Source organism: Schistocerca americana, chromosome 1 (genome assembly GCF_021461395.2).
Source record: "Schistocerca americana isolate TAMUIC-IGC-003095 chromosome 1, iqSchAmer2.1, whole genome shotgun sequence".
Lineage (NCBI taxonomy): Eukaryota > Metazoa > Arthropoda > Insecta > Orthoptera > Acrididae > Schistocerca > Schistocerca americana.
Window position 1 is genome coordinate 471,063,275 of NC_060119.1, and position 144,179 is coordinate 471,207,453.

The following is a 144,179-nucleotide window of genomic DNA, read 5'->3' on the forward strand; positions in this document are numbered from 1 at the left end:
TCAGACATCTTAAAAGGATGGGCGAATCCATCTACGTCTTCAAGCTGTCAGTACTTTACAAAGAAATCGATAAAACTGTTTCCCGCGTGCCAACAACCCGGAATACATCTTAGCCGAGTTCGGTTGTGTTGGGTGCGAGACGACACTTACGTCTGAAATTTAGTATGAGGAGCGTTCGAAGGCCGTACAGTCCAGAATCGGTATGCTCTCAGGCAGAAGTCGTAGTGAGAAATGAGGCAATCATCTCACCGACGTACCGGGTAGAACATGGCCATTCAGTAGAACATTATGCCCTGCAGCGTAGAGAGGTCCGTAACTGCCTGCTGCACATCCTAGTCCGACAGGAATCTTAGACACTTCTTGTCCTCTTAAGGGGTCGAAGGCGTCAAAATTCTAATCACAGAGATGAGGACTAGAAGGCGGGTGGTGGAGTGTCTCTGACTTGAGTTGGCGTAACTTCTCCAATCCCGGCCTCCCAGATCGACAGGCGTCTTTTGTCGAATAGCGACCAGCACGAAACTTAGTGCACCAATCCACAGCGGTGGTTTTCGAGAGACATGCTATCCAACGCACATTCTTAATTCTCCCATGAATGTCTACCAGCGTTTCTCCTTCAGACGCCAGGAAAGCAATAACAGAACGTTGGTTCTGTTAGGAAACATTTGGCAACAGTTCGTTTCCGCATTTTATGTACGCAGTTAAAGACACGAATTCCACACTAATCCATTGCTTACATGTCGGCGCTTACCATGATCCAGTGACATCCAGTCACATTGTGACCCCCGCCTGTGTTCGACGCCAACGTGCAATAGCCATTCAGAGACGACTGGTGGCAGCAATTGTCGTGGTGGGATGTAGAGAGCTTTTAGAGGGACGGGAGGGGGGAGAAGATCCAAACGCAGTGCAGTCTCGTAATGTACAAACGGAACGATTCATCTGACGTCCGAAAGGGCATCGTCATTGGCTTTCTTGCCAAGAGTGGAAGTATTTCAGAAACGGATAAGTTTGTAAACTGCTAGTGTTCCGTCGTGGTTCAAGTATACTATGCATGACAAAAGGGCTTTATCCAGCGTCCAGGCAACTGTGATGCACCACAGGCCGTACATGATACTGCTGACCAACAGCTGTGAAGATGTCTTCTGGGCGAACTGAAGCAACTGTTCAGCAACTGACCGCCCAGATGAACTAAGGGGCTGTCAAGTGTCACCCCAACGACCGTTCAGCGAACGCTGCTGCGTATGGGCTACTGCAGTAGGTGCTTGCTCATGCACCCTTGCTGACTGCCGTTCACAGGCGAAGAAGACTGTAATTTGCACGCCAATACCGTAAAGAGGCGTCCGCTAAGTGGTGACAGGTGGCCTTTCCAGATGAATCACTTACGCTCTATACGGCAGAGGGACATTGGCATGTACGACATGAAACGTCTGAAAGCAAACAACCTGCATCATTGCAATGCCCTTTAGAATGTTTCATGACATTTCCTGCATGATCTCTTCATTCTGAAAGCCACAAATGACCAACACAAGTACGCATCTGTCCTGTGGACCATGTCCAACGCTACATGCAGGCTTTTTCCCCTCAGCACGATGGCTTCTACCAACAGGGCAATACTACATGTTAAACAGGTTTAGTATAGCGTTCTCCTAAGGCCACCAAGTGACCGCATTTAAACCCAATCAAGAATCTGTGGGACGACCTCGATCGGGCTGTTCGCGCCACGGATCCTCAGCCAAGAAACCGAGAGCAGATGGCCACCGTACTGGAGTCAGCATGGCTCCACACAACCCTCGGCACCTTCCAGAATCTCACTGACGCTCTTCCTGCCCGTCTCACAGTGGCATGCGCTGCAAAAGGTGGTTACTTAGGTTTCTGGCAGGTGATCACATTAATGTGACTGGACAGCATACATCCACAATGGAGTTGCACTACGTTTCTTGTAAGCCCGCCCGGGAAGCCGCTCGGGCTGATTCGCTGCTTCCCGAGCGGGAAGGCGTGCTGGTCTCCGGCACAAATCCGCCCGGCGGATTAGTATCGAGGTCCGGTGTGCCGGCCAGCTTGTGGATAGGTTTTAAGGCGGTTTTCCATCTAACACGGCAAATGCGGCCTGGTTCCTCTTATTAGTTACACTATGTCGGCGATTGCTGCGCAAACACGTCTCCACGTACGCGTACACCATAATCACTCTACCACGCCAACATTTGGTTTTACACTCGTCTGGTGTGAGACGTTCCCGGGGGGTCCACTGGTGCTGAACAGCACAATAACCCTGGGTTCGGTGTGGGGCGGCGTTGGTGAGTGGATGTTGGCAGCATGTTGTGGGGTTGAAAACCAGTGATGGCTACGGCTGGACGACGCCTCTCCGTCGTTTCTAGGTCCCCGGTTTAAATACACAATACACAGGTTTCATGACCGGTTCAGCAACGCCATCGAATATACACTTCCTTTATCGGCTCTTACATGTAAAACAGTAAATATAAGAGAGTGGAAACAAAAAACGAAAGATATTCTAGAAAAAGTAGTTGACGCAAAAATGTTTATACGTATTTAGAAGCTTTAGCTTCGACTTCTGGTGACAGTCTTCAATCTCACTTTCGGGATCCACCAGGACAATACGGAGAACAAGAGTTACAAACTACAGAAACTCTAATATCGAACCTTTCTGAGAACTGTGATGACGAGCCAAATCTAAAATCATCTGTTGTAGATAAATCTAAGACACCAAAGTGCGTCGTGAGTAATAAATACAGATCTTTGTGACAGGCTCTGGAATGAGTGTTCTGCGCTTTAAAAGACGATTGTTCTTTCGTACTGTTAAGATAGAAAACTTAAACGATTAATAACATTGGAATAATAAGAAAGAGGAGTGTTAGAATTTTAATGCTGATTGTAGACGAATGACAAAGTTGGCCAGTCTGCAGCGAATCGTTTTAATTACACTTTGTGATTGAATTTCATCTGCAGATTAATAGAGCATCAAATAAGTTAACTGTAAAGGAAATAGGCCAAGGCAGTAAAAAGAAAAGGCCGCGAACTAAACGCGTGGCAAGACAGAAAGACGGCTTCTGCCTCGACTTTTGATAACGTCTTTCATAGAGAAGGGACGCCACACACGGGAAGCGGTTATTGCTAGAGGCTCTCCTTTTCCTTTAAAAAATTATAAACGACTCGTTTCAAATTTGTGCGTTCATTGCACTGTATAAAACTTCTCATTCGACTCTGAGGAAGCTGGCCGATGTGGCCGAGCGGTTCTAGGCGCTTCAGTCACAGGTTCGAATCCTGCCCCGGGCATGGATGTGTGTTATGTTCTTAGGTTAGTTAGGTTTAAGTAGTTCTAAGTCTAGGGGACTGATGACCTCAGATGTTAAGTCCCATAGTGCTCAGAGCCATTTGACTCTGAGGAAGCTAAGTGGCACGCGAAATACGATTTTTTCGTATCTTATAGTTTCGTATCACTACCTGATGTAGTTCTTGTTTTCTCGATATTCTTCGTATTTACTGTGGTATTTTCCATGTATTCCGTAACATAAATATTGAAGGGCTGGCAATGAAAAATATGGTCGCAGCCGACTACACATTTCATTTATTGTCGGTGGTACGTTGCTAAGTAGTAAATGTAGCTAACATACTGGAATTGTTTTTAATGTTGGAACAAAACCCAAATTTCATTACAATATGGAGAAAATATTTTATCTGCGCGAGGACGCCAAACGCGCCGCAAGATCGCTCCACGCGCAATCACTGTAGCTTGCAGCTCTGTCGTGACGGTTCGTGGAAACCGACGTACCTTTCCAAATTAGTGATCCAAAATTAGTCTTGTACTTACTGCTGGAAGATGACAATGTCTGATGATACTCTACTTCAACAGTTACATAGTGGAAAAGTTGAAACACATTCCATTTTTAAGACAAGGCTAGACAAAAGTTTCTTCACGACACTCACAATCGTCATTTATTAAACGAAAACGAAGTTTCAGTGAGTTCTTCACATTAAATGCGTACGTCCTCAGTTCGTGGTCCATTGGTTAGCATTGCTACCCCTGGATCGCCGAGTCCCAGGTACAGTTCCCGGCCGAGTCGGGGATTTTCTCTGCCCGGGGACTGGGATTTTGTGGTGTCGTCATAATTTAGGAAATGGTGACATTGGACTGCGATAAAGATTGGGAATTTGTACAGGCGCTGAAAACCATGCCGATGAGCGCCACACGAACCAAAATAACAATCATCAGTAAATATTTATAAGTTTAACTATGCCCTAGACCTGGTCAAAGAAGCTTTGGGGAAGAATTCCTCAGATAGTTGTATCCAGTAGCACCAGACCTAAAATTAGCCATAATACTAAAATAAGAAAATCCACCATAACTAAGAACTACAAACGAAAGCAGAACAGCGACATTCTCACCTCAGGTGGAAAATTCTAGTTTTCAAGACAGTAAACCGAGCTGCATTAATATTTAGCACGTGTTGCACAAGTACATCAGAAATTATTTAATCTGTGTCAGTATTTACCAGGCTGAGTCTGGCTTAGACACAGAAACGTTCACTATAGTAGCTCTTAATGCAGTTAACTGCGGAGCGAGCTACGTTGCCTTTTTAGTAAGTGCCAGTTTCGTAGACGATTGCGATACTAAATTTGAATAAATGAATACATTTTAACGAAAGAGAACCAATCGACGCTTCTCATCTGCACAACTGTATCCAACAACATTTTATTTTACCCATGCGTAGTTCCACACCCATACTCGGAAAACCACTGACGAACATGACAGAATGTACGTCCTATTGTACCAGTTGTAAGGGCTCTCTCCATTCCATTCACGCATGGAGCGCGGGAAGAGTAATAGCTTGAATGTGTCGATGCGTGCTATAATTAATCATGTCCTAACGACCCCCTGTCGGAGTGATACGTAACGCGGTTGCAGTTTACACCTACAGACATCACTTAAAGCCGATTCTTTGGAACTTCGCAACTAGGATTTCTCAGGATATATAAATGGGATTCTACTACCGCCACCAGAAGCTTGAGTCGTCTTCGCGTAATGAACGTAACGGGGACTTCCTCTAAACCGTTTGCTCTGAGGATCAATCGTATGCCGTGAATCATTATTGAGTGTGACTTGTAGTACTCGTAATTCCCCAATGGGCAGGAGGATCCTCGAACACTGCGCCCAAATAGTTTGATAGTCGTGTGCAGTACAATTCATGGTGGCGGAACGCCTCAAGAGTCGTCGTCAAGTGGACCCACAAGTCCAGAGCGTTTTCGGGAGCGGCTTGCAAAATGTAATATAGCACCATGCCCGTCAGTCAGTTGACGGCACATTCAAGATAGAATATGTCGCACAAGTGATTTCTAAGGAATCTCCTTCGTAGACTATACTTCCATAGTACTCTACCTGCTTTAACCCTAACTGGCCTATGTCAATTCCATTTCATAGCCTATAAAGCCTGTAGAATCTAGGTAATTGTAAGAGTTCAAGATTCCAGCTGTGATTTGTTGGTATTGCAGTCACAGGATGCTACGTCCTTTCGTTTTGTGAACTGCACATGTTTACATTTCTTAACATTTAAAGGGAGGTACCCGTCTAGGTACGACACTGAAATCTAGCAAATCTGACTGAAAATTTGAGCAGCTTCTTTCAGACCATACTTCACTACAGTTGACCGCATTATTTGCGAAAATCTAAGGTTCCTATTAATATTATGCACAAGGTCATTAATACACAACATGAACAGCAACGTATCCGTACCGACTCACTGGTATGCATCCCGTGTACTTTTTCCCACACCCCTCTGGGATGATGCCTAGACCACGGATTAGGACCGATCTATTCCAGGGTCCTATGGACTCTGTCACGCCCTATGGCTTTCCGGCATCTTGTACGTGCCATCCTTGCAGAGTTCGAGGGTGCCACCATCTTCTACACTGATGGTTCTAAGACAATTGATAAGTTGGGATGCGCTTTCACGTCTTCCACTGGCGTAGAATGTCATTTATTGGCGGGCTCATCTACTGTGTTCACAACAGAGCTTCTAATCATTCACAGAGCCTTCCATTTGGTTTCTCAGGCCTCCCTCCACACCGTTTTAATTTTTTCCGACTCAATAAGCAGCCTGCAGGCTATCGACCGATGCTACTCACGTCACCCTTCTATCTCTACTATCCACGACCTTCTCTCAATTCTCTTTTCTCTGAGTCTCAAATCACATGGTAATCCCAGGGAATGAACTGTTTGATCGTCCGACTCGAGAGGCATATACTTACCCCCCCCCCCCTTCATGTTCATGATTTCAGCTGCGGATATGCGGATCTACGTCAAATCTCTCTTTGCCCCAAAGTGGAATGCCATCTGGTGCGCTTCTGCTCATGGTAAAAAATTCAGTACAATCAATGAGTCTACTGCAGTATGGCGCTCTTCCTTCCGCTTCTCTCGGAAGGATTCAACTGCTTTATACCGTCTGTGCGTTGGTCATACCAGGCTAACCCACTGTTTCCTTCTGCGTAACGAACCACCCCCCACAATGTGGTTGAGCCAGACTGACGGTATCCCACAAGTTGGTGGAATGTCCCCTTCTTTTGACCCTTGGTGGTAAGTACGGTCTTCCAGATTACTTCAATTTAATATTAGCAGACGATTCACGGCTGGTTGAACTGGTCCTCAGTTTCCAGGTACAAGGTTTTTCTTCACTCCCGGGCCGTTCTTCAGGTCTTCCCAGTCTGGGACCCCATGACCACTCCATGGAAAGACTGCCCTTTCCTTCCAGTTTTTATATTTTGTGTGACCTTTTGTGGCTATTACTGTGCGTGTTTTAACTTCATTATTTCACACACATCAAAAAAGTTTTGCATCACCTCGGTTCCGAGAGTTACGGAACTTGTACAGAAAACTGGAATAGAGATCAGCATAAACATAATTTGCGCCCTCTTTATTGCTCATAAAAACCACACATAGCATGTTGTACCACCATAGAGCAATATTTCCAGAGGTGGTGGTCCAGATTGCTGTACCTCTAATACACAGTAGCACGTCCTCTTGCATTGACGAACACCTGTATTCGTCGTGGCATACTATCCAAAACTTCATCAAGGTACTGTTGGTCCAGATTGTCCCACTCCTCAACGGCGATTCGGCGTAGATCCCTCAGAGTGGTTCTTGGGCCAAGTCGTCCATAAACAGCCCCTTTCAGTCGATCCCAAGCACGTTCGATAGGGTTCATGTCTGGGGAACATGCTGGCCACTCTAGTTGAGCGATTTCGTTATCCTGAAGGAAGTCATTCACAAGATGTGCACGATGGGGGTACGAATTGGCGTCCATGAAGACGAATGCCTCGCCAATATGCTGCCGATATGGTTTCTCTATCGATCGGAGGATGGCATTCACGTATCGTACAGCCGTTATGGCATCCTAACTAACCTCGGCCCCCACATGATTCCACCCCAAAACATCACCTTGCTGCATTTGCTGGACAGTGTGTCTAAGGCGTTCAGCCTGACCGGGTTGCTTCCAACCACGTCTCCGACGATTGTCTGGTTTGAAGGCATATGCGACACACATCTATGAAGAGAACATGACAGCATTGAGCTGTCCATTCGGCATGTTGTCGGAACCATCTGCATCGCGCTGCATGGCGTCGCGATTGCAAAGATGGACGTCGGGAGTGAAGTTGCGCATCATACAACCTATTGCGCACAGTCTGAGTAGTAACACGACGTCCTGTGGCTGCCCGAAAATAATTTAACATCGAGGCGTTGCTGTCAGGGTTCAGATGGTTCAGATGTTTCTGAGCACTATGGGACTTAACATCTGTGGCCATCAGTCCCCTAGAACTTAGAACTACTTAAACCTAACTAACCTAAAGACATCACACACATCCATGCCCGAGGCAGGATTCGAACCTGCGACCGTAGCAGTCACGCGGTTCCGGACTGCGCTCCTAGAACCGCTAGACCACCGCGGCCGGCTGTCAGGGTTCCTCCGAGCCATTATCCGGACGTAGCGGTTATCCATATCCAAACAATATCTCTTTGGTTCACTAAGAGATGCCAGGAAACTTCCCTTGTCGAGAGCCCTTCCTGGCACAAAGTAACATTGCGGACGCGATCGAATCGCGGTATTAACCGTGTAGGCGTGGTTGAACTACAGTCAACACGAGCCGTACACCTCCTTCGTGGTGGAATGACTGGAACTGATCGGCTGTCGGACCCCCCTCCGTCTAATAAGCGCTGCTCATGCATGGTTGTTTACATCTTTGGGCGGGCTTTGTGACATTTCTGAACAATCAAAGGGACTGTGTCTGTGATACAATATCCACAGTCAACGTCTATCTTCAGGAGTTCTGGGAACTGGGGTGATGGAAAATTTTTTTTGATGCGTGTATAATTTGGCTCCCCTGACCGGATCCGTCCACTTCTACCGCAGCGTTCTTCTTCTGTGAGTAACTTCGGAATCATGGGACGGATGACCTCGCCGTCTGGTCCCATAAACCCTCTGAATGATTGGATCAATCAATAAATCAATCAATCAGTCAATCAACCAATAAATCAATCAGTGAACAGGAAGATTTTCAACACATTTCCGTGGAGGTACACCCAAAGTGAGGTCTACATCTGTCAATGATTCTACATTCAAGGTAATTCTCTGCGTCCTTCCTACCAAAAAGTCCTCAGTCATGTCACACATTTTGCTTGATACCCGTTATGATCGTAATGTTGTCAATACGCGTAGGTTTTGTAGTGTCCAATTCTTTTCGAAAACCGAGAAATACTGTATCTACCTGAGAGCCTTGATCTATGGCTTTCATTATTTTACGCGAGAAAACTGCGAGTTGGTTCTCACATGACCCATATTTTAGAAACCCATGCTGGATATCATAGAACAGGTCGCTCTTAGAGATACCTCATTATGTTTGAACTCATATGTTCTAAGGTTCTACAATAAATTGATATTATGACTAACTAGCATACCAGTGCTCGTTAGTTGATACATCTAACGAAACAATGGCTGAAATCTAAGTTACAAAAGAGATACTGCAACCAGAATAATCTCATCTAGTCTGATTTCTGGCCTGCAGACCGGCCCAACAAACATTCTTTCTCATTTGCAGCATTAATATTAATCCTCAATTTTAATAATTCTACACACACTCTCAATTAGTTCACATTTATGGCTGACGTCGCTTAACTCTAGCTGGACTGCCCCATGAATGAGGGACCGACGGCCTCCCTGTTCGATTTCGGATGCCAACCAGCCAATCAGTAACAGCGTCTACCATAACTACAGGTAAATATTTCTAAGAGTGTATTCAGTTAGACTTCCTATTTTTAATGACGTTAATTCTTGATATGAACAGAATACCATTGAGAAAAGAGCAATGTAAATACACACATAATAACAAATCAAATTTAATTGCGTACAACTCAACAGTGCAGTTAGTTCTGACAACTCTAAACTTGGTAGTTCTCGGGCAGTTAAAAAAACTAATTGTGCTGCAGCAGCCAGGGCCAGTTCGAGAACATTTTTGCACGCAAGTGACCTTTCATTTGGTGCCCTCCCCCTTTTTCCCACGTACACTCCATCCGTGTCGGTTTTTGTGACTAATTGAGATAAATCATGATACAAATCTTCTAGTTACTTCTGGCGCCCTTCTCAGCCTGGCAGCGCAAGCGGCGGCTTGTGTCCCTTGGACCTTAAACTGACCATAGCTGCAGTTGCACAATACAGCCAGTTGTCAACAGCAAACGGGTTAATCTACTACGGACACTCAGAATAATCAGGTTTCACTGCGTGAAAAGTTAATAATATGCTGTTGGCTACTTTCTTGTAACAACTAAATATAATGAGTGTTACTAATCGAGAATTTCATATTTTTTACGACGAAGTTCCTACGCCGAGGCAAATACGAAATGGAACACAAGCATTACTCTGCTGTCAGACGTTTGTAACAGTTTTATCGATAGTACCTTTATTGGTCTTATCTAACTTCTTCCGTTCTTTACTTAATGTGATTTCTTTACAACCATGCTCTTTGATATAACATCGATGTAAATGTTTTATTTATGATAATTAATGTAATTGTAATTAATCTACGGATGTAATGTCAAAAGTAATGTACTGCAAACGAATGTAAATGTAACACTTTATTTGTTCACATAAAACACTGAGGAACACTCTCCACAACGGATGGCTAGGCGGGAATAGAGAAGGTGGATCTGGCGGTCGAACTGCAGAGCCCCTGTGTAGTACGAGACCGTCAGTGTCTAGCAGACAGAGTGCGCATCGTGTGAACTGAAAGTGGCGAGAATAACGGCAGTTATATTATATAGCCTCTAATGCGGAAGTAATCAGGCTTACCTACATCCACATCATACTGCGCAAGCCACCTAATGGTGTATGGCGGAGGGTACTTTCGTACCACAGAGATCTCCAATCCTGTTCCACTAGCAAATGCAGCATGGGAAGAATGATTGTTTGTTAGACTCTGTATTGGGTCTAATTTCTCAAATTTTCGTGGTCAGTACGCGAGATGTATGTGGAGGCAACTAATACGTCGTCCGCCTCTTCCCGGAAAATGCTCTCTCGATATTTCGATAGCAAATCTCCTTGTGATGCATAACACCTCTCTTCTAACGTCCGCCAATGGAGTCTGTACCCGTAACGCTCTCGCGCCAGCTAAACGACCCCGTGACGAAAGCGCCGCACACACACACACACACACACACACACACACACACACACACACACACACACACACACACACACACACACACCTGGTAAGGATCCTAGGTAGGGGAACAATAATCAAGAATCGGTCGAACAAGAACCTTACAAGCCACTTCCTTAGTGGATGAGTTACATTTCCGAAACATCCTTCCTTTGAATCTGAGTCTGGCTTTTGCTTTACCCAATGTTTGTTTCATGTGACAATACCACTTAAGGCCGCTCTGGATCGTTACAGTAGATAGTTACGGTAGATAGTTTCCAATGGTTCATCAACAGTGTAGCTACACACTAGTGTATTTCATTTCCTGAGTACGCCCAATATGTCAAATTTATTAACGTTCAGAGCCTGCGCCATTCATAGATTCTCTGCAGGTCATTCTGCAAATCATTACTGTCTTCTGGCGTTGCTACTTCGTCACTACCGCATCATCTGCAGACAGCCTTAGAGAGCATCCGACGCTTTCTACTAGATCCATCATACATATTGTAAACAAGAATGGCCCTCACACACTTCCTTGTGGTACTCCGGAAATTACCGTCGATCTTGGTCCGTTAAGAGCGACGTGTTGAGTTCCGTCTGCAAGTCAGTCTTGAATAGAGTAGCAAAGCTGCTTCGATATTCGATAACCCGTACATTTTACTTTATTTACTTTTTTCTAAATGGCAGTGCGGGATGGTGTCATGCCTTCCTGAAGCCACGGAGCACGGCATCAACCTGAGTGCTGTTGTCTACGGCCCTGTGGATCTCGTGGAGGAACAGAGCCAACTGCGTTTCGCAGTATCTCTTTTTGCGGCATCCATGTTAAGATTTTTATAGAGATGATCATCTTTCTCCAAGAACGTCATAATTGATGAATATAATACATACACCACAATTATACGACGGATTGACGTCAACGATATATGTCTATAATTATGCGCTTGTGTCCTACGGCCCTTACTAAGAACCGGAATGACCTGCGCTTTCTTCCAGTCGCTACTTACCCATCTTTGCTCAAGCGATCTACGGTAAATTACTGCCAGAAGGGGAGCATGGCATACTTTGGTTGGCTCTGTACTACGAAAATCTGACGCTAAGAAGAGATTTTTCAAAGCTTGTTATACAGGAAGAGCCATGGACACTTCTGCCGGCCTTTGTTGAATACCAAATGAGACACTGCCACCACCTTCAGCTCAAATTATCAGTATCGTCGCGTGGACCAGTTACGTAGTTTGGTTTTCAACTATAATTTGTTGTTCTGTAAACCTCGTGTTGAGCCACCATATTTTATCCTTGGTCTTCTACCTCGACAGGGTCCTATCCAAACTGCTACGATGAATCAGAGTATCCTGTTTTGCTCAACCGAAAGCAGCTACCGTCTTCAACAAAAGTTAAGAGACTTCATGGACCTCTAAAGGACAAACTTATTTAGTGAGCACAAGTTTTGGTATACTCGACGTAGTCTTCATAAATGAACAGTTAAAGTATTGAGTTTCAAGATCTTTCTTATTGAAATAATAGTGCTTACAATTTCATGTATTATGTAGTTAAGTGTTTCTCATATTATTGTATTGTGACTAGTGTACAGCAACGATCTAAAACTACCGATAAATTAGTTTCTGGGTCCCCATGCTAATAGTTGAGCCAGATTTAAATAAATTATAATAACAGCAATCAAGCTTAATTAACTGGCTAAAAATATTGAAACTATACTACACACATGCTCATAAATTAAGGATAATTGTAGAATGTGGTGCCACACAACGTGGCACTACACCAAACTGGTGCTAATAGCATAGGCACATAGGGAACACACACGACACAGTCCACGGTATTGGTGATAAGTTGAGAAAACGTCCAGAAACACTTCTGCTACAAAACGTCACTGTTTCCTGCGCATGTACCCCGACATCAATATGGGATATGATCACCATGCCACACAGGCCGCCCAACTGGTTGGCATACTCTGGATCAGCTGGTTGAGCAGCTGCTGGGGTATAGCCTCCCATTCTTACACCAGTGCCTGTCGGAGCTCCTGAAGTGTCCTAGGGGTTTGAATACGTGCAGCGATACGTCAACTGAGAGCATACCAGACGTGCTGGTCTGGAGAACAGGCAGGCCACTCCATTCGCCTGATATCTTCTGTTTCCAGGTACTCCTCCACGATGGCAGCTCGGTGGGGCCGTGCGTTATCATCCATCAGGAGGAAGATGGGACCTATTGCACCCTTGAAAAGGCGGACATACTGGTGCAAAATGACGTCCCGATACACCTAACCTGTTAGAGTTTCTCTGTCAAAGACATACAGGGGTGTACGTGCACCAATCATAATCCGACCCCACACCATCAAACCACGACCTCCATTCAGGTCCCTTTCAAGGACATTAAGGGGTTGGTATCTGGTTCCTGGTTCATACCAGGTGAATACCCGGTGAGAATCACAGTTCAGACTATACCTGGATTCGTCCGTGAACACAAGCTGGGACCATTGTCCCAATGACCATGTACTGTATTCTTGACACCAGGCTTTACGGGCTCTCCTGTGACCAGGGGTAAGTGGAATGCACCTTGCGGGTCTCCGGGCGATAAAACAATGTCTGTTCAGAATGAGATTTTCACTCTGCAGCGGAGTGTGCGCTGATATGAAACTTCCTGGCAGATTAAAACTGTGTGCCCGACCGAGTCTCGGTCGGGCACACAGTTTTAATCTGCCAGGAAGTTTCATATCAGCGCACACTCCGCTGCAGAGTGAAAATCTCATTCTGGAAACATCCCCCAGGCTGTGGCTAAGCCATGTCTCCGCAATATCCGTTCTTTCAGGATTGCTAGTTCTGCAAGTTTCGCAGAAGAGCTTCTGTAAAGTTTGGAAGGTAGGAGACGAGGTACTGGCAGAAGTAAAGCTGTGGGTACCGGGCGTGGGTCGTGCTTCGGTAGCTCAGTTGGTAGAGCACTTGCCCGCGAAAGGCAAAGTTCCCGAGTTCGAGTCTCGGTCGGGCACACAGTTTTAATCTGCCAGGAAGTTTCAATGTCTGTTCAGTCGTCTGTAAACTGTGTGTCTGGAGACAACTGTTCCACTGGCAGCAGTAAGTTCCCGAGCAAGGCTACCTGCAGCACTCAGTGGCCGTCTACGGGCACTGACAGTGAGATATCGGTCTTCTTGTGGTGTTGTACAGTGTGAACTTCCCGTACTTCAGCGCCTGGACACGTTCCGTCTCCTGGAATCTTTGCCATAATCTTGATATCACACTTCGTGGCACACGGGGGGCCCATGCTATGACCTGGTGTGCTTGACCAATCTCCAGTCGCTCTAGTATTCTATCCCTCATAACGTCATGAATATGTGTCCTTTGAGCCATTTTCAATACACAGTCACCATTAGGACGTCTGAAAACGTCTGCACACTTACTCGTTGCACCGTACTGACATGCACCAACACGCCTCTGCGTATGTGGGCTGCTGCCAGCGCCACCGTGCGACGACCGCAGGTCAATTGCACTGCATGGTCATACCCCGAGGTGATTTAAACCCGCAAACCGCCCACCAGAGCGTTGTTTCACCATGTATCAGCATTATCCTTTATTTATGAGCATGAGAGTAGATCCATGTGTCACATATTCCAAATGAGCTGGTTAACATAAGAAAGTGAATGTTTCTTGGGAGTGCAAATATTAATCAGTAAAAAAGGTATTATTACTTCACAACTATTTCAATATTAGTAACTTCGCATAATTAAACTGACAAAAGAACATCTTCCCCAAGTCAGTAGAGCTCCACCATTAGTTATCATTTAGATATAATTCCCATTACACTCCCAATCTAATGCACAGAAAGTGATACTGAGAGCCAGTTGTTGACTAAACACATTAATAGTCCACCTGTGTAGTCAGTCAAATCACTGGTACACTCCTTGCCAAATTGTGGTACTGTCTTGTATCTTAATCAGATCAAGTAAAGTCAACCGCAGTAGTTAAGTTTATGATCCATGGAACCTCGATTCGATTCCCGTTTACTGTTGTACTGCTTTCTCTCAATAGAAAACTTCAGGCGAACCAAGTTTAGTCCGAAACCTTGCCACTGCACACCGTCACTGTCACAAAATAAACATCGACATAAGTTTTCAGGGTATGGTGCCGCGTCATGCTGTATAAAACTACTGCTGGAGAAAACCAACGTTTCGGCCACGGTTGCAGCAGCCTCTTTCTGGGTCTACTGGTGCGTCCTAACTCTGCAGTGTCCGTTGTATTTTATTACTGTTCACTGCGCATGCCATTATGTCATAAAATTCAGCGAAGCGTGTGTGTTGGCCAAGCAGCCGGTTATGACGAAACGCAAAATCAGAGTGGCCATCGGAATACTTAAACACCCTATGAACATGAACAGATAGGATGGACTCAGGCTTGCCCATCTAGGCTGCCAGAAATCAAAGCCCAACAGACCGCACTGTCAACACGAAGTGCGAGCACTACCGGCGAGTAACTGCTGTCGCGCGGAGGACGTCTAGCACTTGGTAAACAGCAGCCAACTTGCATGAGAAGGCATGCCTTCTCGGCGAATCTCGATGATAAAATCTTCTTGTGTTGACAGCCGAGTCAATGTGTTGTTCTCCAGCAAAGTTTCAACAAGTTTCTTACTTCACATCTTCAGGCAAAGTGTCGAGTTCCGCCGCCACGCTGCAGAAGTTGTTGGGGCATCTTGGGTTGTCCAGTCTGAAAGATAGAAGTACAATCCTTGCGGTTACGCCGCCAATAACATATATTGGAAATAAAACATTGGCTTTTTGGTGGGCTTATTTTTTTCTGAATTAAAAACATTTCAAGACACTGGATGGCTTTTTCTTTCTCCATTCACTCACACATTTACACGATATATACATTGCACACATTTATATATCTTACGGTACACGCGCACGCGCACATTCATTTATTTATTTTAATTTCTTGTTTATTTTTACTTTTTTATTATTTAAAATATATGTACACGAGATGTATGGTCTTGTTGTTCTCGCGGGGCGTCTGGCCATCTGGTGGAGGACTGGTAGTGGACCCTGTGTCGAAGTTCTCGTACACGGTTGTTTTCTGAGTTTTGTGTTCTTTCCTAGAAGTCTTTGGCAGTGGTTCTGAATCGGTTGCTCAGGTAGTGCACCCCTGCGAGCTAGTGAAGCTCATTCATTGGGAACCGGTGTGGCAGGTGAAGTGCCCTTTTCAGAGCACGGTTTTGAATTCTTTGTAGTCTTTGTATGTGGGTTGGAGCAGCATTGCCCCACACTACAGCGGCGTAGTCTAGGATTGGCCGCACCAGTGTGAGGTACAATATCACCCCCAGTCTTGATGGTAGTGTAGATGATGGATGTAGTAGTGGGTAAAGCACTACCATTCTTCTCCTTGCTTTCTCTCGGATGTTTTCTGTAAGAGGGAGCATGTCAGACGCCTGTCGAGGGTCACACCCAGGTATTTCGCTGTTTTTGACCACAGGACTGGATATACCCTTATCCCGATCGGCTGGATGTTAGGAGGAAAAGGTCTTCTGCAAATATCTATTGCCTGTGTCTTCGTGGCGTTGAAGGACAATCGCCATTTCGTCGCCTACTCGCTCAGCGTATTACACGCTTGTTGCAATCTTGCCTGGAGGTGTGCAGCATTCATACTTCGGGAGTAGATGACCGTGTCATTGGCATATAGAGACATTTGTGTTCTGGCCGTCGATGGTAGGTCAGCTGTGTACAATGTGTAGAGCAGTGGTCCCAATACACTGCCCTGAGGTACTCCTGCTTTGATGAGTCCGGTGGACCATGTACCATCTTGAGTGCGGACATTGAAAGGTCCGGTTTTCGAGGTAGCTGTTGAGGTAGCTTATCAGGAGTGTTGTGACACTGGGACACCCTCCCCCCCCCCCCCCAAAATCTAGAAGTTTATACAGGAGGTCCTCGTGCCACACGCAAAGGCGCGTGAGACATCCAAAAATAAGCCCAAAGAATTCCTTCCTTTACATGGCGCCGAATGATTTAACTAGGCGTAGTGGAGTGGCCTCTGCGAAAACCGAACTGGACGTCTGGTATCAGATGCTCTGCTTCAACATGCTGTTGAAGTCACTTTATATACAGACGTTCAGAGTGTTTCGATATAGCGGTAAGAAACTGATTGGTCTGTAGCTTGCTGGCGATCGAGGGTCCTTCCCTATCTTCCGTATGGCGACGACCTCAGCATGTTTTCATGTGAGGGGGAAGTCACCTGTCGCCAAGATCTCGTTGAAAGCCGCCGCTATTAGTGGTGCTGCGGTGGGTGATAGTTCCTTCAGCAGCTCATTTGTTAGATGTTTGGTCCTCTTACTTTTTTCCATTTAGTAGTTCGAGCTGTTTTGTTAATTCTGCTGTGGAAATTGGTTGGATGTGTTGGTCTTCAGCTCGGCTGACGAGGCATCTTGGAAGGCGCTCGTTAACTATGCCAATGTAGGCTGCGTCATCTTCATCTTCCAGACTGATTGGTCTTGTAGCTGTAGCAGCGCGATCTTATCTGCCCAAACTTGGTTCTTGCGTTTTTCTACTGCTACCCTTATTTCTCGTTGCAGTCTGTTTGCTCGGCGCTTTGTGGCTGGGTTGCGAGTTGCCTGCCATTCTCTGAATGCGCGGTTTTCTTTCTCTGATGCTGGATGGGCGGAGGCAGTTGGTGAATTTTTGGTCGTGTAGGTCGTCTCGGTGGCATGGCTTCTGTTGCAGCGTCCAGTGCTTTGGATGTTCTGTATGGTAGTATGGCTTCTGCTTCTGCTGTCTCTGGGTCTGGTGTGTCCGGAAGGTCTCTTTAGAGCCGTTGGCGGTATGTTTCCCAGCTGATTCCTCGGATATCGAGGTGGTGTCTTGGCGGTTTATTGATGCCTACAAGGTCGACATCAAAGATGACTGGTTCATTATCTGAGGTAAGGGCCCTTCTGGTGGTGGCAGTAACACCATGGCTATGTCCAGTACATCGGCCTGGACTCCGGAAAGCATGTGGGGTCGCTTGGTCCGACAATGATGGCATGGTTTCTTTCTGCGAGTCGTAGGAGACGGCGTCCACTGATATTTGTGATGCGGCAATTCCAGTTAGTATTTTTTGCGTTAAAGTCGCCGGCAACAAAAAGGTTTCCCTGTTGTGACAGTAACGCCTCGAAGTCTGCTTGTTCTAGATGGCAACGAGGTGGCTTGTAGACTGTGATGAATTGTATGCGGCCTCTTGATGATGTTTAGACTGCAACTGATGTGGCTTCTACTATGGCTAGTGCTGGGAGTGGCAGTTGATGATGCATCAGGGAGTTTCTTACGTAGACTGCTGTTCCTCCACCAGCAGTCGGCCGGTGCGTCCAGAAACAGCTGTAGTTGGCGACTCACATACATCAGGTTCCAGGTGTGTCTCGGTGACAAGGCACACGTCGATTCTTTAGTCTTGAAGGAACTGGCGAAACTCGCCTACTGGAGTGCGGATTCCATTGGCATTCCACGTACACACAGTTAGTCCAAATGTAGCTGCCATATTTAGTGGTGGAGGCTGGCTTTGGAATGGCCTGTAAGGCAACTTGAACTGCATCAGAAATCTGCTGCGGAATGGTGGCCATGATAGCCTGGAGGGTGTCAGTGATGGCTTTCGTCATGGTTTGCAAGACTGAGATCAAGTTGAACTCCCAGGGGGGAGGGGGGGGGGGGGAGGAGGGAGTAGTGTTGAGAGTTGGGCGTGCTGTGTTGTGCTTGAGTTGTTGGCGATCCGGAACTGATTGTGTGCTGCTGGGGCGCAGCAATGGTCAGAGGGGGTGGAGCTGGAAGATGGGGAATGACCTGAGCACGCCATCGGTGGTGGAGTTGGCCTTAGAAGATGGGGCAGTGTTGGCGTTGATTGCTGCAACATTTGTGTTTCTACTGTCAGCTGCGACAGCAGCGTAGGTGAGACGCTGGTGTGTGGTTGCCTTTTGTCTGGTCCTGTAGGATTTGATCACTTCACAACTGAGGTAACTGGCAATGTGATTTGTTGCATTGGACACATATGGGGGAAGTGTCTTTATCCTTGGGGCATTCTTTGGACGTATGTTCTTCGCTGCACTTCACGCACTTATACTGGGCATTGCACAGTGTCTGGCCAGATGGCCGATGCCTTGGCGTCGATAACAGATTGTGGGGCCACTTTTTCCCCGAGGTTCCTCAATTGTGACGTCCGTGTTGGCTATGGTCTTCAGTGTCAGCAATTTTCGATTGTCTGGTGTATTGGTAAGCACTACCTTAAAGAGGGGGGGGGGGGGGGGGCTTTGTGTGTTTTTGGCGATTGTACTCTGGAGATTGACCTGGGGACAGTTCCAAAGCCTTCGAGTTCTTCCCTCAGATCATCACACGAGAAACTGAAGGGGAATTTCAGGGGAATAGGTGTAGAATCCCCACTGCCTTTTAGAGATTTCCTCCGTGACTTCCACGAAATGCGCGGTAGTTCTGGTTTGAAACTTGTAAAGATCATTACCGGCTGTTCTAAAGTGGAAAGAGTTACTGAGAAGGCCCTTGATAGTTCGCAGGATGATTTTGTACGTCTCCTTGAATTCTATGATGATGGGAGGTGGTTTCTGTGACTTTGTAGTAATGTGGGCCGTGGTGGCCGAGGTGTCGTTTTGGTCTGTTGGGTTGGCTTCCATAGCCGCGAAAGAGTTATTTGTTGGTATCGGAGCGGCGCTCGTGATCTTGCGGGCAGGAACCGTCCGGGTGGCTGAGATGAATCCTCCCTCATCTGGAATGGGGCGGGACTTCTTGTGTCGATTTTCGTTAGCTGACCAGTTCGGGGTTGTCTCATCCGTCTTTCTCCTCTTGGCAGTCCCAGGACGTTCTTCTGTTGGCGTGGAACACCTGGTAGCAGTTGGCATTAAGCCACTGGGAAGCTTCAGGCTTTCATCTGGATCCAGCGCGACACTGCTGGATATTGAAATGCCTGCCTGATACAGGTCAGCGTCTCTCGTGGCGTTGAGTTCTTGCTTCTTCTCGATAGATTCGGACGAGCGAGGTGCGTTTCGTGCGTCAGCCATAACTCCAATGGAAGCGTCGAAGTTTGGGCATAGTAGGAGGAAAGCTAGCATTGGCCTCTACGAGCACGGGCTTATCCCTTGCGAAGGAGCCCTGGCTGGCGTAGTCCGTAATTATCGGTCCCTAGGTGAGCAGTGTTTTATTCCTGTCTGGATCTTTATAGCCCCTGGACCACGGCCTTCTCTGCATCCTCGGTGCCGGTGGGGCCAATCAGGCGCGAGCAGAATCGGCGCGGCGGCGCGTGGTGGTTGTGGTGGTGGTGGTGGTGGTGGTGGTGGTGGTGGTGGTCCGCGTCTCGCCTCGGTGCGGCCTGTTTATTTCATCTGCCGCAACCGACCTGCCTCCGTCGGTGTGCTCTCGTCTCAATCTTGATGATGTTGTGTTCCACGCGCTGCTAGATAGGAAGCCACTATCCCGATTGACCAGGTTATCACTGACCGGTATATCCACTGCCTCTTTAATGATAGTCCCGGAAACCTTTCGCTCTACACTATCTCTTGGTTTCTTCAAATTGAAAAGTGTGTTCTTCACTGAGGCTGTATTCCGTTACCGCAGATTTTTCTTTTTGTCCGAGGTGGACGCTTCTCACATGTTCAGAGATGCCTTGTGTTACGCAATGCTGCGTCTGTCCGATATATTCCCACATTCTCAGGAAATGCTGTAGACACCCGGTTTTCTTAGACCCAAGTTGTCCTTCATTGAGCCCAACACATTTCTGATGTTTGCTGGAGGATGGAAGATGGTTTTTATCTTGTTCTTTTCCAGTATCCTGGCAATCTTGACCGTGGGCAGCCCTGCGTATGGTAGGAACGCCAGACCTTCCTTGTTGTCTTCTTCCTGAAGGTCCTCCTCCTCCTCCTCCTCCTCCTCCTCCTCCTCCTCCTCCTCCCCCCTGAAGGTTCTCCTACTCCCTGAAGGTCCTCCTCCTCCTCCTCCTCCTCCTCCCTGAAGGTCCTCCTCCCCCTCCTCCTCCTCCCTGAAGGTCCTTCTCCTACTCCTACTCCTCCTCCTCCTCCTCCTCCTCCTCCATCTTGCTCATCTTGAGAGCGAATCTAACATGCGTTACGATGTATCCATTCTTCTGGAAGGTTTTCTTCAGGTGCTGAATCTCAGTAGATACACTGTCCTTGTCGCACATGTCATGAGCTCTGCGGACAATAGTAGTGAACACGGATTTCCGCTGTGCTGGGTGATGACAGCTGTTGGCGTTGAGGTACAGGTCTGTGTGTGTTTTCTTTCGGTAGACCGTCCGTTTTCTTCTTTATCAGAATATCGAGGAAGGGTAGGTACCCATTCTCTTACAATTTCATTGTGAACTTGATGTTATCGTGTATTCTGTTCAGATGGTTGAGAAATTCCATTAGGGTGTCCTCGACGTGCGGCCCCACCGCGAACGTATCATCCACGTACCGATAAAATATCTTGGGTTTAAGGTGTATTCTTTCAAAGGCGATATCCTCGAAGTATTCCATGCACAGATTAGCGATACATGGTGCCAGTGGGGATCCCATAGCGACTCCATCCACCTGTTGGTAAAACTTGCCCCCAGACTGGAAATATGTGGTCGTGAGCGCTTGGCGGAATAATTCCACTGTGTCTTCGCCGAAATGATTATCCAGTAGTTCCAAGGAGTCCTCTAACGGTACCCTCGTGAAGAGGGGAGGGGGAGGTTACGCTCATCAATTATTTGTTATAAATATAGGAAAACAGTGTGCGATAATCGTGAGTGTAAATATTATGTTGATTTGTGCGACGGCCCTTCGACAGTTGAGGTTTCAAGCAAAGTTTTTCGTCCGACGTATTTCATTTTTATATGTCTGAAAACAATGGTTCTTTTGTTGAAATAGTTCATTCTTTGGACTTAAATATTCCTCTTCATGTTGTTGTTGATGTGGTCTTCAGTCCTGAGACTGGTTTGATGCAGCTCTCCATGCTACTCTATCCCGTGCAAGCTCTTTCATCTCCCAGTACCTACTGCAACCTACATCCTTCTGAATCTGCTCAGTGTATTTATCTCTTGGTCTCCCTCTACGATTTTTACCCTCCATGCTGCCCTCAAATGCTAAATTTGTGATCCCTTGATGCCTCAGGACATGTCCTACTAACCGATCCCTTCTTCTAGTCAAGTTGTGCCACAAACTTCTATTCTCCCCAATCCTATTCAATACCTCGTTATTAGTTACGTGATCTACCCATCTAATCTCCAACATTCTTCTGTAGCACCACATTTCGAAAGCTTCTATTCTCTTCTTGTCCAAACTATTTATCATCCATGTTTCACTTCCATACATGGCTACACTCCATACAAATACTTTCAGAAACGACTTCCTGACACTTAAATCTATACTCGATGTTAACAAATTTCTCTCCTTCAGAAACGCTTTCCTTGCCATTGCCAGTCTACATTTTATATCCTCTCTACTTCGACCATCATCAGTTATTTTGCTCCCCAAATAGCAAAACCCCTTTACTACTTTAAGTGTCTCATTTCCTAATCTAACTCCCTCAGCATCACCCGACTTCATTCGACTACATTCCATTATCCTAGTTTTGCTTTTGTTGATGTTATCTTATATCCTCCTTTCAAGACACTGTCCATTCCGTTCAACTGCTCTTCCAAGTCCTTTCCTGTCTCTGACAGAATTACAATGTCATCGGTGAACCTCAACGTTTTTATTTCTTCTCCATGGATTTTAATACCTACTCCGAATTTTTCTATTGTTTCCTTCACTGCTTGCTCAATATACAGATTGAATAACATCGGGGAGAGACTACAACCATGTCTCACTCCCTTCCCAATCACTGCTTCCCTTTCCTGTCCCTCAACTCTTATAACTGCCATCTGGTTTCTGTACAAATTGTAAATGGCCTTTCGCTCTCTGTATTTTACCCCTGCCACCTCTAGAATTTCCCCCCTGCGGGTCCGGGGATTAGAATAGGCCCGCGGTATTCCTGCCTGTCGTAAGAGGCGACTAAAAGGAGTCTCAAATGTTTTGGCCTTAATGTGATGGTCCCCCTTGGGGTTTGACCTCCATTTTTCAAAATTCTACAGAAGTACGAGCCTTTTGGGGAAGGACACCTTACATGGTGTACCACTGGTCCTAAGTGCACTCAGACCTTGGCACTCAGCATTGCACCGGCGTTGTCACCATACCCATTATTCCTCAAATTGGGCCTAAACGCCTGATGGGTTGTCCACGTTACGCCCATAGTGCCTCTCCATCTGCACTAGCGATCATGATGGACTTTCCATGGCACCAGAAATCCAGCATGGTAGCCAGCCCGTTGTGGTGGGGTCGTCATGTACCCTCTAGGTTGTAGCCCCCTGACAACACAGGGATCGTACTGCCGATACCTGAGCTGCACCCTCCCCACGTTGGCCAAGGAGTAGATGCCCGTCTCCTTGGGGCATCAGGACTCCCGGCAATGGTCATCCTGCCAGGTGGCCCTTGCTGCGGCTGGGTGGCGCCCGTGGGGAGAGCCCCTGGTCGGAGTGGGTGGTATCGGGGCGGACGTTTCGCACATGAAACGTCAACATGTATCAGGTCGCTCTGCGGCCGAGTCTTCCAAAAGAAAAGGTACCGTTTCTAGTTCTGGTTCTCCTGCCCTTTCCCCCTTGTCCACTCCCTGGGAGGAGGGACAGGCCCGCCGGCTTGGGGCGAAGTACTTCCCCCGCTATTTGGTCTGTTCTCGAACAGATGGGGGGACGTTCGCCACCTCCAAGCCCATGTTCTTTGTTCAACACATTGAGGACGTCTTCGGGGAAATCGAGGCTCTCAGCAAGATGAGATCGGGGTCCGTTCTTATCAAGACCACCTCTGCCACACAATCGGCGGCACTCCAGGCGTGCGACCGCCTAGGGGACATCCCAGTCTCCATTGTCCCACATCTGGCACTCAATAGGACGCAGGGGGTCATTTTTCATCGTGACCTCCTGCTACAATCTGATGAGGAGCTCAGGGCCAACCTGGAGCGCCGCGGCGTGCATTTCGTCCGGCGAGTCCAGCGCGGCCCCAAGGACCGTCGCATCGACACCGGGGCCTTTATCCTCGCCTTCGAGGGGGACGTTCTCCCGGAGAAGGTAAAGGTGATGTGCTACCGGTGCGACGTGCGACCTTACGTCCCGCCTCCTATGCGCTGTTTTAGGTGTTTGCGCTTTGGGCACATGTCGTCCCGGTGTGAGGCTGAGCCCCTTTGTGGCGACTGTGGACGTCCTCTTCGTGAGGAACATACTTGCACCCCACCACCTCGGTGCCCTAATTGTCCTGGCGTCCACTCGCCTAGGTCCCCGGACTGCCCCGCCTATCAGAAGGAGAAAAAGATACAGGAACTCAAAACTTTGGATCGGCTCTCTTATTCTGAGGCCAGGAAGAAGTATGACCGCCTTCATCCCGTGTCACTGGCCACTTCGTTTGCCTCAGTTGTGTCCACTCCTTCCGCTGTATCCTCACCTCTATCCTGTCCCCCCTCCGCCTCCTCTGCCCGTCAGGGGGCTCTGCCTCCGCCTCCCAAATCCCTCCCTTCCAAATCCTCCTCCCCCGCGGCCCCCACCCCCCCTGCCCCAGGGGCCACCCTTCCTCCTCCTCCTCCCCCCACGCCACCTGAGAAGCGATCCTCTTCTCAGGCGTCCATCGGGGAAACGTTCCGGACCCCAGCTTCCGAGGTCCGGCGTTCCAAAACGGACCCCGCGCGTGAGGACCTTCTTCGGGTCCAGCCCACCATCCCTGTGCCTCCTCGGCCTTCCAAGAAGGCCTCCAAGAAGAAATCTCTATCCCCCTCTCCACCCCGGCGCGTTTCATCTGACGCTTCATCCGTGAGTCGCTGCTCCCGGCCGTCCTCAGTTTCGCCGGGACACTCTGCTGCCAGGCGTTCCGCCGGCCTTTTGTCGGCAAATGAAGCGGCCCCTCCTACACAATCAGGGACAGCGGCCGCAGCTGGCGACGAGTCGATGGAACCGGATCCGCCTGCCGTCAGTTGTAGCGTTGTTGCCTCGCAACCTGGCCCTCCGCGGCCATCGAGGTGACCAGCTCTTCCCCGTCTCGTTCCCCCAACTTTTTGACTAGCAATGGCGTTGTTTCATTGGAACATAAGGGGTATTCGATCTAATCGGGAGGAATTACAACTGCTCCTCCGCCTGCACTGTCCGCTCGTCCTTGGTCTCCAGGAAACCAAGTTGCGCCCGACTGACCGTATTGCCTTTTCCCACTATACCTCGGAGCGGTATGACCTCGCCCCTGTGGACGGTATCCCAGCTCATGGTGGGGTCATGTTGCTCGTTCGGGACGATGTATATTACCATCCCATCCCATTGACCACCCCACTCCAAGCAATAGCTATCCGCATTACTCTTTCTGCTTTTACTTTTTCCGTTTGTACTGTCTACACTCCACCGTCATCTGCTGTTAGTCGGGCTGACATGATGCACCTGATCGATCAGCTTCCCCCGCCGTTCTTATTGTTTGGCGACTTCAATGCCCATCATCCCCTTTGGGGCTCTCCTGCATCCTGTCAAAGAGGCTCACTCTTGGCGGATGTCTTCAACCATCTCAATCTTGTCTGCCTCAATACCGGCGCCCCGACTTTCCTCTCGGACTCTACTCATACCTACTCCCACTTGGACCTCTCGATCTGTTCTACCACTCTTGCCCGTAGGTTCGAGTGGTATGTCCTTTCTGACACCTATTCGAGCGACCACTTCCCCTGTGTCGTTCGTCTCCTGCACCACACCCCATCCCCACGTCCTTCGCGCTGGAACATACTGAAAGCTGACTGGGGACTTTACTCCTCCCTGGCGACCTTTCCGGACCGCGATTTTTCCAGTTGTGACAGTCAGGTCGAATACCTCACGGCTGTTATTATCAATGCTGCCGAACGTTCCATACCTCGTACTACTTCTTCTTCACGTCGCGTTTCCGTCCCCTGGTGGAACGAGGCTTGTAGGGACGCTATCCGTGCTCGACGGCGTGCTTTACGCACCTTTCGCCGCCATCCTACGTTGGCGAATTGTATTGAATACAAACGACTCCGAGCGCAATGCCGTAGAGTCATCAAAGACAGCAAAAAAGCTTGCTGGGCCTCTTTCACGAGCTCCTTTACCAGTTTTACTCCCTCTTCCGTTGTTTGGGGTAGCCTGCGCCGGCTGTCGGGCATTAAGGCCCACTCCTCAGTACCTGGCCTGACCTCAGGCAATGAGGTCCTTGTTGATCCTGTGGCTGTCTCCAACGCCTTTGGCCGCTTTTTCGCGGAGGTTTCAAGCTCCGCCCATTACCATCCTGCCTTCCTTCCCAGGAAAGAGGCAGACGAGGCTCGGCGACCTTCCTTCCACTCGCTGAATCTGGAGACTTATAATGCCCCCTTTACTATGCGGGAACTCGAACGTGCGCTTGCACTGTCCCGGTCCTCTGCTCCGGGGCCAGATGCCATTCACGTTCAGATGCTGGCCCACCTTTCTCCGGCGGGCAAAAGCTTCCTTCTTCGTACCTACAATCGCGTGTGGACCGAAGGTCAGGTCCCCATGCGTTGGCGTGACGCCGTTGTTGTTCCTATACCCAAACCCGGGAAGGATAGACACCTTCCTTCTAGTTACCGCCCCATTTCTCTTACAAGCTGTGTCTGTAAGGTGATGGAGCGCATGGTTAATGCTCGGTTAGTTTGGATTCTTGAATCTCGACGACTACTTACTAATGTCCAATGCGGCTTTCGTCGCCGTCGCTCCGCTGTTGACCACCTTGTGACCTTGTCGACATTCATCATGAACAACTTTTTGCGAAGGCGCCAAACGGTCGCCGTGTTCTTCGACTTGGAGAAGGCTTATGATACCTGTTGGAGAGGAGGTATCCTCCGCACTATGCACAAGTGGGGCCTACGCGGTCGTCTGCCCCTTTTTATTGATTCCTTTTTAACGGATCGAAAGTTTAGGGTACGTGTGGGTTCCGTATTGTCCGACGTCTTCCTCCAGGAGAACGGAGTGCCTCAGGGCTCCGTCTTGAGCGTAGCCCTTTTTGCCATCGCGATCAATCCAATTATGGATTGCATTCCACCTAATGTCTCAGGCTCTCTCTTTGTCGATGACTTCGCGATCTACTGCAGTGCCCAGAGAACATGCCTCCTGGAGCGCTGCCTCCAGCGTTGTCTAGACAGCCTCTACTCATGGAGCGTGGCAAATGGCTTCCGGTTCTCTGAAGAGAAGACGGTTTGTATCAACTTTTGGCGATATAAAGCGTTCCTTCCGCCATCCTTACATCTCGGTCCCGTTGTTCTCCCATTCGTGGACACAACTAAGTTTCTAGGGCTCACGTTGGACCGGAAACTGTGTTGGTCTCCACATGTCTCTTATTTGGCGGCCCGTTGTACACGTTCCCTTAATGTCCTCAGAGTTCTTAGCGGTTCATCTTAGGGAGCGGATCGCACTGTCCTGCTTCGCTTGTATCGGTCCATAGTCCGATCGAAGCTGGATTATGGGAGCTTCGTCTACTCGTCCGCTCGGCCATCCCTCTTACGCCGGCTCAACTCCATCCACCATCGGGGGATACGTCTTGCGACCGGAGCCTTCTACACTAGTCCTGTCGAGAGTCTTTACGCTGAAGCTGCCGAGTTACCGTTGACCTACCGGCGCGACATACTGCTGTGTCGGTATGCCTGCCGGCTGTTGTCTATGCCCGAACACCCCTCTTACAAGTCCTTCTTCGCTGATTCTCTCGACCGTCAGTACGGGTTATATGTGTCTGCCCTGCTGCCCACCGGAGTCCGCTTCCGTCGCCTGCTTCGACAATTGGATTTTGCCCTCCCTACCACCTTCAGAGAGGGTGAGAGCCCGACACCACCTTGGCTCCAGGCTCCGGTTCGTATTTATCTCGACCTCAGCTCACTCCCGAAGGAGGGTACTCCGGCTGCAGTGTATTGCTCACGGTTTGTCGAACTTCGTGCTCGACTTGCTGGTCACACCTTTATTTACACCGATGGCTCCAAAACTGACGATGGTGTCGGCTGTGCCTTTGTCGTCGGGACCGCCACCTTTAAATACCGGCTCCTTGACCAATGTTCCAGCTTTACGGCCGAGCTTTTTGCTCTCCATCAGGCCATTCAGTATGCCCGCCGCCACCGCCATTCATCGTATGTCCTCTGCACTGACTCACTCAGTGCTCTTCAGAGCCTTGGGGCTCCCTATCCGGTCCATCCCTTGATTCAACGAATACAGCAGTCCCTCCATTGTTTCGCTGATAATGGCGGTTCTGTCAGCTTTCTGTGGGTCCCCGGACATGTAGGAGTGCCTGGGAATGAGGCTGCGGATGCTGCAGCCAAGGCTGCAGTCCTCCAGCCTCGGCCAGCCTCCCATTGTGTCCCGTCATCTGACGTTTGTGGGGATGTATGTAAGAGGCTTGTGTCCTTGTGGTGGGATGCTTGGTCATCCCTCCAAGGAAACAAGCTCCGGGCAGTAAAACCACTCCCAACTGCTTGGACAACTTCCTCCCGACCATCTCGGCGCGAGGAGGTCCTTCTGACCAGGTTGCGGATTGGGCATTGCCGGTTTAGCCACCGCTACCTGCTCTCTGGTGACCCAGCCCCGCAGTGCCCTTGTGGTCAGGCATTAACGGTGCGCCGTGTTTTATTGTCGTGTCCCCGTTTTAGTCAATTTCGTGTTGTCCTGTCCCTGCCATCTACCTTACCGGATGTTTTAGCTGATAACGCTCGAGCAGCTGCTCGTCTTCTGCGTTTTATAACTTTAACTGGCTTGACCAAAGACATTTAACCTTTTACTTATTTCATCTGCATCTTTGTCAGGTCCTTTTGATGTCCCCCCATCCCCTTGAGTTTTAGCAGGTTACTTGTGCTCTAACACCAGTGACTGGGCGCTAATGACCTCAGCAGTTGAGCGCCCTTAAACCCTACCAAAAAAAAAAAAAAAAAAAAAAAAAACCTCTAGAATTTGAAAGAGAGTATTCCAGTCAACATTGTCAAAAGCTTTCTCTAAGTCTACAAATGCTAGAAACGTAGGTTTGCCTTTCCTTAATCTTCTAAGATAAGTCGTAAGGTTAGTATTGCCTCACGTGTTCCAATATTTCTACGGAATCCAAACTGATCTTTCCCGAGATCGGCTTCTACCAGTTTTTCCATTCGACTGTAAAGAATTCGTATTAGTATTTTGCCGCTGTGGCTTATTAAACTGATAGTTCGGTAATTTTCACATATGTCAACACCTGTTTTCTTTGGGATTGGAATTATTATATTCTTCTTGAAGTCTGAGGGTATTTGGCCTGTTTCATACATCTTGCTCACCAGATGGTAGAGTTTTGTCAGGACTGACTCTCCCAAGGCCGTCAGTAGTTCCAATGGAATGTTGTCTACCCCGGGGGCCTTGTTTCGACTTACGTCTTTCAGTGCTCTGTCAAACTCTTCACGCAGTATCGTATCTCCCATTTCATCTTCATCTACATCCTCTTCCCTTTCCATAATATTGTCCTCAAGAATATCGCCCTTGTATAAACCCTCTATATACTCCTCCCACCTTTCTGCTTTCCCCTCTTTGCTTAGAACTGGGTTTCCATCTGAGCCCTTGATATTCATACAAGTCGCTCTGTTCTTCAAAGGTCTCTTTAATTTTCCTGTAGGCTGTATCTATCTTACCCCTAGTGAGATAAGCCTCTATATCCTTACATTTGTTCTCTAGCCATGCTTGCTTAGCCATTTTGCACTTCCTGTCGATCTCATTTTTGAGACATTTGTATTCTTTTTTGCCTGCTTCATTTACTGCATTTTTATATTTCCTCCTTTCATCAATTAAATTCAATATTTCGTCCGTTACCCAAGGATTTCTACTAGCCCTCGTCTTTTTACCTACTTGATCCTCTGCTGCCTTCACTACTTCATCCCTCAAAGCTACCCATTCTTCTTCTACTGTATTTCTTTCCCCCATTCCTGTCAATTGTTCCCTTATGCTCTCCCTGAAACTCTGTACAACCTCTGGTTTAGTCAGTTTATCCAGGTCCCATCTCCTTAAATTCCCACCTTTTTGCAATTTCTTCAGTTTTAATCTACAGTTCATAACCAATAGAATGTGGTCAGAGTCCACATCTGCCCCTGGAAATGTCCTACAATTTAAAACCTGGTTTCTAAATCTCTGTCTTACCATTATATAATCTATCTGATACCTTTTAGTATCTCCAGGATTCTTCCATGTATACAACCTTCTTTCATGATTCTTGAACCAAATGTTAGCTATGATTAAGTTACGCTCTGCGCAAAATTCTAACAGACGGCTTCCTCTTTCATTTCGTAGCCCCAATCCATATTGACCTACTATGTTTCCTTCTTTCCCTTTTCCTACTCTCGAATTCCAGTCAATCATGACTATTAAATTTTCGTCTCCCTTCACTACCTGAATAATTTCTTTTATCTCATTATACATTTCTTCAATTTCTTCTTCATCTGCAGAGCTAGTTGGCATATAAACTTGTACTACTGTAATAGGCCTGGGGGGTTCGTGTCTATCTTGGCAACTATAATACGTTCACTATGCTGTTTGTAGTAGCTTACCCGCACTCCTATTTTTTTATTCAGTATTAAACCTAGTCCTGCATTACCCCTATTTGATTTTGTATTTATAACCCTGTATTCACCTGACCAAATGTCTTGTTCCTCCTGCCACTAAACTTCACTAATTCCCACTATATCTAACTTTAACTTATCCATTTCCTCTTCATATCTTAAAATATAAAACCAGGAATGGTGTAAAAGCTCTACATACGGTAAATACCACGAACAAATTCGTAATGGGAATGTAGCAACGATGCGAGTATGGTAAGTGCTGCTACTAGTGGAGTCTGTCATTACTGCTTTGAAAAGTGCAAACCGAAATCTCTTAAATGTAAATTTAAAATTAACGCTAAACAGATAGCGTTGAAGTGTCACCACAATCTGTAACGCAATAAACGAATCGGTCAGTTCAGCTGGTCCTGATCGGCAGTGTTCGGATTTATGAATGTTTTCGTCAAATTAGAATATTACACTGGCTCGGATTCAGCGAGGTATCGGAGAAAGTCAGAGGTGTTTCTGAATCCTCATGAGTTCCCCCTTCACGACTCACCTGACACACCTTCGCCAGTAAATTGTAAAGTCCCGATCTCGCCCCCTGACGTCAATTTTAAAGTGCTAGTAAAGCGTACTTTAGCAAACATGCCGTGTCGGAAGAGTAATTTAATAATATTCTTATACCCACATCATAGGTTTTTCTTAGATTTGAACATATACATAGGAGAATGGTCAAGAGTTATACTTCCATCACAAGCAAGCCTGCTTGAGCCGAATTTCGCAGTGACAAAAAATAGGAGAAAAGGTTACTATGCTGAACCAGGTTTTGTGCTTCTTACTGAATAACGAGAAGCCAGTGCCAAGGTAGTTGCGTAGCACTCCAGTTACGGTTCAGTGCGGTTTTTACTGTGGACGTGCAAGCGTGAGCTCAGATTAATCACATTTTTATTAATAATTACATATCGTAACATAGAAGTTCGCACAAATTACAACCTTTACGCTGGGTAACGAAGATACATTGAAACTGACAATACCAGAAATAATCTATATTCGGCCTAGATACATATAGTCAAAATCCGGATTTAAAATGGGCACAGTAATATAACAACAATTAAGGTATTCTTATCAGATTGAAATATATATATATATTCGACGATAATCTTACTCAGCCCAGATGATTTCACAAGTGAATACCAAGGGGAACCAATGTGTCTGTAATAAAATATATGGGTACACAGGGACACACTAAGTACAGAGACAAGCAAATGCCACTGAAAGATGCAGCAGTACTACCATCGACCTCCACCATCTAGCAAACTAATGCCAAAGGACCACATAAAGCTAATTACCACACATGCAAGAAAGTGTAATGCAGTACAAAATAAGTCATACAATTCACAATGGTGATACGGTAATCTCTCCATGAGCAATATGATACCAATACCGTAAAATAGTTTATGTATCATGGCCCCCTTGTGCGAGGTTGTAATTCATGTGGCACAATCCCTAATGACTTCCCCGCACTCCAGAACCGCCACAACAGCACGAAGCTACTTCACATTGTCGTCGTACACGGAACCACTGTGATTTACTCTGCACGATTTTTCAGTAACGGAGCAGTCCAGCGTTCCTTGCCTTTGGCTGTCAACCACCGGTCTCTTCTGGACACCAGCAAAACACACCAACAATCAAGTTACCCGTGGTCTAGGGGTAGCGTCCTTGGTTCATAATCAAAATGTCTTCGGTCGCGGGTTCGATCCCCGCCACTGCTAAATTTTGATAATCAGCATTGGCGGCCGAAGACTTCCGGCATAAGAAGTCACCCCATTCTGTCAACGGCCTTGTCAAAGAGGGCGGAGGAGCGGATAGAGGTTCAGGGCACTCTCTTGTCCTAGGGGTGGGAAATTTCCCCTAAAGGCGGAAGAATCAGCAATGATTAACGACATGAGGATGCAGAAGGCATTAAAGACCGTAACGTGTATCCACAGGACATGTGGCCTGTAATTGAAGAAGTGTCATGATGATCTCTCCATTGGCAAAAGATTCCGGAATAGTCCCCCATTCGGATCTCCGGGAGGGGACTGCCAAGGGGGAGGTTACCATGAGAAAAAGATTGAATAATCAACGAAAGGATAACGTTCTGCGAGTCGGGGCGTGGAATGTCAGAAGCTTGAACGTGGTAGGGAAACTAGAAAATCTGAAAAGGGAAATGCAAAGGCTCAATCTAGATATAGTAGGGGTCAGTGAAGTGGAAGGAAGACCAAGGATTTCTGGTCAGATGAGTATCGGGTAATATCAACAGCAGCAGAAAATGGTATAACAGGTGTAGGATTCGTTATGAATAGGAAGGTAGGGCAGAGGGTGTGTTACTGTGAACAGTTCAGTGACCGAGTTGTTCTAATCAGAATCGACAGCAGACCAACACCGACAACGATAGTTCAGGTATACACGCCGACGACGCAAGCTGAAGATGAACAGATAGAGAAAGTGTATGAGGATATTGAAATGATAATGCAGTATGTAAAGGGGGACGAAAACCTAATAGTCATGGGCACTGGAATGCAGTTGTAGGGGAAGGAGTAGAAGAAAAGGTTACAGGAGAATATGCGCTTGGGACAAGGAATGAAAGAGGAGAAAGACTAATTGAGTTCTGTAACAAGTTTCAGCTAGTAATAGCGAATACCCTGCTCAAGAATCACAAGAGGAGGTGGTATACTTGGAAAAGGCCGGGAGATACGGGAAGATTTCAATTAGATTACATCATGGTCAGACAGAGATTCCGAAATCAGATACTGGATTGTAAGGCGTACCCAGGAGCAGATATAGACCCAGATCACAATATAGTAGTGATGAAGAGTAGGCTGAAGTTCAAGACATTAGTCAGGAAGTATCAATACGCAAAGAAGTGGGATACGGAAGTACTAAGGAATGACGAGATAAGTTTGAAGTTCTCTAACGCTATAGATACAGCAATAAGGAATAGCGCAGTAGGCAGTACAGTTGAAGAGGAATGGACATCTCTAAAAAGGGCCATCACAGAAGTTGGGAAGGAAAACATAGGTACAAAGAAGGTAGCTGCGAAGAAACCATGGGTAACAGAGGAAATACTTCAGTTGATTGATGAAAGGAGGAAGTACAAACACGTTCCGGGAAAATCAGGAATACAGAAATACAAGTCGCTGAGGAATGAAATAAATAGGAAGTGCAGGGAAGCTAAGACGAAATGGCGGCAGGAAAAATGTGAACACATCGAAAAAGATATGATTGTCGGAAGGACAGACTCAGCATAAAAAAAAGTCAAAACAACCTTTGGTGACATTAAAAGCAACTGTGGTAACATTAAGAGTGCAACGGGAATTCCACTGTTAAATGCAGAGGAGAGAGCAGATAGGTGGAAGAAATACATTGAAAGCCTCTATGAGGGTGAAGATTTGTCTGATGAGATAGAAGAAGAAACAGGAGTCGATTTAGAAGAGATAGGGGATCCATTATTAGAATCGGAATTTAAAAGAGCTTTGGAGGACTTACGGTCAAATAAGGCAGAAGGGATGGATAACATTCCATCAGAATTTCTAAAATCATTGGGGGAAGTGGCAACAAAACGACTATTCACGTTGGTGTGTAGAATATGAGTCTGGCGACATACCATCGGACTTTAGGAAAAGCATCATCCACACAATTCCGAAGATGGCAAAAGGGAATGACTTCCATGGTACTAGAGGGAGCTGTAGAGGAAGACAGAGATTGGAATACGTCAAGCAAATAGTTGTGGACGTAGGTTGCAAGTGCTACTCTGAGATGAAGAGGTTAGCACAGGAAAGGAATTCGTGGTGGGCCGCATCAAACCAGTCAGTAGACTGATGACCAAAAGAAATATTCAAATGGATGGTGTCGACGAACAACTGGAGACGCCCTGCGTTGACGCTCATCGCGGTGCTGCCCGCACAGCAGCCTCTGTTCCATTTTGCCTTGCTTTCTCGCCATCGACGAACTGTCTTTCACTCTGCCACAAATCCGTGCTTTCGGTCATGCCACACGGCAACTATTTTGGTCATTGAGTAGGTACATGATGAAAGACCCCATGGTATCGTAAGGTTAAAATTTATTAAAAACAAAAACTGGAACACCGATCGACCATAAGAATTGACAAAGACGTTAGTAATGAAGGGGCGGTAAGGCGCCGACAGATGAAAAAACCATGATTCACTGTTTTGTACATGACTTTGTTTCACCCTCTCTTGTATGTAGAAGTTCTGTTTACAAGTGCCGTTCGGAAGATGACGGGCTAAGAGTGTTTTGTATCACATATGTTTCGAAATAAGAAATTTGAAACCAGTATTAAGCATCTTTTACTCAAGTGAAGTGAAACCAAGTAAGGAGGATTTTATGTACTATGACACGCACTGGTGTACTTAGAGTCCGCTGCCTGCATCTATAATTGAAATGTAAAAGAACAAGTCCGATAGCCTAAAAATTCGTACAACCACACATGTCTAATAACGCAATTGTGTTGTCCCTTTTTTAAATGTTTTTTGATATGCATATGTATTTAATTTTTAATTTATTTTTAATTACTAAAACACATCATGCAAGCCGACATTACACAAACGAGGACTGCGCGCCGTGCGAGGATCCGTGCGTAGCCCCATAGCGTCGCACCTTCTACCGCAGTGAGCGCCAGTGTCGGAGTCCCCTGTTGGGCCTACAATGCAAACTGCTTCCTACGCGACACGTCAAGGGGCCGCCCATTGACAGACGTCAGCCGTTCCTCCAACGCCTGGATTCCAGTTACGTGCTGCGGTTAAGTTAGCCATTACCACTGGCCTCCAGCTTGTGCTGGTTCCTTTCCGTAGCGCATTCTCCTCCCACTAGCTGACCCCATGCTCTTAAATAATGACAGATGAAACAAATGTGTTTGGTGTTTTATCCACATATGAACGCTGACGCATTTAGAGATGGAGCACGAGCTCGCATTTTAATAGTTGTGGTCCGTTTTAGGAACCATGAAAGTGTTGAACTTAGGCGATTTTGAGGACATACGGAAGAAATGAGGGCTAATTAGGTACCAGAGCACATACTGTTCGTGGAGCTTTGAATTCTTCGTCAGGTTAAAGATTTATTTTGTCTCAAGGTTGCTTAGTGGACATATTGCCCTTAAGACATCCACGTCTGTTGCGTCGTTCTTGACAACGTAACCTGTTCAACAACTTCTTTCCGATGGTTTTTGTTGGTTCCCAATGTTCACTCAGTCGAATGACCAGGAATTTTATGTCCGAAAACACCAGTTTTGTAAAAATTGTCATTTTTACTAGCTCCATTTTAGTGATTCATATTGTATCATTCACATATAATATGGTTTCAGGACGCATCTTCAAAGGTTTCTGTGTGTTTGAAAAAGGCCAGACTACTAGGAGCGATAAAGAAGTCCTAATACTTCAATGACATGCAGAATAATTTTCTGCTCACAGTGCCCAGCCGTGCTATGGCATAATCTCCTCGGTTATACAAATTCAGAATGCAAGAATAATTTCCTAGCTGTAAGATTATTTACATCTTAACTTCCTGTCAAAATATCATCATATTAGATCAGTGAAGCAGGGAATGCGCAAGTCTCGTATGAACGTCTAGCAGCACATCATATGTAGTCTCACCATAGACAGATAGTGAAAACTAGCTGGCCGCAGTTGACAGAAGATTTATTAAAATGATTTCCAATCGCATATTTGTGATCCATAGCAAGACTAGGTGGTCGCATGCTGATATGGCACATTAAAGTAAATCAAGTATACAGGATAACACATGCCTGGTACAGTTTTGAACGTGACTGTCCCTCTGCAACCGTATATAAGTGTCAACATACGAATCGCACAGCGAACACGTTGAAAACAGCTGTTCGATATACTGATACAGGTTTCGACACCTGTAAGGATATCTTCATCGGAATGAAATTTTAAGAAACCATAATGTTACATTGCGAGAAAGCAATGGTCAAAGTTCAGAGCAGATATACTAAAGTTAAAAATTAAACACTTTCCAGCCTTTGGCACGCATGCCTTGTTAAGAACATCAGACAGGTAAATAAGCACGTAACACACGGCGTCAGTGATTCGTTAAACATTAGCATACTAAAGTTCGCACAGTTCACAACTTCGTAGTGACACATCAACTCAGACTTCTCTTTGTAAAACAAAACAACTTCATTGGAAATACAATTCAGAAGCAGCGCTCTAAAAGATAGTATCACACTGCGGGAACGTTTAACCCTGAAGAATTTAAGATATCATGCAATAAAATAAAATGAAATGATAAATTATGCGACAACCAACTTCCGAGTAATTAGAAGTTCGAAAACTTTTTGTACCTTTTCTTCGGCGCGGAAGCTCGAGACAGGATACTAGCTCCCCCCAGGGGGTCCACAACTCTTTTTGTGGATACGTGCGTAGCGAGCACGGCAATCTGAGCTAATGTGGCCCTCCTTCCTTTCCGGGCTGCATACCCTCCCTTTCCGCATCCTTTCCCGTCCCCCATCTTCGCCCCCCCCCCTCACCCCTGGCTCTTTCCTTCCCTTTCTCTCCCTCTGGGAGTATGGTCTGTGCCTACGTCCGGAGACGGGTGCTCGAAACTGTTACAAATTCCTTGCTTTCTACACTAGCAAGTCTTCGTCCTTCCTCTGTCCTTCTCTTTTCCTTCCCTCTCCTCTTTTCCTTCCCTCTCCTCTTTTCCTTCCCTCTCCTCTTTTCCTTCCCTCTCCTCTTTTCCTTCCCTCTCCTCTTTTCCTTCCCTCTCCTCTTTTCCTTCCCTCTCCTCTTTTCCTTCCCTCTCCTCTTTTCCTTCCCTCTCCTCTTTTCCTTCCCTCTCCTCTTTTCCTTCCCTCTCCTCTTTTCCTTCCCTCTCCTCTTTTCCTTCCCTCTCCTCTTTTCCTTCCCTCTCCTCTTTTCCTTCCCTCTCCTCTTTTCCTTCCCTCTCCTCTTTTCCTTCCCTCTCCTCTTTTCCTTCCCTCTCCTCTTTTCCTTCCCTCTCCTCTTTTCCTTCCCTCTCCTCTTTTCCTTCCCTCTCCTCTTTTCCTTCCCTCTCCTCTTTTACTTCCCTCTCCTCTTTTACTTCCCTCTCCTCTTTTACTTCCCTCTCCTCTTTTACTTCCCTCTCCTCTTTTACTTCCCTCTCCTCTTTTACTTCCCTCTCCTCTTTTACTTCCCTCTCCTCTTTTACTTCCCTCTCCTCTTTTACTTCCCTCTCCTCTTTTCCTTCCCTCTCCTCTTTTCCTTCCCTCTCCTCTTTTCCTTCCCTCTCCTCTTTTCCTTCCCTCTCCTCTTTTCCTTCCCTCTCCTCTTTTCCTTCCCTCTCCTCTTTTACTTCCCTCTCCTCTTTTACTTCCCTCTCCTCTTTTACTTCCCTCTCCTCTTTTACTTCCCTCTCCTCTTTTACTTCCCTCTCCTCTTTTACTTCCCTCTCCTCTTTTACTTCCCTCTCCTCTTTTACTTCCCTCTCCTCTTTTACTTCCCTCTCCTCTTTTACTTCCCTCTCCTCTTTTACTTCCCTCTCCTCTTTTACTTCCCTCTCCTCTTTTACTTCCCTCTCCTCTTTTACTTCCCTCTCCTCTTTTACTTCCCTCTCCTCTTTTACTTCCCTCTCCTCTTTTACTTCCCTCTCCTCTTTTACTTCCCTCTCCTCTTTTACTTCCCTCTCCTCTTTTACTTCCCTCTCCTCTTTTACTTCCCTCTCCTCTTTTACTTCCCTCTCCTCTTTTACTTCCCTCTCCTCTTTTACTTCCCTCTCCTCTTTTACTTCCCTCTCCTCTTTTACTTCCCTCTCCTCTTTTACTTCCCTCTCCTCTTTTACTTCCCTCTCCTCTTTTACTTCCCTCTCCTCTTTTACTTCCCTCTCCTCTTTTACTTCCCTCTCCTCTTTTACTTCCCTCTCCTCTTTTACTTCCCTCTCCTCTTTTACTTCCCTCTCCTCTTTTACTTCCCTCTCCTCTTTTACTTCCCTCTCCTCTTTTACTTCCCTCTCCTCTTTTACTTCCCTCTCCTCTTTTACTTCCCTCTCCTCTTTTACTTCCCTCTCCTCTTTTACTTCCCTCTCCTCTTTTACTTCCCTCTCCTCTTTTACTTCCCTCTCCTCTTTTACTTCCCTCTCCTCTTTTCCTTCCCTCTCCTCTTTTCCTTCCCTCTCCTCTTTTCCTTCCCTCTCCTCTTTTCCTTCCCTCTCCTCTTTGCCCTTTTCTCCGCTGCGGCGTTTGAGACCCCTGTTTTTTCCTTTCCCTTTCTCTTTTTTCCTCCCTGTGCGTGTCTGAAGGCCGACCCACGCACTTCCATGCGTAGCCGGTGACGGGGTAACGCGTAATTCCCCGCCCTGGGTAGACAGGTAGGACACGTACGTACCCCCTGGTAACAGCCAGGCCCAGGGAGGGGTGATTACCCGAGCTGATACCTTCCGAAATTGCCGATTGGTCCCTCCGTCCTTTTGTCGGGAGGTGTGACCTGAGGTGTGAACAATCACCTAAGGCAAGAGTGCCCTCAGAGAGGGCCCCCACAAGGGAGGAGCGCGCCATCGGAGAAGCTGGTAATCATGGGGGATTCTTCCGCAATGGTTTCCTCACCTTCCACTATGTCTGCTCACAAGTGAAAGTTCACTGAGTCTCAGCCACAGACAGTTCTTCCATCGTTGCCACAGTTCCTTGTTGTTTCTCGGTCTGACGAAGGTCACGACTTCTCCACGGTCAACCCATTCATTATTCAGAAAGGTGTCGACGCAATTGCAGGTCCTGTAAAGTCTTGTTCCAGATTACGGAATGGCACCCTGTTGTTAGAAACAGTCAGTGCCCTCCAGGCACAAAAATTGCTGCGTACCTCACTACTACACACCTTCCCTGTCCGGGTGGAACCGCACCGTACCTTAAATTCCTCGCGTGGAGTCGTTTATACACGCTCCTTCGATGGATTGTCTGACGAAGAAATTCAGCACTACCTGTCTGAACAGGGCGTAACGGCTGTTCATAGAGTTATGAAAAGGGTTGACACGAACATAATTCCAACCCACACTGTCTTCTTGACATTTGACAAAGTTCAACTCCCATCGAAAATCAAAGCAGGCTATGAGATAATTTCCGTTCGCCCTTACGTCCCAAACCCTACACGTTGATATCGGTGTCAGCGGTTCAATCACACCAGCCAGTCCTGTTCCAATCCGGCCAAATGTGTTACGTGTGGCAAGGATGCCAATGAGGGTGCTTGTCCACCTCCATCCCCTCGCTGCATCAACTGTATGGGTGACCACGCTGCTTCCTCTCGAGATTGTCCCGTTTTTAAAGACGAAAAGCTCATCCAGGAAATTAGAGTAAAGGAAAAGGTGTCAAGCTTTGCTGCTCGAAAATTATTCGCCAGTCGACAGCTCACCGTGCCTCAGACAGGAAATTACAGCACTGTCCTTGCTTCTCCTCGGCCAACAAAGGAGGCGGCCACGCAGACCTGCGACCTCACCTTTAGTGCCACGGTCGTAAGATCGGCCAGCGCAAAGATCGCCCGTTCCACCTCACCACTTTCGCCTGCCCACTCCCTGACTCACCCTTCGTCGAGTTCTGCTAAATCTCGAGCCCAAAAGTCAGACACCAAGACTTCGAAATATGAGCATACTCGTGAAGAGTTTTTATGTACTGCGACTTCCCAATCATCTGTTCCTCCTTCCTCTAAACATCATACTTCCAAGAAGGCTACAAAGAAACCCAGTTCCTCTCATTCTCCGCCAAGGCGTGTCCCATCTACCGCACCACCTGGCGGAAATCGCCCTCGGGCGTCTTCTGTGTCGCCGAGGCGCACTGCTGGCGGCCGATCAACCGGCCGATCGCTGGTGGCAGGAGCTGCTCCTGACCAACCTATGGATCAGAATCTTCTGCCTTCGGCTGAATGCCATTCCATGCTGTCGGTTGCAAGCTCTGAGCAGTCGTTGAGTTGACAGCAACCTTGGTCACATTCCTCCATTTTCTGTTCACCCTATGTCCATTATCCACTGGAATATCCGCGGTATTCGAGCCAATCAGGATGAATTGTCGATCCTCATACGATCCTACTCGCCGGTCATCTTCTGTCTTCAGGAAACAAAGCTGCGTCCCCATGACCGCTTTGTTCTCCCTCATTTTCAGTCTGTCCGATATGATCTCCCCTCTGTTGAAGGCACTCCTGCACATGGAGGACTCATGATTCTTCTCCATGAAACTCTCCATTATCACCCAATCCATTTAAACACTTCCTTCCAAGCTGTCGCCGTCCGTCTTTCCCTTTCCGGATACACGTTCTCTCTTTGTACTGTATACATTCCATCGTCCGCACCAATGGCACGAGCTGATCTCCTTCATCTTCTTGGTCAGCTTCCACCCCCATATTTGCTGGTTGGGGACTTCAATGCCCACCACCCGCTTTGGGGATCTCCACATCCTTGTCCACGTGGCTCACTATTGCTAGACGTCTTCCACCAGGCAGATCTAGTTTGCCTCAACACTGGGGTCCCTACATTTTTGTCTGTCTCCACGACAAATTTATCTCATTTGGACCTTGCGGTCGGTACTGTTCCGCTAGCTCGGCGCTTCGAATGGTTCGCCCTTGATGATACACACTCGAGTAACCACTTCCCATGTGTTCTTACACTGCAGCCTCAACTGCCCTACATGCGCCCGCGACGCTGGAAGTTCGCCCAAGCTGATTGGACACTTTTTTCGTCTCTAGCGACATTCGATGACCGTCACTTTCCCAGCGTCGACGATGAGGTCACACATATTACCGACGTTATTCTTACAGCTGCGGAACATTCAATACCACGCACCTCCGAATTGCCCCGGCGCCCCCCAGTTCCTTGGTGGAACGAGGCATGCCGTGATGCAAAACGTGAGCGGCGACGTGCTCTTCGCATTTTCCGTCACCATCCTACTTTGGCCAACTGTATCCGCTATAAGCAGTTCCGTGCGCGATGCCGTCGCGTCATCCGCGATAGCAAGAAGGCAAGCTGGGACTTCTTCACTAGCTCATTTAACACCTTCACTCCCTCCTCGGAAGTTTGGAGTCGGCTTCGACAGTCCTCAGGCGCGCCTAGTTTCTCCCCGGTCTCTGGGCTCACTGTCGCGCATGACACATTAGTGGACCCCGTCGCAATTTCTAACTCGTTGGGTCAGCACTTTGCTGAGATTTCGAGCTCTTCAAATTGCCCGCCAGCGTTTCTCCCGAAGAAACGTGCAGCGGAAGTGCTACCTCTTGCTTTCTCCTCTCAAAATCGTGAAAGCTACAATACTGTTTTCTTCATGCGGGAACTACAACATGCACTCTCTTCTTCTCGCTCCTCCGCCCCAGGACTGGATTGTATCCACGTCCAAATGTTGCTGCATTTATCAACCCATAGTCTGCGTTACCTCCTTCGCCTTTATAATCGAATTTGGACCGACAGTACTTTTCCCAGACGATGGCGGGAAGCTATCGTCGTTCCTGTTCTGAAACCTGGAAAGGACAAACATCTCCCATCCAGCTATCGCCCCATTTCTCTCACGAGTAGTGTCTGTAAGGTTTTGGAGCGTATGGTGAATTACCGTTTAGCGTGGTGGCCGGAATCCCGCAGTATTTTAACACCTGCCGAATGCGGATTCCGAAAGCATCGTTCTGCAGTTGACCATCTTGTTGCTCTCTCCACTTATATCATGAACAATTTTCTCCGGAAACACCAAACAGTAGCAATATTTTTTGATCTGGAGAGAGCATACGATACCTGTTGGAGGACAGGCATCCTCCGCACACTGTTCTCTTGGGGCTTTCGAGGTCGGCTGCCCCTTTTTCTTCGCGAATTTATGGCAGAGCGCACATTTAGGGTGCGGGTGAACACTACTCTCTCCCGTACTTTCTCCCAAGAAAACGGGGTACCCCAGGGCTCCATGCTGAGTGTTGTACTGTTTGTCATTGCCATCAATCCAATTATGGATTGTCTCCTTCCTCATGTCTCGCGCTCCCTCTTTGTGGACGATTTTGCGATCTACTACAGCTCTCAACGGACCAGCCTTCTTGAACGACGTCTTCAAGGATGTCTCGATCGCCTCCACCCTTGGAGCATCGAAACCGGCTTCCCTTTTTCTCCCAGTAAGACCGTTTGTGTTACTTTTTGGCGACGTAAGGAGTTTCTTCCGCCCTCCTTACATCTACGTCCTGTCAACCTTCCGTTTTCCAACGTCGCTAAATTCTTGGGTCTTATGTTTACGGAAAACTGTGCTGGTCCTCCCACGTTTCCTATCTTTCGGCTCGCTGTCTGCGATCCCTTAACACCCTCCGTGTCCTGAATGGTACCTCCTGGGGAGCGGACCGAGTGGTCCTTCTCCGCCTCCATCGCGCCCTAGTGCGCTCGAAATTGGGCTATGGAAGCATAATCTACTCCTCTGCTCGGCCGTCTATTCTTCGGCGTGTCGACTCTATCCACCACCGTGGATTACGTTTAGTGTCTGGAGCTTTTTACACCAGCCCTGTGGAAAGCCTTTATGCTGAGATTGCTGAACCTCCGCTGTCCAATCGGCGAGCAGTCCTTCTGAGTCGTTATGCTAGCCATCTGTCTTCCATGCCTGCTAATCCAGCCCATGACCTTTTTTTCGACGCCTCCTTTGATGTAGGGTATGCAGGCCGCCCCTCCTCCCTACTACCACCGGGAGTCCGCTTCCGTCAACTGCTCCATTCTCTTTCCTTCCGCTTTCCTAAAACCTTCTTGACAACTTGGGGTACAGCACCGCCTTGGCTCCGTCCCCGGATCTGCCTGCTCCGTGACCTTCGTCGATTTCCCGAGGATGGTACCCCTTCACTTGTTTATCGTCGGGCATTTGCTGCTCTATGTTCACAAATGACGGACGCCACATTTATTTACACCGACGGCTCGAAAACATAGTTAGGTGTAGGGAGTGCTTATATTGTTGGCGACACCCCAAATCAATTTCGGCTTCCCGACCAGTGTTCGGTTTATACTGCGGAGCTTTACGCTGTTCTCCAGGCTGTCCACTACATCCGCCGCCATCAGCGGATACAGTACGTTATCTGCTCAGATTCTCTCAGCTCTCTCCTCAGTCTCCAAGCTCTTTATCCTGCGCACCCTCTGGTCCACCGGATTAAGGACTGTCTGCGTTTGCTCCACCTGGGGGGCGTCTCCGTGGCGTTCCTCTGGCTCCCGGAACACGTTGGTATCTGTGGAAATGAGGCGGCCGATCTTGCAGCCAAGGCTGCAGTCTCTCTTCCTCGGCCAGCTATTCAATCGATTCGCTTCGCCGATCTACGGAGCGTTTTATGTCGACGTGTTGTTCATTTATGGCACACGCATTGGTCGATACTTACCCATAATAAATTGCGGGACGTGGAAGCTCTTCCTTGTGCTTAGACCTCTTCCTCCCGAACGCGTCGTCGGGAGGAGGTAATTTTAACTAGACTCCGGATAGGGCACTGTCTTTTTAGCCATCGACATCTTTTAAGCGGCGATCCTCCCCCACTCTGTCCCCACTGCTCTCAGCTGTAGACGGTAAGACACCTTTTAATTGAGTGCTCCTATTTAAATCCGTCTACAGCTATCGCCTGATATATCGTCGATTTTAGCAGATGACACGCGCTCAGCCGACCGCGTTCTCAAGTTTATTAGTGCCAGTGAAATGACGTCAGTCATTTGAAGCTTTTTTTCGGGGACAACCAACCCCATTCTGTAGTGAATTTTTAAGCCTTCCTTCTGCTTTTAGTTTCTCCAATTTTATGACTTTCGTTCCCATTGCCGCTGGTTTTCAATTTCGGTTTTTTACTGTTTCCTAAGTCACGGACCGGGCGCTAATGACCATAGCAGTTTTGCGCCCTAAAACCAAAACAAAAAAAAAGAATACTAGCTGCAATGCCCGATCCCCTGTCTTACCCCTTTGGAAAAATAAATAAAAGTGGGAAAATAACTAAATGTTGTTGTGATGTTATTTACGTAATTCAAAGTAACGGCGGGGGTGGGTGTTACTTTGCTAAACGCTGATTTAACGCATTAGTTAGCTTATTTTGTTAACTATCAGTTGTCCAAACAGTGGAGTGTGCAGCCTTCACATTACAACCACTCACAGAAGCAAGATACTGTGCCAGTACCCTTCATTGAAGGCAGTTCTCAAAACATGACTTCAGCTTAATCTGTTCTTTTCACTATATACAAACCAAATTGTTTCAATACATTTTGTTGCAAAAGTTTTCTTCCCAGTAACAGTGTTTACAAACACACACACAATATAAGGTAAACAAATTTAATATAGAAAATCCAGCATGTACGAATACATAAGATTAACTGCATGGGATCATTAGATCGGTACTACATGTTCGTTACCCCAAAACAAGAAAAAGTGTTGGAAACATAAGCTATAAAGTGGATACCTTACAAGCTATGAGTACTTAGCTCATCTTTGCTACTGTAAAACACACCTCTTCCATTGAACAAATGCACTAGCTCATACGATACGCATTTTAGAGCCCATATGTACTAGGCTCTTTTTGGTGTAAGGAACCCGCCCACGAAGTCGGTAAAAACAATTTAGTTAAACCCTTTGTGTTACATACTACACAGAACGATACCACATGGCCCAGTCACATTGTGAGCACTACCTGTCTTCGACGTCAACGTGCGATAAGTACTCACACAAGTGGCAGCACAAACAGTTGAGGATATACTAAGTGTGCCAGGGGGACACGAAGCAGATTGCAGTCGTCGTCGTAATGCGGAAACGGATCGATTCATCTGACACCCAAACCGGAATGATCATTGGCCTTAGGGCCGAGGGTAGAAGCATTTCCGAAGCGACAAAGTTTGTAAATTGTTCGCGTGCCGCCTTGATTAAAGTATACCGTGCATGGTAAAACTGAGCTATCCAAAACCGGACGCGAGGGAACTGTGGTGCACCACTGGCCACAGATCACGGGGGTGAATGAGAGCTGCGGAGTTATGTGCGTGCGAATAGAGGTGCAACTCTGGGTAACTGACAGGAAAGATGAACCAATGGGCTACCAATGGTGTCTCCTCAAGTGTTCAGCGAACGTTGCTGCGTATGGGCCTCCACAGCAGGCGACTCGCTCAGGCACCCTTGTTGACTGCTGTTGCTCAGCGACGAAGGTTGGAATTTTCATGCCAGTAATGGACGTTGACGAACGGAGTGAAACGTCTGAAAGCAAACACTTTGCAACAGTCTTCGGAAGGTTCCAGTCCGGAGAAGCAGGCTTTACGGGCTGAGGAATGTTCTCCTGGCATTTTCTGGTTGACATCGTCATTGCGGAAGGCACAATGGGCAAACACAGGTATGTATCTTTCCTTGATTATCACGTCCAACCCCCTACATGCAGTTTGCTTTTCTCGGCATGACAACATCTAGCAACAGGACCATGAAACGTCACACAGCTCTCACTGTACGTGCGTGTTTCCAAGAGCGCCAGGATGTTTACCGTACTCCCCTAGCTACTACGTAAGGTGTCAGGCAAATCTAACACCTTCCATGAAAACCCTGACATGATAGCAAATCCGTCAGTATGTCACATAGTTCCGAATAAATCCTGACATTAAATTAACCAAAGTAATACGATCAACGAGTGAGCAAATGGAATACCACAGACTAACACAAGAACGCCTAAATGCATGTCGTAGGTTCCGAGGGGAGAAACGAGAACAGAAGCCGAGAGCAGAATCGTGTAGGCTAGGAGGCCCTACGATAAGGGACGGACACCCACGTCGCCAGCCGACCACCAAATCACCCCCCAGCCCATGTTAAAAGATAGAGCCCTCCAGAAGAACAGTATAGATCTTACGATAACACTAAAAGGGCCACACCAGCTGCAAGTTTTAGCGTGAGACTATACGCGTCTCTGTTACGTTGCAAACGTTAAAAACGTTGCCCCACCACGTTTTTTTCTCATAGGATAAACAGAATTTTTGTAGGCGGAGCTTAAGGTTAACATTGAGACCCTGATTCGTCAGTTTAAAACACAGCCAGATAGCTTTTCTTAAACTTTGGTAAATTGTAGTAAGGAGAAGTTGGAGAGAGTTGCTTCCGAGATGGCGAGCTGTGTGGAGCTGCGCTGCCCGCCGGCCCCTGACGCTGCTTAACGACGCACGCAATGCCGCATAACAGCGCATAACGCTTCACTCAGAACTGCAGAAGTCTCATCTGTTACATCCCCTTTTTACGCAGTACTAGTGTCGATCGTCAATTAAAGCTCATGGTATTCACATTTGCTACGTGAAGTAAAAATCTGAAACGCGATGATTTTTCTGTTATATCATTATTGAGAAGCCACGTCAGCCACTGCAACTTACGACATGTTAAATAAGTAATTAAAGATAATTGAGGGTCACTGTAGATCATTTGGATAGTTTTTTTTCTTTTATGAAACTTAAACCTAGATTATAGATGTGATATGGCATAGGTCATCCTTCGATCCATTGTAGAACTTGGAAACCCATTCAGGGAATATTCGTTCACATTTTTGTTGAACGCAGTTGGTTTCTACCATCCTGTATTAAAGCATTTCCTTTTATCAATAATACAATTTATAAACAATGTTTTGTGAGTAGAATAAAATTTCCAATGGAAAACTTAACTGCTTTTTCGACGTTATTTTACCAGCTAACTAAAAATAGGAAAGCCTTGAACCCCTTCCACTAAATTTAGTTAGTATTAAGATTATTTTACAGGGAGTGCAGTGGAGCTGACGCTGAAATCATTAAGTATTTGGTTATATCATCGCTAGTCTCACTGAACTCTTCTGAATTCTACATGTCATGTGTGGTCTGGCGTCTCCTTACCAGCAACAGGTCCCAGGTTCAAACTAGTCAATTCCCTAAAAAACACGCTCAGAGCGTCGTTGCGCGAAAGTGGTAGGGAGACACGGCTTAGAACAGACAGACACCATGCAGAATGTTAGCACTACACTCTCCACACTTCAACTAATCGAGAGTCTATGGGAGCCCCTTAATGTGACTGTTCGCGTCATAGATCCCCAACCGAGAAACCGAACGCAGCAGATCACATCACTGGAGTAGGCATGGTTCCAATCCCAGTCGGCACCTTGCACCTCCCTGAAACTCTTACTGCACGTCTGGTAGCTGTCGGTGCTGCAAAAGGTCGTTATTCAGGCCTTTGGCAGGTGGCCGCATTAATGTGACAAAACAAAGTTGCACACAAAGCCAGCTAACCTCATATGGAAAACTATATTTCAGCACTGAACCTAAATTGGATTAATTTTGACAGCCATCTCGTACGTAGTAAGGAATGTTAAACAACGGGTCTCTCCAATGAAGGTGACTTCATCAGAACAGAATGCGACTTCGAAAGTATCTCTCCAACCTATGACTCGAACCAGACTGGACGTAGCACTCTGAAGCACCGTAATATAGTGGCCAATTGCCTCAGAGATTCTAAGCCATGTGACTCACAAACAGCCAGCGAACGCTGTTGGCTGAAAGCCAGCCGACTTAAAAGATATAATACTTATGCAGTGACTCAGCAAAGCGCTTTTGAAGGTGCCTGTAGCGATCTCTATTTGAGCTGGTTTGTGCAAGATTTCAAAGATTGCAGTAAAATAATTATTACAATTCACAAAAGGTAAAATATTCTGTGAGGTAATGAAAGAGCCGACAAAAAGACACCGTTCAGCCTGTAATATCTATACAAAGACATGTGTGTTAACGTTCCTATAATTTGACTACGATCACTGAGCCTCCACCTATCCATAGTAAAGGTTCCTTCGTTCACCATTTTGTACATCTGTTGCAAATCGACATACATCAAATACAAGAGAGGCAAATGAATTCCTCATGTTAAAATACCACAAACAACAAGAACAGAGATTTCAAGATGTTTGAAGTATTTGTACATAATCTTCTCTTATTTCACGATTGATATATTTTCCGGCCTAAAAAGGTCTCGTGTATCTGAATAGGTGAACGGAGATAGAACACCCCCCCCCCCCTCCCGCCCCCCCCTACCGAACCAATTCCGGCGAGAAAACAATGCGATATTCCCATTACTTCGTTACCGTTACGTGACTGTTTCAAGCTTTTGCAGTTCGTATCGAAACGAGGCGGATCGGCGGTAAAACTTGAGCAACGCCACGTAACATGCACATTCTTAACCAGCGTGTACGAAAAAATTCACCAAGGTGGTGCAGTTTTTCAGGGAGTGGAATGATATTGAGCAGAAACTCGATGCAAATTCCTACCTAGCTTAAGGTTTTATTACTTCTTTTGCTGTCAATCCGTAGATTCGTCGACAACATTTCTCTTTCTCCACTTTTCTTTATTTACCACAAATCTTAGTTCAGAATACGTTGCCAGCTTCAAATCTTATTTTACCTGCCTGATGTAATGTTCTGCATTGTTCCCAATCACTTTCTCTTAAATTAATTTCACAATGAACAGGCAGAGTATGTATAGGTCCGTTACTTGAGTCTCCCACAGCGATCTTTCCTCTTCTATGTTGATGAAGATTTCTTCATTAACCATTCCATCTGTGAAATCTTAGGCACTATTCTCCAACATTATTCCACAAAAGACTGTATCTTTTCCCGTTTTGGCCCCCATACCACCCGTATCTGCGAATCATATAACGGCAACACCCGTAACAAAAGGTTTTACGTGCTATTTCCTAGATTTTTAATTAATTTTTCCTGGATGTCAGTAGCTTTTTACTCTCGATGAATGCTGTTTTACTTCGCGTAGTGTTGCATCTGATATTCCGTTAATCCTAGGTACTTAGAGCTTGTGCTGTCTCCATTCATATATACTGTAGTCGTGCTGCTGTTGGACATTTACAACATAAAAGTATTGGAACTATTCTTACATTCACTGTATTTGAACCGAAACAGTACTTAAAAGTTCGATACAGATTGAGAGACACATTAAATAATCTCCTAGTTGGTCGCTGCTATACAATGAGTGAACACTGTGAAATGCTGTAAGTGCGCGAATGAAGCCCAAGTTTGATGCTGCCTGAACGAATTTTTTTCACAGCAGCAAGACAGAGTCCAGGCTCACTGAATGTTGTCAAAAAGAGGATGGACGGCGCGCAGGTTATCAGCATTTAGCAGTCCACCATAGAATTATTGCACATGGCCCGTGGCCGTTATCGGATCCATGTAGTGACGTTACAGGAAAGAAGTACAGTGTCACTAAGGAAAAAAAGGATGCACTGTGATTGCTTGCAAGACAACCTGCATACACTGTCAAGTGGTTCGGCGTGTCCTGATGAGTCAGGATAATCCTAGCGAAGCGCTGTCACTCCCAGCTGCAGTAATACAGTAGAACGACAGGGTATCCACGGAAGTAAGATACAGTGCCTGAAGCGTACATGCATCGAACCTCGTATGGTAGTAGCAATACATATGACATACACAACCATGAAGGAACCACACTTACATTCAGAGAAGGAAGAAAAACCTTGACTGACTAGATAAGGTGTTCATATTCACAGGACATGTACATCAGTATGTCCTGCAGAAATAATTAGCGTTTGAACCATGTCGGCCAAAGTGTTAAAGGTCAACATCGATATCGCGGCGCAACATAACCTGTAAAATGTGCCTGCGGATTTCGTTGTCGATGTAAACCGTAGGTAACGGATCAGTGTCAACAGACGTGTGGGATGCTTCGCAGACCTAAGCGCATACCGTACGGTCAACTCAGTGAGTTTGCAAAGCGCACATTACTGGCATGAGAGAAAGTGACACATCCATCCCGGTATATTGCTGCTTGTGTGCAACGAAGTGTTTCCGCAGTGCAACAGGTGTGAGCCGAATGGTTCATGGAAGATCGTAGATGACGACGAGATGGGTCAGGTCTCGCCACCCAGACGACTCCCTCTGAGAAGATCGACTTCTCATCCGAACGGCATTGCAGCGCAGATCATCCTTCTCGGCTGTGATGCGAGGCGCAACAGGGGAAAACATCGTACACCATCAGGGGTGACAGCCAGTCGCCGTTTATTACGGCATGGGATCAGTGCGCATCGTCCACTACTCCGCCTACCTTTGACGAATGTGTAGAAACATTTTAGAAGGCAGTGGTCCACGGAAGGACGTCACTGTGGACAAGAATGGCATCGGATAGTGCTTAGGACGAATCCAGGTACTGTTTCTACGAAAATGATGGCAGCATTTCGGTTCGCTAGACAGGGGCAGCGGCTTACAGTGACTGCATTCGCACAGGACTTACCGCACCAACTCAATGTCTTAGGTTGTTGGGTGCTAATGGGTACAACCATAAATCACAATTGGTGCGTGTCCAGGGCAGTGTGATCTACGTGAAAGACGTCCTGCAATCCGTAGTCACACCCTCTCTGCACAACACGCCAGACGTCATTTTTCAGTAAGTCAATGCACGGCCACTTATTGCTATGCAATACATGGCTGCTTCGTATTATTTCATTTTTCCCCATCCCGCCAGATCACCAGACTTGTCTCCAATCACAAATGTGTGGGGGTATGCTGAAGCGACAGGTGCAGAGCTGTGATCCAACGCCAATCACCACATATGAACTTTGGAACAAGGTGAATGCAGCATGGGTGGTTATACCACAGGGCACAATCGCGTCTCATACACGTAGATGCAATCACGTTATCAGAGCTCATGGTGGATCCTGGGCCCATGACGCAACAGGATATATCCTTAGCCGAGCTAATTGAAATGCTAATCATTTCTGCAAGACACACTAATGTACACTTCCTATGAACTTCCTATCTCTATTCGTTCAAGGGGTTCCTTTTTTCTTAACATGAGCGTACATAGCTTCCTTCATAACATGAGCAAAAAATACATTCGCATTTCTTGGATGGAAACTGGTATGAAGTCACTGACTTTCCTTTTGTATTATTGCACTTTCAGTACTTTGTCCAACCTCCATTCTCGTTAATTCCCTCAAGAATTCTCTCAGGCATTGATTTTGTTAGGGCTTCTAGTTCTTGAATTGAAACTGTCATCCGCTCTTCTCAGCTCACACTCGACCTTACATCGCGTTCCACTGCGATAAAAGCGCCCCAATATGTTTCCCAAGGAGCAAATCCAAGCTACATACAAACCTGGGCAATACATCGAGCTCTTCACCTTCAAACCACCCCAGGGGGTCCACAACTCTTTTGTGGATACGTGCGTGGCGAGCACGGGGCCCCAAGCCATTGCAGCCTTCTTTCTCTCCTGGGCTGCATTTCCTTTCCCTTCCCCTCCTTTCCCCTCGCCCTCTCCTCTCCCCTCTATTGGTGTCCTTGCTGTTGTTAGCCCTGCTATCCTCCTGGTTCTGTTGGTTTTACACTCCGGCTTTGTTGCGTAATCATCTCCTCCTTTTGGCATTCCTTGGTCCCCCTCTGGGGTTTGACCTCCATTACAAAATTTCTCCTCCGTAGTGTGAGCCATTTGGGGAAGAGCACCTTACTTAGTGTCTCTGACGTGCGCCCTCCTAGTACATTCCACCTTTTTTTTTTTTTTTTTTCACGTCGTTGTCTGATGCTAAGATGAATAGCCAGCATGGTAGCCAGCCCGTGTGGTGGGGTCGCTATGTACCCTTTTGGTTGAGCCCCCTGAACACACAGGGATCACACTTCTGATACCTGAGCTGTGACCACCTCATGAATGCCTTGGAGTGGTTGCTCGTCATCCTGGAGCATCGGAACTCCCGGCAATGGCTGCCGTGCCAGACAGCCCTTGCTGTGGCTGGGTGGCGCCCGTGAGGAGAGCCCCTGATCGGAGTGGGTGGTATCAGAGCGGACGCTATGCAGATGAAACGCATACAGGTCCAAAACTCTGGCCGTTCTTCTGCGGCCGTCTCTCTGCGTGGAACTGATTTCTCAAGTGCTGCTTCTCTTGCCCCTTCGGCCTTCCCTTCCATGGCTACCTCCTGGGAAGAGGGTCAGGCCCGTCATCTAGGGGCAAAACCTTTCCCCCGTTATCTAGTTTGCACCAGGACTGATGGAGATACTTTCACCAGTGTCAAACCTTTATTCTTTGTGGAACACATTGAAGACAAGTTTGGGGAAGTGGACTCCCTGAGCAAGATGCGGTCGGGTTCGTTGCTGATCAAAACTACTTCACCTGCCAATCTGCGGCCCTTCGTGCCTGTATCCATCTTGGCACAATTCCTGTGTCCATTACCCCTCGCCAGTCTCTAAATATGGTACAAGGTGTGATTTTTCACAGGGACCTCATCCTTCAAACTGATGAGGAACTTTGGGACAATCTCGGACGGCGGGGTGTTCACTTTGTTTGGCGTGTTCAGAAGGGTCCTTAAGATAATTGTATTGATACTGGTGCCTTTATCCTGGCCTTTGAAGGGGATACCCTCCCTGAGAAAGTGAAGATTATGGTCTATCGCTGTGATGTGAAGCCGTACATCCCACCTCCTATGAAGTGTTTTAAGTGCTTGCGGTTTGGTCACATGTCTTCCCGCTGTTCCCAGGCCCCTCTCTGTGGTGACCGTGGATGTCCACTCCATGAGGGGAGTCCCTGTGTTCCCCCTCCTGTATGTGTAAATTGTCATGGTAGTCATTCTCCACGTTCAGCAGATTGCCCAGTCTATAAGAAAGAAAAAAAGATACAGGAGTATAAGTCTCTTAATCGTTTAAGCTACACAGAGGCCCGTAAGAAATATGCACGATTGCACCCTGTGTCCATGACATCTAGTTACGCCTTGGTTACATCTTCATCCCTTCCTCCCCCTTCCTTAACCCCGTCCCGGACCCCTCTCCTTCCCCCCTCCCCTGCGGCTCCCACACCTTCTCCTCTGGGCGCCGCTCCCCCTCCCCAGCCGGAGAAGTGTCCCACTCCTTCGGCGTCTGCCGGTCAAGGGCGCCTCTCCCGGGATGCCCCTTCCCGGCACCTTCCAGGTCAAAGGTCTGCTGCAGCGCGGCGACCGCGAGAGCCGCGGTCTATCGGCCCCCAGGTCGCCCGGTCTCTCTCTGTTCCTGATCTTGCTGCAGCTGGCTCCATTATGCCACACAGCCCTCCTCGATCTCAGCCTGAAAAGAAGAAGAAACATAAGTCCCGGGACAAAGAGCCTCTGGTGTCACCGGAGGTCCCTTCCCCGGCTTCACAACCGGATTCTGACCTGTCGTTTATGGATGTCGCCCCCTCCTTGTCGGTGACGGGTGGGGACCCGGCGGTATGACTGGATTTAGCGTGTTCAGCCCTCATTTAAACCATCGTTCTGTGGTTCTCCAATGGAATTGTAATGGCTACTATCGTCACCTTCCGGAATTGAAATCCCTTCTTTCGTCCTACTCAGCAGCTTGTGTGGTTCTCCAGGAATCTCATTTTACTGATGCTCACTCACCGACCCTCCGTGGGTTCCGTGTTTTCTGTCGAAATCGGGTCGGACCCTTGCGGGCTTCTGGTGGCGTTTGTACGTTGGTCCGTACAGACATTGCTAGCACGTGGATTCCTCTCCAAACTACATTGGAAGCAGTTGCTGTTAGGGTCCACTTAGACTCTGCAGTCACAGTATGCAATCTTTATCTCCCTCCTGACAGGACTCTTACACCTGCTGCCTTAACCACCCTTCTTCAGCAACTTCCTCCTCCCTTCCTCCTCCTTGGGGATTTTAATGCTCATCATCCTTTGTGGGGCAGTGCCTTTCCATCTAGACGAGGTCTTCTTATCGACCAATTTATTGCAGACCACGACCTGTGCCTTCTTAATGATGGCTCCCCTACTCATTTCAGTGCTGGTCATGGTACCTTTTCTGCCATTGATCTTTCTCTTTCTTCTCCCTCTCTCCTCCCTTCATTACACTGGTCGCCACACGACGACCTTTGTGATAGTGACCATTTCCCGTTGATTATCACGCTCCCTTCCCGCTCCCCGATGGAGAGGTTACCTCGTTGGTCTTTCCACCGCGCCGATTGGCCTCTATATACTGCACAGGTCGAGTTTTCTCCCTCTTTGTCGGGTTGTATTGATGACGTCCTACGTGACGTGTCTGACGCGATTGTTCGCGCTGCTAACCTTGCTGTCCCGCGCTCATCTGGACAATTTCGTCGTCGGCAAGTCCCGTGGTGGAGTACGGCCATTGCCATTGCCATCCGTGATCGCCGTCGAGCTTTGCAACACTTTAAGAGGCACCCATCTGTAGCCAGCCTTTCTACCTTTAAGCGCCTTCGCGCTAAAGCCCGTTATTTAATCAAACAGAGCAAGCGGATATGTTGGGAACGATTCGTTTCTTCCCTTGGTTCCACTGTCCCTCTGTCACGGGTATGGGCTACACTTCGCTCTCTCCAAGGTTGCCATCGGCAGTCCACCCTCCCAGGCCTTCACCTCCCAGATGGCATTTGTACGGACCCATTAGTTCTCGCAGAACATCTTGCGACCCATTTTGCAGTGGCATCAGCGTCGGCCTCCTATCCAGCTGCTTTCCTTCATCAAAAACAGCAGGCTGAAGCTGTCACCTTATGTTTCACCACTTGTGAGTCAGAATCTTACAACGAACCTTTCACTGAATGGGAATTTCTTTCTGCTCTATCTGCTTCTCATGATACGGCTCCTGGCCCAGATTCCATTCATAACCAGCTGCTTCAACATCTCAGTGCTCCACAACGGCACCATCTTCTTCGGGTGTTTAACCGTATCTGGCTCCAGGGTGACTTCCCTTCTCAGTGGAGGGATAGCATTGTGGTTCCTGTCCTTAAGCCTGGTCAGAACCCCCTATCTGTTGACAGCTATCGGCCAATTAGTTTGACCAATGTTGGTTGTAAGTTACTTGAACGGCTGGTAGCCCGTCGGCTCCCTTGGGTCCTCGAATCTCGGGATCTATTGTCCCCTTACCAGTGTGGCTTTCGAGAGGGACGATCTCCAATCGATCATTTGCTTCGCTTGGAATCCGCAGTTCGGCAGGCTTTTTCCCAGCGCCGCCATTTGGTTGCAGTGTTTTTTGACCTTCGCAAGGCCTATGACACGGCCTGGCGCCATCACATCTTACTAAACCTTCATCAGTGGGGTCTTCGGGGCCCACTCCCGATTTTTATCCGCCAGTTCCTGATCCATCGGTCATTCAGAGTTCGAGTTGGTACTGCTTTTAGTTCTCCACGGACCCAGGAGACGGGCATCCCACAGGGTTCTGTCTTGAGTGTCCTTCTTTTCCTCATTGCTATCGATGGACTTGTGGCCTCTGTCGGTCCCTTGGTCGCCCCTGCCCTGTATGTGGATGATTTCTGCATTTGGGTTAGTTCCTCCTCGATGCCATCTGCAGAACGGCAGCTCCAGGTGGCTATACGGCGTGCCTCTGCATGGACCCTCTCCCACGGGTTTCAATTCTCTCCTTTAAAATCGCGGGTGGTCCACTTCTGTCGCCGTACTACGGTCCACCCTGATCCAGAGCTCTATCTCGCTGCACAAAGATTGCCTGTGGTTCCACAGTTTCGTTTCCTAGGTCTTCTTTTCGACAACAAGCTCACTTGGCTGCCCCATATCAGACTCCTGAAGGTAGGATGTTTCCATAAACTCAATGTCCTTCGCTTCCTTGCCCACTCCTCCTGGGGTGCGGACCGTTCCCTCCTCCTCCGTCTTTATCGTGCTCTAGTTCTGTCACGTTTGGACTATGGTTGTCAAGTTTATGGTTCAGCTGCTCCTTCCACGCTGCACGTGCTGGATCCAGTCCACCATCGTGGTATCCGTTTGGTCACCGGTGCCTTCCCTACTAGCCCTGTTGATAGTCTCCTGGTTGAAGCTGGGATCCCCCCCCCCTTTCTGTTCGGCGGTCACAGCTTCTGGTGTCTTATGCCCTTACTATCCGTTCTTCTCCCGCTCATCCTTCCTATTCTATCCTATTCCCAGACCATGGACGTCGCCCGCCTGACTCCCGCCCTCGGGCGGGTTTACCGGTTGGGCTGCGCCTTGCGTCTCTTACCCGTGATTTTCGGCTTCCTTCTTTGTCCTGTCTTCCTCGCTCCCTCCCCTCCACCCCTCCTTGGTTAGTTCCTCGGCCTCGAATTCGGATGGATCTCCGTCGCGGTCCGAAAGATTCCATCCCCCCGGTGGTGTTCCGTTCCTTTTTCCGCCAAATTTTATGGGAGTTTCGGGATGCTGTTGTTTTTTACACTGATGGCTCTAAATCTGCTGATCATGTTGGGTATGCCTTCACGTCCTTTGTTGGAACGGAAAATCATCTACTGCCACCCTCATGTGGGGTGTTTACTGCGGAATTGATGGCAATTTCCCGGGCCCTTACCTTTATTAAACAATCCCAACACAACCGCGTTTTGTTATGTACGGACTCGATGAGTGGCCTTCTTGCTATTGACCGGTGTTTTTCGCGCCATCCCTTGGTCTCTGCCATCCATAACCATCTCGCTGATCTTCACCGTGCTGCTTGTTCCATTGACTTCCTATGGGTCCCGGGCCATGTGGGTATCCCGGGTAATGAGCTCGCTGATCGTTTGGCTGGGGGAGCAGTTACTTACCCCCCGTTTTCTGTAACCCCTCCTGCAGCGGATTTACGGCTTCACATCAAATCCCACTTTGCACAGTCATGGGCCAATTCTTGGGAGGCTACTCCACTGTCTAATAAACTTCGTGCCATTAAGGTGAATACAGGCCCATGGCGTTCTTCCTTTAGCCTCTCCCGCAAGGACTCGACCACACTGTGTCGTCTCCGCATTGGCCATACCAGGCTGACCCATGGTTTCCTTTTGCGTGATGAGCCACCCCCGCTATGTGGTTGTGGAGCCTTCCAGTCAGTGGCCCACATTTTGGTTGAATGCCCCCTTCTTTTGGCTCTGCGTGCTAAGTACAGACTCCCCCACACTTTACCTTTGATGTTGGCTGACGATTCCCGGATGGTCTCTCTGGTTCTAGGTTTCCTCCGGGAGAGTGGTTTTTATTCTCAGTTTTAAAGTTTTTAATCTCCCTCTGGTGTTGGGGCAGGGCGGTGAGTGTTTGGGTGTCTCCCACTGTGGGCAGTGTTCAGAGATTCCCGATTCACCTCCCTGACCGGAATCCTCTTTTCTTTCCCTTTTACTCTGTTTTTACCCCTTCTTTTTAAGGCTTGGTTAGTTTTTCTATTCCCATACGTACTTTCTGCATTATAGCAGTTGTACCTTTTAAGTCACAGGTGGTCTTGCCTATGCTGTTTCAGCATAGTGTTGGGTTCGTTCTCTTGCCAACTTCCCTCATTTGTTTTTACTAATGACAACGTGACTGCCCTTTTACGTTTCCCCTTTATCCGTTTTATTTTTCTGACTATACTGAGATGTCCCGTTAGCAGAATGGAGTCTATTTGAAACAAGGGACTGATGACCTTGCTGTTTGGTCCCTTTAACCTCAAACAACCAACCAACCAACCAACCTATCTGCAGAAAGGAATGTACGTACGCTCCAACACCACACAGTCGACTGCCTTTATAATGAGATCCATTTTCTACCACCTGGACCACCGGCGCCTTGCTATATATAGACCTACCACTGATATCAAATGCGATATCATTTGTCTGCATTTCTCTGTTCGCTGGACCTAGTATTAATGCATGTACACTGTCCGCAACTATACCAACCGACAGTGTTAATTCTCCTACGAATATCCACTAGTTGATACTAATTTCCAGTACTGTAATGTGGTGGACTAATAGGCTGAATATGACAGTGGCTTGTTGTCGCTGAGTGGGCGCGTCTCTGGCCGTTGCAGTGTGCTGGCTCCTGCTGCTCGTATATGGCAGCGAGTAAAATTCTCCCGTTGAGTCACTGGCTACACCAATAAGGGTTTTTGGTTTCCTACCTGTCTGTTTTAATCTTGAATCTTTCTGAAAAATGCCTTCATACGTTGTTGATACCTCCTGTGGCTTTTTTAAGATCGTTTACACATTGGACTAGTACTGCTACGACACGCGCAAGTGTTACCTTTTTGATTTCTCCACGTTTTCAGCTTGCGTATTTTTACGTTGTTGCATCTTCAGTGTATGTTTTAAATAATTAATGGAATAAACCAGATAGAGTAATGACTCCTTCCAAAAGCAGACTGTTAGTTTCCTTCCTCATAGACGACTTGTCGGAATGTACTTCTTCTCTAACATCCTCGGATCGTTACATTTTTTTCCTTCCTTTCTCTTACGGAAAAGCCGTTACTCCTCTCTTCAATCTTCCGAATGCACCTGTAACAAGGAACCGTTCTGTGACAACACAAGGTTCAGAATATCTTGAGTCACAACCCCTCGTAAACTACATGAGCCACACAGAATTACCTATTGTATTCTTTGTTTTTTTCATTTTTTTTACGAAGGCACTTGGAGGGGACGATTATGCCTACTGAGCTCCTTAATCCTACTACTATACTAAGGCAGAAGTAATACATGGTGTGCTTTCCGCTGTAAAGTCGGTGTCTGAAAGGTCAGTTACAGTCACTGAGACCTAGTCCTATCCTTCGGACCCGTCTAGACAGCACGGTTATTGAGGACGCGGCGTGTTTAATTTAAACAACGAAATAAAAATATCCTTAATTAAAAACCATTTGGAATATTACTTCAGCGTCATTAGTTTGCATAATAACGAGCACCACATTGCTTCCGCATGAGCGGTTTCCATGAAGCTTGGCCTGAAGCAATGCAACAGCTATTCTGTGAACATCTGCTTCTATCCACGTGTTGGACAGTGAGTCGGTACTAATGAAGAAAAACATCAGGTGACTCATTATTTTCAAAATGTTGAAATGACTACGAAATTATTCTTTATCAGGCACCTCTGGAAAACATGACACAGCTTAATCGACATGAGGGCACGAGTTGGTTACTTACTGTTCTAGAGACAGACGAGTGTTCGGGATATTCTATCGACACTGGAAATTTTCGCAACAAACACAGTTAAGATGTGCGTTTATTTTCATCTACAGGGATGTTTAGGAGCCTGTTTAGAACAGCGAAACGTGACTTGCGACACTTAAGGTACCCCACTATCTACTCTTAGTAGGAAATAAGAAGTGCATAATGCTGTTGTGTGAAAAGGACATAATCAAAGCCATCGTGGTTTTTCCGGAAGAGAATCAAATTGGGAAAGTCGAGAGTTAGATTGTGATGGTCTGTCAGCTGCCACATGTCAAACACGTACTGATGAGGTTGAACCCAGAAGTGCAGAGAAACGCATTGGATGCTGCGGTCTCACTCTAGAAAAGTACAACCAATAGAATAATCTGTACCACGGCTGATAAGCGTCGGAAATGCGGTAAATGATAATCCCTAGTAATATTCAGGAGGTGCCACGAAAGCTGTGGGCTTATGTCTATCTTGTCCGTTCATGACTATTTTAGGAACCCATGGCGTTACTGAACAAGTCAACGCAACAAGATTAGATTCTTCTAAAGTGATTTGAGAACATGAGTGGCGAATTCCACTTGATACTTCCTTGCCCACATTCACCACGTTGCATCGCCTGCCACCTATTGCCTGTTCACAACACCTTAATTACCACCTGCTAGTCTGGAAAAATCAGGTTTAGATTATTTTCACGGTTAAACTACTCTCAAAGAACAAAAAATTATTTGCCTCTACAAACTACAGCCATTCAAACATTTTGTTGTCTGATTAACACACGATTAATTTATGTGATAAAATGCAACACCTGACCCGTACTTATGATATTTATTTTATAGGTGTACCAGTTTCGGTGATGTAGTGCACCATCTTCAGGTGTACTGAGTCACCTAAACTGGTAGCTAAATAATAAATAACATCGAAAGGATGGCTGCAGGTGTTGTATTTTATTGTGTAAGTGAACGGCCGAAGTCCTTCAATCCTTCAGTCAGAAGGATGGACGTACAAAAATAAATATAACCTCGTCCAGTGATGAAATCACTTTTCAAGAATGGTTGTATGTTTTATTAAAGCCTATCGTGCAGTAACGTCACTTCAAAATCTGCAATGAGCAGATTGTAAAGTTTGCCACGCCGTAATTTTAACTTCCGTCATCTCTCTTTAACATGCCATTTCCAGTTAACAATTCGATGAAATAAATATTCTTGTAACATGATTCCACGGAAATGTGAAAAATAAGGAAGATACACCTTGCTTCTAATTGGGAACAGCGATCTTTTGAGCATAAACTGAATGGATTATGAAGCCAAAGCCGCTCTCGAAAGAGAGTTTTTATTCGGAAAGTATGCCGGCCAGGGTGGCCTAGCGTTTCTGGGCGCTACAGTCTGGAACCGCGCGACCGCTACGGTCGCAGCTTCGAATCCTGCCTCGGGCATGGATGTGTGTGATGTCCTTAGGTTAGTTAGGTTTAAGTAGTTCTAAGTTCTAGGGGACTGATGACCTCAGATGTTAAGTCCCATAGTGCTCAGAGCCATCGGAAAGTGTCTCAGCTAGTGACCGCTACTCTGTGAGGCAGAGATTATTAGTTAATGTTCAAAACAATTAACATACACTTCCTAAATAGTAGCTTCAGTTGCGACTGACATTTGTGGGGTTCCATCCCTCCATGTATCTGTCATGTCTGTCTGTGTAGGTACCTGACACTATTGCTGACTCATACTTGTTATAAAATGCGCGGAATCATTTCATAGTAAAGACATCTCCCTATGCTGGAACTAAATAACTCCGTCCATCAAAATAGTACATATTCTCTTTATTTTTGTTGGTAAAATGTTTTCCATTGTCCATCCGCGTAGGAAGTTCATATGCTTCATCACTGCCCCGAAATTCAGTTCCTGATGTTAGTCTAACAGAAGGCACTGGAATGGCAGTGATACGCTGCTGTTTCGAAAGAAATTGTGTTCACAGTCGTAATTAAATTAAGACAGTAAACTTCGTCAATTCTAATGCAATACAAGAAAGGGATTGTGAAACAATATAAAATTTTTTTGGTGAGTGAAAACTGCTAATAATGGTGCGTACTACATTTGTGTCGTCTGATTTAAGATCTTACTCTGTTGCAGAAGCGAAAGATACTGAAATGAGAATAGATAAATTCGCAGCTCTCTAGATCTAAAAAAATTCGCTTCTATTTCAGTTTTGTAGGGGACAAGGACCGAAGTACGAAAGTACGCAGCTTTCAAAGGTTAAGGTATGCTTCCTCATTATCAAACGAAAACGTTGACTTTTAACTAGATATATTGCCGACTATATATCGTCAGTGATCACAAGGAAAAAAGTCCTTGCGTTGCTCCATTATTTTCTGTATTAGAAAATGTGGACCCCTAGCGAAATAATGGAGAATGCTGCTTGATTCGGTACAAAGGAGGACGTTGTATTACGCGATTATAGCAAGATCTGACACTCATTTAATACAGCCAGTAGGAAATACTTCGTCCTATTCGACATTTCCGAGACTATACCAATAAATTTTGAAATTGGCGAGAAAATTGTCCCACGTTATTCGGGAGCGAGGAGACGCATCTGTTAGAGCTGTCAGCGATATGGATGAGTCAGCAGGCGAGATGCATGTCGAATACGCAGCACAGAAATTTCTCTAGCCGATGCCATATACCCTTCTCTTCAGTTTCCCATTGATACATCTGCTGTATTGAACTGTAATGGGAAACTATGTCGAAACGAGTGACGTGTCTTGGTGACGTGAAAGCTTTCTCAGGGACGGCAATATCCGTCTCGATCGCATCTGTAGCAGACGGGGAGAGTAACGTCACAGACGAACAGCATTCCTTTCGCATTTTATTCGTGATGCCTGACAGTTCTTTCTTCAGTCGCAGATGACATCTGCGACCATACGAATGGTATTTATCAAACGATATTGGGACTACGCCCTCTTTCGTCCCTCTATAACTTCTGCGACACGTACACAACCGTACTGACCAGAACTTCAGACAACCACTCGAATTTCTCCTTTTGTTGGAGACATGTCTAGGGCCAGCGCATATCCTAAGGAGGAAAATAATAGAAACATTTTAAACGTACTGGTATGGAAGAATGTAAAAAATTCTGTGCATAGTTCATAAATGAAGAAAATCTAAAATTGACAGGTGACGAGGAAAGGATACCCATATCAGAAGAGACAGGCAGCTGGAACGTTATGTACGGCACCAGAAAACACTTAACTTAGCTGTAGAAGGATCAGTATAGTAAAAAAGGAAAGTAGAGGTAGACAAAACGGATCATAGAGGAGAGAAAAAAAAACACAAGACAGAAAAAAATGCAAGGTAGCAACAAACCCATGGAAAGGTTGATGATAAAAAATAAATAAAAGAAACTGTCACTCGCGTGCAACCATGGTAATGCAAAAGTCTGCTAGCCAACTTTGATGTGGATGTTTTCTCTTCGCCATTCGTATCTTAGGAAGAACCTTGGCTCCAGGGTGATTACTACTGTCTTCACGAAAAGTGATACTCACTCACCCTATCATTCCTTCTCCTGCAATTTCTGGCATACTTCAATTGCAATTAACAGAGCTCTTCTGGCTGTGTAATGGCATCCACAGGGGTGGAACTTTCAATATAACTGAGAGACAGAAATTCAGAGACTTGTCATTAAAATAAAGTGCTGTATTTTATTCAGAAAATAATTTTTCAAGGTTTTAAAATTTTCGACTGAATTTTCAGTTCATCTCTTCTATGAGAGAGAAAGATACGGATGTTTAGTCACGATACGTTTTTAGATACGTAAGTATCTCTGCAAGCTATGAGTTGTAATTTCTTAAACAACACAGCCATCTGTATATTCACGTTGTCTGAATAACGTAGTCTGCATCTGTTTATTTCTGATGACAGCTTTCAGCCAGTATAGGCTATCTTCAGATATAAAAACTAATGTTTAATAGTTTCTGAGATCACTGAGCGACTAAAAACAAAGGAAGAAAAAATGCAAAGACATTATGGACAAGAAGACTGGAGAAAAGATTATCTGTATGAGCTGTAGGAGTTGCGGTACCAGTTCAGAACACAATCTAACCAAAGTATTACTTTGGCTTCCCTTTATATTATTATTATTATTATTATTATTATTATTATTATTATTATTATTAGGAAGAGGAATAAGAAGAACTGTAGAAGATATTGGTATCACAAAAAAGTGCTGGCTTCACAACATAGCTTCATGTTCTTTCCAGAAAGCTGCTTCAGCTCAGCTTCAGAGGTTGTAAGATTCTATCACAAGAAACCGCAGCATCTGCGCTATCCTGTTAAAACTAGATAGGCTAAGACTTTCTACTGTATGCACAATGACAATAAGTTTTCATATCAAGTCCCAAGGCCGGCACAACGCGGTCCCCACCTAACGGTTGAAGAGGTGGACTCAATGGCGACGGCAGCTTTAATCCATTCTCTCACAGGCCTTCACCTCTGTTTCCGTCAATGGAATTAAACAAAGTTTTTGGCTTCCAGACCGTACGTCTTAAGCTCTTGCACCTAAAACATCCCTGCACTGTAGAGATAAATTATGGGGGAAATACACATCTGTTTGATCTAAAGTCGGTAAATTAAAGTGAACTGTTTGAAAGTGATAGTCCAAGTAATGGTTCCGATGCGAAACCAGGATGGTGTAAGTAAAGGAGACAGCACAACAGATGGTAGTGTGAGCGTGAGTGACGTTGAGGCTGCCTTGCATTTGATACTGTTAGTCGGTTAGTAATTTATTTACAGACACTCAGTGACGATATAGGGGGGCGGGGGACAGAGGGGGGGGGGGGGCGGCGCGCAAACAGCTCAGAAGGAAGCGGAAACAAAAGCAATACCACTCTTCACAATTAGAATGAATGCACCTTCTGACGAAATACAGGAGATGCAATGGGATTGAAATATCATTAGACTGCTTACGAACAGTTTAAACAAATGGGGTTGGAAGAATTGTGGGAGAGTTTCCTCTTTCTTTATCCCGGAGTGGCAAAGAAAGCCTCGAAAGTCCTCGTATACTTCTCATGTGAGAACAGATTCTCGACACCAGCCATCAGAAGAACAAAACACTGTAGTTGCCTATGAACATAAAGACTGACTCTATATGTGACTCAGTTACTTTGAAACCAAACTTTTAGGGGATGTTTAAGGAAAACACAGTTTTAACTGTCCTAGTGATTCTCTAGATTTTTCTCATGACTTTCATCACACTTAAGTGCCTAGCGAAGGGATCATCGAAATGTTTTGACTCTTCTCTACTGTTCCATTCCCGAATAGCACGCAGCAGAAACAAGCACGTAAATCTTCCTGTGGGAGCTTATTCTATTACTATCATTATTTCTCCCTCTGTAGTATGGCATTAACAATACATTTTCGCATTATGAGGAGGCACTTGGTGACTGAAATTTGGTGAATTCTTGTCGCAACAAAAAAACGCCTTTGTTTTAATGATTGTTTCCAACGATCTCGTCGTTAATTGAACGTTAGACCCTATACCCATTTTCTTTATCATCACAGCTTCCAATGAGCGGGAAACGAAGTATTTTGGCACCAATGCTCTTCGTATTTTATGGTAACGATCTTGCACACAATATTAATAGCAAATTCAGACTTCTAAGATGATACAGTTACCTGTAGTGAAACACACTCTGAACAAATACTCAGTCAGATTTTGATAAGATTTCAAAGCTGTGCAGCAGCAGTGGCGCTGCACCAGTCAAAGAACAGTCTGGATTGTTCACCTCCTCCCCCCCCCCCCTCCCACCCGCACCCCCATGACATCTGGCACTGTGACCAGATCTTCCCCTCTCCCCCCGTCTCCTCTGAAGGCGTTACTCCATATATAAAGCGGCGGGAAATTGAAAAACTGCATGAATTGAAAACAGCCCAATTGTGCTAGGGGGTTTCCTCTGACTCCAACGGTGTCACTGCAGAAGTAGAGTAGTGGTCCAGTGTAAAATGGCAGGAAATAAAATTAATATTTAGGCTGTCCTGTCGGTGTGAACTGCAAAAATCAAAGATGGCAGTCCAATATGTCAACCTGGAGATGAGAGTATAGTCTCTATGATCGCCACATCACTTAAATCGAAGGTGATGGATCTGCCTATACCAGGACAGCTCGCATGGTTCTGAGATTTCATGTGTTCCAAGTTTAGAATCTTATCCGAAGTGTAAAATGTCTGGAAACTCAGATTACCTGTTTTTCCCTGACATTTCAGTTCACTTGGTTTAAGTTTAAAAACACTAGGGCCAGCAAGTTTAAAGAACTCCATGTACCCCTCTGACATCATAGTTCAAACAACTTCTTCAACCTCAGATACCGTAAGTTCAAACACCATAACTGACTTACCCTGTGTAAAATTGCTATGTTGTGGAATAGGATAGGAACAAATGCCTCTTCATTTAAATACTTCACTGGGGCGCGCCCATGCATTACGTATCACTTATGGTCCAGTCCAGTATGAAAAATGGTGACCAACGACATCATGCTAACGCTGGAGGGCTGAGCTGTTGCCACAATTCGACGCCATATGTCAGGAAACATCTGCTGGACAGGCAACATGCCTCGATTGCACACCGGTGTAGGTGTCCATCACAGAACAAATCAGTTCAACTGAGAGTTACGGCATCACCCACTGGTGAAAGCTCCTTCAACAGGGGCAGCCCATCATACTGCCAATTCAATTGACAAAGGCAAGGTCCAGGATAGCAGTTAACATTCCCACTACTAACACGCTGTTTATGATGGTATCTGAAGTCACAGTCCATTTGATGTAAGTTAAAGTGGAGAGGAAATTTGAAAATTTGATAAGGAGGATTTAAACTATGTTGAAAAAAAATGGGAAATTCAAAATAGCCTGTAGCATACACAGACATTCAACAAGGGAATTTAAAAATTCAAACCCACTTGCACTCGTAGAATTTGTGCAAATGGCTCAGGAATCAATAAAATATAAGTTCACGTCCTATGCTTGTAGAATTCACCATAGAGTATTAATGTGCAGTGTGGTTAACAGCTGTGTCAATAGCCAGTCCCACAGATGCATCAAAGTGTGTGAATATACATTAGGTATACAATAAGCACACTGAGAATTAAATATGTTCGTATGAAGTGACAATATTTGATGACAAAATGGTACAACCACAGATGTCTAAAAGAGTGACATTTTTGAGACTGCAGCTTTATAGACCCCATACTCACTGTATTCAAACGTGGAAAACTGTCAGTGTTAGGCGCAAGACACAGATGCCTCTTGTCAAGCGGGAAGCATAACTATATAGTTGGAAGCTCTCAGCGACTTGAAGCACTACGCGCTTTCAGGACAGCACTTGATCCATATACACATACCTGAGGCATGAGTCATGCATGCCAGCGCACTGCCTTGGCAGCAGCCAATGGTTGGCGATACACTCTGCACGCCAATGCATGCATCTGAGTGCACCAGTTTGAGACATGTCATTTTTCTGTGCCTTCCGGCCTCCCCTAAAAGTCCACAAATTACATAATTCTTCAGTTACCTTGCATCTAAAGTAACTACAGTCCCAGTAAAATTTGATAGTAGTGCAGTAGTATAAAGAGGCGAAAACTTTTTTTTCTTTTATTTGCGGTGAAAGATCTCAGGAAATAATAAAATGTAATTTTAAATACAGCAGTTTCTACGTCTACTATCTAAACGTAACATTATGGACACTTTGCTGCCTAAACAGGCAAAGCTAAAAGTCATAGTTTCTGCGTCTTCTAGCGAAATATTTCTTAAGAATGTTGTAATCTTCAATCCAAAGATCAGTTTCATGCAGATCTCCCTGCCATTCAATCCTATGCCAGTCCTCTTCATCCGATAGTACCTAGTGTAACCTACATGCTTCTGAATATGTTTACTTTATTTATCTCCTGGTCTCCCTCTACGATTTTTACCTCCTATGCTTCCCTCCAGTATTAAACCGGTGATCCCTTCATGTCTCAGAATGGTCCTGTCAACCGATCACTTCTTCTAGTCAAGTTGTGCCACTGATTTTTTCTTCTCTCCCCAATTCTATTCAGTTACACCTCATTAATTACGTGATCTACCCATCTAATATTCAGAATTATTCTGTAGCACCCCGTTTCAAAAGCTTTTATTTTGTTCTTGTCTAAGCTGTTCATCGCCCATGTTTCACATCCATGCATGGCTACACTCCAGACAAATACCTTTATAAAAGTCTCCCTAACAAGTAAATCTATTTTCTATTTTAACAAAGTCCTGTTATTCATAAACACTCTTCTTGCTATTGCCACTCTATTTTACACACTCTCTGCTTCGATCATCATCAGTTAATTTGCTGCACAAACTGCAAAATTCATCTACTACTTAAAGTAGTACTTTAGGATACTTTCATTATCCTTGTTTCGCTTTCTTTGACTGTCATCTTACATCATCATTTCAAGACACTGTCCATTACGTTAAACTGCTCTTCCATCTTATGCTTTCTGTTACAGAATTATGTCATCAGCAAACCGCAGAATTTTCTTTCTCCTCCTTGACTTGAATTCTTATTCGAAATTTTTCTTCTGTTTTATTTACTGATTGCGCAATGTGCAGACTGAAGGACATCAGCCGGTCGCTGTGACAGAGTGGTTCTAGGTGCTTCAGTCCAGAACAACGCTGCTGCTACGGTCGTGGATTAGAATCCTTCCTAGAGCAGTTACTTAGGTTTAAGTGTTTCTAAGTCTAGGGGACTGATGACCTCAGATGTTAAGTCCCATAGTGCTTAGAGCCATTTAAACCATTTTTGAAGGACATCGAGGATAGGCTACAACCCTGTCTCGCTCCCTTCTCATCAACTGTTTCCCTTTGATGCTCCAGTGCCTTCTGGTTTCTGTACAAGTCGTAAATAGCCTTTCATTCCTTGCATTTTACTCTGCCTTCAGCATTTAAGAGGTTTACAGTCAAGCTTTCCAAAAAGTAGTATTTTCCCTGGCTCGGAAGTGTCGTACATCCGGGCCTGTTTGTACTGTACGGCTGTCGGTGTGTGATGAAAGAAAAAATACGTGATATTTGAGAGATAAGACATTGTTAACTAGGAGCATCCAAAGGTTCCTCCAATAGGCTGCCAGAGACCTGCAATTTAAGTTGTCTGTAGTGATAGTGCGGTCTATTTCAATAAAAATGTCACTTTGTTAAAGATTCATACGTATTGACTTACTTGTTTTCCGCCTTTTTTCCTCACAGTCGGATATATGAAAGAAATATGTTTTCTACCGTCTTTTGCGACTGCAAAAAGTCTTATTTACAAAATACTAAGAACACACAGAAAATGCTGTGGGGAAGGCTAACCAAAGACTGCGTTTTATTGGCAGGACACTTAGAAAATGTAACAGACCTTCTAAGGAGACTGCCTACACTACGCTTGTATGTTCTCTTTTAGAATACTGCTGCGCGGTGTGGGGTCCTTACCAGATATGACTGACGGAGTACATCGAAAAAGTTCAAAGAAAGGCAGCACGTTTTGTATTATCGCGAAATATGGGAGAGTGTCACACAGAAATGATACAGGATTTGGGCTGGAAATCATTAAAAGAAAGGCGTTTTTCGTTGCGACGGAATCTTCTCACGAAATTCCAATCGCCAGCTTTCTCCTCCGAATGCGAAAATATTTTGTTGACACCGGCATACATAGGAACGAACGATCACCATGATAAAATAAGGGAAATCGGAGCTCGCACGGAAAGATATAGGTGTTCATTCTTTCTGCGCGCTATACGAGATTGGAATAATAGAGAATTCTGAAGGTGATTCGATGAACCCTCTGCCAGGCACTTGAATGTGATTTGCAGAGTACCCACGTAGATGAATACACGTTTCATTTTATTTTGAACTATATTCAGTGGTCACTGTAACAATATGCTTTTTCTCACAAATCTCTTTGCCAGTATCGTGTTGTGAATTACTACTCCCAAGCAGAATTAAATAACTGGTATTGCTCAAGTTATTTTTTTCGTCATAGTTCATTCTGATTTTCTTCTACACATTTGTGGTCGATTTTTGTGCACTGTATTTCATTGGCAAGAAATATGTAGTTCAAAATTCGAACCCGTATATGCAAAATAACATCAAAATGAAGTGGAATACAAAACAATGCAGCTAGAAGCAATAATTTAATGCTGTTTAATAGAAATAATTCAGAACTTGAGACCTGTTCATGATTATAGCAGAGGGTTTTGTAAGAAAAATTATATTGTGACAGTTCCTAGTGAAGGTGCTTTAAAATATATCGTAAGCAAATGTCCTGAATGCGACTTTCATTAGCCACAACTGACGGTATGTAACCTATATGGCGTGTGAGCGAAATAGTATTTACTTTACATTTTACCGAATTGCTGCTTCTCACTTTAGCGTCATATCGAATTTGGGCTTAGAGAGCGAATCGAAAGATACTTTAGATACAACTAGTTTAAGATGTTAGATAACTCAAGCTACAGCCACATGTATTTATGTTCGCATCTGATGGTAGACCAACAGCCGAAAACCGGTTTGTTAAATAACAAATATTACAAATGTGGCATGTGTTTTTCATTAGTAACATAAGAAATTTGTCGCGAACGAAGAGAACAGTCGGTTAATGGGATGTAACTGTAAAAGATCTTTGATGAGTTTGCAGTAGAATTGCCCTCTACCAAACCTACGGTTCTGTCGGTTTGGTACCCTACATAAACGACCTAGTATTGGTGGCACTGTTAGGGAAAGAAACATAAATTAATATGTGAGAAAATGGAAGCGGACATCTTTCTGTTTCGTTTGGCACATTATTAGAACCACACCTCGTTCTGTGTTAATCCATTGTGTACTCTATACACTTACAAAAATACTATGTTTTATAGGTAATAAAAATTAGTTGATCGTGCTACTTCGGCGGTTTTGTAATCAAATCGATTACTTCTGACGCAAAAACAGTTTATATGCATAATATAAAAATGTGTGTTGTTGCTGCTGCTTTGCACTCAGTAGAATGTTTATCATGATTAAAGACAAGTGTTCCCAGTTACTATTGACTCATGCAAAAGTTGTTTGTGAGTAACAGAAACATGTTTTACATATGCTCAAGAAAGTGACGAACCAATGTTTGATACCATTTTTTGTGTTGCCGAGTTTTTAATTTTACCTTTTTCTGAATAAATAGCATTATCTAGAACTATGTGATAAATCTGTAACTTTTTAATTTTTACTCCTACATGTCTGTTTCATGTTACCGACCAACGATTTTCGAATAAAACAATGAAATATTGACAGTTCCAATTTTGTCATGAATATGTCGACTTCTTAAGTAATAGACAGGAAGGTAGCTATGTAGAACAAAAGTGCTTTGTAGGTTACAGAGCTCCTTATGATATATCTTGACACAGTTTTCTAGGCGGGTCCTAGGTGAATCCAGTAATACACCGATCGCATACGCAAACGAAGCGGTCGCATGTAGCTGACGCCCGGTTGGTATGCAACCTACCTAACACACAGGTAATGCAGTTAGTCATAACTGCCCAAAGCTGCTAGGGAAACTACCGCAGTTCACTATTATTTGTGGTTACGTTAGGCTATGGAAGTTTTACAAATGCATTTAGGAGCGATAGAGCGATCCGAAGGTCCTAGAAGACAGTTACCTATTTCCGGCAAGAACAGTAGCGCAGCTCGTTTGCAGCAGCGACCCGCTTTAGGGCGTTTTTGTGGCGACAGCGGCAGCTCCAGCTGACTGTGGGACGGCGCGCCTGCGTCGCAATCAATAAAGCGGCCAGGCGGCCGGCCTGTCCCCGCGCATTGTCTCGCCAGCAGCGCGCTGGCGCCAGTCGGACAGCCATGCACGGCCTCCGCCTCCGCCTCCGCCTCCGGATCGCTGGCGTGGCTGCCACCGCGCAGACGACGACCCGCCACCTGTTGCCAGCGCCGCCTCCGCCGTAATTCGCCAGCTGCCTGCCTGCTGCCCTTCGGATTACGGCCGTCTCTCTGTCCTCCCCCTTTTCTGCCCCCCTCCCACTTTTCCATCGTCCCTCTCTCGACCTGGTATCATCTTCCAACCGTAATTCCTGTCCGCCGGCCCCCCCCTCTCAGCTCTCACGCACACACTTAACGCCCCGATGTGTTCCTGCCCTCCACTGTCGTCGCTCTTCTCCACCCGTATTCTTGTCGTACTGCTCATCACATGGTATTCTCGCTCTCGTTCTGCTGCGGAAAATCGTAAGTAGGTGGGTGAGGCCGATTCCATTTTTCTCTCCACGGCGTCAGAGCTCGCACCGGAGGGAGCTGAGTGGCAGGCAGGGGAGTGAAACAAGTAGCAGCAGACGCGAAGCTCCACAATCGCCGGGCCGAAGTCATTCTTCAGCGGTGCTATAGAGATTCTGAATGTGGTGTTAGAGAAACGATCTTGCTTTCTGCCGTATAGTATCCTTCGGAGCGTCTCTCTAATTCTGCTCTTAATTCCTCGATGCAGATTTTCACATACTTAGCTTCCTCAACTTTTCTCGCTTATTCTCACACTTTTTTCCATCTTTGCTGGAAAATTTCATTCCCAAAGCTATACAGTCTATAACATCTTGTCCTTTTTGAGAACAACACCTCATTATTCAGGTATGTAGTCACTCTGGTTAAAAAATGGAAGTTGCAGCATACACGGTGGTTCAAATGGTTCAAATGACTCTGAACAGTATGGGACTGACCATCTGTGGTCATCAGTCCCCTAGAACTTAGAACTACCTAAACCTAACTAACCTAAGGACATCACACACATCAATGCCCGAGGCAGGATTCGAACCTGCGACCGTAGGGGTCACGCGGTTCCAGACTGAATACACGGTGGGAACCAAACATCGTCGCTCTGCTCATGATGTCAGCTGTGTGTGTAGTATTACGTTATGAAATGTCCATTGTGTGTAGCGACTGGGAGTGAGAAATGAAGAGTGTATCTCCCGCCTGTTATACTGTCAAAGAGCTTCTTCGCAGTGTTGTACACTAGGAACGAAACAGGCAAAATGTTCGAAGTGTACGGATCCTGTTTTCGGGGTTTCTGAGGAGGGAGGCAGGGGAGGGGGGCGGGGCTAGAGTGGAGGTTCCAGGTTTCATACAGCCATGCTGATTTTGGGTTCCTTAAATTATCTGAGGCAACAGATGGGATGGTTCGTGCTACGTAAAAGGCCAGAGCTGACTATCTGTCCCTAACTCGGCAAATTAAACGTGTAAGAAGGTAAATGCTTCTATGTACGAGTTATGTTGTGTTCGTTGTTCTTATATTGTAATTCCAAGACATGTCCAAGAGCCTCGTAAACGTGATCTAGGATGAATAAAACAACTATAGTTTAACTTTCAGCTGTTCAGCTTTGCATATACGTGCCCTTCCTTGGATTAAACGTTTGTGCCCCTAACTGTCAGTCGACAACGCTCTCCCTTAAAAGATAAATCAGAGTTGTACGTTGACAGTATAAGAAATTTGGAGAACACCTCTTCATGGTAAACGTCGTGGCAGCAGGACACATCCAGAGGCCTGCTTCTTTCGAATGTCATTTCATAGACGAATCAGTGTCTGAAAAATACTTAATCTGCCAGTATGTTACAGTGGAAGGCATTGTTTTACAGAATCATTTCAACTTCTATATAATAAGGTGTAACAACATTCAGGAAAATACAGGTGACTAGCTTCCAGACATGATTAACAAAAAGAAAAGTTGGCACCAGTTTTTATAAAAAGTACTGAATATCGTCCGGTGTGAGTCAGCATTTCACCTGACTTGGCAGTGGTTGTGAAGGACAGCGGAATGAAAGAAGTGGAGGTAAAAAGGAAAAATATTTTTAAAATAAAGTTGGTTTTCATGTTAGACAGAGAACAAGAATCTCAACAAATATTTCGCAGCCATCAAGCTGTGAGTTACTGTATAAATTACTGATAGGCTACCGAGCAGCACTTTTGTCTGAACAACACCGTGTTCACCGAAGCAATATGATTGTAATACCGTGGAATCGTTTTTGACTCGTAAGGAATCCTACAGCTTATATTCCATAATTGGGGATATCTACGTTAAGTGTGATGGATTGTCAGTTTACCATACACATGGAGAATCCGTAAGGATAAAACGTAGTGAATAATTTTTCAGTCAACAGTTTATCTTAATAAGCATGACGTTCTTTAAATGACTACAAGGTTTGGAGCATCACCTGGGTGAAATGCACCTTTATTGTTGGTAAAAAATGCAGCCAGCCACAAATACTTCTAAAATTCTTTGTTGCAGTATGATAACCAGTCAGACATTTCTGACCAACTTCAGGTGTCTAACACTGTTTTTATCAGCAGCATGATGTCAGCTCCAGTACTGCGCAAGAATATTTAAGTATACAGCTCCGTTTCGTCTGTCTTTAATATAGGGAAAGTGTACAAAATGGAGCCATACTGAAACATATGTAAGTGTATAAAACTGTTTCGCCATATATCTTAATAAATGCAGGCACATTAGCATGCTTTTACTATGGAGAAACATACTGCATAAAGTGGCGCTGTGTACTCAAATATTATTCTGCAGCACTTGAGGTGACAAAGTGCTGCTGATGAACACATTAACAAAACTATTAACGTTAGCCACCAAAAGATGGGCACGAATGGTCGAGCGGCTGGTCCCGGCAGAGGTTCGAGTCCTCCCTCGGGCATGGGTGTGTGTGTTTGTCCTTAGGATAATTTAGTTTAGTAGTGTGTAAGCTTAGGGACTGCTGACCTTAGCAGTCAAGTCCCATAAGATTTCAAACACATTTGAACATTTTTGAACGAATGGTCGACACTAGTTATGGCATTGAAATAAAGCATTTTAAAAAGTATTTGTCTCTGGTTGCGTTATTTATCAACAATCATTTAAGTTCACTATATCCAACATGGATAAAGCAACGTACTTCTCCTGTGCGTGTCAGGACGGAGAGCAGGGAGTAGGTGTGAACGTCATAGCTAGAGATATTGTGGGAGTGAAAGTTAAAAACTGAAAAAAGCAAGCAGCACCTTGTATAAACATATCCCAGATTTAGTTATCGACTAGAAGCAGACGCTCCCTACCTCAGTTACCTGTGAAAACGCGCTAGCTAATTCGAAATTCAACTAGTTCCTAGATTTAATAGTTCTTAGCGCAATTTTACGTTTGACTGGCTTGGATTGTGACAAATAATTAGCTTCGTACAAGGGCCAAACAATAAAGATACCTGCACATTTGCTTTTTTTTTTCTCTCTTCTCAGTGCTCTGCTGTTCGTTATCTGTGTAGTTGGTTATAATCAGTTTTCAGTATAAGAACTTGTTACACGAGAGACACTGACGTATTGAAGCATCACACGATGGGCGAACGAACCAAACGCGTTTTGCTTGCTCTGTTTGGAGAATAAAATACACAGAAGCGCCAGGGTCAAAATTAAGCATCTGGTAGAAGGAAATAAAATGAATGTTTTAGATTAGGTTCCATTTATCGAAAATGTGTGTAATAAATAACGCGGCAAGAGCTATTAAATGAATAGTGCGTGTGAGCCAGTTGTTTCATAACAAATAAATGACTGCCACATGAAAGTTGCGGGCGCCACCTTGAAAAACAATAAACGATCATCTGTAACGTGTCGACTGTAGAGTGTACCGCTCTTTATCACCCTGGTTGTCAAAGATGCAGCAGTGTCAGTTTCTTACAACACACATGATACAGAAAGCGTATGCCGACATTATGTCGAAACAAACAACTCGATCAGTTGACTGGTGGCTCCATCCATCTACAGTGATATTTATCAAAGCCTGTAATCACCTAATGGTCTGGATTTTATTGTAATTTCATTTTTTGAAAGCTGCAAGATCACCAATGGTATCCGTTCTTTCCGTTACATCCGAAAGAATAGGTATCTCCATGTATCTAAATGCTTCTTGTTAAACTAATGGTAGGTTTTCTTCTCCCACAATAGCGTTTAGCTAAACACTTAAATATACTGAAAAAACTGTCGTTTCTAAAAAAGAAAGTCAGTTCAATGTTTCAAACTGCTTGTTACCCTTCCTTCTGGCCAAGTGTACAAACGATAAATGTAGTATTAATATCCGGAATTTCTGAGGAATTAGGTGAAATGTGCAATGCTAAAATAAGTCGTCGGAAAGTTAAATCAATAATAAATTTTGGCTGTAATTGAGAACTGCTAGTACTTCCCCATTTCAGTGTGTCTGTGTGTGTGTGTGTGTGTGTGTGTGTGTGTGTGTGTGTGTGTGTGTGTGTGTCGGCAGACTGAGCTTTTAGCTCCGTGGCACTTGAAATAGATGTTGGTCTCAAACGTTTAAAACACAAGACACAGAGGTGTGCGATGCCTATTATAAATATATCTATGATCAAGGGCTCATTTCAAGAACCTGAACAGCACAGGATGATTCAAGCCACCGGATGTACGTATAAACGCAACACGCGTGAGGGTAACTGGAAGAAAGTTCTCCGCAAGCAGAATCTTCAGATAAGCAATTTCGTTGGCATCAGAGACTTGACCAAAGTTCACTGTAACTAATTGTTCTAACAGCAGAATGTTACGAGGTAACGCTGCATCGTGTGGGAGAAGGGTCACACAACTGCAAGCTTATAAAAATGATACAGGTAAACCTCTCTCTCTCTCTCTCTCTCTCTCTCTCTCTCTCTCTCTCTCTCTCTCTTTCTCTAACGATACAGAGTATTTGATAACCATAATAACGTAAAAACTGTAATGAATTCAATGTATGTCGTTTGCCCATATGCTTCAACTTTGACTCAAGCTGATCCATATAGAAGAGGCGTAGATACTATATTTTGTGTTATAAATGTCTCAAAGAACAAATTACTGTAAATATTTTTGTTACAAAAAACAGCTTGTGCGCGTGCATTGTAATGATGCACTTACGTATGAAATAAAATTGAGAAGACTAAAAAGTTTGTGGACGGAATATTTGTCTTTCAGTTCTTATGTCGTTTTTTTTATTTAAGTTCAAGCAACAGTATTAATGTTCCTGTAATTAACATTGTAAATGTGATTTTGAGACAAAACACAAAAGTACGTAAAAAAATCTAAGAATACCTCACCATACTGCCGTATTTGATATCTTCGTTAAATATTAACGAGGTACGGATACAATTATTTATACTGATTTCGGTACTAAATATCGTTCGATCCGTACTGGTAAACTCAGAGACAAATATTTCGGAGCTACATAGAGCTTATTTCTTCGGGCTTCAGGAAACTTCTTTTTAAAGGCGGCACGTTATCCTCTCTCAAACATTACCAGCAGCAGTCACCACCATTTCCTCCTCCTCTTCTCGCTGTCAGTCAGCTGATATTTCATAGGACCGTATGACATACTACAGCACTGCATTCCCTTAACCCTTAAGTCATTGAGATACACATCGATGAAGCTGGCATTTTTTTAACGATGGAGGCGGCACACAGCCAAAATGTATTTCATTACGTAAAACATTGCACTTTATTGATGTTTATTCTCCATATAACATAAATCATTGATTTCGGTATACACTCTGTACCAAACGTATCTGATAAACAATCAGCATCATCGTTTCTGTAAATATCATGCATAGATCGCTGATACCCACCAGTATCCTGCAACAACACTATACTACATCAGTAAAATCACGCAAAGTTGTACGATATTTTTAATTTTGTTTCACGGAATGGATTGCACCAAGTAAAATCAGTTTTAGGTTTAATATGTGCGGTGAACTAAATCGAAGACTTTGGTTTTACGTGCGTGGTAAAATGGCATAGTGGAAAAAGAGTGGTCATTTGCCTATCCATATACGGTAGCATTTCACTCAATCAATACAGATGCAATAGGTTCCCAGATAAATCTGTTTGCGAAATGTATATTCAGAAAACGATATTTTATGAATAAAGAACAATAATAAAGTGATCAAATGTAGCTACTCACTCTCTTCTTCTTCACACCCTTCTCTCTTTCTTCACCCCCTCCTTTCTTTCATCCTTCCTTCCTTCCTTCCTTTTTACACCCCTTTCTTCTTTTTTCTTCAGCTTTCTTCCTTGACCCTTCGTTTTATTTCCTTGACCCTTCGTTTTATTTCCTTGACCCTTCGTTTTATTTCCTTGACCCTTCGTTTTATTTCCTTGACCCTTCGTTTTATTTCCTTGACCCTTCGTTTTATTTCCTTGACCCTTCGTTTTATTTCCTTGACCCTTCGTTTTATTTCCTTGACCCTTCGTTTTATTTCCTTGACCCTTCGTTGTTCCCCTTCGCCCCTTTCCTTTGTTGTTCCCCTTCGCCCCTTTCCTTTGTTGTTCCCCTTCGCCCCCTTTCCTTTGTTGTTCCCCTTCGCCCCCTTTCCTTTGTTGTTCCCCTTCGCCCCCTTTCCTTTGTTGTTCCCCTTCGCCCCCTTTCCTTTGTTGTTCCCCTTCGCCCCCTTTCCTTTGTTGTTCCCCTTCGCCCCCTTTCCTTTGTTGTTCCCCTTCGCCCCCTTTCCTTTGTTGTTCCCCCTTCGCCCCCTTTCCTTTGTTGTTCCCCCTTCGCCCCCTTTCCTTTGTTGTTCCCCCTTCGCCCCCTTTCCTTTGTTGTTCCCCCTTCGCCCCCTTTCCTTTGTTGTTCCCCCTTCGCCCCCTTTCCTTTGTTGTTCCCCTTTCGCCCCCTTTCCTTTGTTGTTCCCCTTTCGCCCCCTTTCCTTTGTTGTTCCCCTTTCGCCCCCTTTCCTTTGTTGTTCCCCTTTCGCCCCCTTTCCTTTGTTGTTCCCCTTTTGCCCCCTTTCCTTTGTTGTTCCCCTTTTGCCCCCTTTCCTTTGTTGTTCCCCTTTTGCCCCCTTTCCTTTGTTGTTCCCCTTTTGCCCCCTTTCCTTTGTTGTTCCCCTTTTGCCCCCTTTCCTTTGTTGTTCCCCTTTTGCCCCCTTTCCTTTGTTGTTCCCCTTTTGCCCCCTTTCCTTTGTTGTTCCCCTTTTGCCCCCTTTCCTTTGTTGTTCCCCTTTCGCCCCCTTTCCTTTGTTGTTCCCCTTTCGCCCCCTTTCCTTTGTTGTTCCCCTTTCGCCCCCTTTCCTTTGTTGTTCCCCTTTCGCCCCCTTTCCTTTGTTGTTCCCCTTTCGCCCCCTTTCCTTTGTTGTTCCCCTTTCGCCCCCTTTCCTTTGTTGTTCCCCTTTCGCCCCCTTTCCTTTGTTGTTCCCCTTTCGCCCCCTTTCCTTTGTTGTTCCCCTTTCACCCCCTTTCCTTTGTTGTTCCCCTTTCACCCCCTTTCCTTTGTTGTTCCCCTTTCACCCCCTTTCCTTCGTTTTTTCCTTCATTACCCCCCTCTTCTCTTTCACCTCTTTCTTTCCCCTTCCCCCATATCTCTCTCTCTCTGCTTGTGTGTGTGTGTGTGTGTGTGTGTGTGTGTGTGTGTGTGTGTGTGTAGGCAGCTGGCGGTGTGAAGTGAGCGGTGGACATTTAGCACGGCGCGTGGAATCAATAGCGGCAGGGTAAGGCGTCTGGCTGTGCGCTTGGCTTGGCGTCACGTCACGCGGCCGACCGTATCGACCAGTACGGCGGCGGCGCAGGCCTCGGCGGGCGCCAGCGCGCCGGAGACGCGGCCGGCCGCAGCACGGCGACGCCACAGCACAGCACAGCGCACGTGACATGCGGCGCCCACTGCGTGGCCACTGCTCTCTCAGTGTTGCCCACTATGTGCTGCACGACAATATCCGCTGTACCCGACACAGTACTTCCCCTTCTATTCACCGATCGGGTGCTGACATAATGACAGCGTCTGTCCTTCAGGATGGCCCGTCACGTGAAACATCAGGGGCAATAGAGCTAGCAATTAACTGTGACAAACCATTTTATAGAGGCGTTCACGTAGTACTATATCATTTGTGTGTCTCCGAATGTTGTTAAAGTAGTCACAAAGGGCGGACCTGAACTCTATTGACAAAATTTCAGAAATATTTCGAAATATTTGCTTATAGTGAATCTGTGGATTCCGGTAGATAACTGTCTTAAAAAGTAATTAATATCTATTCCATTTGTTAGCAATATTGGTTTCTGTAAAATGATCTTCACAGCAATGAAGAAGCTCGCTAACTGCAATAATCAAAACGTACAACGTAAAAGACCTATGCACAAGCAATGTGGTGTTCTCAGTCACTTTGGGAACAGCTCAGTATTGCGTCTTGTCACGCTCTCATTGCATTCAGTGAACCCAGGTACAAAGTGCACATCGGTCAACTCTTCATCAGTAAAACTGGCTATCCTGCTCTCATCACTTGACATTGTACAACGTTCACTGCCAGAAAGCAAATCCGAGGCAGAAAGCAGCTGTACTCAATGCCATTGTGAGAGCTAAGAGTAAAGCGGGCGTTACTGTTTACATCAGCAAGGATCCGGAGTAGATAGAAAAAGTTGGTTTGCCGGCAAGATACATTTCGAATAGCGTAGACATCTGCACTATTGGCCATGCAACGGAGCTGTCACGAGACATGGAAACGACGAGACGCCTTCGGAGATGGTCTACGGACATTGTCTGAGAATTCTCTTACAAAATCTCTTCGAACATCTGCCATTTTTGTCATTTGAGTTCCGGGTTATCCCATAAAGGAGGCCCTAAACAACTGCCAGGTTATTAGAAGTCCCTAGGTTTTTAGGGTGTCTCAGGCCTTTCTTTGCTTGTTAATTCCGTATTTGGAGGTAGTGCATAATTTACGCCTGCTGATACACAAGTTAAATTTGATGACCAGAACACCTTGGCACGGGAGATACGTAAGATACTACCACTTCATATATATATAAAGTGGTAGTATCTTACGTATTTCCCGTGCCAAGGTGTCAAACAGGCATAAAAAAAACAGCTGTTGACTTAATGTTTCATCTTTCCAATTTGAGGAAACTAATTTAACGATGTGCACTGTGCCTCCGGGAATGGTGGCAAGAACAACACCGTGCCGATATCTGTAGGTAACTGTACGCTGCACATACTGAGAATCTACATCTACATGCATACTCTGTAAATCACATTCAAGTGCCTGGGAGAGGGTTCATCGAACCACCTTCACAATTCTCTATTATTCCAATCTCGTATAGCGCGCGGAAAGAATGAACACCTATATCTTTCCGTGCGAGCTCCGATTTCCCTTATTTTATCGTGGTGATCGTTCCTCCCTATGTATGTCGGTGTCAACAAAATATTTTCGCATTCGAAGGAGAAAGCTGGCGATTGGAATTTCGTGAGAAGATTCCGTCGCAACGAAAAACGCCTTTCTTTTAATGATTTCCAGCCCAAATCCTGTATCATGTCTGACACACTCTCCCATACTTCGCGATAATACAAAACGTGCTGCCTTTCTTTGAAATTTTTCGATGTACCTCGTCAGTCCTATCTGGTAAGGATCCCACACAGCGCAGCAGTATTCTAAAAGAGGACGGACAAGCGTAGTGTAGGCACTCTCCTTAGTAGGTCTGTTAAATTATCCAAGTATCCTGCCAATAAAACGCGGTCTTTGGTTAGCCTTCCCCATGACATTTTCTGTGTGTTCCTTCCAATTTCAGTTGTTCGTAATTGTAATACCTAGGTATTTAGTTGAATGTACGGATTTCAGGTCAGGCTGATTTACCGTGTAACCGAAGTTTAGCGAATTCCTTTTAACATTGATTAGGATGACCTCGCACTTCTCGTTATTCAGAGTCAACTGCCACTTTTCACACCATTCAGATTTCTTTTCTAAATCGTTTTGCAGTTTGTTTTGATCTTCTGATGACTTTATTAGTCGCTAAACGACAGCTTCATCTGCAAACAACCGAAGACGGCTGCTGAGATTGTCTCAAAAATCGTTTATATAGATAAGAAACAGCAAAGGGTCTATAACACTTCCTTCGTACACAACATATGTTCCAGAATCCTGCTGCATATCGACTTTAACGATATGGACCTGTAATTTAGTCGATTTCTCCTACTACCTTTCTTCAATATTGGTGTCACTTGTGCAACGTTCCAGTCTTTGGGTACGGATCTTTCGTCGAGCGAACGGTTGTATATGATTGTTAAGTATGGCGCTAATGCATCAGCATACTCTGAAAGGAACCTAATTGGTACACAGTCAGGACCAGAAGCCTTGCTTTTATTAAGTGATTTAAGTTGCTTCACTACTCCGAGGATATTTACTTCTACGTTACTCATGTTCGCAGCTGTTCTCGATTCGAATTCTTGAATATTTCCTTCGTCTTCTTTTGTGAAGGCATTTCGGAAGGCTGTGTTTAGTGACCCTGCTTTGGTAGCACTGTCTTCGATAGTATCTCCATTCATAAAGGCATTTGTTTCTTGCCCCTAACATACTTCACATACGACCAGAATCTCTTTGGATTTTCTGCCAGGTTTCGAGACAGCTTCGTTGTGGAAACTGTTAAAGGCATCTCGCAATGAAGTCCGCGCTAAATTTCGAGCTTCTGCAAACGATCCCCAATCCATGGGATTTTGCGTTTGTTTTAATTTGTGATGTTTGTTTCTGCAACAGTGTTCTAACGCGTTTTGTCTACCAAGGAGGATCAGCTCCGTCGTTTGTTAATTTATTTGGTATAAATCTCTCAATTGCTGCAGACACTATTTCTTTAAATTTAAGCCACATCTGGTCTACACTTACATTCGTACTATTGTTCACTCCGGAGTTAATAGCTGGTACATAATGTAACAGTATATTTTGTCCATTTCGGATCATCGCTACGTGATACTTTCGTACTTCCTACTTAAATCCTACTTCGTCGACATGTCAGCCTTGGTCAGTATTCTGAAACACATGGGCCTGCTGTTCATAAACTGTTGCGTTTCTGTGCAAAAACATGGGCACACTCATGGTGCAGCGTTTCAGATCAGTCAAACGCGGTAGGTATATTAAAATTGATGGATTTTTCACTGTCACTAAGTGCTCATTTTCGTTCCTAAGTTCCTCTATAAACGATTATTTGTAAACAATTGCGTTAAACCGTGGGGCTGGATCTCTGTGGATTCCTTCGGACACTTCTTAGAACACTGTTTACAGATGACAGCGTTTAACTGGTCTCTCACTGTCGTGTAACTTAAACGATGGTCCTACAGCTGTCACTTGATAAACGGCCACAGCTGCCTCTCGTGCTCGCAATAACAGCTCGTCCTGTAAAACACACAGAATGCTGCTTTTTAGCTTACTTACAAATTCATCTACATAAGCCACTGTAATATTTACTCTACATTTCTATCGACCTTGAAACTTAAACTGTGTGCGTGATTTGCCGGCCGTTGTGGTCATGCGGTTCTAGGCGCTTCAGTCCGGAACCGCGCGACTGCTACGGTCGCAGGTTCGAATCCTGCCTCGGGCATGGGTGTGTGTAATGTCCTTACGTTAGTTAGGTTTAAGTAGTTCTATGATCTAGGGGACTGATGACCTCAGATGTTAAGTCCCATAGTGCCCAGAGCCATTTGAACCATTTTTCGTATGCGTGGTTTATCTGTAAGGATCACAAAAAAGGAGGAATTAGACTGTTGACTGGAAGTCGTTTTAATTGAATCACCTGACCTAAATTGTAGCAACAAATACGCAAATAATTTTCCACAATACTTACGAAACTTACTCCTCCCTGACACACCTTGCCTCAGTTGATAACTTTCCTCTGACTTCACTTCCCCACAACACGAAACAAAAACCCCACATCGCCATCAGGGCTGTTTCAGTTTTAAGGTATCCCATTGAGATCGTTGTTTTATCATCACAAAAAGCTTCCAAAAATTATTAAGGTAGTTGGCTGTGAGGTAACAAAATCGTCTATTTCTTGGTTCCTTTAAAGTTTATAGATATAAAATGCTATTTCTTACATAATGGTCATACCATATAGTCATCCAAATAATCAGACGGCAGACCTTCCTGACCCATTATGGGTCTCCCTGCTGCATGAAGTTTCCATTAGCCTTCAAGCCCAGTACGGACCCATCAGCTCTAGAACTTATTGCACTATTGCTAGCTGCGACAAGGTAACAGGGCATCTACAGCTGTAAGTTTAATGTCAAATCAGTGATCAACGACGGTTATCAAGTAAGTGGTTCAAATGGCTCTGAGCACGGTGGGACTCAACAGCTGTGGTCATCAGTCCCCTAGAACTTAGAAATACTTAAACCTAACTAACCTAAGGACATCACACACATCCATGCCCGAGGCAGGATTCGAACATGCGACCGCAGCGGTCGCGCGGTTCCAGATTGGAGTGTCTAGAACCACTCGGCCCAACCGGCCGGCCAAGTATGTGGTTGGCTAGAGATACTGTCATTGAGATTTCACTGCTCGACCCCTTTTACGCATGATGAGACATCGCAGCCAGATATGCTGTTACCATTCACCTTACGTCATGCCCCTTAACTTCTCCCACACGACTTATAATGGTGCACATCCCCTTTGTAAAGGGAGGCTATTGGTATTCCCCAGTGAAGGTGACGTTCTGTCATTGAGAGTACATCGGTTTGCACGTCATACAACAATCCGTTAACAATGCACACACGACGATAGTTCCTTAACGAGGGATTTGCTAAATGATTTATATCAGTATGTCTCTGCACAGTATACGTAGTTTTGTGCGTCATCTACCTACTACCCTGCCTAAACAATGAGGTCTCAGGGTTTCCGATCGGCGCAGTCTGAATCGAAGTTAATGAAGCTAGTGATCCGTCTATCACATTTACACTCTTATCAGATGTGTAAATTTGGATATTCGTTTAATCTTGACCTTATATAAGCAAGTTGGGATATTTGATAGCGCACAAATATTTTCATCAGTCGGCCAGAGGCAGGATTTTTTTAGTGTAGCTAGCCAAATAAGGCATTTTCCATGACACGTCGGCATTGTGGTCCGGTCTGCTCTCAACCTCAACCTTAACCGGGTGGGACCCATTCCACAAAAATAGAACAGGCAACTCTAAAGAACCTCCTATAGCTTAACCCACAGTTTATTTACCCTTCACAGTGGATGCTTATTTCACCGTCTGATCAAGAATCAGAGATGCAACAAATTAACACTGGAGATGCTACTATGGCAACAACGTACGCAGCACGTCCATCGTGCGATTCGGATTCTGTTTCGGGAGTGACAAACGCCGATGTGGTCAAAAGTTGCTACATCGAAGAAAAATATACAAAGAACACGAAATATACCACCGTGATACTCGCCAGGCGAAAAGATGGTTCATTAGAACAACAATGACGATATCTTCGTCTTTTCATTGCATTCATCTAATATAACCGGCCCTGCAATAACGACACTATGATGGCTCCCCGATTCTGATCACGAGAAAGTCATTTACAATCCAGGTGGCAGAAATAATTTTCACCGCTTCGATTGGATGGCGGTGCAAAGTTCTCATGTCACTAGTCTTTCAACTGTACCCTGAGCTAAACTCGAAATGTGTCCATGTAGTGGGGAGAAGTGGATGTCAACCGTGACCTCTCCATCGAGCTGAGACCAGTAAAATTCCGTGTATCCAAGCAGAGTACCTCGTGCCGATAGCAAGTGTCGCGTATTCTCACCTACCCTACACTAAATTACACAGGTATTCACCATTATCAAACAATAGAGGAAAGCATATATATATATATATATATATATATATATATATATATATAATATTTTTGGAGAAAATCAGTTAAGTGCATAGCAGAGGGTATCTTCCACGGAACTGCTTACGATTAATTACCTTACGGGGCGGAAGATGAATGACTTGCTAAGTGCCTCTGTGCGCACAATTATTAGTTAAATATTTCCTGTCATTTTGCGAGCGTTGTTTTGGACAGAGGGGCCTAGTACTTACTTAATACTGGTTCTTGAAACTTAACAGTAAGACTTCGCATGATGTCATTTACCATCAAGCACCTGTTATTTCAGGTTTTCAGCATTAACGTGCTACTGTACAAATAAATCTACACTCCACAAGCCACCTTTCGGTGTGGCGGAGGGACTTCAGATACCACTGTCCTGTCCCCGTAACCCTATTCATTCCGGAATGGTGCGTGGGAAGAATTAAACATGTTCCGGGAAAATCAGGAATACAGAAATACAAGTCGCTGAGGAATGAAATAAATAGGAAGTGCAGGGAAGCTAAGACGAAATGGGTGCAGGAAAAATATGAAGACATCGAAAAAGATATGATTGTCGGAAGGACAGACTCAGCATACAAAAAAGTCAAAACAACCTTTGGTGACATTAAAAGCAACGGTGGTAACATTAAGAGTGCAACGGGAATTCCACTGTTAAATGCAAAGGAGAGAGCAGATAGGTGGAAAGAATACATTAAAAGCCTCTATGAGGGTGAAGATTTTTTCTGATGTGATAGAAGAAGAAACAGAAGTCGATTTAGAAAAGATAGGGGATCCAGTATTAGAATCGGAATTTAAAACAGCTTTGGAGGACTTACGGTCAAATAAGGCAGAAGGGATAGATAATATTCCATCAGAATTTCTAAAATCATTGGGGGAAGTGGCAACAAAACGACTATTCACGTTGGTGTGTAGAATATATGAGTCTGGCGACATATCTGACTTTCGGAAAAGCATCATCCACACAATTCCGAAGACGGCAAGAGCTGACAAGTGCGAGAATTATCGCACAATCAGCTTAACAGCTCATGCATCGAAGCTGCTTACAAGAATAATACACTCCTGGAAATTGAAATAAGAACACCGTGAATTCATTGTCCCAGGAAGGGAAAACTTTATTGACACATTCCTGGGGTCAGATACATCACATGATCACACTGACAGAACCACAAGCACATAGACACAGGCAACAGAGCATGCACAATGTCGGCACTAGTAAAGTGTATATCCACCTTTCGCAGCAATGCAGGCTGCTATTCTCCCATGGAGACGATCGTAGAGATGCTGGATGTAGTCCTGTGGAATGGCTTGCCATGCCATTTCCACCTGGCGCCTCAGCTGGACCAGCGTTCGTGCTGGACGTGCAGACCGCGTGAGACGACGCTTCATCCAGTCCCAAACATGCTCAATGGGGGACAGGTCCGGAGATCTTGCCGGCCATGGTAGTTGACTTACACCTTCTAGAGCACGTTGGGTGGCACGGGATACATGCGGATGTGCATTGTCCTGTTGGAACAGCAAGTTCGCTTGCCGGTCTGGGAATGGTGGAACGATGGGTTCGATGACGGTTTGGATGTACCGTGCACTATTCAGTGTCCCCTCGACGATCACCAGTGGTGTACGGCCAGTGTAGGAGATCGCTCCCCACACCATGATGCCGGGTGTTGGCCCTGTGTGCCTCGGTCGTATGCAGTCCTGATTGTGGCGCTCACCTGCACGGCGCCAAACACGCATACGACCATCATTGGCACCAAGGCAGAAGCGACTCTCATCGCTGAAGACGACACGTCTCCATTCGTCCCTCCATTCACACCTGTCGCGACACCACTGGAGGCGGGCTGCACGATGTTGGGGCGTGAGCGGAAGACGGCCTAACGGTGTGCGGGACCGTAGCCCAGCTTCATGGAGACGGTTGCGAATGGTCCTCGCCGATACCCCAGGAGCAACAGTGTCCCTAATTTGCTGGGAAGTGGCGGTGCGGTCCCCTACGGCACTGCGTAGGATCCTACGGTCTTGGCGTGCATCCGTGCGTCGCTGCGGTCCGGTCCCAGGTCGACGGGCACGTGCACCTTCCGCCGACCACTGGCGACAACATCGATGTACTGTGGAGACCTCACGCCCCACGTGTTGAGCAATTCGGCGGTACGTCCACCCGGCCTCCCGTATGCCCACTATACGCCCTCGCTCAAAGTCCGTCAACTGCACATACGGTTCACGTCGACGCTGTCGCGGCATGCTACCAGTGTTAAAGACTGCGATGGAGCTCCGTATGCCACGGCAAACTCGCTGACACTGACGGCGACGGTGCACAAATGCTGCGCAGCTAGCGCCATTCGACGGCCAACACCGCGGTTCCTGGTGTGTCCGCTGTGCCGTGCGTGTGATCATTGCTTGTACAGCCCTCTCGCAGTGTCCGGAGCAAGTATGGTGGGTCTGACACACCAGTGTCAATGTGTTCTTTTTTCCATTTCCAGGAGTGTATACAGAAGAATGGAAAAGAAAATTGAGAATGCGCTAGGTGACGATCAGTTTGGCTTTAGGAAAAGTAAAGGGACGAGAGAGGCAATTCTGACGTTACGGCTAATAATGGAAGCAAGGCTAAAGAAAAATCAGGACACTTTCACAGGATTTGTCGACATGGAAAAAGCGTTCGACAATATAAAATGGTGCAAGCTGTTAGAGAATCTGAAAAAAGTAGGGGTAAGCTATAGGGAGAGACGGGTCATATACAATATGTACAACAACCAAGAGGGAATAATAAGAGTGGACGATCAAGAACGAAGTGCTCGTATTAAGAAGGGTGTAAGACAAGGCTGTAGCCTTTCGTCCCTACTCTTCAATCTGTACATCGAGGAAGCAATGATGGAAATAAAAGAAAGGTTCAGGAGTGGAATTAAAATACAAGGTGAAAGGATATCAATGATACGTTTCGCTGATGACATTGCTATCCTGAGTGAAAGTGAAGAAGAAGTAAATGATCTGCTGAATGGAATAAACAGTCTAATGAGTACACAGTATGGTTTGAGAGTAAATCGGAGAGAGACGAAGGTAACGAGAAGTAGTAGAAATGAGAACAGCGAGAAACTTAACATCAGGATTGATGTTCACGAAGTCAATGAAGTTAAGGAATTCTGCTACCTAGGCAGTAAAGTAACCAATGACGGACGGAGCAAGGAGGACATCAAAAGCAGACTCGCTATGGCAAAAAAGGCATTTCTGGCCAAGAGAAGTCTACTAATATCAAATACCGGCCTTAATTTGAGGAAGACATTTCTGAGGATGTACGTCTGGAGTACAGCATTGTATGGTAGTGAAACATGGACTGTGGGAAAACCGGAACAGAAGAGAATCGAAGCATTTGAGATGTGGTGCTATAGACGAATGTTGAAAATTAGGTGGACTGATAAGTTAAGGAATGAGGTGGTTCTACGCAGAATCGGAGAGGAAAGGAATAGGTGGAAAACACTGATAAGGAGAAGGGACAGGATAATAGGACATCTGTAAGACATGAGGGAATGACTTCCATGGTACTAGAGGGAGCTGTAGAGGGCAAAAACTGTAAAGGAAGACAGAGATTGGAATACGTTAAGCAAATAATTGAGGACGTAGGTTGCAAGTGCTACTCTGAGATGAAGAGGTTAGCACAGGAAAGGAATTCGTGGCGGGCTACATCAAACCAGTCAGTAGACTGATGACAAAACAAAACAAAAAATCCTCCATACTAGCTCCAGTTGTCGAATTTTCTGTTTGTGGTCATTTCACGAGACGTTTGTGAATAGATGTAATATGTTATCGGAATCTTCACGGAACGTACTCTCTGAATTTCTGAACTAAACCTCTTTTGTAGCGTCTGCCTCTGGGTTTTGTTGAGCATGGCGCCGCCTCAACAATCCCATTCTGAGGTGTCTATAATTTTGGACCTTACAAGCTCTCACTTACATACTTCACCGTGATTTACAACAGGAATTAGATATCATTTGATAGGCTGTACATCGTACATATTAGTATTCAAAGAAGACTGATATTGTCACGTAGACGTCGTAAATAGTTGTTAACGCTTATTGCACCAAAGGTCACGGAGTGTCTTTATTATCAAAACGGCATAATGAATGATTGCCTGTACTGGTAGGGGTTGGAACGCCAGTGGACACGAAACGGCAGGCGTAACTCAAGCCCTGGGTGGAAAAGCCCACACAGGGGCGTTGGTCCTGCGTGACACAGGAAGTAGCCAAGACGGACGGTCGGAGCACCCGACCGCTGAAGCACAACACAGCGGCGACCGGCCGGAATTGTAGCGGGGCCGGTAGGGTAACCGGAAACTCTGAAAATCTTGGACGCAGCAGAAAGGAACGAGGAATCCTTTCCTCGGAAATCACGTAGACTGGGTTATATCCGAGGATTTTTACTCTGAGAAGCGTACCATTGTATGAATTCGTAATTAACAGGGATAGATATTTCCTCACAAACTTTCTGCGCTGGACGACAAAAGAACGTTTGGTCGGCGTTCGGAAGAAGCTGTAGAAAGGGAGAATATTCCGTGGTTTCGAGAATATGACTCTCCTTCTGCAGCTACGAGGGAGGGTAGCCGAGCTTTGCTGGGAAGCCAGCGGTGGAGAGAAGAGGGTCTTCGTTTTGAGCGCTCGTGTTTGACAGTCGCTGAGTATCAGCTTTTGTTGGTAAAGACGGACTTGATGTCTTTGCTCTCAGGAGATTTTATAGTTAGAGCGGTTAGGCACTGTACTGTTGCGAACTTATACCACTCTAGACTTTGCCTCCGACTAGGGAATCGTGGTTGTGTACGCAGCGTTCAGTGATTGAGAGCACTTCTTCTGCATATAGTCACATAGAGACCTTACCTGAATTCCGTTCTTGTGGCTGAGAGTTCGCGTTTCTAGTTCGTAGAACACACAGGAGAAGACAGTATTAGATTATACTAGTCTTAGGACCGCCTTCTGCCGTCCTAGTTTTTGAAAGAGTTTTTATTTGTGGCTGGAGTTCTTCCATCATCTCAGACGTGTACGAGAACCACCACACCGCCGCACCGGAAGCAGTATATGCAGTGATATTGCTAATTGCTTCGGCACATTTGGACTGTAAATAGCTGTGACCATGTTTTATTTCCACTGAGGCTGCACACCACTATAGATAACGTTTAAAAATAGTGTATTCTAGTGTTTGGTACGTAGATGATGTCATTCATCACGTTATTTATACTAGATCGCGTAGCCATAAAAAGAGGCAGTTTTGGGGAATTGATCAATGATATTAGTTACGAAATTCATTTGTAGCTCTTTATGTCCGTTGGACATTGATACACAAACAGTTGTAATTTATAAAGGGGTTGTAATAGACAATAAATGTATAAGCGGAAACAGCATTTATCATTTGGTAGTTACTAGTCCCCTTAATCATTCATTTATGTTTATGTTTTAATTTATATGTTAAAGAACGAGGAGGAGAAGATAATATCATTAAGAGATAGATCAGATGAGTAGATCACATAACTAATGAGGAAATATTGAATAGAATTGGGTAGAAGAGAACCTTGTGGCACAACTTGACTTGAAGAAGGGATCGGTTGGTAGGACATGTTCTAAGACATCGAGGGATCACCAATTTAGTATTCGAGGGCAGCGTAGAGGGTAAAAATCGTAGAGGGAGACCAAGAGATGAATACACTAAGCAGATTCAGAAGGATGTAGGCTGCAGTAGGTACTGGGAGATGAAGAAGCTTGCACAGGATAGAGTTGCATGGAGAGCTGCATCAAACCAGTCTCAGGACTGAAGACGACGACAACAACAACAACAATAATATCTGTTTCAAGGGGTAGTCAGACAGGGCCAAATCTTCATTTTTTTCGTTCAGTATTTTCCATTGCGCACATTCGTTTTACATCCGCCTGGAGTAGCATTCTGGACCGTGACGAAACACGCCGCTCTCCGTTTGGTAATGTCTTGCTGTTAATACAACCTGGTGAGTGTCCTACGCTAGGGAGTGGTACCTAGGAATCAGTGGCACAAAGTGAAGAAATAGTAAATTCCCAGTCTGATAACATTTATGCATGAAGCGTTTCAGTTGGCTTTAGTTACAAACAATGTTCAACAACTAATCAAATGGGACAAGTAATGCCTTTCTATAGGAAATAGAAAACACTGCACGCACAAAGGGCTATCGTAAGTTCACTTTCCAGATTTAAGACCTCACCCAAATACATTCATTCAAAAGAAACAGTAGCTTCCATACGGACCCTCAACTTGGCAGGCAATAACTGTGGGCATGAGAGTCCTGCGGAACAGTCAACACGGACCACATCTCGTTGTGCCGGTCGGACCCGATTTATCAGCCCGACTGAGGGCGCGAAGTATAGTAGGTGCGTCCGACTTTGCTCCCGGATGTCGATATTCAAAACTCCACACCAGCGTCTGATGGAGTTGGCGTACTTTGGTACATCATACATTTCAAGGTGCACAATATTGCCTGTAACAAACTAAACGCTCAGTTTTAGAACCTTACACACAAGGCCCACGGCTTGGATGGTAAGGCAGAATGCCGACGCTACTACCCACCAAGCAACGACAGTTCGATCAGAATAGTGCGACAAACTGTATAGCGTCCGACCCCGACATGGATTACTAACAGATTTTCGTAACTGTGCTCTCGCTAGTAGTTTCTCAGGTGAGGTACACTTGCAATACGGAAGTCAGAAAGTGCATGGCCCGTGAAAGAAATAGAATGATGTCACCTTATCAGGTCAGCGAAACAATCGTTCAACAGCATCAGAGAAGTAGGTCGCCACTATAACCTCCAAATAAATTGTTATCCGTTAACGGCCACCAACTGCTTGGCTGCGCAGACCATCTCAAGACACAGCCGTTAAAACTATCGCCTGTACAATCATTCTAAAACACCTCTTCACCAACCGAGATACCTCCCTCCCTCTAGCAATCGCACCGTCATCTCTCCACCTCACAACTAAACTCCCTCGCGCTCGCCTCTCGACCCGTTCTCTGCCGCCCCACCTCGCGACGGCTCGCAAGCGACGAAAGGTTAGCATCTCTGGACAAATATCGATAGCCGCAAAGCAAGCATGGCTCACATGTTACGTAAGCTTAATTAATATTAAGGTTTGTTACTACTAATCTCAATTCACAAAATTTTCATATATATGATTGTCAGTGATGTCTCGTTTAATATTGTATTGTTTGTAATTAATGTCAAACTAGAATCAAAACATTAAGGCAGATACTAAATGCAATGACCAATCCCAACGCTGCTTGATAGTCGTTATCCTCATTTTCATTACTCATACTCAGAGTTCAGGTAAAGACAAAACGGTTCGCTTGAGGCATGAAAGCAAGTAATTTCGTGATACAGGTATTCGTGTGTCTCGAATTTGATCTAGTAGTTTTCTTAAGTCTGCGTTTTTCAAAGTTGGTATTTGCCTTCCACCTACGTATTTAGAACACTCCGTCTTCAGACCACAAGTGCCCCATCGGGACCATCCGACCGCCGTGTCATCCTCAATGAGGATGCGGTTAGGAGGGGCATGTGGTCAGCACATCGCTCTCCCGGTCGTTACGATGGTTTTCTTTGACCGGAGCCGCTACTATTCGGTCGAGTAGCTCCTCAATTGGCATCGCGACGCTGAGTGCACCCCGAAAAAATGGCAACAGCGCGTGGCAACCCGGATGGTCACCCATCCAAGTGCCGGCCACGCTCGACAGCGCTTAACTTCGGTGATCTGACGGGAACCGGTGAATCCACTGCGGCAAGGCCGTTGCCTACCTACGTATTTGGGCAATAGATATTGCAAGCAATCTACAAACTATGGTCTCCATCGAAGTGACTTGAAGAAAATTGAGACATCCCACGACTCCAATGAAGAATGTTACTTTAAACAACAGTTCATGGCAACTGTTGAAAAATTCATTAGAAAATTTCTAAAATGTACATCGTTACCGTGAACATCAACTTTCGGCTTGGTAGTAAGTTCGGTAACGGTCTTCAAGGTTTTGAAATCCTCAGCGTCTATCCTACAGACTTAAGCGCTGAAATCAGGAAACGTGAGGTTGTGGTGGGGAATCCCTTAAAGAGCGGAAGCCTTTATGAAGAAATGGGCGACATCGTAGACAGTGAGCGCTGCTGTAAGAATGAAAGTTTGTGGTTTGAGGCCATAAGGAACTGAATATCAGAGAAATCTGTGAGCAGTGGGGTACAGCACAGATAAATTTGGTTCACTGTAACAACAGGTGTCAGGATGCATGCATACAGGCTGCCATTTCAGAATCAATGGCGTTGTTTTAGGCTCTTAGGATTCTCAGGGCCTGAACTACATTTCGTGAAGTTTCTTCCTGCGAATCTGTCTGGCATGTTTTTCCTACTATTTATTTTATGTCGTCAATCTATTACAATCGCTCCGGACAATATGTTATGGTAGTTAACGTTTTTAGCAAGTTGTCAACAATAGTGTGATTGTACAGTAATAGATTTCTTGCCATATGTATGCGCAATGTGTTACATGTACGTCCTTGGTCGACTGAGAGTCCCCGCACTACCGATCACTCGCCAGCGTGGCTTCCTGCAGTTAGCTACAGTGTTACGTCGTTGATACACTGTGATCAAAAGCATCCGGACACCCACAAAAGCCTACGTTTTTCACAATAGGTGCATTGTGCTGCCACCTACTGCCAGGTACTCCATATTAGCGACATCGTGAGAGAGCATAACGGTGCCCTCCGCGAAGCTTACGGACTTCGAACGTGGTCAGGTGATAGGGTGTCACGCGTGTTATACGTCTATACGCGAGATTTCCACATTCCTAAACATCCCTAGGTCCAATGTTTCCGATGTGATAGTTGAGTGGAAGCGTGAAGGGACACGTACAGCTCAAGGGCGTACGGACCGACCTCGTCTGTTGAGTGACAGAGACCGCCGACTGTTGAAGAGGGTCGTAATGTGTAATATGCAGACATCTATCCATACCATCACACAGGAATTGCAAACTGCATCAGGAGCCACTGTAAGTACTATGATACCTAGGAGGGAGGTGAGAAAACTTCAATATAATGGTCGAGCGGCTGCTCATAAGTAACACATCACGCCGGTAAATGCAAAACGACGCCTCGCTTGGTGTAAGGAGCGTAAGCATTGGACGGTTCAACGTTGGAAAAACGTTGTTTGGAGTGACGAATCACGGTACACAGTGCGGCGATCCGATGGCAGGGTGTGGGTATGGTGAATGCCCGGTGAATGTCATCTGCCCGCGTGTGTAGTGTCAACAGTAAAATTCTGAGGCGGTGGTGTTACGGTGTGGTCGTGTTTCTCATGGAGGGGGCTTGCACACATTGTTTTGCGTGGAACTATCACAGCACAGGCCTACATTGATGTTTTAAGCACATTCGTGATTCCTACTGTTGAAGAGCAATTCGAGGATGTCGATTGCATCTTTCAACACGATCGAGCACCTGTTCATAATGTGGAGTGGTTACATGACAATAACATCCCTGTAATGGACTGGCTTGCACAGAGTCCTGGCCTAAATCTAGTATAACACCTTCGTGATGTTTCGGAACGCCGACTTCGTGCCAGACCTCACCGACCGACACAGTTACCTCTCCTCAGTGCAGCACTCCGTGAGGAATAGTCTGCCATACCCCGAGAAACCTTCTAGCACCTGATTGAACGTATGCCTGCGAGAGTGGAAGCTGTCATCGAGGCTAAGAGTGGGCCAACACCACATTCAACTCCAGCATTACCGATGGAGGACACCACGAACTTGTAAGCCATTTTCAGCCTGGTGTCCAGATAATTTTGATCACGTAGTGTATCTTCTTGCAGACAACCGCATCATTTGAAAACAGCCTCACGAAGCTTCTGACATCCATTAGATCATTTACAAATATGTTAACAGTAACGGCCCCCTCACACTTCCTTATTGCTTTACCTTGTTGCTTTTGTTCCGTTAAAGGCGATGTGTTGAATTCCGTCTGCAAGGAAGAGAGCTTGAATCCAGTCACAGATTTGCTCCTGTAGTCAGTAAGCTCGTAAAAATTCGAGAAGCTGAACAAATTTGGGCAGAATCCTATCACTGAACCGGAATCTGCTGCCTCGTTTACCTAGATTCACCCTATATGATAATTCTACTTTATATCCCTAGAAACTGCTACACCCAGCTATTTGTTTTCCCGTTATTTTCAGTATGATCCACAAACACTAACGAAATGTGTCAAACATTCGAGTACAATGTAATTAATGTGCACTGAGGGAAAAAATACCAACACAAAGAAATAATCAGTTTGTAGTAATGATATTTCTGTAATATATTTGTCTAGGTTTCATATTTGAGTGACTAATGTTCCAAGACCACATGTTAATGTAAGCGCGAGATACTGCGTAATTATGCAAAATGCTGGTACCTTAATAATTGGTGTAACTGCCGGAACTGTGGGGTGGACTTTGATGCCCGTTGCACTTGGAAGGTCATTATAGGCCGGAGTCGTATGATGATGAGGCCCCCAAAACTTGCTCGATTGGAGACAGATCTAGTGATTGAGCAGGCCAAGGCAATATGTCGACATTCCCTAGGATATGTTGGCTTACAAGAACGGTACGTGGGTGGGCGTTACTCTGTTGGGAACACCCCCCCCCCCCCTCCCCCGGAACGCTGTCATAAATGGCATCACAACAGATGGATTCACCAGACTGAATTAATAGAATGGGAGTGTGGCACTGAAATGATACAGGGTTTGGGATGGACATCATTGAAAGAAAGGAGTTTTTCGGTGCGACGGTATCTTCTCACGAAATTCCAATCACAAACTTTCACCTCCGAATGCGAAAATACTTTGCTGACACCGCCCTACATAGGGAGAAACGATCACCGATAAAATAAGGGAAATCAGAGCTCGTACGGAAAGATAAAGGTGTTCGTTCTTTCCGCGCGCTATACGATATTGCAATAATAGAGACTTGTGAAGGTGGTTCGCTGAACCTTCTGCCAGGCACTTAAATGTTATTTGCAGAGTATGCATGTAGATGTAGGTGCACAAATTTACAGTGTGTGTGTCTGCGTGTGTTTCCATTATGGCTAATCCGAAGATACACTACTGGCCATTAGAATTGCTACACAAAGAAGAAATGCAGGTGATAAACGGGTATTCATTGGACAAATATATTATACTAGAACTGAGATGCGATTACATTTTCACGCAATTAGGGTGCATAGATCCTGAGAGATCAGTACCCAGAACAACCACCTCTAGCCGTAATAACGGCCTTGATATGCCTGGGCATAGTCAGAGCTTGGATGGTGTGTACAGGTACAGCTGCCCATGCAGCTTCAACACGATACCACAGTTCATCAAGAGTAGTGACTGGCGTATTGTGATGAGCCAGTTGCTCGGCCACCATTGACCAGACGTTTTCAATTGGTGAGAGATCTGGAGAATGTGCTGGCCAGGGCAGCAGTCGAACATTTTCTTATCCAAAATGGCCCGTACCGGACCTGTAACATGGGGTCGTGCATTATCCTTCTGAAATGTAGGGTTTCGCAAGGATCGAATGAAGGGTAGAGCCACGGGTCGTAGCATATCTGAAATGTAACGTCCACTGTTCAAAGTGTTGTCAATGAGAACAAGAAGTGATCAATGGCACCCCATACCATCACTCCGGGTGATACGCCAGTATGTCGTTGATGAATACATGCTTCCAATGGGCGTTCACCGCGATGTCACCACACACAGATGTGACCATCATGATGCTGTAAACAGAACATGTATTCATACGAAAAAATGACGTTTTGCCATTCGTGCACCCAGGTTTATCGTTGAGTACACCACCACAGGCGCTCCTGTCTGTGATGCAGCGTCAAGGGTAACCGCAGCCATGGTCTCCGAGCTGATAGTCCATGCTGCTGCAAACGTCGTCGAACTGTTCGTGCAGATGGTTATCGTCTTGCAAACGTCCCCATCTGTTGACTCAGGGATCGAGACGTGGCTGCACGATTCGTTACAGCCATGCGGATAAGAAGCCTGTCATCTCTACTGCTAGTGATACGAGGCGGTTGGGATCCAGCAAGCGTTCCGTATTACCCTCCTGAACCCACCGATTCCATATTCTGCTAACAGTCATTGGATCTCGTCCAACCCGAGCAGCAATGTCACGATACGATAAACCGCAATCGCGATAGGCTACAATAAGACCTATATCAAAGTCGGAAACGTGATGGTACGCCTTACACGAGGCATCACAACAACGTTTCACCAGGTAACGCCGGTCAACTGCTGCTTGTGTATGAGAAATCGATTGGAAACTTTCCTCGTGTCAGCACGTTGTAGGTGTCGCCACCGGCTCCAACCTTGTGTGCATGCTGTGAAAAGCTAATCATTTGCATATCTAGGCATCTTCTTGCTGTCGGTTAAATTTCGCGTCTGTAGTATGTCATCTTAGTGGTGTGGCAATTTTTACGACCAGTGATGTAGATTGGTGGCAGACGCTCATCTGAGCTGCTCCTAACCAACAATGGCACCGAGACAGAACCGGCTTTCATCAAAAACACAACAGGCATCCACTTCACCCTCCTGTTAGCTCTCGCTTGAAACCACTGAAGTCCCAAATGATGGTCATTTGGGGGTCAGTGGAATGCGCGCTACGGGCCATCTGGCTCGGAACTCTCCACGAAATAACCGGTTTTTTTAAATGTTCGTTGAATCACCCTGGTGCCAACTGCTGCTCGAATTTCTGCTGCAGATGCTGAACAATATGCCACAGCCATATACTGGACACGACGCTCTGCCCTCTCGACAGTTCCACGTGGCCGTCCGGAGCCCGACCTTCTTGCTATAGTACATTCTCGTGACCACTGCAACCAGCAGTCATGTAGAGTGGCTACATTCCTGCCATGTCTGTCTGCAGGATTACGGAAGGAACATTCAGCTTCTCGTTGTCGAACTACACGACCTCGTTCAAACTCCGTGAGCTGCTGATAAAGCCACTTCTGACTAACGTCAGCTCATTGCGTCCAATCTCAAAGGCAAATCACGCTAAAGACCATTACGTCCTGTATTTAAAGCAAACCTGATTTGCATCGTCATGATGGTACTATCAGGGTCTATGTCATGCTACTGGTGCGAAATCCGAATAGAATCATCTTTCAGATTGTCTTCCGGACTTCGTTTCTCTCTCACAACTTCTCCTTGGCACTCGAGATTTATTTGCGTCAGTGTATCTTAGGTCGCAATTTAAATAATGTCTGCTACTGCATCTCACCTTTTGCTTTGCTGAAAGGAAATTTCTAATACGTGTTAATTGTGTGAAAACGGTACTAACTGTTGCATTGCAACGTCTCCTAGAGAAATCGGATTTTACGGCACGGGAATTGCAGGAAGCAATACAAGAAGATGGAATGATAAAGATGGGCGTAATTACGCCCAGCTACAAGTGTTATATATATTATTCGTGGCGCTGCACGTTCGGAGAGCGAGCATTTCTTTTGAAAGGGGGAATAAGAGCCGGGATTAGTTGGGGAAGAGAGAAAGCTAAGGCTGGGAAAATGAAGGGGTTCCAGGGGGCTTAGAGACTTGGCAGAGGCCGTACATTTAGCGCCGCCCTTTTTGGCATCGGATCCCGCATCTCAGCTATCCCTTTTGTGATGCGGACGGCGATTACATCAATATGAATATCAAAGCGCGGGTCGTGGCTCGGCGGGGCAAGGCTGTGCGCCAGATGTGGGCTCCCCCCCCCCCCCTTCTCCACTACACTCTTCCCCCTTCCCCTCCACACTTCCCCACCACCCTGGTCCCCGCACCACCTGTAGATCGCGCCCTCTGACGTCACGCCGCGTCATCCTCTGGGTGACCCAGTCCGCATTTCACATCCGGAACAGACCTGCGCGCTGCGGAAAGCTCCTTACCTTGCAATAACAGCTTTTCTACTCTCCTCCTTATCCGTCTCCTTTTCTTCTCCCCCCCTCTTGCACGACACCTCTTGTTCCTTTGGGTGTCAGCTGAATCACGTGCTCCGTTTCAGTGTGTCCTTATCGTGTGTGTGTTGCCTCAAGGTAATAACTTCGTATGGCTCAATGTACTGGTACCCCTCTTTCTATTGGACGCCACTTCAATGACTTGACTGGCCCTAACTTGCCCAGTGATGCTACCGGCTAAAGACGACGAACAGCTCGAACAATTACCGATCTGTTTTCACCTGCTGGAAGAAAACGCCTTTTCATAACTTTCCCAACCATTGATATGACAAAATTAAGCCGTTCTTGCAAATGGAACGTAAGGTGAATAATGTTTTCTTTGAAGCTTCTTCAAGCGTTGTGCTTCCGGTGAACTTTGCGGTAGCTGTATATGTTGCAGTGCATTTATTGTACTTTTCAGTTGGGGAGGTAATTTACGTCAGTTCCGACTTTTGTTCACAAGTAGTGCACTTACGTGTAGCAAAGGGCGATCTCAAAGACGAATTAAGTAATATTCCTGAGGTTGCAAATGTCATCAATGACACTGAAAGATCACGTACGTCCTCTGCAGAAATGCATTAAAATACCTGTGCTTATTTCCGTCAACTATCCATTTTGATTAATGGTAGTTATCGCTAACAAAATTAGTTCATAATTTACCCTGAATTGTTTAAACCAAAACAGCTGACACTTCAGTTGAAACTTCCTAGCAGATGAAAACTTGGTGCCGGATTGAAGCTCGAACCTGCGACCACCCAGGTTCGAGTCTCGATCTGGTACACAGTTTTAATCACCCAGGAACGAAATCGCCGCACACTCATGAGCGAAAATACCTTCTGGAACTGCTTTTTTCATAGATATACCTCGTGTTGTTGCAGGGTCGGCTGTAATAGTGGTAGAGGGTGGCATTCCCGTCACTATGACCCCCTCCCCCGCTCCCGCAAGAACGAAACAGAGGGCTGGAGAACTGTTATTCCGATTTGTCAGGATAGCGTTCTGACCTTCCATCTGGATGTTGGAGATTTGGTAGGCTGTTCGGGGCTACGACAGGCGAAGGTGACCACAGGAGAATAGACGGTGTTCAGGAAAACTTTATTTTTCATCAGGACAGGGCAGATAAAGGTGGTCGCCCTTATTGGATGGGCCAGCCTCGCGTCGATCCATAGCGTCATCGTATCGGTGTAGTAGGCGCGGAGGTCCCTGAAGCCCATGTGGGCTGCTCGAAAGCAGCACTTAGGACCCTTTCGCACTTATTCGGCAGCCGTTTATAAGCCACCGTGTACACGGCTGTGGTACGGGGAACCATAGGGTGCTTTCAACATCTACATGGTATGTGCCGTTGCTGTCGAAATGTCTCATGTCAGCTGTGGAGCTGAAAGGGTCATGCAGTATGTAAAGAGAGATTAAGATCTAACAGTCAGAGGGGCTAGAATGCAGATGCAGGAGAAAGAGCAGAACAAAAGATCAGGCGAATATATGGGCTTGGGACAAGGAATGAGAAAAGAGAAAAAATAATATTCTGTAATAAATTTCAGCTAGTAGTAGCGAATACTCTGTTAACGGACCACAACAGGTGATACGGGTCAGGCAGAGATACCGAAATTAGACACTGTATTGTAAGGCGTACCCAGGAACGGATACAGACAACGCAGCAATAGTGAAGAAGAGTAGGCTGAATTTTGAGAGATTAGGCAGGAAGAATCAATACGAAAAGAAGTGAATGCGAGAGTACCAAGGAATGATGAGAGAGGCTTGGAATTCTTTCAGGGTACAGATGCTGAAATAAGGAATAACTCAGTAGACAGTACAGTCAAAGAGGAATGGAGACCTCTAAAAGGGCAATCACAGAATTTGGAAAGGAAAACGAGGGCACAAACAAGGTAACTGTGAAGAAACCATAGGTAACAGAAGAAATACTACAGTTGATCGAAGAAGGGATATTCAGGAACAGAGAAATTAGTCTCTGAAGAATGAAATAAATAGGAAGTGCAGGGAAGCTAAGGCGAAATGGCTGCAGGAATAATGTGACTAAATTGAAAAAGAAATTATTGTCGGTAGGACTGACTCGGCATATAGGTAAGTCAGAACAACCTTCGGTGAAATTAAAGGCAAGGGTGGTAACATTGAGTGTAACGGTAATTCCAATGTTACATGCAGCGGAGAGAGCGGATGGGTGCAAAGAATACATTAAAGGCCTATATGAGGGGGAGGATTTGTCTGATGTGATCGACGAAGAAACTAAGTCGAATTAGAAGAGATAAGGGATCCAGTATTAGAATCAGTATTTAAAAGAGCTTTGGAGGACTTAAGATCAAATAAGGAAGAAAGGATAGATACATTCCATCAGAAGTTCTAGAATCATGGGGGGAAGTGGCAACAAAACGACTGTTCACGATTGTGTTTGGAACGTACAGCTGGCGGCGTATCATCCACACAATTCTGATGACTGCAAGAGCTGACAAGTGTGACAATTACCGCACCATCCGCTTAACATCAAAGTTGCTGACCAGAATAATAGACAGAAGAATGGAAAAAAATTGATGTGTTAGATGATGATCAATTTGGTTTCAGGAAAGGCATCAGAGGGGCAATTCTGACGTTGTGGATGATAACTGAAGCAAGACTAAAGGAAAAATCAAGACATGTTCATAGGATTTGTCGACCTGGAAAAAGCGTTAGACAATGTAAGATAGTGCAAGATGTTCGAAATTCTGAGAAAAGTAGGGGTAAGGTATAGGGAGAGATAGGTAATATAATCGTACGACATGTAAAAAAGCGAAGAGGGAATAATAAGAGTAGACGATCAAGACCGAAGTCTTCGGACGAAAAAGGGTGTAAGGCCTTCCGCACCCTACTGTTCAATCCGTAAAGTGAAGAAGGAAGAAAGATTAAGGAGTGGAACTAAATTCAGTGTGACAGGATACCAATGATAAGATTCACTGACGGCAATGTTCTCGTAAGTAAAAGTGAGAAAGAATTACAGGCTATGCCGACTGTAATGAACAAATGAGCACAGAATATGGATTGAGACTAAATCGAAGAAACACGAAAGTAATGAGAAATAGCAGAAATAAGTACAGCGAGAAAATTAACATCAGGACTGATGGTCACGAATTGCATGAATTATTTCAGGAATTTATACTACACCCCCCCCCCCCCCCACACACACACACTATATATATATATATATATATATATATATATATATATATATATATATAAATCCAGATATGTATTTGGATGACAATAACTCGTTCTTATTTGAAGATCGCTAAACTGGATGACCGGTTTCTACAGAGCTATGCTGTCGTCATCGGATCTGCAGGAGGATAAACAGACGTTGCTAGGAAATTCTTTTACAATCAAGATATTACAACTTGATAAACTGTCTTCGTACGGAACCTGTGAAAAATATATTTCACATTAGAAAAAGATTCACGAAAATGAAAACACTGAAATGACTTGACCATCGAATTTTTGTGGGAAGATCTTGATACGGGTTAAATAAAATGTGAAACAATGGAACCGGTTCGTTGGTTTCATATGCACCCAAGTGGCCATCACACTGCCTAGTTCCTGACTAACATTTCCAAGGAAGTAACTAAGCTGCTGGCAGGAGAGGGCCTCGACAGCAGTTGTGGTAGTAGTTTACTAAATAAGTAGCATAAGAACAGGGAGTACAGCGACATATATGTAAGCTTTGCTTGTTATCAACACTTCGGCATTCCTTGAAAAATAAAGTCTGACTTATTAATGATGTTCCATACAACAAACACATGGCCGTTAAGCGTACTGCAGGAAATATGACGAGCACGTGAACTCGTTCAAGGATTTCTGGAATCTTTACCACAGCACTATTTTTCTGAGTTAGTCATAGAGAGCTCACTACAGAAATTTTGACTCAGTTTGTGACTTGTTTTACAAAAAAGCTCACTGATAGGCCACAAATACGTAAAAACCTCAGTTCTATCACAGTTTCTACACCGACATGTGTATGCAGAAGACTACCAAGGGCAGTATTTATTAGGAAATTGGTTTCATAATCAGCTTCCTTCACTGATTCGCAGCACACTCCTTCACGTAGTAGTTATGATGCCTTAAACTTTGTTTATAAGTCTTACTTCGTTTGCAACTAATTTCAGCGTTACAGTACAGCAGCTTTAGTTCGTTGAGTAAAGTAAACATATTTTTGTCACAGCTCTACAAAATCCAGTTCCCAACTTGTAACCTCCCCTCACTTAACGACCTTAATGACAGTGAAAAATTAAACCGCGTGTACCTAATGGAAATTTGGGAAAAGCAATCGTCACGGAAGTTAATCTGTCGATAAAGAGGGAGGAAAGGGTTACATTTAAATGAAGGGAAAAATGCAAATGAAACTGGTGGAAATCAATTTTGAAAAGGGGTAAAGTTAATAAAGAAAGTAAATGTGCGGCCGTTACGTTAACAATTAACCAGCGGTAATTAGATATTTGAGATTTGGGGGAAATTACGGTCGCCAGTCCTATGGACAATTACTATAGTATCTGAAAAAGAAAGGTTATTACACATATAATTGCCACTAGAAGCGCGGCAACTGAAGGTTCACACGTGTAGTGTGAAAACTGAAAATTTGTCAGAAGTAATAAATTTTGCTACACTCTGACTTAATTTAGCAAAAGAATTAATAAAACCGGAAAATTGAAAGTTAATTTAGTGACTGAAATTAATAGTGAGCTTTTTTTCTGAAGCACATCGAAATTCAGTAAAATACGGTTAGTCTTGGGCTACCTCAACAATCATTTCAAAAGCTACTTGAATCTACGCAATTTAGAAATAAGAGATTTAACTTTGAACTTGAATTAAAAGATTCTGAACAATTAACAATAGTAAAATTTAGTACGTACCAAGCTCAGCTGGAGTCACAGGTAAGCTAAAATATGGTAACAAAACTCGCACTCACAATTTGTGCTTGTGTAATCTAAATATTGCAGCTAGCTATGAATACTTTAACTGAACTTTGAAATTAAAGCAGTGAAATGGAATAATATTACTTTAATGCTGGCGTTTGAATTTCAACGACACTCGGGTTCATTCCGGAAAAGGAAGGGACCCTGCTTGGTAATGCAATTGGGACAATGGGCAACAAATGTTCATGCTAAGTTGCTGTAATTATAGTTACGAAAATGGAACAGTTCGAAAAGCTGAGGTCTGCCATACAGTTCTAAAACTTTACGTGCTTCCAGTCTTCCTTGTTGGTTGATTGAAGGTTTGAAGCCGTCGATCGAGGAGGTGGCGACAGTCACTAATTGTCGGCCGTCGCTGTTGCAGAAGCTGGATGTTGGCGCGCCTTCTTCTCGACACGGTCTCCAGCCGAAACGGGCTCTTGATGTGTGCCAGCTAACGCTTCCCGTCCGCGACACCATGTCAGAAACTAACATAGCAAGTCGAGCGCAATTACATGCTGCCAAACCGAGAAAGCGCGGCAACTCGCGGAGCGTCACACAACACACCTGCTCCACTGCGCTACTGCAGCCAGACTCCCCTCTGCCCGCGCTCCACGCGACGGAGTTAACACTACGAAAGATCCTAAACACTTTGGATCTCCACACGACCTATCGATGTATTCGTTCGATAGCATAGTTTTCCCTAGGCAAGACCGAGCGTAAAAATACAAATAATATTCACAAAACAAACCAATTATACATCGACATAGATGTGTATATATATATATATGTATATATATATATATGTGTATGTATGTATGTATGTATATATGTATATATGTATGTATGTATATGTATGTATATATGTATGTATGTGTATATGTATGTATATATGTATGTATGTGTATATGTATGTATGTATGTATGTGTATATGTATGTATATATATATATGTATATATGTGTGTATATATGTGTATATGTGTATGTATATATAAAGGCACAGAAATGTCATATATTCATGTAACAAAATAAGAAAAAAATTTATAGTACAATAGATGGAAATAGGAGGATATGCCTTTCCGGCGTTACAAACTATCCGCTGCAAATAATACAATAGCTATAAATAAAGCTAAAGGTGCGATCCATTCTACGTTAAAGTATACGTAACAGGTCTCATCCGATTGTACATAAAGAGATGGGTGTACGTAGACTGCGCCTTCCTCCTGATGTTACTTGTACGGACGACGCTGCATATTGCGACCAATGACAGTTTACTTACAAGGTTTGCGGTTTTCTGCGTGTTTCCGATTGTTACCTCACACTAGACTATATTCGTTCTATTCTGTTATCAAATACAATGCACATTTATTACATCAGGGCTTTCGTATTTTCCCCTCGTACAGCTTAAGTACAGATGTTGTAGACGGTGCTCCATGGCATCTCGCGCATGGCTGTATAAGACTATTTCACAAGCAAGCTGATAAAAGGATAACAAACGTAGATCAACGACAACGCCGCACAGAGATACTAAACTACAGCAAGTATAGATATTTCATTTTCAGTCACGCGCTGCAGTAACTCGGTGTGCGCCTTCCAATTTGTGTACTGGTAATACTGGAATTTCTCTTCCTACATGCCAGTGATAACTGCCATCGTAATTTTCTAGTTTCCTCATGGGGATTCCTTTTGATAAAATTAAAGTATTGCTTCATAAAGGGGTTAAAGTTTTATCAGCACTACTTCTTCCAAATGACAATCAGCAGAGGGTAGAGTATTTTGCAAGAACACTTTTTTTTTTTATTGTACCTGATAAAGAAATAAGAGAACAGCGAAATTCTCACATAAATGCCTGCAGAGGGTTCATCGAACCATTTACAAGCTGTCCCTTTACCATTCCACTCTCGAACAGCATACGGCAAAAACGAACACTTAAATATTTCCATGCGAACTGTGACTTCCTTCATTTTATTACAGTGGTAACTTCGTCTGTACCTGGTCTTCGGAGGACAACGTTAAAGACAAATTCTGCGTAAATGTCGCGCCCCAAAGAAAGAGCCTTCGTTTTAATGATTGCCTCTCTAATTCGCCTATCATATCAGAGACACTCTCTCTCTTATTTCGCGGTAATACAAAAAGCGGTGCCCTTATTTGAATTTTTTTCGATGTCCACGGTCAATCCTATGTGGTAACGATCCCATGCTACACAACAGTAGTGTAGCGGAGGACGATGACCTTACACTTCCCATTATTTATAGTTCATTGCCATTTTTTGCACTACAGATATCTTGCGTAAATCATTATACATATGCGGTTGATCTTCCGATGACTTCACAAGACGATAGATGACAGCATCATCTACAATCAATCAAAGGCGGCTATTCATATTGGCCTCCTACATTATTTACATGGTCAAGGAACAGCAGAGGACCTGAAGCACTTCCTTGAGGAAGGCTAGATGCTTCCGTTTTATTCGATAACTTTCCATCAGTTACTACGAACCGTGACATTTCCGACAGGAAATAGCCAATAATTTGATTCGAAGTAGCTTGTGAAGAGCAGTAGCAAAAGCCTTTCGGAATTTTATGAATATGGAATTAATTTGAACTATCCCGTCTCTAGCTCTCATTACTTCCTGCGAATAAAGAGCTTGTTGTGTTTCATACCAACGATATTTTCTGAGTAAAAGGAAAGAAAGAATAACAAACTGAATAATAATAAAGTCTAACAATATTTTGATGAAGAAAAGATACTAGTACTTATAGAATGTTACTTTTGGAAAAACATCGTAGATAGTTTTTGTTTGAGAAACGTCATTCACGACGAAATAATTTTACTAGATATTTTACTTCCACCATTAATAAAAGAAATCGTTGTATTATTGGAACAGGTAAAGCGACGGTTAACAGTAGTCTGTATAACAGTTCAGTCTTATGAAGGAAACTGAATTCACGTAAAATTAATAAGAAACATAAACAGAAGTAAAGTCACAGGCAACAGATACATCCCTGGCTTAGTGGTAAAATGTATCTGAGTATTGATGCGGTCAGTAACTGTGAAACTGGATGACTTTCACTCCCCCGTGTAACTTGAGTAAAAATAAAATAAATAGTACGTAGATTGTTGTTTACTCATTAGCGGTTTGTGTGCGCTTTAGGAACGGAAATCTGAAAAAGGAAAATTTTTGGCTGTTAGCAGAATCGTTACTACTAGTCAGCGCCCCCCAGCAGGTCCGGGGGTAAGAATAGGCCCGAAGTATTCCTGCCTGTCGTAAGAGGCGACTAAAAGGAGTTTCACATGGTCCAGCCTTTAGGTGATGGTACCCTGTAGAGTTTGATCTCCAATCTTCAAAATTTTCCTGAAGAGCGAGCCAATTGGGGAAGGGCGCCTTACTTGGTGCATCGTGTCCGTCGTGCATTGAGATCTTTAGCCCACTTTCTCGTCGTCGCATTTCAGTCCCGCTCATTCTCCATCTCTTGGGCGAAGACACATTCCTGGGTGCGTTTTGCACTATGCAATGTCGCTTTCTGCGTCGACGATGACAACGGATTTCTCTGCATCTGATATTAAGCACGGTAGCCAGTCCGTTGCAGTGAAGCCGCCATGTACCCTGTTGGTTGTAGCCCCCTGACAACACAGGGATCGCTCTCCTGATGCCTGCGCCGTTAACTACCCACATATGCCAAGGGTTAGATGCCCATCCCCCTCGGGCATCAGGACTCCCAGCAATGGCCATCCTGCCAGGTGGCCTTTGCTGTAGCTGGGTGGCGCCTGTGGGGAGGGCCCCTGGTCGGAGTGGATGGCATCAGGGCGGATGACATGCGATGAAGCGTAGTCTATCATCTCTTGCTGATGGTGAAACACCAGCAGTCTCTAAGCGTTCACGAGTTCAATTCAACGTACAGAAATACGACCCCAAATCGTTCCCCTCCCTGCCCACACCATGGGAGGAACGTCATGCTAAGGATGGCAGCAGATCTTATTCGCCCCAGTCCCTTGTGTGTTAGAGAGCTGATTGGGAATCTTTCATGATGATGAAACCTCAGTTTTTTATGAGCATTTAGAGGACAAATTTGAGGAGATAAAGGGATTGTCCGAAATGAGATCTGGGTCAGTGTTGATCAAAACAGCATCCTCTGCACAGTCACGGACGTTACTCGCTTGTGACAATCTGGGGGATGTTTCTGTAACCATCAGGCCCCATAAGAGCTTAAATATGGTCCAGGGTATCATATTTCACAGGGACCTTGTTTTGCAATCTGACGATGAGCTGCGCGCCAGTTTAGAGCGGTGAGATGTACATTTCGTCCAGCGTGTCCACTGGGCTCCGAGGGATAATCAGGTTGCCACTGGTGGCTTCATCTTGGCCTTTGAGGGTGATACAGTGACCAAGAAGCTCAAGGTGATGGTATACCGCTGTGATGTAAGGCTCTATACCCTTCCCCCGATGACCGAGTGAGGTGGCGTAGTGGTTAGCACACTGGACTCGCATTCGGGAGGACGACGGTTCAACACCGCGTCCGGCCATCCTGATTTAGGATTTCCGTGATTTCCCTAAATCGCTCCAGGAAAATGCCGGGATGGTTCCTTTGAAAGGGCACGGCCGACTACCTTCCCCATCCTTCCCTAATCCGAGGAGACCGATGACCACGCTTTTTGGTCTCTTCCCCCAAACAACCCAACCCAACCCTGATGCAGTGCTTGAAGTGCTTGCGTCACATGCCGAGATAGTGGACGCCCATCACATCCCAATACTCCATGTGCCCCGCCTCCCACTTGCGTCAACTGTGGAGAGCACCATTCGCCTTGCTCGCCTGATTGCAGGATTCTCCAGAAAGAAAGGAAAATCATGGAGTGAAAGACCCCAGACAGACCGACCTACTCTGAGGCTAAGATAAAATTTGAAAGTATGCATCCTGTGCTTATGACATAGTCTTACGCCGCTGCTACAACAGTTCTGGCACCATCAGCTCTGCCAACGTCAGTCACCTCTCAGAGCTGGAAGACTACACCTGCCCCCTTGTTGATGAAGGGCACTTCCCTCCCTGTTGCTCCCACACCACCTACTTCAGCAGCAAGCCGGCCGAGGTGGCCGAGCGGTTCTAGGCGCTACAGTCTGCAGCCGCGCGACCGCTACAGTCGCAGGTTTGAATCCTGCCTCGGGCATGGATGTTCGTGATGTCCTTAGGTTGGTTAGGTTTAAGTTGTTCTAAGTTCTGGGGGACTGATGACCTCAGAAGTTAAGTCCCATAGTGCTCAGAGCCATTTGAACCATTTGAACTTCAGCAGCAACATCCCCCCCCCCCCAAACCATCAGGGGCGCCTGTCCCCACTTCTAAGCTGGAGAAGCACAAGTCATCTTTGGCTTCTCTCACTAGGAAGGGGTCCCTTGGGTCACTCTTTTCCCAGGTTTCCACTAGTGGGAAAGAAGACACCCACCAGTGGCTGAAGAGCTCAAAAGCAACTGGTTGTAGGGCTTCACGCCCATCCTCAGTCCTGGAGACCGAGCCAGGGAAGTCCTCTCAGCCAGGGAAACGCAAGGAGTAGCGATAGAAATCGAAACAGAAGACCCCTAAGAGCAAGGAAATTGCGGTTGCACCCACACCACCGCTATTTACAAGCTCTGCGTCTGAAGATGGGGTGGAGATTCTGGCGTCCGTTGAGGACCTAGATCTCGCCAGACCCTCAGACGCAATGGATATAAACTCCTCAGGAAGAAAGTAGGTGACACCAGGTGACACTGAGGAGTAAACTGCCTAATGGAATGTTCCATTCCTTCCCAGTCTTACGGTGGCGTCATCCTCAAGGGAAATTGCGGCGGTTTATCCACTGCCTGGCTGAGCTACAGCAACTGTTAAGCCTTACACCTGCTATCTGCATTGCCCTCCAGGAAACCTGGTTCCTGGCAATGCGGACCGCTGTCCTCCATGACTATAGGGGATACTACAGGAACCATAGCGACCATAATAGAGTGTGTGCTAGAGTTTGCGTCCTAAAGTCGGTCTGTAGTGAACATGTGCCCCTTCAAAGCCCTCTTGAAGCTGTTACTGTCAGAATTACGACGCAGGAAATAACTGTCTTAAATGTATATCTTCCTCCAGATAATGCAGTATCCCAGAATGTATCAGCTGCACTGATTGTGCAACTTCCTAAACCTTGTCTATTTTTGGGAGATTTTAACGCCCATAACAACTTGTGGGGTGGCACTGTGCTTACTGCCCAAGGCAGAGATGTCGAAATTTTTCTGTCTAATTTTGACCTCTGCCTCTTAAATGCTGAGGCTGCCACACATTTCAGTGTCGCTCATGACAGTTACTCGGCCATTGATTTATCAATTTTCAGCCCAGGACTTCTCCCATCTATCCACTGGAGAGCACCTGACGACCCATAAGGTGGTGACCACTAAGCAATCTGTGTCACTGCCCCAGCGTCAGGCCCACGGGCACCTGCCCAGATCATACAAGGCGGACTGCGAAACTTGCACCTCTGCTGTCACTGTTGAAACTCCTCCACACTGTAACATCGATGTGATGGTTGAGCAGGTGACTGCAACTATTGTTTCTCGGTAGTAAAACGCGATCTCTCGCTCTTTAGGGTGCCCCTGGAGTAAGGCAGTCCCTTGGTGGACGCCGGAAGTCTCTGAAGATATTAAGGAGCGTTGGAGAGCCCTACAGCGGCATAAGCGGCACCCTCCCCTGGAGAACCTCATAGCCTTTAAACGGCTCCGTGCCCGCGTTGGCCAACTTTTCAAACTACGAAAGCAGGAGTGTTCGGAGATATACGTCCCGACCATTGGGTGCCGTATGTCACCTTCCCAAGTCGGAGCAAAGATCAAACTTATTTTCGGTTGCCACACCCCAACAGGTGTTCCCGGTGACACCATAAATGACGTGTTATCTACCGACGCAAGCGCGATTGCCGAGCACTTTGCCGAGCACTTTGCCGAGCACTTTGCCGAGCACTTTGCCGAGTACTTTGCCGAGCACTTTGCCGAGCACTTTGCCGAGCACTTTGCCGAGCACTAAGCTCGAGCCTCTGCGTCGGAGAATTAGCGCCCCGGCCCCCCCCCCCCCCCCCCCACTCGCACCCTCAAACGGCGGCTGGAAGGGAAAGTTCTCTCATTCACTACACGCCACAGTGAATCCTATAACGCCCCATTTACAGAGTGGGAGCTCCTCAGTGCCCTTGCACATTGCTCGGACACAGCTCCTGGGCCTGCTCGATCCACAACCAGGTGATTAAATATCTCTCATCTGATTACAAGCGACGTATCTGCAAACGGATCTGGTGCGAAAGCGTCTTTCCATCGCAGTGGCGGGAGAGCACCATCACTCTGATGCTTAAACCCGATAAACACCTGCTTGATGTGGATAGCTATCAGCCCATCAGCGTTCTTTGTAAGCTGCTGGGACGTATGGTATGTTGGCAGTTGGGTTGGGTCCTGGAGTCACGTGGCCTACTGGCTCCATGTCAGGGCGGCTTCCGCCAGGGTCGCTCTACCACTGATAATCTTGTATCCCTCGAGTCTGGTATCCGAACAGCCTTTTCCACACGCCAACACCTGGTTTCCGTCTTTGTTGACTTGTGTAAAGCATACGACATGACCTGGTGACGTCATATTCTTGCTACATTGTATGAGTGGGGTCTCCGGGGCACGCTCACGATTTTTATCCAAAACTTCCTGTCGCTCCGTACTTTCCAAGTAGGTGCCTCCCATATTTCCATCAACATCCAGAAGAATGGATTCCTGCAGGACTCTGTATTGAGTGTATCACTATTTTTAGTGGCCATTAATGGTCTAGTAGTAGCTGTAGGGCCGTCTGTCTCACCTCCTCTGTATGCAGACGACTTCTCCAGTACTGGTGTTGCTGAGCGTCGCATACTGGGAGCCATCCACAAGGTGTAGTCATGGGCTCTAGCCAATGGCTTCCAGTGTTCCGCCATGCATGAGTGTCATGCATTTCTGTCGGCGTCATACAATTCATCTGGGACCAGCACTTTACTTTAATTATGATCCACTGACGGTAGTAGTGACATGGATTCTTAGGTCTTGTTTTCGACTTTGCTTCATCTTCGTCAGCTTAAACGGAAATGTTGGCAGCATCTCAATGCCCTGCGCTGCCTGACCACCAACAACTGGGGTGGAGATCGTTCGACGCTGCTCCAGTTCTCCAGAGCCCTTGTTCAAGCCCACCTTGACTATGGGTTCGGCAGCGCCCTCAGCATTGCGTCTCGACCCATTGCACTATCGCGAAGCTCAACTAACGACAGGAGCTTTTAGGACGAGTCCGTTGACCAGCGTACTGCTGGAGGCTGGAGTCCCTCCACTGAAGATCAGACGTGCACAGCTGCTCGCCAGTTACGTTGCACACATGCATAGCTCTCCTGAACATCCTCATTAACCTCATCTTTTCCCAAACACAGCGGTAAACCTCCGGCGTAGGGGGCCCAGGTCAGGGTTAACGATTGCGGTTAGCGTTCGATCGCTTCTGTCTGAACTGGAGTCCTTGCCTGTACCTCCTTTCCTTGAGGTCCATTCACGTACACCTCCGTGGTGTAGGTGCAAGCCGAAACTTCATCTGGACCTTTCGTGTGGCCCTAAGGACTACGTTAACCCTGCAGCTCTCTGCTGTCACTTCCTCTCGATTCTTGAAGTGTTCCGGGGTCTGAAGTGAAGTGTTTTACACTGACGGCTCGATGGCTAATGGTAATGTTGTCCACAAACGCCATATTGAGCAGAATTCATTGCCAGATGGCTGCAGTACTGGTGGCCATACCTCTTTCTTCTGTGTACTGAACCCTTGAGCAGCCTACAAGCTGTCGACCTGTGCTACCCTCGCCATCCTTTGGTGGCGTCGATCCAGGAGTCCATCTCTGCCCTGGGCTCTTCCCGTCGTTCAGTAGTGTTTGTGTGAACCCCAGGACACGTCAGCATCCCAGGCAACGAACTTGTCGACAGGCTGGCCAAACAGGCTACGCGGAAACCGGTTCTGGAGATGGGCATATCTGAACCTGACCTGCGTTCTGACTTACGCCGCAGGGTTTTCGGTTTTGGGAGACGGAATGGCATAACAGTGCACACAACAAACTGCGTGTCATTGAGCAGACTACGAATGTGTGGAAGTCTTCCATGAGGGGCTCTCGCAGGGAATCAGTTGTCCTCTGCCGGCCCCGCATTCGCCACGCTTTGGCGACCCACACTTACTTCCTGAGCCGTGAAGACCCGCCTGAGTGTCGGTGCGGCGCCCGGTTGACAGTGGCCCATATTCTGGTGCTCTGTCCCACTGATTGCCCAGCGACGAAATCTTGGGTTACCGGACTTGTTGCCGCTCATTTTATCTGACAGCGCCTCATTGGCTGATTTAGTTCTACATTATTTTTACATGGGAGTGGGTTTTATTATTTGATCTAAGTTTTAGCGCATGTCCTTTATCCCTCTGTGTCCTCCACCCTAGTACTTTCAGGGTGGCGGTTTTAATGTGTTGCAGAGTGGATGCCTTTTCCTTTTTATTCACGTGGTCGGCAGCCACTGTAATCAGCTTTCTTGTTTTACTCTCTTCTGTTGCTAGCGTCTCCGTTGTTTTCTTATCCTCTTTTGTTCCTTTTAGTGTTCGTTGCCTTTCTCCGTTCCTGTGGTTTTTACTTTCTTTCCGTTTTGTGTTATATGTCTCGTCTTTTTTATTCTCACACTTGTGGCATTGGGCATTGTTTTCTTTGGAACAAGGGACCGATGACCTCGTAGTTTGGTCCCTTCTCCCCTCTCTTAAACCAGCCAACCAATCTAGTGAGCGAGGAATGTATGGGCTCTTCTGACTTCGGAAGGTGTTGATAAAGCAAACTTAAACGGTTTTAATGCCCAAGAAATTTGATTTAATGCTGAACCTCAAGATTCTGTTTAATTTCCAAGAAACGGTACACATCGAAGACGCGGCATCACTTCAGGCAATATATATCGCACGTCCAACCCTAGAAACGGAAAATTTGGATATCGGTTTCTGCTTTGATAACGGAACGTCGCGTGAGAGTAGCACATGTTACGAGTGAATCAATTGCAATGTCATTGTAGAATTCTCTTACATGGAAGCAGTTGATTTCCCGTTTCGGTGATACTGGAAAAGACCTAGAATTCTTTTCGAAATATGGATTGCTTCCAAATCACATGCGAGAAATTACGTTCACTCTGGCTCCGAAAGTCCTGTGACGCTGTCGAAGGGGACACTGAAATTTAATTTTCCTTTCCAGCTCAAGTGTAAGAAATGCTGCAAGGGTAGTAGTATAACAAAGAACACGTAGGTGAGCGGTACAAAATTAAGTATTGATCAGAGCGTAATACTTGCTGCACGCTGGAAACTTAATTTTACAATGAAAAGAGACAGCGCCAGAGTGCGAACTTTCAGTGAACACTGTTTCTGACTATTAGGGTTTTTGGAAGATGTTTCCTGTTACTATTTCTAATTATAGTCTCCCATTGGATGCCAAAACGAAATTTCAGAAGTAGATTAATCTCACATCGCCACCCGCCAAGTATAGAATAGAACACGTCTGGAACCGTACGGAGTGGCCACAAGGTTTGAGGCGTCATGTCACGGATTGCGTTTCAGTAGTGTGTAAGTCTAGGGACAGACGACCTCAACAGTTTGGTGCCTTCGGAGTTCACACACATTTGAATGTTTGAACACGTCTGGGTGTTTTCGTCGGAATTGGACGAGAGTCAAGAAAGTACTTCATTTTACGTTTGTGTTCCAGCGAAAAGAAAATATTAGTACCACTCTTCTAAAATTTCATTTCACCATGTACGAAGGTGACCTCCGATTGTTAGAAATCATTAAAAACATTGAAAAACAAGGAAATTATTCATGAATTCGTCAATCATTGAATAGAAAAAATGGAAATGTCGAGTGGCTAGGGCCTCCCGTCGGGTAGACCGTTCGCCTGGTGCAGGTCTTTCAATTTGACGCCACTTCAGTGACCTGCGCGTCGATGGGGGGGTGAAATGATGAAGATCAGGACAACACAATACCCAGTCCCTGAGCGGAGAAAATCTCCGACCCAGCCGGGAATCGAACCCGGGCCCTTAGGATTGACAGTCTGTCACGCTGACCACTCAGCTACCGGGGCGGACATTGAATAGAATTTGTATCGTCCGACGACCCATCTGTGTACACGCAGGACTTACAGCGTCTTTGGAAGTCACTTAAATCGTCTGTTAAGAAAGAGACCTGGAAGATCGAGACGAATTATATATATTTGTTTTTATATTTTCAAAACTTAAAAAAAAAGTCTGGCACATCTCTTTCACGTGACACTCTACAACTTCCTTCAGTGTATCCTGGGTACAGAATAAGGAATGGTGCGCATTGCCTACACCACACACGGTGTTTTACACGACGATGATATACTAAATGAGTAATGTGATGTTATTCGTTTCTTTGATAAATTTCAGTATTTTTAATGACTTTCCACTTCCAGTATGTTCATCTTCTATCGCCTTCCTTGTCAGCATCTCAGCCTAATATCGTGTAGGGGACCCGCGAGTACGCAGAAGTGCCGCAACACGACGTGGCATGGACTCGACTAATGTCCGAAGTAGTGCTGGAGGGAACTGACACTATGAATCTTGCAAGTCCATTAATTCGTAAGAGTACATGAGAAGGATCTCTCTTCTGAACAGCACGTTGCAAGGCACTCCAGATACGCACCCCAGATACGCTCGATAATGTTCATGTCTGGGCAGTTTGTTGGGCAGCGGAAGTGTTGAAACTCAGAATAGTGTTCCCGGTTGCACCCTGTAGCAAGTCTAGAAGTGTAGGGTGTCGCACTGTCCTGCTGGAATTGCCCGAGTTCGTCGGAATGCACAAAGAACATAAATGGATGCAGGTGATCAGACAGGATGCTTACGTACGTGTCACCTGTTAGAGTCGTATGTAGATGTATCAGAGGACCCATATCACTCAAACTCTACATACCCCACACTATCACAGAGCCTCCATCGGTTTTAACAGTCCACTGCTGAAATACAGGGTCCATGGATTCATGACGTTGTCTCCATACCCCGTACACCTCCATCCGTTCGATACAGTTTGAAAGGAGTCTCGTCCGAAAAGGCAACATATTTCCAGTCATCAACAGTCACATGTTGGTGTTGACGGGCCCAGGCGAGGCGTAAAGCTTTGTCGTGCAGTCATCAAGGGTGCACGAGTGAGCCTTCGGCTCCGAAATCCCATATCGATGATATTTGTTTGAATGGTTGGCACGCTGACACTTTTTGATGTCCCAGCGTTGAAATCTGCAACAATGTGCGTAAAGGTTTGCACTTCTGTGACGTTGAACGATTCGCTTCAGTCACCGTTGGCCCTGTTCGTGCAGGATCTTTTTCTGGCAGCAGCGATGTCGGGGATTTGGTGTTTCACGTGATTCCTTATATTTACGGTACACGCGTGAAATAGTCACGCGGCAATCTCTCTACTTCATCGCTACCCCGGAGATGCTGGGTCCCAGCGCTCGCGCGCCGACTATAACACGTTCAAACTCCTTTAAATCTTGATAGCCTGCCTTTGTAGCAGCAGTCACCGATCTAACAGCTGCACGAGACACACATTGTCTTGTATAGGCGTTGCCGACCGCAACACCGTATTCTGCCTGTTTACATACTTCTGTATTTGAATACGCATGCCTACATCAGTTTCTTTGGCGCTTCGGTGCCTATCGCTCGTACTGAGGCGAAGATTTCGATGTGCGTCGTTTTTTGGAATTCACCAGACTTTCTTTACGTAACCAGCTTGACTTGATCTAGGTCACGGGGAAGCCTGAAGTTTATAGTACAGAGACGTAAGGAGAGATATTAACTTGTTACTTTCTGGTTACCGAGCAAGGTGGCGGAATGGTTAGCCCACTGGACTCGCATTCGGGAGGACGAGGGTTCAAAACCATATCCTTCTGTAACCACATGGGACCGATGACCTCGTTGTTTGGTCCCTTCCCCCGAAATCAACCAACCAATTTTCTGGTTTATTTTGCTGGAACGTCCTGATACGTTTAATAGAACATCAGTCAATCAGATACATCTCAGCCGAAAGTCATATATCGCTTTCATTTTATCACTCCCGACGTACTGTCGAGTTAATACGTTATCTGACAATCTTGTGACGGTCAGGAACGTAGGCGCGTATGGTTATTAGTACGTTATTGGACTAGAAAAATGCACTGGAACGGCTTAATATAGTGTTGTATAGCATAATATATATGCAGGGTATACCACCAGCGAATACGGGCTCACTGCCTACGCAAGATAACTACACCAAAAGATGTGTGTAGTAACTCAGAGTTCAGAGAACCGTAGAAATATAACACTCGTATATCACAGCGGCACGTTGTAAATTGCGAAGTTTCAAGTGGCTATCAGAGGTGTCAGATGACCTGAGACAATGTGGGGAGTACTGCGATTTAACAAGATTGTCCTGACTGCCAAACGACAGCAGCTTTCATCCCTACCATATAACCCCAGTGTCAATTCTCAATATAGGGGCGCTAGCGTGTCTCAGTAACATCTAAACGTTGACCATTGACATGAATTTATATCACCTTTGCTATGCAAGCAGAGCCGCAGCTGTTCTGCACGTTGGTACCTGATAAAACGCAAAATGAATTTTTTAAGAGCTGCAACGGTGCGTGTGTACACGTGCTTATGCTTGCATGCTGCATCGATCGCTCAGTGCTTCGTGTTTGCGAGAAACACATCAGCCGGAACATGCAAATTTGATAATTGCAATGGCGGTTATATAACAACAGATGCACATGAGATAGGCCAAAAATACCTGGAATAGTCCGGTGTGTTGTCAAGCAGTAAAACCTGTTTTATCACACACAATCAGTCTTCTTCATAAAATCGTTAGGCACAGTGTCAGTTATTTCGTCTTTATAATGAGAACTGTCAAATCCATCAAATCGTTGGAAGTTACAATTTTTTTCAAGTATGTATTTCAGAAAATTGTGATTTAGCTTGTTTCCTTCTTAAGAAATGCCTGAGAATATTCTAAAAAATTGGAAAGCAGATAATCAAAAGCAGTGGAAGGACTTGGATTAAGTGAAGAACTTCATACTTCGTCGGTCTCGTCGGAAAAATATTGTGTGTAGAATCTGCGATTCATCGATCGTCTGTGGCGTAAACTGGAAGTGTTCGTTCTCTTCTACGCCGAACTACTTCACGAGAAAGATCATAACGTCTTGAATTCCGTAAATCGCTCGTAAAACTGGTTTACAAACAAAACCTCGGCCGACGAAGTTTACTATTCATTTATCCTGCTTCATTAATCAATATGACCGTGAGCAACGGGCTACCCACCATCGCGTTACAGCAAAATTTTAAGTACATGAGGTAATGATATTTTAATATTACTTGTACATACTAATAACTTAAAAGTCAAGAAAATCATTAGCTGTAATTCGAAGGTTCACGTAGATATATCTAATGATACATTATACATGCCGTCTACACTACTAACCAAGCACAAAGCCATACTGATATTAATGCAAATGATCTATGTAGTTAACAAATCTAGTTTAATGCAATCGCGAAAAGTGGGTTCGTAAAGCAAATTCCTATTTTGGTGCCAAACTCGGATTAAATAACAATATAACTTTATTATGATTGGTTGCAAAATAATCAATAAAACAAGCAAGTACTTCACACCATATTTAATTTGTAAATTCCACAGTATAAACGGAAAGATTCATCGAGAAATAGCACTACACAGAAGAATGTGAGTGTTGACATGTACATCGTATTTTAGTGGCAAAGCTGTGGTACATTTGCACCTTACCATTTTTTATTAAGCTCCACTCCAAACAATATTCATCGCCACACTAACTGCCATCAACTGACTACACATTAGACCATATGGTGTTAGAATAAAGTCTCTGCCCAACTAATGTGGTTTCTTGCAGGCATAATAAAATGTTATATTTCAGTTTCTTTTTATTATACATTCTCCTGTTTCCCTGTTCAACTTTTGAGAGGACAGATCACAAAAAATCTGCAATTAATAGATGGCTCAGATGGAAAAACGACTTTTATGCAAACAGTTCCCTAGACTACTAACAGAAGGCATTACTTGCGCCATACGCTGAGATATGGCGCATACGTCAAAATCCCCCAAACAACATTATCAATTGAAATTAACAAATATACAAGTGAAGATTACGTTGCACCTTTGTTTAAAAAAATGTACATCTTAAATGTATATTAATGTCAGTAGTTACCTGCGCAATTACAAGATATAAGGGGTACTACTGTCAGGAGTGGTATGAAGAAGTCAGTCGAACCCCTCAAGCGGCGCTATAGTGGGCAGCACGAAAGTAAAGTCCTCAACGTCACGGCCGCTGCCTGCCGCCACCAGGGTCTGGTGCTGTGATTCGCCCACCTCTCAGCTTTGTTGCCATGTTGGTACTGTTAGCATCGTAACACTGAGCTGTTCTGACCTACTGCACTGCTATATCGAGTGTTCACGTCTGATCTCCGTGTCCTACTGTCTTCAGAAATGAGCAACGGCCTACCTGTAGTAGTACTACTCCGGTCGGTGTGCGTAAAGGGCGGAAAGACATTCGTAAGCAGTCGAAAATTATTATATCGAATGTACTCAAGTTTTTTACTGATCTGGCCAACAATGAAGTAGTGAGGAATAACTTAAATTTTGCACAAATTCGTAAACTTACTGATAAAGCGTGTGGTGTCTTCCAGTCAACTGTAGGCCGTACTAGCAAATCTTTCGTTGGCAGGATCTCCAGACATGAATGAGTGTTTCGATTCTTCAAGAAAGGGATACAAACGTGAACGGAAATCAACCGACTTCGACGATTTTTAACAAAGAGCTCGTGCGCGGAAGTGTACTTGGATACTACGACAGAGGAGAGTATCCAATGTCTAAAAAAAAAATACAGGCCGACCTCTGTGAGAAAATTAATCACTCGGCCTCAGAGACCTCCATTCTCCGTCCTCTCCACTCCCTTGGTTTCCGAGTCAAGAAATGTAATGACAGACGGACATTTTTTTATGGAACGCAGAGACATTGCAGCAGCAAGAGCGAAGTTTGTGCGTACAATGCACTTCTTGCATGCTGAAGACACCCGGCCTGTAGTGTACTTAGATGAAACTTGGGTTTCACAGAACCACACCAGTAAGTATATATGGCACGACTCCAAAGCAAACGGCATGCTGGTTCGTTAACCATAGGCTTCATACCAGAGACCAAACTTGTTTTTCGTGGTGGGAAAAGTTCTTGCCAATCCGATTACCATTCAGAAATGAATGGAGAAGATGTTAAGAATTGGTTTATCCGATTGTTGTCTGCACTTGAAGAAAGGTTAATTATTGTGATAGATAACGCCAGCTACCACTTCGTTCAGATAAAAAAGCTGCCACGTCCAAATTGGCGCAAGGCAGATGATATGGAGTGGTTAAACAGAAAGAATGTTTCATTTTCAGTCTATGAAGCGAAGGCTGATCTCCAGTCTAACGAAAAAATCGTAGGTGCCAAAAAGACTCAAGAATTAGATCAACTGGCAAACGAAATGGGACACCAAATGGTATGTCTACCACCGTATCACTGCCAATATAATCCAACTGGATTGATAAGGGCTCAAGTAAAGCGAGAAGTAGCGAATAGAAATACTTCTTTCAAGCTTGCTGATGTCGGGAAGCTAACTCACAAAGCTCTTGACAATGTTACTCAGCAGGACTGGGAGAGATGCGTAAGACATGCAGAAGCATTGCGAGAAACTGATCTCTTGAAATGGGATTTGACACTATAGTGGAATCTGTGATGATGCACCCGGCTTAAAAAAGCGACAGTGAATCTGAAGACATGGAGCCAAAAGAACCTTCAGTTCAGGTAAGTGCCGTCTATGTAGAAAGCTTACTTGATTTAATTGTTTGTCCATTCATTTTAGTCATAGAGGACACACTGCGAATGTTTCTCCCTTACAGTAGGCGTCTGATACATTTATCACAAGTGGTGGCCATTCGTTTACTAGACATTAACTGTCAATTAAAGTAAGATTGTCAACTCTGCATTAATTAACAATTGTTTCTCCTAAAAACCTGTATCTAATGTCTTTACATTCGGATATAATCTTACGGCATTCGATTTACTTCTACATTCGAAATTTAATTCATAGGAGGATTTACTGGCTGTTTCGTAGTAAGGGTAATGCAATTCATAAAATGACAGAACGTTGTTGTGCTTCTGTATAGACTGTATATATAAACAGTGCAGTAACATCAGCACAGTCCCAGCACCTATTCTGATTCTCCTAGAAGAGCTTAAAAATCTGACATTTTATGACTTCTACAAATATTTTGAATGTAGGATTATATTACTCTAGTATGACACAGGATTGTATCCCATGGCTAGAGAAATGCAGGGTAACGTCGATGATAAAATTGATTATTCTGGCCAGTCACTTCAATGCACTGTCTTATCTGCCCATTTGGTTTTTAATTCAGAAACTGTAATGATGTAGCCGGCCAGGGTGGCCGATCGGTTCTAGGCGCTTCAGTCCGGAACGGCGCGACTGCTACGATCGCAGTTTCGAATCCTGCCTCGGGCATGGATGTGTGTGATGTCCTTAGGTTAGTTAGGTTTAAGTAATTCTAAGTTCTAGGGGACTGATGACCTCAGAATTTAAGTCTCATAGTGCTCAGAGCCATTTGAACCATTTTGTAATGATGGACAAAATTTATAACAGAAAATAAAGACATTGCAATAATATGAACGAGGTTTTTGTGTACCAAGTACGAATTGTGTGCTGAGAACAATAGGCTTACAGTAAATTTAGATAGTTCTTGGGCACCACAAAACGTTTCGAACAAATATTTTGTTCGACTTCAGTGAAAATATTGGCTTCAAAATAACTTTCACGAAGCGTATATTGGCGTTTTGAGTGATGGATGCAGTAACTAAGGACATATATTAGCTGCCAGTAAAATATTTTCGGGAAGTAGGGAATATTCTCGGTCATATTAAAGCGAGCCGTCCGAACAAAACTATTGGCGACGGCCTACAACGGCTCGCGCGCTACTGCTCACGGAATATCGCGGAAGTAACGTACCTCTGTACGTGAAACGATAAAATAATGATGTCTGAAATGTTACCAAATATAATTTTGTAGTTTTCTTAACAACTTACTTGTGGGAAGTTTCTTATCAGTCCTATAGGACGAAAATTCATCAGCGACTACACTTTATGCTACGCAGTCAACACAGTTTCGTACCTCTTGCATTATTTTTTTTGTCTCGGAATACTTTCATGATTCCGAAATAAAAGATGAAGCATATACATCTGTAAACTTTTAGGATCTTCATATATTTTTTCAGTCCAATTACTTTAGTAATTCTGTTACTACCACGGGTTGAAGTAAAAAAATTATTTTCCTCCAAAATTTCTTGTAACGTTAGTTTTCATTTTTTTCTAGCAGCTACAGAGAATTTTATTTTGGAAAGTTCTCCATCATATTCTAGATTAAATATAGTTACCCAATGTTTTTTTGAATTTTTTAGAACTATCGAAGTTATCACTATAAAAAAAATGGCAATACTGTAAGACGGCGAGATAACCTTGAAGCCCTATTTTCGTGCCAGCCACTATAGTTCTCTAGAACATTCGGAGCTGGAGCGCTTCCAACAGAAACACTTTCTTTAGGTTTCTCGTCAACAGTGCCCAAGTGCTTTGTCTCTACACAGGGCTTTCAGACTTTCATAAAAATGAGTTCCTAAGTTTTCCGTTCTATGGTACGGTAACAGTGAGTGATTAATCTATTTATATCCGAAGGGTGCAACTGAGTGCTAAATCAATCGATAAATAAGTTTCATTAGTCTTAGCGGTAGCAGTCGATGGCGGTCCGTATTATTACTGGAACAGCTATTAAGGTGACCAGGTATATTTTTAAATGCACTAATTTGGAAAAAAACTATAGAGCAATGGCAAACGTTAGTATGAAAATGAGACTGATTCTGATTGTTACAATTGGAATAGTTGGTTCGTTTATAGAGTTTGAGTCTCACTTATTCTGACGAACTAAATGGTATGAACTCCTTTCAGAGCAACCTTTCAAGTTAAATTAAAAAACAAAAATATAGGTGAGGGAGGTTACACAGATCATTTCTTCTCCTCATTGCTTTTTACATTATTAACGTACTCCTGTGTTCCCAAGGAAACAAAGTTTCAATATACTGATAAATTTTTCAGGTGTTCTGGACTGCTCTTAACAAATGGTTCAAATGGCTCTGAGCACTGTGGGACTCAACTGCTGTGGTCATTAGTCCCCTAGAACTTAGAACTACTTAAACCTAACTAACCTAAGGACATCACACACATCCATGCCCCAGGCAGGATTCGAACCTGCGACCGTAGCAGTCGCACGGTTCCGGACTGCGCGCCTAGAACCGCGAGACCTGCTCTTAACACACCAAAGGCCAAGGACTTAATGCACTCTTACAACATCCGACTCATGATGCTACAAATCATGGTACAGAAGACCCACAAATAGCTCTATACTGTACGACGCTTATCACTGTGATATAATTCCATGCATTTGTTTCCTACTTTCCCATCCTACTCCCTTCTTTCCAATCCTACTCCCTTTGTTTCTCGTGGTTTCTGTAAGCCTCTTTGGAAAACTGTGAGACTTGCTCGTTAATAAGTAAACTACTGATAGCTTTCCACATCTTCATATAGTCTGAACTTAACATCAATCTGCAATTTGCTCGCATGGGACAAGAAATCACGATCTCTCTTCTTCCTTCAACAATCACTGTGTCAAGCGTCTGTAGCCATCCATCTACCTATGTACCTTTCTTGCAGGCGCACCTCCTATAACACGCATTCCTTCTGTGTTCATATTATGTCTCACTATTTTCTAAACAAAGAAGTGTTAGTTAGTGCTGTGTGCTGTCTGAAACTTGATTCTAAAATATGAAATTCATTAGTGTGCTGAGATTTCAGTTCCTTAAAAAATGAATAGGGCACCGTATGACACAAAAAATTTAACGAGCACAAAGGATGCATTGAAATGCTAATAAACTTCCAGTAAATTCAGAGCATAGAATAACATGTACATAATTAATAAACAGAGCCTAAACACAAGGGGTGTAACAGGAAGAATGGTCAGTAATCAGGGACATGATCGGAATAATCAACCAGAGCCAAAAAGTCTAGCACACAAGGGTGTTGTTATGCCTACCTTAAGAGCAATGAGCACTTATCCTGTAGAAAAGATTTTCCGCAGAAAAGATCAAAAGGTGCTCATAGTTCTTAAGGTATACATTTTAAATCCCATATATGTTACTTTTTTTTTATTACTTCGAACGATTTATCCTGTCACACCTCCGAAAACTGACATTCCTCCTGGGGCACCCTTACTTGGAGACTGTTCGTTCACGAGGGTTACTCTTTAACATTATTTCAAACTGTTACTTAATATAGTAAACACTAAATCTCTATCTACTAATCTTACACTACATGGCGTTTCATAAACTGAAACTAAAAACTGGCCGCACAGCAATGCGGTATCGTATTAATTGCATGTGTCACATCAACATTAAACGTAAAGTAACCTAAATTTCTTACTTACTCAGCACAGTAGGTGCTCACTACCTAATGCCAACAAAATGTGGAATAACAAACAAAGAAGCGTTGCACCGGAGAGAACTACAGTGTTACAGTTGGCTGACCGCTCCCTAATCCCGAACTAGTAGGAGTCAGTAGACGTCGGAAGGCTTCGGACGGCACTGGCTACTTTTTTGGCTGCAGCTAACATTAGGTAGCTGCCTATTGTGTGAGGTAGCTGTTGTCTGTTATTACACTACTGGCCATTAAAATCGCTACACCACGAAAGTGACGTGCTACAGATGCGAAATTTAACCGACAGGAAGAAGATGCTGTAATATGCAAATGATTAGCTTTTCAGAGCATTCACACAAGGTTGGCGCCGGTGGCGACACCTACAACGTGCTGACGTGAGGAAAGTTACCAACCGATTTCTCATACACAAACAGCAGTTGACCTGCGTTGCCTGGTGAAACGTTGTTGTGATGCCTCGTGTAAGGCGGAGAAATGCGTACCATCACGTTTCCGACCTTGATAAAGGTTGGATTGTAGCCTATCGCGATTGTGGTTTATCGTATCGCGACATTGCTGCTCATGTTGGTCGAGATCCAATGACTGTTAGCACAATATGGAATCGGTGGGTTCAGGAGGATAATGCGGAACGCCGTGCTGGATCCCAACGGCCTCGTATCACTAGCAGTCGAGATGACAGGCATCTTACCCGCATGGCTATAACGGATCGTGTAGCCACGTCTCGATCCCTGAGTCAACAGATGAGGAACGTTTGCAAGACAACAACCATCTGCACGAACAGTTCGATGTCGTTCGCAGCAGCATGGACTATCAGCTCGGAGACCATGGCTGTGGTTACCCTTGACGCTGCATCACAGACAGGAGCGCCTGCGATGGTGTACTCAACGGCGAACCTGGGTGCACGAATGGTAAAACGTCATTTTTTCGGATGAATCCAGGTTCTGTTTACAGCATTATGATGGTCGCATCCGTGTTTGGCGACATCGCGGTGAACGCACATTGGAAGTGTGTATTCGTCATCGCCATACTGGAGTATCACCCGGCGTGATGGTATGGGGTGCCATTGGTTACACGTCTCGGTCACCTCTTGTTCGCATTGACGGCGCTTTGAACAGTGGACGTTACATTTCAGATGTGTTACGACCCGTGGCTCTACCCTTCATTCGATCCCTGCGAAACCCTACATTTCAGCAGGATAATGCACGACCGCATGTTGCAGGTCCTGTACGGGCCTTTCTGGATACAGATGATGTTCGACTGCTGCCCTGGCCAGTTCCTTCTCCAGATCTCTCACCAACTGAAAACGTCTGGTCAGTGGTGGCCGAGCAACTGGCTCGTCACAATACGCCAGTCACTACTCTTGATGAACTGTGGTATCGTGTTGAAGCTGCGTTGGCAGCTGTACCTGTACACTTCATCCAATCTCTGTTTGACCCAATGCCAAGGCGTATCAAGGCCGTTATTACGACCTTAGGTGGTTGTTCTGGGTACTGATTTCTCAGGATCTATCCACCCAAATTGCGTGAAAATGTAATCACATGTCAGTTCTAGTCTAATATATTTGTCCAATGATTACCCGTTTATCATCTGCATTTCTTCTTGGTGTAGCAATTTTAATGGCCAGTAGTGTATTATTGTTTTGCACTGCAGTGTTCTTAGTTCTTTCAGTGTGTAATACTTCATCAAAATGACTGGTAAGACAGTTTCTGTACAGTTTGGGAGTCGCCTACAACGTCTTGGGTAGGCCTACTGTTAAAGGGAAATTAGTGCCACGTAGAGATGCTCGCAAAAATTGTATTACGTGCGACTGATTACTGCGAGACGGAAAGGGAGCGGAAAGAGTTACTGCACCCCTTCCAAAAATCTTCCGTGAGAGCTGCTACCTACACAGGATAAAAGCATGCGTAGCGCTGGTAGGTTCAAATAGTTCCCAAGAGTCATCCTGGCAAATCACCGGAAACGTATGGGAAGGAAATACAAGTTTTCATTTTATTTTGTTGGACATCGTTTCGAAGGAGTCCTCTATTTCATTCGAATTACTTTACGTAGTACCTTTCATTACTGTCGTATTGCTTCGTATTAAAACACCGCTGGTTATTGTATTATTTCTAAACATGTTGATATTACAACACAGTTCCCTTATCGATGAAATTATCATTAATACAGGCACATCAGATGTAAGTAAGAAAAGACCACACGTAAGTATAAGATCATAAGTGAAAGCGAATGACCACATGGCTTGAAATGTTTCTACAAATATGTGACTGCCTCAATAAACGCCGAAAACAGTCTGCCAGCCGGCCGAAGTGGCCGTGCGGTTAAAGGCGCTGCAGTCTGGAACCGCAGGACCGCTACGGTCGCAGGTTCGAATCCTGCCTCGGGCATGGATGTTTGTGATGTCCTTAGGTTAGCTAGGTTTAACTAGTTCTAAGATCTAGGGGACTAATGACCTCAGCAGTTGAGTCCCATAGTGCTCAGAGCCATTTGAACCATTTGAACAGTCTGCCATTCAGTGAGTCGTAAATTTTATTTTTATGTCCTACTGTTTCGTTGCCTTGCGACAAGTGTACTTAATTACTGCAGTTATGATCTTCATTGACGATGTTACTACTTAAGGCCATTTCAGTTTAGTTTAGCGGCTTTTACTCCCGTGCGTGACTCCTGCTTTCGCGGAAGCATGACGTGTATTTGGTGCCAGCAATGCAGAGGCCAGCAGTGACTTGTTCCCCCACCATACCCACACACACAGCTTCGTAACCCGCATCGGCCTATGCGGTGGCCGGGCTTGCTTCCTCCGCTCCCCGTTGCCCCCTCTGAACTCTGCCGTCTTAAATTGAACACACAATGAGAGTTTAGCGTAAGACAGTCTGGAGGAATCCAGAGTGCGCTAGTGGAAGGAAGGAATATTGACTGTGTTATACTACCGTTTCTCCCAAAACTGTCCTGTCATAGATATAAAACTAGAATCATAAGGACCAATCAAATTGGAATAAGTAATGACCGTCGTTAAATGAGATGCTTATAAGTAGCAGTGATGGCCAGTATTTAGCTAATGTAGAGTACATTTCATACTGAACTGTATGGTTCTCCTAAATAAAAGGGCACTATGAAGGAACACCATGGAGCTGCAAGTGCACTGGTGTACCGAGGGTCACGTTAGCTGGACACGGGAGGCGGCCCACATGAGAAGGTCCGGAAGGCACCAGCCAGCAGCTGCACGGGTCAATGCCACTGCGTCGGACCGGCCTCCCGTTCAAGAACCGCCCCTGTGTGTCGCTTACCAGAAATCACAATGCAGATAACATTTCCTGAAGTGTAAGGCTATTGGTAGTCTGTTTTTAATAACCTGAATGTGCAAGGAGGAGAAATGCAATTTTTATTGAGGCCTGGAAGAACATTACTGCGAACATAACATAGGAAGCAGAGTTTCTTCGAAGTACATCATTCACAATAGACGGCATTGAAAAAGTGGAGTTAGGATCCATAGTTAGATAAAATCGTAAGCAGGCTGCTTAGGTTTTTGTGTTGGTAACGCCACGTAGCGCTCTGTGTGAAAATCACTGTGCTGTGTGCAGTCTGTGGCTGGTTGGCATTGTTGTAATATTCGCTAATTGTAGTGTTGGGCAGTTGCACGTGAACAGCGCGTAGCGTTGCGCAGTTGGAGGTGAGCCGCCAGCAGTGGTGGACGTGGGGACAGAGATGGCGGAGTTTTGAGAGCGGACGATCTGGACGTGTGTCCATCCGAAAGAGTAAATTTGTAATACTGGATATCACGAACTGACACATTAATATGATGACTTTTGAACATTATTAAGGTAAATACATTGTTTGTTCTCTATCAAAATCTTTCATTTGCTAACTATGCCTATCAGTAGTTCGTGCCTTCAGTAGTTAGAATCTTTTATTGAGCTGGCAGTATTGGCGCTCGCTGTATTGCAGTAGTTCGAGTAACGAAGATTTTTGTGAGGAAAGTGATTCATGAAAGGTATAGGTTGTTGTTAGTCTGGGCCGTTCTTTTGTAAGGATTATTGAAAGTCAGATTGCGTTGCGCTAAAAAAATATTGTGTGTCAGTTTAGTGATGATCAGAATAAGTAAAGAGAGAACTGAGTACGTTCAGTTTTGCTCAGCTGTTTGTAAATAAAATAACGTAGTTTACCAGCACAGTAATTCATAATTTTTTCTAAGGGGACGTTTCAAAATTTATATGCGAGGGCTGCTGCCGAACTCAGGCACTAGAAAACTCAAATGTTCAACACAGCGTAAGAACGACCAGGATTGGCTAACATAAATAGTTAAGAAGTTACAGAGAGAGAAACTCGCGTATGCTGCCGAGGTCCCACAGACAAACACAGAGAGAGAGACCAGGATACCGTTTTTCAGCACCAAGTCTTCGGGAGAGCATTTACGGTTAACTACTTGACACAAGAGTCAGGGAAGATGACCAGTGTCTTTTTGAGGCATCTTTTTACTTGTAGGTGCTCGGAATATCCGTAGTTCAGTCAATCAAAATGGAACGAACGAAAAAGGCGAAACACAAGTCTGTCAGTTGGTATAAAGTCACTTGTCCACCAGTCTTCTTCTCCTCCACATGACTTATCCTCCATACATCTTGTCTGCAACTCATCAGCCGAGTGTCTCTGCACCCAGGCGCCTCTTCCAATGGATGGACAGGGAACACACACAATTTTCCGAGAGAGTTCCACTTGATCTCAACGCATGTCACTGGTATAAAATAAACTACTGACTTCGCAGCCACTGCAACAGGTATTCTAACATATTATGTGCAGGAGGTGCTCAGTAGCTAGTAAATATTTGGAGAAACCCACATTTATAGTTACAACACCTAGCGAAATAAACTTACAAACCTTCATCCGCTACCAGTCTCGATCGAAACCATCACCAGACAGCATAAAATTTTTATAGAATCCGATATATCACTCTTAGTGTGACGCCAATAACAAAAAATTTAGATACAGTTGTGAGCGCTTCTCGTACTGTTTCTATGTATCGGTATTATTTTTATTCCGGTATTTGATCGCGTTGCTGTGCTTGCACATAGTGCAGTAAGAAGCAAATGTTGCATGGTACATCTGTACGTCCAACTAGACATAGCTCAGTTTATGTCGGCCATGCAAACTTTTGCGGCTACATGGGCAGTAACCTCTAAATGTCCACACAGCTGGCGATCGGACCTGAAAGAGTTACGTAGGCACCGAGGAGTGTTGCTAAATACCTACCACAGACTCGTAAATATACTTATACATATTGTGAAACTCCTTAATTTATCATAAATAATTGCACTTCACTTTAACAGCGTGGCCAGAACTAATTATTGATTATTGACTGTTCTACCGGTAAGTTCAGATTATTTATTTTTTTTTTTTTTTCTACATACCACTACAACAACGTTCACAAATACTGGCGTCATACAGTTGGTAAACCGGTTTACACACAAACGGCACAGTTCAGTTCGACATCATAGCTACAGTTTCTGCAGTACCTTTATAATTACGCATATTCGCTAGGATGAAGTGGTCGTAATTAACCTTTCGCTATTTCAGAGGCCCCCCATGAGAAACGAGTAATACGACAACGAAACTTCGTAGATACATTTTTAAGGACGTGAGGAAGGTAAATAACGAATAACCCTTTGAAACAATCATATTTTAATTTCCACATGAAAGGGTAACATCTCTTAATTGCGTGCCATGTTTACGTTCCAGGCTACAAATGTTCCACAATGTGACGAGAGCCTGGGACTACACTGGAGGTATCACTTCACAAGTATTCGTAACAGTTCTCCAGCGTTGAATCACGGAATATTCAGCTGTCGTGACACAGCACCTGTGCTGCCTGAAGATCACACAAGCAGTCCCAGCCATGGCAACAGTAACTTCAACAATGTCTTGCGCAACTGGCAGTCGGCTTCTTCTAGGAGTCAGGTAATCCGAACTTCCCAGTTACGTTCTTCAGCCACGGTGCGGAAAGAGGAACACTCCGTATTCCCTCAATGCGTCGATAGTCGCGAGGAACAGGAGCACTATTACTGTTTGGATAAAACAGCTTTACGAGTAAATCCTCGCTCATCTTCTCCAGACCCAAGTTAAGTGTCTACAACTCTAATGCACACTGAAGCTCGTCTCAACACTGCGTCGCCGTACCAGTACCGGCGGCTAGTGGCAATTCATAACACTAACCTCCCAAATCCTGCAGCGCACAGTTTGAACATCATCCCTCTAAAGTTGTGTACAGTAGTGTTCTGCAGTGCTGTGTACTGAAGTGTTCTACAGTAGTTGTCGTTAATTATTAATTACTAAATTTGTGATCTACGATCACGCCAATTTACGTGCAACATTCAATCTCTTGATGTATGTAGTAATTAATAATTGACTACTACTGTAGAACACTTCAGTACACAGCACTGCAGAACACTACTGTACTCAAATTTAGAGGGATGATGTTCAAACTGTGCGCTGCAGAATTAGGGAGGTTAGTGACATGAATTGCCATTAGCCGCCGGTACTGGTACGGCGACGCAGTGTTAAAACGAGCTTCAGTGTTCATTAAAGTTGTAGACACTTAAGTTGGGTCTGGAGAAGATGAACGAGGATTTACTCGTATATATATATATGTATATATACATATGTGTGTGTGTGTGTGTGTGTGTGTGTGTGTGTGTGTGTGTGTGTGTGTGTGTGTGTGTGTGTGTGTGTGTATGTGTATGTAGCAATTAATAAATAAATTACTTAAATAAAAAAAATTGGTGAAAATATTCCATCTAGACGGGTTCACACGTAGCGAAAGTTAGATTACAACCATCCTCCACAGAAACCTAGTGAGCAAACATTTACCATTAGTTACCGAGCATGCTACACTTCTTCAATATTACCTTCGGCCGATTCTTTACAACATTCAAACTACATTGCAATAAAGGATTAGTAGAAATATCGCCACTTCCCGCACAATGTGATTTACTTAACGATATGGCACTTTCCAGCTCTTAGCGTGTTTCCAAACGCACGCTGACGACAATGACCAGCTCCAGCGACAACGCCTCAAATCACACTACAAACGCCGACGTTCTACATACCAAGGGAGGGGTACTTTCAACCCAAATTGTGAAGATACTGTAATGCAGCAAGTTACTTTGTGTTTCACAATTTCGAAAACCTATTCAGGACCTTAGTCATAAATCTCTGGTTAAATCGTGTGTTGTGAGTAAAAGTCAGCAATAACTAATGAAATCTGCGTTTTGTAATTTTTTGTGGTGGTTATAAAGCACCCCCAGCTTTGGTATTACACGTTCATGACAATGCGTTGATATTGCTAAGAGCGTGCTAAAAGATATTTCCAGTATTAGGATTCCACTTCTAGTTCACTACCTCTTTAACACTAGAACGGCGGAGTTTATGACATTCCTAAAACGGCGAAAAGGGATCATTCTGACGCCACATAAAATATTTTCATATTTAACTGAAGCAATTAGTTTTTTAGTGTTTGTTAATCCATATTTAATTTCTGGTAATCAAAACAATTATAAATAATAATTACTAATCCATTTGAACAACAGTGTATCACACAAATTTGTTGCTACTGCTAGCAAGTTTCTCAACTACAACCTTCTAGACACATTTAGTATATTTGGTCCATTTTACTCTCACATGTGTTTAACAAACAGCTCTGTACTACTTTCAGTCAAATCATTTGAAGCTGCTAGACGCACATAGCACAGGTGATTTCTGTTTTACACGCACATTTTCTGCACGCAGCTTTGGGTGCACTTCGCACAGCTTCAGCTTTGGGTGGGGCACTTCGCACAGCTTCAGCTTTGGGTGGGGCACTTCGCACAGCTTCAGCTTTGGGGGGGGGCACTTCGCACAGCTTCAGCTTTGGGGGGGGCACTTCGCACAGCTTCAGCTTTGGGGGGGGCACTTCGCACAGCTTCAGCTTTGGGGGGGGCACTTCGCACAGCTTCAGCTTTGGGGGGGGGCACTTCGCACAGCTTCAGCTTTGGGGGGGGGCACTTCGCACAGCTTCAGCTTTGGGGGGGGGGGCACTTCGCACAGCTTCAGCTTTGGGGGGGGGGCACTTCGCACAGCTTCAGCTTTGGGGGGGGGCACTTCGCACAGCTTCAGCTTTGGGGGGGGGCACTTCGCACAGCTTCAGCTTTGGGGGGGGGCACTTCGCACAGCTTCAGCTTTGGGGGGGGGGGCACTTCGCACAGCTTCAGCTTTGGGGGGGGGCACTTCGCACAGCTTCAGCTTTGGGGGGGGGGGGCACTTCGCACAGTTTCAGCTTTGGGGGGGGGCGCACTTCGCACAGTTTCAGCTTTGGGGGGGGGGCGCACTTCGCACAGCTTCAGCTTTGCGGGGCGCACTTCGCACAGCTTCAGCTTTGCGGGGGGGGCACTTCGCACAGCTTCAGCTTTGCGGGGGGGGCACTTTGCACAGCTTCAGCTTTGCGGGGGGGGCACTTCGCACAGCTTCAGCTTTGGGGGGGGGGGGGCACTACGCACAGTTCTCGATGGTCTTGTTGCCTTTGCCTTTGCAGAGGCTGATTTGGCACTTCCTCCGCTTTCTAGGTGATTTCAGTCCCATGTCCTCTTCCTTTTCCTGATGTTCTTGCTCTTTCGTTCCCTTGAGTTCATTTGTCAGTTGAAGTATCAAGTTTTACTTTTCATTTTCTTGCTCCTTACTATGTTATAGCCGCGCGGGATTAGCCGAGCGCTCTAGGGCGCTGTAGTCTTGGACTGTGCGGCTGGTCTCGGCGGAGGTTCTAGTCCTCCCTTGGGCATGGTAGTGTGTTTGTCCTTAGGATACTTTAGATCAAGTAGTGTGTAAGCTTAGGGACTGAGGACCTTATCAGTTAAGTCCCATAAGATTTCACACTCTTTTGAACATTTTACTGTGTTATAGATGACCTTCGCAGTATATTTGATCAACCACGTCCACACCATACTTTGTTGCATAGTAGAACGTTACAGTTTCAGGTTTTTGCTTTCCTTTCTTACTTATTGCTACTTCAGCATGCAGCGTACTCAGAAGTATGGCATTTTTATTCCTCATTATTTGGCATACAGTCAAGGTGCAGTCTGTGTTGCCACTATTGAGCAGTATTGTGGTGGAGTGTGTTTCAGCATTCGGCTTCCTTACTTCATGAGGGATTTCACGGCGGATATTGTTCATTGTAAACTAATGCATTTTTCTTTTCTTTGAGTTTTTTAGCAAATTGAAGAAACGTAAAGACGCTGTCGTCATTTTTCCTTCATTTACAAACGGCTGCATGAGACGCTGAACGACGTACACTTAAAGTGGTTGTTTCTCTATGCGCGTCCTCTTTGCTGAGGTATGGGAAAGCATTAGATGTATACCTTGTCGTTACATCAACAACCATCCAGAATTTGAGACCATATTTATTGGTTTGTTGGACATAAATTGAGTAAACCTGCATCTTGCTTCACTTGATAAGTTTCTCGTCAGTGGTTATATTTTCTCCACGGCGGTAGGTGCAAATACTGTTTTCAATTAACTTTCCCAAATTTCAGATACAAGAGCGAATTTGTTGGCTGCCAGGCGGGTTGATTTTTCATTCAAACGGAGAAATCCGAGAAGCTTCTGATATCTATCCCTTAGCATAATACTCTTGACAAAAGCAGGCCCCAAAGAGTGCTACCAGAGATCATCCACAGACATACCTTTTGTGCACAATACACCCAAATATACATGATGGCTGTTTCTCCAGTTCCTCAAGTGACAGTCTAGTCTTTTTCAGTACTTCTCGACCATTTGAGTCTGTGTTTTTCTCAGTGAGCTTCATCAAAAATAAGACGGAAGATACTGGTGACAGAGCTCGTTGGCAGGCATAAGCAGTGCGACCTCTTCCCTCCTTCAGTACATTTACAGCTGGCCACCTTCCAGAAGCCAAATAATTTCCAACCTCGCACACGGTTCTATCCCTTACAATCATCTTTATAGACGCTTCCAGCTGTACCTGTTGTAGTGAAAGAGGTGGTGGTTGACGTATATCAGCATCTGAAACCACCTCCACTAATCGTCCCTCGCTCACAATGTCTTATTCTTCACTTGTCGGGTACATAATCATAATCATAATCTTAATCAGTGAAGTCAATTTCCAATTAAACTTCGGAATTCTCTAAGAGATGTAACACTCCTTCATCAGTTAGTCCACGCTGACGATACATGTCCGAAAACGTGTTTCACGGGCAAAGACTGCCTGAGAGAGACAACGTAAACTGTGGCGAACTGGAATGTACACGTGCTAAGTTGCAACATAGAAGAGCAACTGCTCACCGTTGCCATTGTATTGTTGGCTAATTTACTTACATTCAGAAGAGAAATTACAGTGTGGTCAAGAGGAGAAAAAAATTAGAAAAAGTTATATAATTTCATTAACGAAGTAAATATATTGGACATGAAAATGAACGAAAAACATGACACGGGTCATTTTGATCGCTTCCGCCGTTATAGTGTTAAAAAAACGTTTTGTTGATTGTCAACAACAAGTAACTAATTTTGTTTTTCAACTGTTTCATGGTGAGCACGAAGTACCCCCACTCCCGGTAATGTGTGTTGTGGAAAACTGGTACTGCTACCGTTAATGTTCAAATATTGCATAAGGTGTGATGACAGTACGATCCTAAATTCTCACTGCGTCACTGTAGTTAAGGGAATTACGCATTTATACGATTGATTAATCTTAATACGCTGTAATTTCCATAATCCCTTTGCCAACCTGGAATCCCCTGATTGAATCTGTTAAATTATCCTTTTTTTTCTTCCTATTTTTATGGTACTGCCTTATTTCAAGATACTCTATTCTGCCCCTCTAATCTTTAAAGTTCTCTGCCATCTCCAACAGAGTAGTAGTCATTGGCAAAACTCAAAGTATCTTTTTGTTTATCGTGAGTTGTAATTACCTTTCCAGATTTCTCTTTGATTCCCTTTATGATTTGCTCATAATGCTGATACAACAATGAGGAATTGACTACAATTTTCTCTCAATCCCTTTGACTTTTTAGTCGTATGACTGTACTCTGCAGGTTACCTTTCGCTCCTTGTTTTACTCTTGCTACTTTCATAATTCGGAAGGTTGTATCCTTGCCAAAATTTTCAAATGCTGTGAAAATAGGCTTGCCTTTCTTTAACCTATCTCATAAGATACGAGGTGTAACTAGCAAAGCTTTTTCTTTTTTCAACAATAATATTTTCACCTCCGAAGTAGTTCCCTTCGGCAGCTATACACCGGTGGAGTCATTGTTCCCAATCTTCGTAGCAACGCTGAAAAACTTCAACTGGTAGGGCCCTTTAACATGCCGGTCACATTTTTTTTGAATGTTCTCCACAATCTCAAAATGACGTCCTTTTACGGCGTTTTTCAATTTCGGGGAAAAAAAGTAATAAGGACTCGGATCAGGTGAATAAGGGACTAAGGAATAACAGGAATGCCTCTTGAGGGCAAAAATTCAGTGATGGAAGTGGCTGCGTGACATGGAGCGTTGTCATGATGCAGCAAACCCTTGTCTGCTGTGTCCAGTTTCACTCAATCCACCCTTTCCCTCAGTCTTTCAAGAATGTATTTGTAAAACATTTACTTGCCATAAATCTGGTATGATCAAATTTTCCTTCAGACATTTGACCCTCATTATTATCTGCAATAAAGATGTCTCAAGGTAAATCTGATTATATCAGATTTATCTTACGGCTGAGGTAAAGGCAGGATTTCCCCATTATGTCCAATGCTGAGGTGCTATTCCAGTACCAGAGGGCATCGGCAATAGTCTATGACGGGGGAAATATACTGAAGATGTGACCTGAGATTTGTGTTAGGGAGGAGGTCATTGGATTAGGGTACCCTGTGCAGTTGTGTTAGTTATAATCCTGTTAGTTGTGTAATGGCTAGCATACCTTCCTAGTAGCAAGATGATCTGGGTTAAAGTTCCGGCTGTGGCACAAATTTTAATTCAATTCTTCAGCTTTCATCACTATCGTATTACTTGACAGTTTGTCCTAGGGAACAACCTCCGAAGAGGATGCACATGTTTGACGTTTCCTTCAGTCGTTGAAACTGAGCGAGGTTCATCTTCGTGTTCTCAGCCTACCAAAAATGATTTTTGCCAGCGAAAACTTGTGCTCTAGATATGGAATGTTCCCCACAGGCCTGTTTCAGTTTCTCAAAAGTCACATTCGCGGATTCCTCAAATTTAACACGAAACTAGATGTCAAATGTTGCTCTAAATTTCATTCTTCCTCCGCCTTAATACAGAAAAGCAGTACGTCACAGACGTCGCTCTCAAAAATCACATGACTGCTGTACGGAACTGAAACTCTGAGAATCTGAAAGGTATGAATGCACCGGGCTACCCAAGTGGAACAACACAGTGTTGCCAGATCGCTCGCATCGTTGTCAGTCTCATACTCACACACATCGTAAGTGGTAGGGTCAGTATTGCGTCGCATATTCCTACATTTCTATGGAACCCAAACTGGTCTTGGCCGAGGTGGGCTTCTAACCACATTTACATTTGCAGTAAACCGCAGAGGACGAGCAGCCGGTGAAAGAAAGCGTTCGGTGGTTTCCGGCTGTGCACAGTGCGGTGTGGCACCTCGCGGCAGCCGCAGCTCGGTAATGTAATGCAATGCGGCACCGCGCCACAGCCTAATCTAATGGCGCGAGTTACTCCGCAATTCCCCGATACGCGCCGCGCCGCTCTGGAAGGAATCACCAGCGGCGATGCTGCGCAGCCGCGGGCCCGGCCACAGGCGTTAATTCAGGATGCGGCGCAGACGGGAAATTACAAAACTTGCACGCCGCTGACTCAGTCCGTTCTCCGTCCTGTTGTGCCATTGGCGTTTTACAGCTAGCGCTCGCTCGCTCGCTCTCTCTCTCTCTCTCTCTCTCTCTCTCTCTCTCTCTCTGTGTGTGTGTGTGTGTTTGTGTGTGTGTGTGTGTTTGTGTGTGTGTGTAACCTGAGCATGGTTTAGCACGCCCTTCGTAATGTGGTTTAAGCTTCCCTGTGATTCTTTCACAATCAAAGACTGTGAGTTGAAGAGAAATGAATCAATACCGTGTATCTTCACTACATAAAATTTCTTAATACATGTACAGAGGCGGCAGCGCCAGTAGAAAAGATGGAGTACTAGACTAGTCGCTGATGAGTCTTGGAGGGCTGCACGGCCGTGGCAGAAGGGACTTCACACTTCCTGATGGGTCGTCCAGAGCTGCGTGGACGTCTTCAGACGTGCTCCGGGCGACTGTGATACTTGCTGATTGCGACTCACGAGGAGAGCACGCAAGTGCCATAACCCGATTTCAGAGAAACTTTGCTCATTGGAAGAGGGTTCAAAATAAGCGAACACGTGTCTCGGTTTCTCCGCAGACATTCGACCGGTTCTGACGAAACGATGTCAAAGTTTTTCGATGTACTTCATGTGACTTTTAGCGAGCAAAGAGTTCAACAGAAGATCTGGCACAGTTGCTAACGCGACGGCTTCAAAGTCCTGCGCCTCGTGTTTGAAACCAGATAACTACTTGTATCTTGTTTTTCCGTTTATCTACACATTCCGTAGAAGACCATTAAACGAATGTTCCTAATGTATACTGAAATAACGTCCTATTCGTTCACTAATTGCATTCGTTCATCTGTTGAATGAATTAAAGAAAAACAATAAATCAATGAGTGAGAGTGTTATTTGAGATAGTTTTCGATGAAATTCCTGTAGTACATCTTGATTTATAACCGATTTCAAGCGCCAGTTTTCGAAAAAGTAATCCATTATCATGATTTGCACCGAAACGGGTGAAACCTTCACCAATGCTAGCGATGTTTCTATCCCGACTGAGAGTCATATGAAAAAATATCACAGTGGCAAACCCACCTTCGTTTGACGCTCATGGTGTTCATAATAATGGTTTCGAAAATATCTACGATCGGTACCATCCAAGGGAATGCACCAGTATTTCCTGAACAACAAACATAACATACGAATAAAATACAAGAATTTATACAAAAACTGGTATGACAATAAAATTCTGATTACTATAATTTAAAAGATTGTAACCCCTCACCCCTCAACACACACACACACACACACACACACACACACACACACGCGCGCGCGCGCACCGGTGAGCGGGTGGATCTGTAATTTTACAGTCAAAGGTTCTTCCGTACCTTAATTTCATAAGAAATGTTCGTGTACATGGTTAGGTAAATGGAATCAATATAATGTGATAATGGGATTTAGAACACGAAGCACAAAATTAAGACGCCGTGACGCTAACCACTCGGTCGTCATTTCTTCTGAGGATTTCGCTTGGTAAAGGACACATACAGTACTCGAAAATATCTCGAACGGTTAGACCGTCGTTTTTTCAGACACTGCCCAGTATCTACGCATAAGCCAAGACACGAGTTCGCTCCTTAGAATAAGAGTCGAAATAAGTGAAGTTATTGGTAAACAGCATCGTAGCACTTCCCTCGTTCTCCTCGTCAGTGTGTCCAGGAGCATCTTCGAAAATGTCCATCGTACCTCTGGGTGAAACGTCAAGAACACAGAAGTGTCTTCGAACACGGCCGTACAGCCCGGAAGACTCATCAGGAACTAAGACATCCGGTCGTACGATCGGGAGTGGTACAGTCTTGTCGGCAGAAAAGCAGTTACAGCAGAATGAGCAGATACAGAAAGCTTCGGACGTGGACTAGTCATTGGATGTCACATGAGCAACTGATCCGTAGGTACATTTGAATCCTTCGAAAGCTACCGAAGGTGACAGTTGATGCGACTGTGAAGCGAAGACGCGAATGAACTATCACAGCTGAACCAAGACCAGGCATAAGTCATGTACTGACGGTCAGGGACCTCGAGCACTATGGAGGGACGTTGAAAAAAGTCGCATTAAATCAGCGGAAAGAATCATCTGTGAGTTCCAAAGTGCAGCATTTAAGCTAGCACAGTGACTGTACGCACGTGCTCCAAAAGAATGGGTTACAGTGCTCCAGCAACTCCTCATACTCCACACATTTCTGTAGTCAACTCTGAATGATGCTTGAGGTGGTGAAGAGCAACCCCACTGAACAATGGATGAGGAAACGGAGATTCGAATTGGTCAAGAAAATAGGATCGAAAGGTTTGGGTTTATCGAATGACTCAAGGACATCTGCTATCAAGTGGACTGCCAACATTGAAGTACAGAGGAGGTAATATTACGGTAAGGAGGTGTCCTGCTTCGTCAGTGTATGGCATCCTTATTGCACTTAAGAAACTGGCAAATGCGGAACATATTTTACAGCATTGATACTGCCTACAGTAGAGAAACAGCTGGTAGGCGATGACTGCTCGATCAGTACGACAAAAGCAGCACCTGTAAGACCATGATCTGTGGCCAATAACATTCCTTCAATGGACTGGCGAGTCCAGCGACCGGACATGAACCCGATGTGACAAATTCGGAATGTGTTAGAGCGTAGACTTCACGCAGGCACCAGCGTCCAAAATCACTATCCTTCTGATTTCAGCTGTGAAGAAGAAGACGCTGCCGTTCCTCCACCGACATTCGAACACCGTATTTAAACCTCCCCGAGCAGAGTTTAAATGTCGGTGACATCGTGAGAGACCAAGCAGGTAATGATGTTACTGACCGGGAGGGAAAGGGGCGGTTAGCAGATGTTTCCTGATTACTTGGCAGCGTCTGTGTAAACACACACGGTGTTCATCTACGTTCGATAGTCTTGCTATACGGCGCGGAGGTCTTCAGCAAAGAGTTACACGTTGCTTCTTACAAACGCCGAACGCTAAAGCGTTTGAACTTCGTGTTCCGTTCTATATTTTCTCTAGAGAAATAAAATGTGAAACGTCCCCTTAGAAAAATTAATAAATTACTGTGCTGATAAACCCCTTACATTATTTGATTTTCAAACAGCTGATCAGAACTGAACGCACTCAGACATTTCGGTCTTTGCCTATTCTGATCAACACTAAACTGACAGACAATATTTTTAGCGCAACCCAATCTGACTTTCAAAAATCGCTACAAGAGAATGGCCCTGACTAACATTAACCCATACGTTTCACAAATCACTTACCTCTAAAAATCTTCATTGCTCGAACTACTGCAATACAGCGAGCGCCACTACTGCCAGCTAAATAAAAGATTCGAACTACTGAATGCACTAACTACTGATAGGCATAGTTAGCAGATGAAAGATTTTGATAGAGAACAATCAATGTATTTACCTTAATAGTGTTCAAAAGTCATTATATATATATATATCAGTTCATTACATTCATTCTTACAAATTTACTGTCTCTGATGGACACACGTCCAGATCATCCGCTCTCAAAACTCCATCTCACTCCCCACATTCACCACTGCTGGCGACTCACCTCCAACTGCGCAACGCTACGCGCTGTTAACAGCCAACTGCCCAACACTACAACAGCGAATACTCCAACAACGCAAACCAACCACAGCCTTGACACAGCACAGTCAGTGATCATCATATAGAGCGCTACGTGGTGTTACCAAAATAAAAACCTAAACAGCCTACTTACAAATGGACTCAAAAGAGCGGTACACATTGACTTGCTACTCCAGGTACCAAACTTATCAGTAACGATCAAGTTCCAACACTGCGATAACATTCCATCTGCAATATGTAATCTTCAAAACGTTAGTTAACCTTGATGTGACTCGTTACTGAAGTGATGACTTACAATTAGTACTACAACGAATAGTACTGTTACACAGAGCCCCAAACAGCATGTTTGAACGGTGAGGACCATGTCTGAGCAATGTCAGTCTAACTCAGTCCATCTTTTCAGTACTTCATACCTTGAACAACCCACATGTTAATATACGTTTTGTCCGCCGCTCGTGGTCTCGCGGTAGCGTTCTCGCTTCCCGAGCACGGGGTCCCGGGTTCGATTCCCGGCGGGGTCAGGGATTTTCACCTGCCTCGAGATGACTGGGTGTTTGTGTTGTCCTCATCATTTCATCATCATCCAGGAAAGTGGCGAAATTGGACTGAGCAAAGATTGGATAATTGTACGGGCGCTGATAACCACGCAGTTGAGCGCCCCACAATCCAAACATCATCATCAATATACGTTTAGAGGCGGTCGTTTCCTGTAGCTAAACAGCTTTCTCGAAATCATTGATTCCTTAACGGCGCCTTCTTACTGTGGCATGGCAAATAGTTTTCTTCGATGTGTATGCGTAACAGTTCTTGGATTTTATTAATAACTGGTAAACTGTCTCGGTCTTTCGGCGCCTGTTAGTCTTTTCGAGCCATAACGTGGTAAAAATTCTCAGATCTTCACCAATGTCCGTCGCTTCTGCGTCAGTTGAGGGTTAGTAGGACAGCTGCTGTATTAATGACGTGTCCTGTTCGCATTTTTCAGTAACATTTGTTGCTAATTTAAAAAAATGAGGTCATAATAAACCTGGAATGCTTGAAAATATTTTACCTTGACGTGCTAATTGTTCGTGGAAAAGGGCACAAAAGAAAAATGGGAGTGAAAATTATCATGTTCAATTTGCATTTACGATAGGATTTAATCAAAACTTCACACTAAAACTGATTCTGCACTTTTTGATATTTAAATTTCCAGTTATTATGAGACCAGGCGCAAAGATTGCTGTAAGAGCAATGGATGACCGTGTTAAAACGTAGCACAGTGCGATAATGTATGTAGCAGTGTAGAGCAAGAGTTATTGGACTTCGTATAACAAACAATTTAGGGTGCAGATTCTAAGAGAAAACATGTAAACGGGCAAATGATAGCGCGCTCATGGCACGTAATTGTCACATCGCCCAACTTTCACTTCCCAGCGAAACGAAACCTATAATAAACCTATACAGACTATAATGAGTTATGGATAAGGTACGTATTGAATAAAAGTAATTTTAACTATTATTAACAATGATATTAGAACTACAAAAGTTGCGTTCTTACATACATCTGGGCAAAAGAACGAGAGATAGCAATGAGGACTCTAAAGGAACGAAACACATCTAGTTTAAGGATATAAATATTTCTTTGCATGCAACTTAAGTAAACCACTTAATTTAATTTGATGCATATTCTATTCATTGGACTTCAGTTTCTCGTTTTTGATCTTCAGTATCGAGTATAATGAGTGCAATTAAGCGAAAAGGACGTTATGGTTGTGATGGAGATGGGGTCACTCCGAAGGCTGTAAAATATACATGTAAAGAGGATTGCAGAAAACATTAAATATTTTACTCCCCCATAAAAGAGCCCTGTGGTTGCTTTGGAGCGCTGTATATGATGCACAGCTGGTACTAGGCGAACTTTTGGCCCTCTAGTACCGGCGTTAAGTTTTAACAAGTTCACTGAATGGGTCGAGGTGGGGAGAATGGTAGAAAGGAGATACCGTGTCTTCATGTTCGGACGTGACCACGACCACATCATGATTGAAGGTGCCCAATTTCTTGGTGTATCAAGTAGACTGTCGTACAAATCTACAAGGAATGCTATACCACTCGCAGTCAGGTAACACGGTGTAAGAACAGTGATCGAGACAATCTGTTTCAAACGCTACAGGAATTGGTGCTGTCAGTGAATGTTACGTCCAGCTTAACCAGTTACCGACCGAACATGTCTGAAGTGAGCGAAACACACAAATTCACTATACACCATGAGAGACAAACTACTATATTGATATTTAAAACAGCTCTAATATATCGTTTACTTTCATACGTCGTATGGTTAGTTTCAATCTCCCTGCAGCGTCTTCAGATCTGTGTGATGTGGCGTTTCTGCTAGTTGGGGGTTACCTCTCTATTCCCACACTCCTGACTTTCAGTGCTCACGTAATTATTCAGCTCCGCTCAGATGAAACGTCAAACACGGGCCTAATATTCAAATCTCCGAGTATTGTCTCACCGATATTGAATTGAAACTGTCGATTGTTTGGTACTGGATACACAGCTGAGTACGTACTGAAATAAAACACTCTATTCCAGATCTGAAGTTCAGAGTCTGATACTGTAAATAAATCCCATAGAATAAATGCGCCTCGCAGTTCTCGTAATTATACCACTGTCTAACATGCACAGTCACTATACTCACTGCTGTGAAAGTAGTTGCCGACTGAGTGTTCGGGAGATACTAGCGCCACTAGCGGCGAGAAAGGAAGATTAGCCTATTTGTTCTTTATTAACGAAATAGTTGTTAAATTTTCGCTTTCCAAGAATTATCAAGAGAAATGAATTTGCGTGCAACACATGTAAAAACTGCCGGATCTCTGTGATACGTGACATCTACAACATATTGTCCACCCCTGGTAGCTACCGAGCGGGGTGGCGCAGTGGTTAGACACTGGACTCGCATTCGGGAGGACGACGGTTCAATCCTGCGTCCGGCCATCCTGATTCAGGTTTTCCGTGATTTCCCTAAAATCACTCCAGGCAAATGCCGGGATGATTCCTCTGAAAGGGCACGGCCGACTTCCTTCCCAATCCTTCCCTAATCTGATGAGACCGATGACCACGCTGTCTGGTCTCCTTCCCCAAACCAACCAACCCTGGTAGCTGAGTGGTCAGCGCGACGGCATCTCATACCCAATGGTCCGGGTTCGATTCCCGGCTGGGTCGGAGATTTTCTCCGCTCAGGGACTGGGTTTGTGTTGTTCTTATCATTTCATCCCCATCTACAAGCAAGTCGCCGAAGTGGCATCAACGCGAAAGACTTGCACCAGGCGAACGGTCTACCCGACGGGAGGCCCTAGCCCCACGGCATTGTATAAGTTTTTCATGAAAAAATACTTGGGAGTATGTGTGTAACCGCAACTGTAACTGCAACTTACTCCGCTGGAAGAAAGAGAATAAAACGACATTCTTCATTAAGCTTCGTGGCAGATGAAAACTGTGTGCCGGAACGAGAGTCGAACTCGGTCTCCAAGGCCTGCAGGAGAACTTCAGTCAAGCTTCTACATCTACATCCATACTCCGCAAGCCACCTGACTGTTTGTGGCGGAGGGTACCTTGAGTACCTCTGTCGGTTCTCCCTTCT

General features: G+C 45.1%; 2 protein-coding genes and 1 pseudogene across 2 annotated transcripts; all 3 read right to left on the reverse strand.

The window, feature by feature from the left end:
• Positions 1–19,927: 19,927 nt before the first annotated feature.
• Positions 19,928–71,059, reverse strand: LOC124562705 (trichohyalin-like). Its single transcript, XM_047130952.1, has 3 exons — positions 70,681–71,059; positions 37,328–38,418; positions 19,928–20,221 (listed from the first exon to the last, which is right to left on the reverse strand). Exons 1-3 carry the CDS (start codon positions 71,057–71,059, stop codon positions 19,928–19,930), a joined length of 1,764 nt encoding a protein of 587 aa, XP_046986908.1.
• A 6,003-nt stretch (positions 71,060–77,062) lies between these two features.
• On the reverse strand, positions 77,063–82,900 carry LOC124562864 (ribosome-binding protein 1-like). The gene is made up of 2 exons (XM_047130962.1): positions 82,856–82,900; positions 77,063–78,262 (listed from the first exon to the last, which is right to left on the reverse strand). Exons 1-2 carry the CDS (start codon positions 82,898–82,900, stop codon positions 77,063–77,065), a joined length of 1,245 nt encoding a protein of 414 aa, XP_046986918.1.
• Positions 82,901–92,272: 9,372 nt separating this feature from the next.
• Positions 92,273–92,390, reverse strand: LOC124558078 (annotated as a pseudogene).
• Between the last annotated feature and the right edge of the window lie 51,789 nt (positions 92,391–144,179).

What these genes read in the sequence shown, in the direction of transcription:
- LOC124562705 (XM_047130952.1), bottom strand. Translation starts at nt 71,059, where the DNA reads ATGGAAAAGTGGGAGGGGGGCAGAAAAGGGGGAGGACAGAGAGACGGC. An exon ending in ACTGTTCTTGCCGGAAATAG is followed by an intron (nt 38,419 to 70,680) that starts GTAACTGTCTTC and finishes GGGAAGGAAAAG; the next exon opens with AGGAGAGGGAAGGAAAAGAG. An exon ending in AAGTAAAAGAGGAGAGGGAA is followed by an intron (nt 20,222 to 37,327) that starts GTAAAAGAGGAG and finishes TTCAATTTGAAG; the next exon opens with AAACCAAGAGATAGTGTAGA.
- LOC124562864 (XM_047130962.1), bottom strand. Translation starts at nt 82,900, where the DNA reads ATGGGTCAGGAAGGTCTGCCGTCTGATTATTTGGATGACTATATG. An exon ending in ATTATTTGGATGACTATATG is followed by an intron (nt 78,263 to 82,855) that starts GTATGACCATTA and finishes AACAAAGGAAAG; the next exon opens with GGGGTGAAAGGGGAACAACA.